Source organism: Sus scrofa, chromosome 1 (assembly GCF_054392235.1).
Source record: "Sus scrofa isolate SSC_HxYL_T2T_F1_AM1 chromosome 1, Sscrofa_HxYL_maternal_Yorkshire_Landrace_v2.0, whole genome shotgun sequence".
Taxonomy (NCBI): Eukaryota; Metazoa; Chordata; class Mammalia; order Artiodactyla; family Suidae; genus Sus; species Sus scrofa.
Genome location: NC_139383.1, coordinates 288,828,596 through 288,950,869, shown reverse-complemented (window position 1 = coordinate 288,950,869; position 122,274 = coordinate 288,828,596). Strand labels below are relative to the sequence as shown.

Here is a 122,274-nt window from a genome sequence, read left to right as displayed (position 1 = left end):
GCTTCTTGGGACGAATTTCAATGACACCTGGGCAGCCCCGGGAAGGCCGGCTTCAGCCTCGAAGGCTGCAGTGGCTGCTTTCAACCCAGAACCCCATGCCTGTGGGGGACAGGAACGGGGTGCAGGGCGGGCTTGGTTGCTCTTACATCCTGTGCTCGCCTCCTGTCCGGGCGGCTTCCAGCTCCACCCCGACCAGGGGACACAGTAACCGCCTCAGAGGGTGTGACTGTCCCCGCAAGCATGGGCCACTCGCCCCCGACCGACCGGCAGAGACGGGTGATCCGACCGGCTAGGGGGGTGGGTCCCAATCAGGAGGGCAACGTGGGGTTCCGCGCAGGGGGCGGCGTGGGGGTGCCCGGGACTTCCACACCGGCCGGAACCACGGCCACCAAGACGGAAGCCACCCAAGCCTCGGCGGCCTGGGGAGCTGTGCTGTGGCTCCGTCCGGTGAGACCCGGCCGCCGGCCGAGGGCAGCGTGAGGAGACCCGCCCCAGATCGGACCGGCGCAGGGCCCGGCCTCTCTGCGGCCGCGTCTCCCAGCCACTCTCACCAGCTTCCCTTCTTCCGCTGCTCTCTCGCATCCCGCGATGTGGGAGATTAACGCCACAGTGTTGGTTTTTGGAAGCAGAACATTCAGGGGGGCTGTGGCTGCACGTGAAGCGGGGGCCCCTCTGTTCCGGGATCCCTGGATCTCCCTACGGCGAATCGCCGTGTTCCACTCTGGTCGGGAAGGGCACCTGTGCCCAAGGGGCAGGCACACCTGTCATCCGTTTGGTGCCTTTCCGCCCAAATCTGCCTTTCGTGGGGGGGCGGGGGGCCCTTCCTTCCACAGGAGCTGCGCCCCGCAGGCGGTCCCTCCCCGGTCCCTCCCCAGCCCCTCCCTGAAAGGCGCCAGTGGGGGCTGGAGACCCGGCCAGGGGCTTCCCTCTCGGCTCCCACGCCCTCCCGCTCCCCTTCCTGCCAAGCCCTGGGGCTCAGCGGCAGTGGGCAGCCTCCTGTCCTGTCTATGGTCGGGTCCAGCACCACCTCGGCTTCTCTGCCTTCCCAACTTGCTATTTTCTGTGACAGTTTAGTAGGTTTTTTTTTGGTTTGTTTGTTTGTTTTGCTTTTTAGGGCTGAACCCGAGGCCCATGAAACTTCCTGGGCGAGGGGTCAAATCAGAGCTACAGCTGCCGGCCTGCACCTCAGTCACAGCAACACCAGATCTGAGCTGCCTCTGCGACCTACACCAGAGCTCACGGCAACACTGGATCCTTAACCCACTGAGCGAGGCCTGAGATCGAACCTGCGTCCTCATGGATACTAGTTAGGTTCGTGTCGGCTGAGCCGCAACAGGAACTGCTTAGTTTATTTTAGAATTTTCCCAGGTCTTCTGCATATTCCACGTGGGCGTGTAAAGTGTCCGTGACACCCCCTTGGTCTTGCTGTTGTTGTTGTTGCCTTCTGCGGAGCAGCGTGATCTGCAAACGCTGGGTTCATTTCTGCCGTTCAGCAGAGTGACTCAGTTCTACATGTGGGTGTCTGTCTGTCTGTCTGTCTATTCTTTTTCCTATCTTTTTCCTTTATGGTTTATCGCAGGATGACCTCCCCTTATGAGCCGTAAAATCGGCCGGTTGTGAAGCCGCGTCTTCCGCCGGCCGTGGTGTAACTTCTCTCTCCTCGTCCTTCTTCACTTCCTTCTTGCTTCCTTTTCTCATTTCTTCCCCTAAGCCGCCTCGGCAGGGCTCTGTCCTCTTTATCAGTCTTTTCAGAACCCCCCGGGGACGTTGCTTGTGGCTTCGGTTGTCTCGCTGTTTCAGCCGAGGCCCCTGTGCCCTGTGTCCTCCAGGGACGCCGCTGGGTTTTGCCGCCGTTGTCGCGAAACGCCCTGACCCTTCCTGGGCGCCCGTGCGCTCTGCCCACCCACGCGGGCAAGGCCGGGGCTCCTCCCGCTCCAGGTTCAGGGAGGTTTCTTCGCTCTGACGTGGAGTTTAATTTGGTTCGTTCTGAACATTCTCCGATTTCCATCGAGATTTGCTCTCTGGCTCATCAGCTGTCTTTTCCTTTTTTCCCCCAAACTGAAGTACAGTTAATTTCCAGTGTTGTTATTGAAGAAGCATCTTTGGGCCACACCCACAGTGTGGGAAAGTTCCCAGGCCAGGGGTCAAACCTGTGCCACAGCAGGGACAGTACAGGGTCCTTAGTCCACTGAGCCACCAGGGAACTCAGGGAGAGCATTTCTTAATTGCCAGACCTGCAGGGATTTTATATTTCTTTATTTATTTTTTTATTTTATTTTTTTTCTGTCTTTTTGCTATTTATTGGGCCGCTTCCGCAGCATATGGAGATTCCCAGGCTAGGGGTCCAATCGGAGCTGTAGCCATCAGCCTACGCCAGAGCCACAGCAACGCGGGATCCGAGCCGTGTCTGCAACCTACACCACAGCTCACGGCAACGCCGGATCGTTAACCCACTGAGCAAGGGCAGGGATCGAACCCGCAACCTCATGGTTCCTAGTCGGATTCGTTAACCACTGCGCCACGACGGGAACTCCTTATTTCTTTAATATTGGACTTATAAGGAGTTCCCGTCATGGCTCAGCAACAAAATCTGACGCGAACCACCTGGAGTCAGAGCCGACCGTCGGGTTGAGGCCCCGGTCCCACTTCAGCTCTTGCATCCGACGCCACTGCTTCTCCAACCAACTAGGAGTCGAGGGCTCCCGAGGCCCCCTTCTCAGGCTCAGAATCTTTTCCTCTTTTTCGGCCCACCCACCGCCGATTCCCCAGGGCCAGATATCAGATCTGAGCCGCAGCTGCCACCCACACCGCAGCTCTGACACCGTAGCTGTGGCCACGCTGGACCCTTAGCCCGCTGTTCTGGGCCAGGGATGGAACCTTGCCGCCGTGCTCTGCATACACCGCACATGCTGTTGCATCAAGCAGGAACGCCAGGCTGGGTATTTGCTGGAAGAGTGCACAGCAAGACCCGAGGAAAACGGCTTCCTTGCCGCTTCCAGTTTCCCGTAGAGGCAGAAACAGCCCAGGGGAGGTGGCGCGGGGGCGGGCGCCCTCCTCCCCGGGCACCGCCTTCCCAGCCCCTCGGCGCGCTCCCCATCCTGGACCTCCGAGACCTCTGGACCCCTCTCTGCAGGCGTCCTCAACAGGCGCAGGCGCGGTGGCTGCATCACTGAGCGCTCCCTCGAATCCAGCCTCGCTCTTGCTGAGACCAGGGCCCCCGTGAAGCTATTTTGGGGTTCCTAACCCCCCACCCCCGGCTCTGCGCTCTGTGTCTGTGGCCCTGCCTGCTCTGGACGTTTCCTACAAATGGAGCCGTTCAGCATGTGGCCTTCTGCAGCTGGCTTCTGTCACCCACCATCCTCGAGGTTCACCCACGTGGCAGCGTGGGTCCGACGCTCCTTCACTTCTGCGCCGGGCGATGCGGCGGCCCGGGGCCGTTCACAGGCCTGGACGGTGAAACCCGACACTGGCCCGCAGCCCAGGGGCCAGGCCCTCCAGGTCAGCAGGCTTCACAAGCAGGGGGACTTCCTCGCAAGTCTCGTCTGGAGCCGAGGCTCGTCTGGAGCCGCAGAGCCAGGCACCCACCACGGCATCTGCGCTGCGTCCTTGAAGCAGCTCTGGGGCCGAAGGGGTGGGGGGCGGGCGGGAGGGGGACAGCGGCTGTGTCCCTCACAGCGGGGGCTCCAAGTTACCCAGGACACAGGCCGTGTGGGCACATGTGCGGTGGCTGCGCGTGCCCCTGGTGTCTCTGCGTGTGGTGGGCGTGTGACACGTGTGCAGGAGGCCCCGGCAAAGCCGAGGCGGCAGGACCATGTCTCAGCACCCCCCACCCCACGACAGCCCCAGGGAACCCTAGCGTCTCACCAGGGAAGGAAGGGGCTGGTCAGACCCCCCCTGGGGTCCCGCGGCTGCCCAGGCCTGGCCCCACGGAGACCAGAGCCCAGGGGCCCTCTGTCTCCACTCCCACAGGTCTGCAGTGCCCCTCCGGCTGCCCTGCTGGTCCCAACCACGCAGTGTCCAACCCCAGCAACGCCGACAGACTGGGCCCCAAAGGTCCCGAGACCTCAGGGCCATCCCTTGGGTACGGCCTCTCCCCGAAATGGTCCCAAGGGCTGGGGCCGTCTCTCCGGCCCTGGACGGTCACCGCGTCCACCAGACCAGCTCTGTCCTCCCGTCCATGTCACCATCGTCAGGGGCCCCAGAGACCAGGATGAACACAGAACTGCGCTGGCCAGAGGTCTCCTGAACTCTGTCCCCACCAAGGCCGCAGCCACAGCTCGGGCAGGGCCCCCCTCGTTCCCTGGCCCAGGCCAGCTGGGTTAGCACCGCGGGGGGACACGGTCTGGGGCCCTCACCACGCCCATCCCTCCTGTCACACAGCGGCCACACTTGACCTCAGGGGCTGAGCCCACCTGGGGTGGGGGCTCCTGGTGTCTCAGCAGATCCCGCCCGTGTCCTTGGCCCCAGGGCCCCCACCGTTTTGACTGCAGGGTTTCTATCTGTCCGTGGGTGGGCAAAAGGTGGGGTTTCAGGTTTCATCCTGGGGGCCAGCGGGTAACTGGCTGCCCAGAGCGGGGGAGGGCCGCTGTCCAGCCAGGCTCAGAGAGAGGCTGCCAGTGGGCCGGGCGAGGCAGTGTCCTGGGCAGCAGGCCGCAGGACAGCTGTGGCAACACTCAGGCCATACATTAACAACAAAATCCTAAGAAACTAAAAACAAAGTTAACACTTTAAAAAAATAAATACAACCGCAAGGGACAAAACACCACTTGGGCCAGGAGGGGTGGAGCGCGGGGCTGTACTGACACTGACTTTGGTCAAGACGAAACCACCTGGACCTGCTGGGCCGGGGCCCGCCCCCCCAACTGGGAAAGGCAGTGGCCCCTGCCCTCGAGGACAGGGCCAGATAGGAGGGCCGGTGGTCAGGGGCCGGGGGCAGGGTCCCAGGTGCTGCCTATCCTGGGGGTGGGGACCTCGTCCCTGTGCCTGCAGGCCTGGGCAGCTCAGAGTCGGGCACCTCTGTCCATCCCCCGGTGCCACATAGGGTGTCCCTCTCTGCCCAGCCCCAGCTCCGGCCCCTCAGGAACTGAGCCCCTGTCCCCTGCCCACCTCAGCTGTTCTTGCCTGGAGAGGGTGCCCAGGGCAGGGCACGGGTGGGAAGGGGTGTGGCTAAATAAGAGCCAAAGAGGACACACACACCAGGGGCTCGGGCCGCTTCCACATGGCCCAGCTCTCAGATGTGCGAGCCACCTTGGCCTCTGTCCCAGGCGGCTGGCCCACCAATATCACTGTCACAGACACAGGGTTCCGTGTGGCCAGGGCAGAGCTGGACAGCGGCGGGCAGTCTTTGGGGACAGCCCCACCCCCTGGAAGTCCGGTGGGCACCAAAGGGACAAAGCCAGCCCGGGGCCATGGACGATCCCTCCCCTGACCCTGCCCTGAGGGAGGCGAGGCCCTGACAGGGCTCCACTGCGGCCAAGGTAAGGGACCCACTCTGGCTGCTGGATCCAGGCCAGCAGGGCCCCCGAAGGCCCACGGGTGGACAGGAGGAGAGTGGGCAGGGCCACCCCCACCCACGCTCTTTCTCCAGCCATCGGCCTCTGGGCTGAGCCTCCGTGATGGGAAACCCTTCCTGCTCCTGCTCTGCCTGGCCCCCGTGCCACAAAGACACAGCCACCTTCACCCCTGCCTGCATCTCTGTCCCCTCACCATCCACCCATCCTCCATTCTTCCATCCTCCACCCTCCGTCCATCATCCCGCCCTCCTCCATCCCTCCCTCCCTCCACCCCTCCATCCATCATCCCGCCATTTCTTCATCCATCCCTCCCTCCCTCCATCCCTCTATCCATCATCCCGCCATCTCTTCATCCATCCCTCCCTCCATCCATCCATCCTTCCACCCACCATCCATCCATCCTTTCATCTCTCCATCCACCCCTCCATCCATCCATCATCCCTCTCTCCATCCCTCCATCCATCATCCCGCCATCCCGCCATCCATCCATCCATCATCCCTCCAACCATCTCTCCATCCATCCCTCCATCCGTCATCCCTCCATCCGTCATCCACACGTCCACCCACTGTCCACCCTTTCCTCATTCAGCAGATAGGCGTCCACAGAGGCGACAGGTGCCTCTGGAGTTTGAGACTAAGTAGTGATCAGAGCAGCCCTGTGCTTTGGCAGCTTGTGCTGTTGGAGAGTCAGATACACGACGGAACCGTGAACGGTGACGGCAGCAGGCGCTGCGCACAGTACCGCTTGGGTCTGTTACGGGGTCAGTCCTATTGGGATCAACAGGGAAGTCTCCACGTCCAGCATCTGCCTGGTTTCTGCTGCCACCTGCTCGGTGGACCAGGGCCAGGGGACTCGGGGAGGGCTGCCCTCAGAGAGATCCTAACGAGGCCCCAGCCCAACGCCCTCCTAGGGAGACCGAGAGCGGAGCAGGGACCCTGGATGCCCGTTGTCCCACGTGGGCGCACCCTAGCCCTCCCTGCCGGGAGCTCCATGGGGCCGAGGTCGGCGGAGGCGCAGGAGGGGAGGGCAGTCGGGAAGCCGCTCCTGCCGGCGGGTGGTGTGGCGTCCGCGTGCTTCCATTGGGCTTGGTGTTGCAGCTCGCAGCTGTCAGTATCTGAGGTGTCCTTTCACCGGCGGGGTCGCGGGGTCAGACATGGGCCCCTTGTCGCCGCTTCCCCACTGGCGGTAAGCCCCTCTCCCCTCCCCAGGCTGGGGCATCTGCGTTGGCTCCTCCTCGTGTTCTGGGGGGTGGGGGGGTCTGCAAAGTCACCCGGCAGATGGCCCAGGGGGAGTGGCGCGAGGGGCCTTGTTCTGGTAACGACCTTGTGTAAAACCCACAACAACATGCAAAGACACACAGGTGCGCACACCCAGGACGAGCGTGAGGCCAGGCCTGGTGGGCTGGGGATGGGCGTGGGTGCTCAGAGGGCGGTCCTGGCCCCATGGGGCCAATGGGTCCCCCACTCTGTGTGCCCTGCCTCCCCAAGGTCATGGTTGCTCACACCCCTGGATCCCAACAGTGCGTTTATTTTATGCTGAGAGCGGAGGGAGAAGGGGGCAGCGAGGCAGGGCCCGGCTCGGGAGAGCGAGTCCGTCCATCAGCAGGAATCTGGACGGATGAGGAAGTCTGGTGAGAGAGCCGGAGCCGTGGGATGGAGGATGGAGACGGAGCAGGAGGGAGATTGTGCGCACACGCACACGCACATGTGCATGCACACGGGAGGAGGGGCAGCAGGAGAAGGAGGGGGCTTTGCAGCCGCTCCAGGGGCTCAGCGGAGGGACCTGGACTCTGGGCGCTGCCCTGCCCTCGCCCGGGCTCCTCGGGAGGCGCCGCAGCAGCTCCCAGACCCACTGCAGACCCAGATGGCCGGGCAGGGTGGAAGTGCGAGGGTGTGCAGGTGTGCAAATGTGCATGTCCTCATGAGTGTTGTGCACCTGAGTGTATCCTCCCTGTGCACACGTGTGTGTGCACGGCTGTGTAAGTGAAAAATGCTGGTGTGTGAGCTCTGGGCATCTGCGTGGTTGTGCATGTGTGCGGGACAGAAGCGGGAAAGAAACGCTCCTGGAGGAAAGGGAGGGGGTGGCCCGGGCGGGGGGACCTGGGCGTGGGAGGGGGTGGCCGCAAGCAGGGGACCCAGGAGGGGGAGGGGGTCAAGGAGCTGCGAGAACCCTAGTTTGGGCTCGGGCCGAACACTTGGGGATGCTGGGACCCCCCGCTTGGGCCCTGAGCACGGGCTGAGCCACCCACAGGGCTTCCGCAGGACTCCTGAGGCCCAGCGGCAGGTCCCACCCTGGGTCCCGTCCCCAGGCCAGCCGAGCGCCTTACCTGACAGGTCTGGGAAGACGATGTGGTGGTCCGCGAGGCCCTGGGCTTGGACCAGGCAGACAAATCTACGGAGCACCTGGGGCTTTATGGCCCACGCTCTGCCTGGAGCCCAAGGGACACGGCGGGGCCTTCAGCCGCCGGCTGGGGCGGGTGGCGAGCGACGGGTGCCCCGGAGGCCCTTCTCCCGGCCCCACCCCCGACCTGAGCGCGGCCCCCCCCGGGGGGGGTGCACTCACAGAGCAGGCTGACCCTGAGGATGCTCTGGCTGCCTGAATTTCTCCTGGAGAGCAGGAGGGCGAAGGAGGCGTAGTCCGTGTCGTACACCCGGACCTCCTCCTGGTCTGCCTGGGACCCTGGGGAGGCGGCCACCGCGTCAGGGCCTCCTGCCGGCACCCCAGCAGCCTCCCCTCCTCGCGCCTCTCACCTCCACTGTGGACCACCGAGAATTTCCCAACCTGGGTCTCAGAAATCAGCACGTAAGACCAGGTGACACAGCGCTTGCTCCTGTTGGGGGCGGGGCAGGAGAGGAAGGTTCCGGAACCTGCTGGGTCTCAGCCTTGGTGGCCTTTTATGGGGGCCATCGCCAGGAGAGCCCGCAGGGAGAGGCAGGTGGGCTGGGGGGTTGGCCTCCCCAAGAAGGGGCGTCTGTGCCCTGCGGCCCTCAGAGGCACGCCTGCGAGCTCCCCCTGCGCAGCGCCCCCTCCGCCGACCACTCCTCAGCCTGGAGCCAGACCCCAAATGCACCCCGATGTGCAAGAAGAGCCTTTCCTGGGCCGTGATGTCCCCAGCAGGGGTGCTAGGCGGCCAGCACGCCACCAACGCCCGGACGTGGCCGGGGGAGCAGAGGGTAGCTCCTCAGACCCCAGTGAACTCACTTGTTCCAGAAGACGTGCAGCCTGCCCCGCAGGTCAGGGGCGGGGGCGGGAGAGGCCTGCAAGGTGTCTGGTGGCTACCTCTGCCCTGGGTCCCTGCCCCCGGTTAACCAGCCCACAGAGGGAGCAGGAGGGGGCAGTCAGATGCCCCCAGGCTTCCCAGGCCCCAGGCACCCTGTAGCCGAGCCTGCACAGGCGGCTTGGCGGCCCCAGTGGGGCACTGAGTGTCATCGCACAGAGGCTGGACTATGTCCTGCTTGGTCTCCAGAAGCTGCCCTGGTCCACAAGCCACCTTCCTTGAAATTCCTGACTCGTTTTACTAGGAATTGAAGAGCCTAAGCAAAGGGGTCTCTGGAGGGTGGCGAGGAGGCCACAGAGCCTGCGGGAGGCGACAGGCGGGGAAGGACCCTCGGGGGGCATTCGCACCCCAAAGAGGCTGTGGCACCCCAGGGGGCCCCAGGGAAGCCCATCCAGGCTCCCCACTTCTCCCCAACCAGTCCCCCAGCCCACACCAGAGTGCGTGTCACCCTGGAGGCAGTGACTGCTCCAAGGGGAGCACACAACTCAGGAGGAGCCAATCGAACGTCATTGCCGATGCAGCCTGGATCGTTCCTCTTTTCCAGAATTGGGACCCCGAGAAGGATATCGGTATCCCTATGAGATGAGAACCTGCCTGAACAGAAGTCTGGGGGGGCAGAGCTGAGAGAAGGAGAAGGAAGGCCCTCTGTGATGGGGCCTTGATCACAGTATTTCAGCTCCTGGATCTAGCTGTACCTGAAATCCACCAGCCTTGGGCTCTTCCAAGGCGGCCGGGATCTAGTCAGTGCTTCCTCTCTTTTGTGGATGTGCCTGGGTTGGGTCATTAGCAGCCTGTGCTGAGCGTCACATTAAGAGTAAGGCCTTGGGAGAGCGGGGCCCGGACCCAGGGTACGCGAGGGTCACAAAGCCACTGGCTTCCAGGGGTTACCGGCCCGGGTCCTTACTCACCGGATCATAGCGTACGACACCTCCCAGCGGTCGTTCTGATTTTGGACAAACGTTGCCGTGAAAGGGCTCAGCAGAGACCTGTCTGCCGTCTTGTGGGTGCTGCCTGCCAGAGCCAGGACAATCCACTCCCCCTGGAACTGCAAGGGATTGGGGGTGGCAGAGTCCAGGACGGCCCGGGACCCCCAGCCCCCACGGCAGGCAAGTGCTCTGAGATGCCCCTGCCTCAGTCCCCCTGGCCGCCACCCAGCGTCCGGCAGGAGCGGAGATTCTGGCTCGGGGCCGGCTTCTCTGGGCCTCAGCCTCTGTGCAGAGGAGCCAGGGCTGTGTCCCTTCACAGGGACCGGCAGGGACCATAGACGGAATGGGGCCTCTTCCGCTGGAGGGCGGCGTCTCCGTGGTGAGGATGCCAAGCCGGCTGGCACGGCTCTCCGCTCTCCCTCACCCGGCCGCCCCCGCCCTCCCAGCCCCTGACCTGATCTTTCTGGAAGGTCTGCAAAACCGAGCTGAGGGCTGTCTGGGGGGTCACCTGGCCCCTCAGGGCTTTCGGCAGGGAGAGCAGCACCCACAGGGCCCACCAAGGCCCCATCCGGCCGGGGACAGAGCGGGAAGCAGCCACTGGCGCTTCTGACTCAGAGGTTCACCCCTTTATGCACCTTCCTGGCAGGTGCCCTCCCTGGGGCGTGCCCCCGGCGCCCTCCTCCTCAGGGCGGGCAGGAGGACAGGTGGGTGCAGAGGGCCTGAGGGTGGGCTGGGCAGGGGCGGGGCCCTCCCCAGATGGGGGATGCTGGGACCCAGCCCGGGGAGGGTGGGAAGGGGGGCAGGTGGGGCCTGCTGGGCCCTTCTGATTCCTGAGGCCTGGGCTCTGCACCCCTCTGGCCCCCCTCCCAGGGGCCCCGCGCTGAGGGCAGAAGCCTGGGGTACCTCCCCATCAGCCCTGCCCCGGCTGCACCCCTGCAAGACAGAACACTCTGCTCCAGGCAGAGAGCGTGATTTTCCCAGCCCCCAGGGGCCGGGGCCCCGGTGTTCCCACCGCGGGAACACCGTGCAGAGCCTGGGCCTGCCAGCCCCCACGCTGACCCCCAAGTCCCTGGAGCCGAAGGGTGGAGGGGGGGGCGGGGATCTGCGGTCAAAACCCACGGGGGTGGGTCCTGCCAGAGGGAGGGCGGGACAGGGAAGCGCAGCCTAGCAGGGGTGGGGCACCCACACATGGGCCTGGGGGCTGGAGGACAGTCGGGGAGGGTGCGAGCCCCGGGGGCGGGAGGGGAGAAAGCGTGGATGCTGAGCTCCCCTGACAGAGAGAAGCGCCTGTACCTGACCTGAGAGCTGTCCTGGGCCACCTCCTCCCGCCCTTGGCCTGGGGCAGCCTGTCCTGACCAGGAGCTCTGGCCCTCCAAGGCCAAGGGCCTCAGAGCCTGGCTCTGTGCCAGGCCTCCCTCTCCTCTGGGAGGGGCCTGGCCTTCACCGGGGCCCTCCCTCCCCCAGGAGCGTCTCCCGCTGCCAGATGCCTGGTCACCAAGGCCCCTCTGCTCAGCGGCAGCCCCAGGGCAGGAGGAGGGCCGGGAGTCTGGGAACCTGAGCCCCAGTGCCTTGAACTCCCTGTGCCCAGCTCGTCAGCCCAGCTCCCCCATTTCCAGAGGCTCCGGCTGCAGCGAGAGGAGTCACAAAGGACCTGCTGGGTCTCCCTGAACTTCCCAAAGGACCCATCCGTCTCGGCCGGCAGCTGGGGCAGTGGCTCCCAGACCCCCCAAGCGCCTGGCCTCCCTGTTCCTGCCGCAGGCGCCAACCGTGCCCTGACCATCCGTCTGATCCCAACCCCACCTGAGGACTCACCTGAATCAGCCCCCAGGCGCCTGGACTCCCTGCTGGGGGAGACCCAGCCTCGCTTGGTGACAGCTCCTTCCGGGCGCTGCCTTGGCTCAGGGTGCGCTGGGGAGCCCCGGGGCAGCAGTGGCAGCTGTCAGAGTGGGAGCCAGCCCCTCACAGGTACCCCAGGGCCCTCTGGCCACGCAGCCTTCCCGCCTCAGCACAGGCAGGCAAACGTCCTGCGGCAGCGGAGGCGGGGCAGGGCCTGAGCAGGGGCCTAGGCCCGGGGCTTCCCCACCGCTGGCACTGTGCCCCCGCCCGCCCAGCCCCATTTGATCCACCCTATGGTGCAGCAGCAGCGCTAAGTGGGAGCTGGAGACAGAGGATGACCACGAGCTGAGGGCCCCTCTGCAGTGAGCGATGTCCCGCCCTGACCCCCCTTGCAGGGGCCAGGCCCACCTGTCCCCTGGAGCTCCCGTGTGGGCAGGGAGTGTGCCCAGCGCCTGGTGTCCTGCACCGGGGCCAGAGATGGGACTGCGTCTGGGACAACAGGCTTGGGGGCCTGGGACACAACAGCCCTGTATCTGGGTGAAGCCAGAGGACTCCAGGTCAGAGGTCCTTGGCCCCGGCAGGCATCCAACAGGACTGCCAGTTACAGAGTTAGACTGCCAGTCTAGTTTCCGTAGATTTTTAAAGGCTTTTTTTTTTTTTCTTCTAAGGTATTTAAAAACCACCTATTATAATTAAAAGGAAAACCCAACTTATTATTTTTATTTATTCATTTATTTGTCTTTGTAGGGCCACGCCTGCGGCATATGGAGGTTCCCAGGCTAGAGGTCGAATCAGGGCTGTAGCCGCCGGCCTGCACCGCACGCCCAGCAACACCAGATCTGAGCCTCATCTGCAACCTACACCACAGCTTGTGGCCACACTGGATCCTTAACCCACTGAGCAAGGCCAAGGATCAAACTGAGTCCTCTCGGATTCTAGCTGGTTCTTCACCTGGGGAGCCACAGTGGAAACTCCGCAAAGCCCAATTTATAATCCATACATTGATTATGTAAAATGACTCACCCAGAGCTACAACTGTTTCACATAGTTGTTGAACATTTAACGAGGGCTCATTAAATATTTTTGCAAAAATAAAACGTATCACGATAGCAGCCCTCTGCGAGCACCTCCCACCCCCGTGTAAGGAGCCAACTGGGAGGACTAGTTGGGCGCGGAGGCTGGCTCCTCTGCGGCTGGTGACCACTCGGGGGGCCTCTGGCGCAGCCCCTCGACGCTCGGCCCTGCGGGATGGATCCTTCCTTCTCCAGGAGCCCTGAGGGGGGGGATCCGAGGACCCCGGCCGGCCGCCCGAATCCACCCGCACCCCAGAACAGCCGTCCTCCTTTCAGTTTGGGGCACACAGGCAGGGCGGGTGGGGGGGGCCTCTCCGCGGCCAGCTCTGCCCTGCGGGGGCCCTGCCTTCCCCTCCTGCCCCAGGCCTGTCTGCCTGCCCTCCTGGGAGTCCAGCACCAAGGGACAGCCCCATGCCCCCTCCCTGCCTGGACTGGGCCAGTGGCAAGGGGTGGGTGGGCCTGCGGAGGGGGGCCAGGCAGTGGGCCCTCCATTCAGTGGCCTACAGTCCACCTGGGGTGGCCCAGTCCGCTGTGCAACCCAGGGGGACTGGGGTTGGGGTCTGGCTCCCAGGTGCCCCTCCGCCTCACGGACAGTCGGGAGTGGTGGGTCCTGGATCTCAAGCCCAGAGACAGGGACCTGCCAACTTGTGTGCCCAGAGCCCGGCATGCAGTGGGCACCTCAGGAAACACTCATCAGACAGATGCTGAGGGTCCTGAGACAGGGCGGCTGGGCCCCTTCCCTGGCTCAGCTTTGGTCCAGCCGATGGCCAGCTGGGCCTCCAGCCCCAGCCTGTGCCCAGCATGGGGCCACGTGCACACAAACCCTCCCCAAGTTCTCCCGGGAAGGATGCCCTCCTCCTGATGCGGGGGGTGGGGTGGGGCGGACACGGACCTTGTGCTCTGGCCGGGCAGTGTGTGCCAGGCACAGTGGCCTGCAAGGCCCAGGGGAAGCACTGACTGGCTGACCAGCAGCCGCCCTGTGGGCTGGGGGGAGGCCCGCAGGGGAGGGATGGGGGGAAGCCGGCTTCCCTCAGGAGCGGTGAGGGGTCCTTGGATCCATCAGGGCGCAGGCACGGCACCTCCCGCGTCCCCAGGGCTGTCGGACTGGCCAACGATGCTCTCAGCGCTTTAACTGGGCGGGTGGCAGGCGGGGCTAAGGCCACTGGGACCCTGGCACCTCCCTCCCACAGCCACAGGCAGCTGTTCCCGCTTGTGGGACCCCCTGGGCAGACCCGGACCAGAGATGGGGAGGGGACAGCTGGGTCCCACGGGGGTCTGCTTTGTGCTCCCCGCCCTTCGGTCTCAGACACCAGGTGTCTGCAGTTGTGGATCTTTGGCGTTTTCTCCGCTGTCAGGGGGCCCTTGGCGAGGGACAGTCAGGGTGGCAGGGACCCAGGTGTGCGGAAGGGCGGCACAGTCTGCCGGGGTGGCCCTGCCTGGTCACCCGGCCTCTTCCCGACAGTCTCGGAAGCTCCTCCAGGCAGCGGTTGTGGCGAGGACACAGGTTTCAGCCCCACCTGCCTCTCCCCACACCTCGGAGCTCCTACACCCCAGAAGGGGCTGCTCTCCAGGCCAGAGGCCATCTTGAGGTTCCTCGGGGCTGGGGACTCTGGACAGATGCTAGGGGTGCGCTCCTGGGGGCCACCCGATCTGTCCAGGGGACCATCCCCTGTGCGCCCAGAGTGCTGTGCTCACCCCAGCCCCCGCAGGCCTGCTTCCCCCAGGCTGGGGCACTGGACCCCCAGCTCTTTCTGCGCCCCATGATCTCCCCTCAGGGTCACCAGGCTGCCAGATGGCAAGGTGGACTCAGCCCCAGGGGATCAGTCTTGTCCCCAGGAATCAGTCCCACGTGTCCACGAGATGACAGGTGGGCCAAGCCCCCTGAGGGTCCAGCGTGGAAGGAAGAAGTCAGGGCTGAGACCGACAGTGTTTAATGAAGGTGGCGCCCCGAGCTCGTGGGGGGGTGGCAGCATCCAGGGCAGATGGGAGAGGCCCCCGCTCGGCCAGGAGTGGCGGGTGCCCACACTTCCAGCTTGTGGCTCTCTCTCGGCGGCAAGGCCCCGGCCTCACTGCTTTGCTTCTGCGGCACGGGTGAGACTCAGCCAGGGAGGGAGCCGGGGAGCGCCTGCCCCCCACCGCCCGGCTGGCGCTGCCCACTCACCGTCCAGGACGTGGAACTGGTCTGCAGCGTCGCAGAAGCCTGGGGGCAGAGGCAGGGGTCAGGGGTGGCAGGGGCGGGCCCGGGGGCCAGGGCAGACCGCTGGGAGACACTCACCGTACTTGGGGAAGAACAGGATGTGGTCCTCGGTCAGGTTGGCCCCCTGGACCCGCTGCTCAAAGACACTCAGGGCTGATTCGCTCACGGGGAGCGAGCGGGCTGCGTGCAGGACACATGGGGCTCCTGGGCACCCGCGGGTGGGGTGGGCTGTGTGCCTGGGGTTGCAGTCTGACCCCTGGCCCCCGGCCCTCCTGGTCCCCTCCCCGTCCCCACATTTGGGCCCATCTACAAGAGCGGGAGCAAGAGGGACGGGTCTGCGTCCATCCGGGGTCGCCCGGCTCGCCTGGACAGCCCCGTGTGCCTTTACCGTACAGCTTCACCGACAGCTGCCGGGCCCTCTCCAGGTACAGGATGGCAAAGCTCCGGTAGTCCGTCTCCCCAACGACCACATCCACCGCGCCTCGGGCGCCTCGGGCTGGGCAGAGCCAGGTCAGCCGCGCACCCCCTACCCCAGCCCTGCACCCCTCCCGGGTGCCCTTGCCTCACCCTGGAGCAGGAAGCGACCTGGGAGCCCCGTGTCTCTGAAGAGCTGCCGCACCTGCCAGCAGATCCCATCCCTGGGGGTGGAGGCGGAGGAAGGCACAGAAGGCTTGGGGACCCCAAACCGGACGGGGCCTCTCAGGATACTGGTCCAGGCCACTGCAGGGGTGAGGGAGGGGCAGGGGTGGGGGCGGGGGTCTGTGCCGGAACTCACAGCTTTCGGAAGGTGCTGACGGCCATGGCTGCACCCTGAGGAGCCACGTGCAGTGAAGTGGCCTCAGCCCGGTGGCCCTGCTCTTGCAGGAAGCGGCAGGAGGAAGCCACGGCCACCAGGAGCCACGTCCCTGCAAACTGGGGAAGAGACCACATGAGGGCACATGGGAAGGGGGCTGCAAAGCTGGGTGAGCTGCTACCCCCACCTCCTCCCAACTCCACCTGCTGGGCATCAAAGCTGGCCTTGGGCTGGATGGTGCTGATGGGGGATGGGCGTCGAGGGGGTCTCTGAGCCCTCTGGCCCAAGGAGCCCGTGGCCAGGAGCAGCGTCAAGAGGGGTGCAGCCCTGGGGACCAGCATGGCCACGGCGGCAACGGCGACAGGACCGGTGGAGACAGAGAGCAGGACGATCGAGTCCCAGGTCAGAGTCCACCGGCCAGTGCTGCCCAGCAGCCCAGCCCAGGAAGTCCTCGTGTGTCCTTCTGCCTCCCCAAACCCCTGCCCTGGGACAGGGTCCCCCACCCCCACCCCCGCCCCAGGCTCCTCATGAACTCAGCCTCGCCCTGGACATCTGACCTCGACCCTGCACTTCCCGGCAGGGCCGTGTCACCATGCCCTGTGTGCAAAGTCCGAGTTGACCTCGCGCTCCCTGTCCCCAAGTCCCCGCCTGATTTCCACTGTGGCTGGTGTCATCCATGTGCACACTGATCTCCCTTAAAGTGCCAGCAGCTCCCGGAAGTAGGAACTGGTCTTATCCCCTGGCCAAGAACACAGTTCCTGACGCCGTTTACTCGGGGTGGGGGGGGACATCGGGGAGGGCCGGGGCCAGAGCCGGGGCTCGAACCCAAGCCCGTGAGCCTCGTGCACAGCCCCGCCCACGGGCCCCGGCGCGCGGCCGCCGCCCCTCCCGGCCGCCAGGGGCGTTGTTTCGGGCGAGACCGAGAACGCAGAGGCGCCCGAAGCAGCTCTGCCCAGCGCGCGGGGCCTGACGCGCAAGCGCAGGAGCAGGGGACGCGGGTTCCCAGCTCAGGCCTCCGCTGCCATCGATGCCTCGGGGCTCGGGGCGTCGGACTGGCGGGCTCCATCATAGAGACTCGGCGGCCAGAGAGGCGACGGGGGGCGGAAGAGGGTCCACCGGTCGAGACTGGGCACCGGGGCGGGGGCAGCGCAGCCGGGCGGAGGCGGCCGCGGTGAGTGCGCCCGGCCCGGGAAGCATCATCGCCGGCTGTGTCCGGACCCCGGCCCGGACCCCAGCCCCTCGGCCTAGGGGAGCGTCACCCACTGGGCCCTGATCCCAGGCCCGCACCCCCGGGCCCCGGCCCCAGCCGCGCCCTCGGCCAATGAATGAGTTGCCGAGGTAGTCCGTGGGCGCCGGGACTGTGGGCCGAGCCGAGGCCCCGCCCCTGCAGCCCCTCGGAAGGAGGGTGGGAGGGGGTGCTAGGCGGCCCCGCCCCCGCCCCGCCCCCAAATCGCCAGGCGGTGGTCACAGCGGCCGGCTGCCGGCCAGGCAGGGCTCCCCTAGGCCACAGGGCAGAGGTCAGGGCCGGCGGGTGTCCCTGGGCGCATCTGTGGCGGGCGGGCTGGCCCTTGCCCTGCCGGCCCCAAGTCTTTTCTCCAGAGGACCTCTGTCCCATGCTGACAGCTCCAAAGTCTGGGGTGGCAAGGTCAGAGTGACAGGGTGCGTGGCGGTCACTGACCCTTTGTTTCTTGGCCTTGGAGCGGTCACCAGCCGTAACAACCAGATAGTTCCCTGGGATCCTGCCGGGGAGGTCAGAGGGCCGTGCCCAGAAGGCCTGTGCCCTGAGGAGGGGAACTTGCTGGACCAGGCCTGGAGGGTGTCTGCTGCCCACCTGGAAGGTGCCTGCGCCAGCGCATCACTGGGCCTCGCAGGAGGCCCTCAGGAGCGTGAGAGGCCCAGGAGCATGTCCGTCCCGGGGGGCTTAGTGAACCTCTTGGATCTTTGGCCAGAGCCGGGCGGTGCCAGCCAGCCCTCCGCACACGCTCAGTCCAATGGAATTCCCAGCAGGGCAGTTGGTGGGAGAGAGGCCTGTGCCCTCCAACTGGTGGCTAAGGGGACTGTACGTTGGTTTCAGGGCCGCCTGGGCAGAATGTCACGATGGACGAGGGGGGCACACCCCTGCTCCCCGACAGCCTCGTTTACCAGATCTTCCTGAGCTTGGGCCCAGCCGACGTGCTGGCCGCCGGGCTGGTGTGCCGCCAATGGCAGGCCGTGTCCCGGGACGAGTTCCTATGGAGGGAGCAGTTCTACCGCTACTACCAGGTGGCCCGCGACGTGCCCCGACACCCAGGTCAGCACCTGCGCTGGCCCGGAAGCCCACTGGTCCTTCCGTGGTCAGGGGCAGCCGGACCACGCCTCAAAGCGTAGGGCCTGGTAGGGAGGCCAAAGGGTGGGCAGGGTGGGCGCCCTGGCCTCCGAGGCTTGGGGCTCCAGTGTGACCCCCCCACAGCGGCCACGTCCTGGTACGAGGAGTTCCGGCGGCTCTATGACAGGGTGCCCTGCGTGGAGGTGCAGACGCTCACCGAGCACACGGACCAGGTCCTGCACCTCAGCTTCTCCCACTCGGGCTATCAGTTTGCCTCCTGCTCCAAGGACTGCACCGTGAAGGTGGGAAGAGAACGCCAGGCCAGAGGTGACAGGTGGCCCAGTGGGCCGCATCCGCATGGGGAGGGCGGGGACCTGGACCACCCAGGCTCGGAGGCTGGGGTTGGACTGCCCATATGCCAGCAGAGGGAGGGTCCTGGCCGAAGCCACTCCAGACAGAGCCAGCACGAAGACGGAGCCCTAACCCGATGGCGGCTCAGCCGGCCGGGGGAGGGGCCCCGGGGGCCCCAGGCAGGGCGGGGGTCCACGAGGCCCACCGACTCGGCCCTCCACGCAGATCTGGAACAACGACCTGACCATCTCGCTGCTGCACAGCGCGGACATGCGGCCCTACAACTGGAGCTACACCCAGTTCTCCCAGTTCAACCAGGACGACTCGCTGCTGCTGGCGTCGGGGGTGTTCCTGGGGCCCCACAACTCCTCCTCGGGGGAGATCGCGGTCATCAGCCTAGGTGAGAGCGGGCGGGGGTGGTCGGCCCTCCCGGCCCCGCCCCCGCCCCGCCCCGCCCCGCCCTTGCCCTCCCGGAGGCTCCGCCCCTTGCCCTCCCGGAGGCCCCGCCCCGCCAGCCCTACCCCATCCCGCTGCTCCCTCTCAGACAACTTCGCGCTGCTGTCCCGCGTGCGCAACAAGCCCTACGACGTGTTTGGCTGCTGGCTCACGGACACGAGCTTGATCTCGGGGAACCTGCACCGCATCGGCGACATCACGTCGTGCTCGGTGCTCTGGCTCAACAACGCCTTCCAGGTGCGGGCGGGCGGGCCCTGTGGCCTGTTGGCTGCGCCCCCGCAGCCCGTGCCCACCGCCGCGTTCCCGCCCCCAGGACGTGGAGTCGGAGAACGTGAACGTGGTGAAGCGGCTTTTCAAGATCCAGAATCTCAACGCCAGCACCATCCGCACCGTCATGGTGGCCGACTGCAGCCGTTTTGACAGCCCCGACCTCCTGCTGGACGCCGACGCCCCCGGCGCAGCCCCCAGCCGCGTCTTTGACCTGGGCGGCAGCAGCGACGACGGCGAGGACGAGGCGGCCAGCCCGGGCCCGGCCCGCACCAAGGGCTTGCGGCGCCTCCTGGATGGCCTCCTGGAGGGCCAGGCGCAGCCCCCGCTGTCCGAGCGAGCGCTGGAGACCAAGGTGGCCGAGCTGCTGGCCCAGGGCCGCACGAAGCCCCCCGAGCGCGGCTCGGCCTTCGTGGGCAACAAACTCCTCGTCTTCACCACCGGCTGCCTCACCTACTCGCCGCACCAGATCGGTAAGGGGCCTGAGGCGCGGCTGCCCGGGGCGGGGCAGAGTCCCTGGGTGGCAGGGTCCCGCCGTTGGTCCTGGGGGCCCCGCGCCAGCCCGGCCCCGGGGCGCGCCGGCAGGCAGCTCCCCGGCACCAGGTGCCGCCCCAGGGCTGCAGGCTCGCCCTCACCCGCCGTCCCGCAGGCATCAAGCAGATCCTGCCGCACCAGATGACCACGGCGGGGCCGGTGCTGGGCGAGGGCCGGGGCTCCGACGCCTTCTTCGATGCGCTGGACCACGTCATCGACGTGCACGGCCACATCATCGGCATGGGCCTGTCCCCCGACAACAGGTGGGCCCCCACGGGCGTCCTGGGCGGGGCGCCCCCAGGCGCGTACTGAGCAGCGTGCCCCGCGCAGGTACCTGTACGTGAACAGCCGTGCCTGGCCCCGCGGCTCGGTGGTGGCGGACCCCATGCAGCCGCCTCCCATCGCGGAGGAGATCGACCTGCTGGTGTTCGACCTCAAGACCATGCGGGAGGTGAAGCGGGCCCTGCGCGCCCACCGCGCCTACACGCCCAACGACGAGTGCTTCTTCATCTTCCTGGACGTCAGCAGGGACTTCGTGGCCAGGTCAGGGGGGGGGGGGGGGCCGGGCGGGGGGGGCGGGGCGCACGGGCGGCCGGGCGGGGCCCCTGGGGCTCACCCTGGACTCTCCCCAGCGGGGCGGAGGATCGGCACGGCTACATCTGGGACCGCCACTACAACATCTGCCTGGCCAAGCTGCGGCACCAGGACGTGGTCAACTCGGTGGTCTTCAGCCCCCAGGAGCAGGAGCTCCTGCTGACAGCCAGCGACGACGCCACCATCAAAGCCTGGCGCTCGCCGCGCACGGTGCGCGTGCATCAGGCCTCACGCCCACGCCCGCGCCCCCTCTTTTCCTGGTTTGCCAACCAGAGGCGCTGAAGGCGGTGGGACCCACCGAGCGCGCCGCAGAGGCCCTTCGTTTTGTGTCCGGGTTGGCGCTGCCTGGACAGCACTGGGGGACAGAGAAGCTCGCCACAGCCATGCCTTAGGAGGGGGGTCCAGCGAGGCCACAGCGGGGGGACTGGCCTGACCCCCACCCCACACTCGCACACGCGCACCGCCTCCCACGGCTGGGACTCAGCGCTAGGCCGCCAGGGGCATCTCCTGGCTGGCTTAGGGGGCACAGGACACTGGGGGCCCCGCCTCCTCACCCACTCGCTTCCCTGGGCCTGGGCCCTGGGACAGTCAGCAGGACATGGTGCCCAGCCAGCCCTGGGGGGGCCCAGCCTTGCCCAGGGCACCCCAGCTCTCTCCCCTGGGAGCTGCTGGGCAGCAGGGTCACAGTGCAGGCCGGGCTGCCATGAGCCCGGGGAAGCTGCGTGTCACTGGTCACCTGTTCAGGGTCTGAATAAACGTTCGGCAACAGTGCGGCACCGTCCTGCGTCTGTGTGGGGAGGGCCGTGCCGTCTGTGTGCGCTCCCGTCCTGCCTGCTGGACAGGAGGCTTCGTGCCCCAGGCTGTGCGACCAGCCGCTGCCCCCACCACCTCTGTGGACGAGGCCCCGAGTGTACCCGCCAACGCTGCGCACCCCCCATGAGCAGGGGGAGGCACAGGACCTGGGACCTGGCAAGGGCTGCAGAGATATGGGGTGGCAGGTGGGGGCTGGGCAGGGCTGGGCATGGGGAGCAGGAGGAGCTGCATCTGCCTCAGTGTCCTGGGAGCTAGCCCGTTGCAGGGGTTTGTGTCCTGGAGGGGGTGCCCTGGCTGCTGGGGGCAGGCATGTGACAACACAGACACAGCAGAGGGGCAGGGGCGGCTCCCACTGTACCCTCAGGCTTGGCCCAGGCCCATCTTGGGGGCTCACCTGCCCTGCCTGTCTGTCTCAGGACATCCTGGTGGTGGGGACAGCCACATGGGCAGCAGGTCTGATGAGCAGCCCAGCTGCACATGGAGCTCACGGTGAGGGGCTGCCCTCGGCTCACGTGGCACTGTCCACATGGCAGTTGAGAAGACAGACGTGGACAGGCCCTCGGAGATGGCAGGGCCTGGGCAGTGGTGAGCAGAGGCTGCCCAGGCTGCCTGTGGGGTCAGAGCCAACCTGGCCAGGGAGCTGGGCTGGGCAGGGCTCCGAGCACAGACCCAAGGTCAGAGAAGCTGGCCTGGGAGGAGTTCGGCCAAGAGGGTGAAGCACCCAGAGGAGCCAGCCATCAGCACAGGCCACACACTGAAGGCAGAGTGAGGAGGACCTGGGCCCCTGGGTTTGTCTTAGAACCACCTGATGGGTGAGCACAGGGCAGCGGGAAGTGGGGGACAGGAGAGTAGCAGCCCGAGCACTATGCCCAGGATGCACTTGGAGCCACAGCCCGGAGCCCACAGGCTCGGCCAGGACAGGAGCCAGCAGACCCCACAGACATAGCTGTTACTGAGCTTCTGCTGTTGAGGCGATTTCTGGAAACGACTTAAGATACATCTAATTTAAAGCCATCAAGGACACTTAGAAAACCCACAAAACACAAGCAGCCAGATAGGAATCAGGAACCCACGAAAATGGACAAATTGGAGGATGGGTGGAGTGATTCAAGGGAAATGCTTGACACTTGGAAATAAGGCCAGACCAGATCCACCCCATGTGAGAGCTGGGACGCAGAGGACAAAAAGAGAGGTGGTCTAAAAACGTGTCAGAGGATCAAGGAGGCATGGGAAGTGGGCAGAGAGTGGGCAGATGTGGAGACAGACTTGAAGAGAAGAAGGCCAAGCAGAGGGAGACTCATGCCCAGAGTGTGGGTGCCCAGCCTGCCTGAGGAGAGTAACAACACTCCTGGCACCATGTGAGCCTGCAGCCCAGCAAAGCTCTGAGGGCGAGGCTCTGGGTGCAGGTGACAGGGAGCAAGCCGAAGGCCCTGCCCCTCCTGCAGTACAGCCTGAAAATCTGGGCAGAGGCAAGGGGCACTGAAGCAGGTGAGTTGGGGCAGCGGCAGAATCAGAGTCCCTCAGAGCCAGCACCTCTTACCAAGCACTCACCTGGTTTACTGGGCCTGAGCTTGGCCCAGCTGTCAGCTCTGGAGTGGGTGCATGAGAGCGGCTGGATGTGGGGGCTGGGAAAGGGGGCTCTGCTCTGTTCTTCAGGGCAGGGGATGCCCCGGTGGAAGTGGGACTGGGGCCCATGGAAACCTATAAGAGCCACACTCTGAAGCAGGGACCTTGCTAGCAGTGCGGGCAGGTATGGTTGCAAGAGCCCCTGCTACTTTTCTCCTTGCTCTCCTGCTGCGTGGACCCAGGTGTGGCCAGCCCACGGAAGGGCATGACAGAACAATGTGGCAAGAGCTCCAGGTTTTGCACTGAGGACCAGATGGAGGGCCAGCAGCCAGACCAGAGGAAGCAGCTTGAAACAGTCCACAAAGCAGTCGTGAGCGCCCAGGGCACCCCTCAGGTGGCAGACCTGCTCCTAAGGACAAAGCCACCAGCTCTGAGAGCTCACAGAGTCACTTCTGAGTCCCAGACTGAACATGTGCATGTGCAGGACAGGCCCAAAGAGCATGGCTTTGGGGCCTGGGCTAACACTGGGTCCAGTCCACACATGGCAGAGGGAACGTGAGCCTGGACCCAATAAGGGTCTGGGAAAAACAAAGACATCACTCTTTTCCATGGGATTAAACCAGCCCCAAATCTGATAAAGTCACACTCAGAACAGCCAGAATAGAATCCATGGCTACTTAGCACATGGAGAACCATGAAAAATTCAGCTCAAGGGAGAAGACATTCAGCAGATGCCAAGGATGGTGAAGCTGCCTGATGGCCTCCAGTAGTTATTATAAAATGCTTGAACAAGCTGTCACACACATTTTGCAACAGATAGTATGATATAAACATCTCAGCAACTATAAAAAAGTAAAGTAACCAAAGTTTTAAAACTCACAAGACAGACTCAATAGCAGAATGGAGCAGTCAGAGGAAAAAGTCAGTGACCTTGACTGAAGATAAAACAGAGATTGTCCAACCTGAACAGAGAGACAAAAGATCAGGTAAAGGAAACTCAGAGCCTGCCGGATCTGTGCGATGGTAAGGAGTCTAAGGGTTGTAGCGCTGGAAGCTCAAAAGGAGAAGAGAAAGTGATTTGAAGGAATAATCGCTAAAAACTCCCCCAAATATGGTGAAAGATATAAACCTACAGATTCAAGAAGCTGAAAAAATCCAATACAGGACGAACTCAAAAACATCCACACCCAGACAACATCCAAGCAAGCGATAAACTGAAGACCAAAAAACATCTTTTTGCTGTTGTTGTTTTGGTCTTTTGTCTTTTTAGGGCCCCACCCATGGCATATGGAGGTTCCCAGGCTAGGGGTGGAAGCTTCTAGCACACACTGATGTTACATGGGGAACAATAAAGGAGCCTATGGAGAGGTGAGGTTTCTACAGCTCAGTTAAAGAACAAAATACTGATTCCAAGTAAACTGTTATGTGTGTTGTGATCCTCAGAACAACCACTAAAACTTTAAAGAGAGAGAGTCAGAACCACAACAGAAAAACTCCATCTGAAATCGAAGAATGTTCACATAAGTGTACCACACCATCGGCAGGAAAGAGGAAACTGAGGGACAAAGATGGAACCAGAGGTGCTCCCACGGTGGCAAAGCAGAATTGGCAGCATCTTGAGAGTGCTGGGACGTGGGCTCGATCCTTGGCCCGGCTCAGTGGGTTAAGGATCCGGCCTTGGCACAACTGTGGCTCAGATCTGATCCCTGGCCTGCAAACTCCATGTGCCTCGGGGCGGCCAAAAAGGAAAAAGAAAATCCTAGTAGATACACACAGAGTGATTCTAACAGTTATACCTACTGGCAGAGCAGCAGAAGTAGCTAAAACGGTTCTGAAAGTCAAGACTAAAGCCGGAGGACTCAACCGCTCGAGTTAACCCTGACCAGGACGCACACCCATCAAGCCGGGGTCGCTGCCGAAAGCACAAGGATTCAGGGAGCCTGACAGAGCACACGACTGCGGCAAATGAAGTTTCCAAAAGTACGGAAACGAGGCAGTGGAGAAAAGAGAGGCTACGCTGTGCATCTGCATGAAAAAAACACCAACCAGACCCCAACCTCACACTTTATACAAAATTAACATAAAATGGTCACAGATCTCCAGTAAGTGCCAAAAAATGTTCACTGCCCTATGAAAGCTTAGACGACCTCCAGAATCTGGTGAAGCACAATCCCCAGGAGAAAAAGTTGACAAATGGGAGTTCCTCAAAACCTGCAACTTTGTTCGGAAAAACACTGGTAAGAGGACGAAGAGATAAGCTACAGCCTAGGAGAACAAATTACCCATCTGACGGAACTCTGTGTCCAGCAGATGTACAAACAAGTCTCAAGCCTCAACAGTAAGGAAAGAACAACCCATTAAAAAATGAGCAGAAGACACAGACGCGTTACAACTACGTTCATTTGATGGTCAGGAAAATGCCAACCAGAACCACCCCATGCCTGTTAGGACAGGCAAGATAAAAACCAGGACGCTGTGACCTGGGGCAGCTGGGACCTGACCTGCTGGTGGGGACACTGGGGGTGCAGCTCTGCTCCCAGGCAGCTCAGGACCGCAGACCCAGCAGCTTAGAAACAACAGGCGTTTACTGCTCCCAGCCTGAGGCTGGTGCCAGCCTGCTGGGGTGCAGACGGGTCGCCCAGTCCTCCCGGGGAAAAGCGGGGGAGCTCCTGGGGCCCTCCTCACACCACCCCTGGTGGGTTTGGTTCAATGAAGTCAGACCTCGGCAGCTACTGGAAAGTGTTTTGACGCTTTCTTGGGAATTTGTTGTTTGTTTGTTTTCTGTCTTTTTGCCTTTTCTAGGGCTGCTCCCGCGGCACATGGAGGTTCCCAGGCTAGGGGTCGAATCGAAGCTGTAGCCACCGGCCTACGCCAGAGCCACAGCAATGCGGGATCCAAGCTATGTCTGCAACTTCACCACAGCTCACAGCAACGCCGGATCCTTAACCCACTGAGCACGGCCAGGGATCGAACCCACAACCTCATGGTCCCTGGTCGGGTTCGTTAACCACTGAGCGACGATGGGAACTCCAGGTTCTTAGGAATTTGAGCTGCACCGTGTGGCCTGGCAAGGCCGCTGCCGAGAAATGAAAACAACTGCTTAGAGGGTCACGGCAGCTCGGCTGGCAACTGCAGAAACCTGGAGGCCACACAACGCCCCCTGCAGGGCACAGCCGACTGTGCTTCGTCTGCAGAGTGGCACGCCCCTGAGTTCTGATCCTGACATGTTGAGTCTCAAAAGCACCTGCTAAGTCAAAGAAGCCCTCTCAGGTTTTGCTCCATATGACTCCATCTCTGGGATATTCTCGCCTTTTTTTTTTTTTTTTGCCTTTTTAGGGCCGCCTTCGCGGCATTTGGAGACTCCCAGGCTAGGGGTCCAATTGGTGTTATAGCCACCAGCCTACACCACAGCCACAGCAATGTCAGATCCGAGCCTTGACTGCGACGTACACCACAGGTCACGGCAACGCTGGATCCTTAACCCTCCGAGCGAGGCCAGGGATCAAACCTGTGCCCTCATGGATACCAGTCATTCATTTCCACTGAGCCGCAACGCCAACTCCTCCGTGACACTCTTGAGAAGACAAAACTTCAGTCACAGAGGACAGGTCAGCTGCCGGGGTCCGGGGTCGGGACCAGCCAAGGGATGAAGACACAATGGAGGCCCTCCATCCCCCAGGGGCGGCGCCCACCCACCTCTCCGAATTAAGACGCACAGAGCTGCACCCAGCAGCACCATAAATTGGTCTGACTGTGGGACAGATTTAAAAGATGTTAGGGAGAAAATACATTTTAAATGTAAAAAGGATTAACAAACGAGCAGCTGACTTTTCACCTGCAGCAGGCCCAGGTGACAGTGGACTCGTAGCTTCCAAGCACCGGGGATTCTACACCCAGATAATCAGCATCAAAGCGAAAGCAAGGAGGGAACCCCCGTCATGGCTCAGGGGTAACGAACCTGACTGGTATCTGTGAGGATGTGGGGTCCATCCCTGGCCTCGCTCAGTGGGTTAAGGACCCGGCGTTGCTGTGAGCTGTGGTGAAGGTCGGCAGCTACACCTCCGATTTGACCCCTCGCTTGGGAACGTCCATATGCTGCGGGTGTGGCCCTAGGAAGCAAAAAAAAGTGTCTGCAAGGAGTTCCCTTGCGCCTCAGTGGGTCAAGGACCTGTCCTTGTGGCTCCTGTGGTATAGGTTGGACCTGGCCCAGGAACTGCACACACTGCAGGCGCAGCCACGGGGAAAGGCATCCACTGACCAGGAAGCCGGCTGGCGTCCTTCCTTCCTCAAGACAAGGTCACGCGAGTCAGCCGTGAGCAAATGCACACGCGATGCCGTGACCTCTACTGGATGCTTGCAAACAACTTTGTATTAAAAAAAAATAAGGTGGAATCGCGTTTTAGATGACGCCGAAGACAAGGCGTGGAGGTCGGATAAAGGCAGAACTCTTTGAGGACCGCACCCCGGGGGAGTGGCGGGTGTGTGGCCACCTGGGAAGACAACCTGGCGGTTCCAGGACAAACCCACGCCCCGCAGCTCCACTTCCAGGGGGCAGGAAAGCCCACATGCACGCTGAGCCTTCCACGCAATGCTCACGGCAGCCTGGAGCCAGACACCCCTCGAGTCCGGGGCCCGTGAACAGACGGGACGCGGCCCATCGTCCGGGGAGGATCGCTCAAGCGCCGAGAAGCCAGAGCTGAGAGGCCTGGGGCTTGTGTGACCCCACCTATGACACCGTTCAGAACAGGCAGACACGGGGGGCGGCCGGTGCAGGGGAGGGGCGGCCGTGTCCCAGAGGCAGGGTTGTGAAGGCCGCTCTGCAAAGGCCGCCCTCGGGTGGACACAGCTCACTGCCTCCCAGGGAGGTGCCAAGGGGCCGGGGCTGCTCGCGGGGCTTCTCTGGAGGGTGTCGTTTCTCCAGGGGTCCCTGGTTCCCCGTGGCAGCCCGTCCGCAGCCCTGGGTGCGGACCCTGGCCTTGCTCAGTGCACCGCGGAGTGGGTCCTCCACCCCCAGCTCCTCCGGCAAGTCTGGGCCGGCGAGGGCAGGGGCACCCAGCTGCCCGCCTGTGTCCTCTGCTGCCCCTCCTGTGCCCAAATCCCACCTCCCAGAGAGCGCACCCTGCCGCTGCCGCCGCCTCCCTCGGCCCCGGCCCCCCCTGACCCCGGGAGGCCTTCCTTCTTCTCGTCCATCCTAAGGCAAAGGACACAAACTCACCGACTCGGTTGACCCTGAACTGACCTAGTGGGAAAATGCACGCAGACACGATACAGAGGCAAGTTCCAACTGGCAAAACCCAGGACGCTAAAAGCAGAACTTAAAGGCCCTCAGAAGAAAAGAGCGCGTGCCAGGCTGTGGTTTGGGTGTCGGCCCCTGGGCGGACCCCAGCGTGGCTCGGCACAGGGCCCCTCGCCCGGCTCAAAGGCTCGCCCAAGCCCGGCTCTGGGGACACAGGGAGCCCTCTCCGACGGGAGGAAAGCAGGCGCCCTCCTGGAGGCGGCGGCAGTGGGGGGGGCAGGCAGAGAGCCCACCTGCAGGCACCAAGGGCTGGATGGGCCGGGTGGCCCCGGGGACGCTCCTTCCAGGTCAGGGGCCCAGGGCAGGGTGGTGTGCGCCCCGGGACGTGGAGAAGGGAGGGGACAGACGGGTGCCAGGGCAGGGCGGTGCACCAGCATGCCAGGCTGTACCAAGGGGCGGCGCAGAAGAGGCGTGATCCGCAGGCGACTGGGTGTGCGTGGTGTGCAGATGGCAAAACACAGAAACAAAAAGCGAAACAGAAAAGCCTCAAAACCGCGAGGACAGCGCCCTGGGCCGCTGAGGCGGCAGCGAGAAGGAAGGTGAGCAAACGCACTTCGGATGTCCCTGCGACGTTTCTTTAATTAAAATACATACATAACGCGACAAGCGCACATGTGCCATCTCTGTGCGGTTCCGTCGCTGAGCCCCTCAGAGCAGAGGAGAAACGACGGCCCAGGCAGCGGCTGTGAAGACCCCGGCCCTCCAGGACCACCCGGTCCTGGTCACTCGTGCGGCTGGTGGCCCAAAGGGGCGCCAGCACGGCCCCGCCCAGCCAGCCGAGGTCCCCTGAGCCGTGTGAGCCAAGGCTCAGGGTCCAGGGCGCTGCTGCCGTTGGACAGGTGCCGGGCCCAGGGACAACGCCCTGGTCAGAGCCCCAGACAGAGACGAAGCCAACGGCCATTCTTCCAGACCTGGGGCCCAGCCAGGATGGGGACCCCACGCGGCCCTGCTCTCAGGGGCAGGGGCCGAGAAGGAGCCGCCCGGCAGACGCTACTCCAGAAGAGAGGTGGCGGCAGCCCGCAGCTGCAGGAGCGAGCTCGGCGTGTCGGGGGGCCGGCACTGCTCAAGGAGCGGGGGTCACACACGGCCAGGCCCGGAGGGCAAGAGGCCACTCCAGCTGCAAGGCCAGGGCCAAGCAGACACCACTCGCCCTGGAGATTTGAGGGTCTGACAAGCACCGCTCTGTGCCTGACGGGGAGGCCGACGCGCCTCGTGATGCGGCTGGACGTGCTCCCCTCACGCGCCGCAGGGTGGAGGACAAGGGGTGCCCTCCCCACCCCCAGGCCCACTGGCCTGGCCGGCCCGGCCCACAGGGGCTCCCCGGCCCGGCAGCCAGGCCCGGCGCAGGCCCTTCTCTCGGGGCCCGCCTCCCGCTGCCGCAGGCCCCGAGCTCCGCTCCGGGCTGGCTGCCCGCCTGGGGTGCACGCGGGCCCGCGGGTGGCCTCGGGCTGAGCCCTCTCCCAGGAGGAGGAGCGTGGCGGCTCCCGGCGGAAGCGGCTAGAGCCCCGTCAGGTCCACGATGGCCTTGATGAAGATGGCGTCGTCGCGCACGTAGGAGCTCCTGGCCTCCATCCTGGAGACGGGGCAGAAGAGCGGGCAGCCGCTGGCGATGTTCATGTCCCCCACCGGCCTCTGGAAGGAGGACGAGCTCACGTCGGGTCTGAAGGCATCGATCACGTGCTCCCGGTTGTTCTGGTCCAGCAGCATCAGGGTCACCTGGGGAGAGGCCGGGGCTGCTGAGCCGCAGCCCGGGGTCTGCTGGCCCGCGTTCCCGGCCCGACGCCGGGAACCTGAGGCTGAAGCCCGGGAGCACAGCCCTGCATCCATTTCTGCTCTTTTTCCGATTTGTTAGGGCCGCCCCCACGGCACCCCAGCCTAGGGGTCCAATCGGAGCTGCAGCTGCCAGCCTGCACCACAGCCACAGCAATGTGGGATCCAGCCACGTCTGCGACCTACACCCCAGCTCAGGGCAACGCCGGATCCTTAACCCACAGAGCGAGGCCAGGGATGGAACCCGCGTCCTCATGGATGCCAGGTGGGTTCATTACTTCTGAGCCACGAAAGAAACTCCGTTTCTGCTTTTTCGTGATAACACTCGGCTAACGGACGTTTTCTCAGCAAAGAACCTCCCCACCCCCAGCAACGGCACTTTGCGGGAGAAGCACGCCCTGCCCCAGGCTCTGTGACGCCACCTCCACCGCTGTGAGCGCCACGGCACTGCCCGGCATCGTCACACCGTCTGTCCTGACCCGGTCCCCAACCTCCAATTCTTCCCCCAAACTCCGTTCTGGCTTCCAAAGGACCAGGCTGCAGCCTCAGACGAAGGCCCCTTAACCGCCCGTCTTCTCCGAGGCGGCAGGGTTTTTTGCCGCGTCTGAAGCATGCAGCAGTTCTGGGGCCAGGGACGGAACCCGTGCCACAGCAATGGCAATGCCAAGTCCTTTAAACCGCCAGGGAACTGCTTCAAGGAAGCACGTCTAGCTGCGGGTCCTGAGCGGCCATGAAGCTGGTGGCCTGACCATGGGGCGGTCTAGGGGATGCTGCCCGGGACCCCACCGCGGGACGCCCGCACCCCCGGGGCCCCTGGGCGCCCCCGCACCTTCTGGTTGAAGGGCCACCGCAGGAGGGCGTCGTTGGGGCCCTTCATCAGCACGAAGAAGAGAGACAGGTGCGTCCCGCGGCCCGTGCCGTCCCCGTTCAGGTAGGCGCGCAGACACATCTTGTAGCCGTACCTGCTCGTGTAGAAGGCTGCGGGGCAGGCGCCGGTGAGCCGGGCGGGAGCGCGAGGCGGCCCCGGCCCCACCCAACCCCGGGCCAGGGGAGAGGGGCTGCAGATGGCAGCCCTGCGGACAAGGGGCCCCGGGCCAGCAGCAGCTCGGGGCCGGGGAGGGGGCGCGCCCCAGGGGGCACCTGGGGAGAAGATGGCGGGCGCGCGGCCGGCCACGGCCTCCTGGCGCTTCCTGGCGAAGTCGGAGATCTTCCAGATGAAGACGCCATCGAAGGTGGAGGCCTGCAGCTCCTGGACCTTCTGCTCCAGGTCGGCCACGGCCAGGTCCTTCAGGCCGATGCTCCTCTCCAGCTGCTGCACCTGGGGACGGGCGGGGCCTGTGAGGACGCGCCCGCGGGGCACAGCGCTGGGGGCTCGCCCACCCCTGCCTCCACGGAGACCGGAGACCGCCTGCCGTCGCACAGGGGCGCACTGGTAAAACGACCTCCAGAGCCCAGGGGGACCCCTCTCCCAGGGCCGCAGGCGCTCTGACACGGGCTCCGCACCCACGAGACCCCTCCCCAGGAGGAAAGGCGCTCAAGGGACCCTGCAGACACAAGGCACGCGCCCCCGGCGACCTCCACCCCCGGCTGGAGAGGAGCGGCTCCGCCGGGCGGCCTCTCTGAGCCCCGAGTGGGGGCCCCGGGGGAACGGGGCGCACACGGAAGCGGGGAGCCTGCCGGAGAGCCAGGCACCGCCCAATCTTCTGGCTCGCGACCCCTTGCCGGACACGGCCTGGGCAGCGCGGGCAAGTGCCCCTCGCCTCCGGGGCACGAACCTTGTTGCTCAGGGCTTCGATCCTGTCCTGGTCCAGCCGGTGCTGCCGGCCGCAGGCCTCGGCGGTCATGGCCACGCGCTCCACCTCCCGGTTCAGCACGCAGACGATGTTCTCGAAGGTCGCCGTCTTGCGCTCCAGGGCCTCGCACCTCTGCAGCAGCTCGGCGGCCTTGGAGGGCCCCAGGCCTGGCCCGCCCCCCTCCCAGGACCCCTCGCTCTGGCCGAGGAAGGGCTGGCCGCCGCCGGGGGAGGGCCTGGCCTCCAGGAAGACGCCCAGCAGCAGGCCCAGGTGTTCCCGGAGCCGCTGCGCCTCGTGCTCCTGCTGCTTCTCACTCTCCACCTGCCGGGGCAAGAGGCCGCGCTCAGCCCTGCCCTGGGGCCCCCAAGCCCGGGCAGGAACCAAGCCAGAAGCAGGTCAAACAGAGCCCGAGGGACAGAAGGTGCTGCCTCCGTTCACCGTGTCAGAAAAAACAAGCAAAATACCAAGACCAAGTGTGTCAAGTCACCAAGGGACAACAGCGCCAGAGGGGCCCCACCAGACATGGTGCTGGGGGCTTGCGAGAGCAGAGGGCTGGTGTGCCCGTCTCCCTGAGGCCAGGCCCTCTGCTCCCAGGCTGTGCACGCCTGGCCCTCGGGCACAGAACCAGCTGGGCAGGGAGGGGCCCGCAGACAGAGCTGCCCAGGAGCTGGCGTGCACATAGGAGGAAGGCCGGGGTCTGGGGAAAGTCAGTGCGCTGGATGCCAGCCAGGCCAGTGACCAGGCAGAAGGACGAGGACAGAGATGACCAGGGCAACGCCATACAAGCCACAGGGGGAGGCGGGGAGGCGGGGGTCCGGGACCCATTCACAGGCAGAACAAGGTGCGCTTTTGGGGCAAAGTGGGAGACGGGGCAGCGGGGGCGCCATTAGACCTCTGGGAGGTCAAGGCCCTGGGCGGGGCCTGGCACCAGAGATGCCCCAGAGGACAAGCAGACAGAACCGGGACACCCAAGGGCCGGCCTGGAGGAGTGAAGCTGGCGCAGCCCCAGCCCCAGCGCAGACTCACCATCTCGGGACAGCCGACCGCGTGGAACCTGCACGGGACGCGGCACCTGCCACACGTCCTGACGTGGTCCTGAAACTAAAGGCCTGGCCTCAAAACCGTTACTCCTCCGCTCAGCCGCCCGGCCCTCCCGCACCCGCCAGGTCAGAGTCCCAGCAAGGGTCCCTGGCCGCCCCCGCCTCTTCACCCTCAGGCCCGACACAACCCAACCACCCGCCCCCCAAGGCCGTGATATGCGCACACCTGCCAACGCGCACACACGTGTGTTCAAGCTGGGCTGAAAGCCGAGGTGGGTGCAGGCCGAGGGCCTCAGACGCAAGGGCCCTTTCGGAACACCTGCGGAGACCCCGTCCCGGGTGTGGGCCTCCACGCCCCTCTGCCCTCAGGGCCAGTCTGAGGCCCTGGGGCCCTGGCGCCAGCAGCGGGGGTTCTAAACCGAGTCAGGAATGAGGAGCAGCAGCCTGACCCGGTGGCTCCAGCATCAGACACCGGCCAGGGCCACTCAGACGCCCGGGACTGGCAGCACCTCAGCCAGCGCAGACAGACAGACTGACGCTGTCCCGGGGGGGCTGGTTCAGGAGGAGCAGCCACCAGCCTCCACCCGCCGGGGACCCACCACGTGAGAAAATGAGACCCGTCCCTGCAGGAACACCGGGTTCCCTGTGCCTGGGAGCGGTTATCAGTCCCACAGCGGGATCAAAAGCCAGAATCAATGAAAAAGCCCTGAACGGTGGCCCCCAACAAAAACAAACCAGCAACACCATTAAGTAAAACGAAAAGACAAGTGACTGTGACAGCCGTCGTCCCTGACGCACCAAGGGCACGGAGAAGAGAGCGGAGGCCGAGGGCCCTGCAGGGCACGGGACAGGGACACGATGCGGACAGGAGGAGGCTTGGGGGGAATTGAGGCCAGAACGCTCTGGTCCGCACACAAGCCGAGCGGTGCCACGAGAACCAGCCCGGTGCCACCCGCGACAGCACTGGCCCTCCTGCCAGCTCGCACTCTGGAGCCCCCACCCCTGGACGAGCCTCCAAGACAACTTGTGGTCAAGGAGCGGCCTTCGAATTCAGCTCGAGAGAGGAGGAGAGCAGCTGCAGCTGCCTCGCTGCCAACAGGCTGCTCGGCCTCCAGGGGCACAAGGAGCTGGAGAGAGAACCGGTCCCCAGAGAACTAAGGCCAGCAGCCCCAGGACGGACGTGTCCCGCCAGCGGGAGAGCAGACAGGCCACGGAGTCCTCAGAGCAGAGTCACCAGCACACACGAGGGCAACGCCAACAGCCGGGTCCCCACTCAGCCAGCGCCAGGCGAGCTCGGGGCAGGAGGAGGCAGCGCCCGTGACCCACCCCGGCCCCGCCACCTCTGTCACTGGGGGTTTAACCGGAAATCGGGCCACGGGCCACCCTTCCAAACACAGTCCCCGAGAGCCAGGCCCTCACCGGCGCCCCTCGCGCCTGTCCCGTCCGTCCGTCCGCACGGCGCCAGGCGCCACTTACCTTCTCGCGGGAGATCTTCTTCTTGCCGCAGCCGTCGCAGGTCAGAGGGAACTTGGGGCAGACCTGGAGGTGAGCCTGGAAGGAACAGGTCAGCGTCAGGCCTCCGAGGCTCCCGCGGCCCCGAGGCGGCGCTGACACGGGGTCCTTCTCGGGGCTGAGGGCCCCGCAGTAAGGCCATCCCCGCCTGACGCAGCAGGCCCGGCGGGGCGCCCCGGGAGATGCGGGGCTGGGGTGGGGGGCAGCTCTGCCTCTAGAGCTCAGGCTTTCGGAACGGACGTCAGAAATACCCACAGCCCTGGTCGGCCGAGTGCGGAAAAGCCAGCTTCTCCGACACGTGAACCACACAGAAAACAGGCTGCCGCAGGCAATGGCCGCAGCCGGAGCCGCACAGACAGCAGGGGAGCAGCGCCGTCCGGGCCCCCATCTCGCAAACCCACATGACGCCACCCGCCGACGGGCGGCACGCGGGCACCGCGCTCACTTGCGGTCTCAGGAACCAGGCCAAGCCCCCGACGTGCCAGTGACGCGACAGCGCTGCAGCCGCGAAGGCGCCCCCCCTCCCCCAATGCGCCGTCTGCAGCGTTTTCAGAGGGAGCGACACGGTGTCTCAGACAGAGGCGGCCTGGCGCTCGGGGCTGGGGCCGCCCGCGCCTCACCTTCATGTTGGCCGAGCAGCAGGGCGCCCGGCAGTGGCGGCAGCTGAGGCTGCGCTCCGGGCACTCCTGCCCCAGGTGGCGCTCCTTCTCGCCCAGGCGGACCAGGCCTTTACACGCCGGGCACTCGGTCAGCACGAACGGGCAGTGTCCTTCGTGGCAGCTCTGGCAACACAGGGAGCAAAGCGGGTCACTCTCGGCTGGGCCTCGGGCTGCAGGGGGAGACTCCGGAGCACCGGCCCTGCCACCCAGGCCGAGGCCCCCGTGGGGAACAAGCCTGGGCAGGCAGGGGCCCCGCCGGGGCCCTCCGGGATGGGTTCCAGAAGCGTCCAGAGGGGCCGGGCGTGTCCCAGAGAAAGGCTGCAGCGCGAGGAGGGCGGGCATGGCTGTCTCCTCCGGGCCACGACCATGGTGCCCAGGTCAGACCCCGCTGCCACCTGCCCCGCTGCTGCCACCTCACTGCGCAGAGCGACACGGACAGTGTCGGTGACTGGGCCAGAGACCGAGGGGGGAGGCGGGACGCGGCAGCCTAAAAGGGGTGACCTGGGCGGCCGGGCGCCAAGCAGGAGCCGAGGGGGCGGGCTGACGCAGCGAAGGGAGCAGAGGGCGCAGCAGGAACCAGAGAAGAGGCGAGGGCGGTTTGTTCGCCGTGTGTTTTTCAAATGCGGTCACACACGTGAACTTGACCGCTTCTAGGTGCACGTGCCGCATAAAGCACCTCACGCCGCGGGGTCAGCAGCCCCGCAAAGGCTCAGGCTGGGCCCCTGCAGGCCGCGGAGGCAGCAACCCGGAGGGCAGGCCACACCCGTGCTGTCTCCACGGGGCCTCGGCCCAGGACCCGCCAACACGCTGTCCAGCCCATGCAGCGGGCTCGGCTGCTGGGGCCAAGCTCACCGCTTGGAGGCTGAGCAGAAGCGACAGGTGACCTGTGGGCGCGGCGTGTATGGCGCCCGGCGCACCCACAGTCCTGACCTCTGACCTCGGGGACGCTCGGCAGATGGAATGCCGCGTTCCCGGAAGACCTCCCTGGGGGCCCCCACGCAGCCCCCCGGAGCACCGGGGGCGCTGCTGCGGACGTCCTGGCCGGGGACACAGACCGGCCGCCAGCCGCGCAGAGCAGAGCGGAGGGGCGTGGAGACTCGCGAGGGCTCGCGTCCGCCCCGCGCAGGGAGCAGCCCCCCAGCAGCCGCTCCGTCCTCAGAGGTCCCCACAGGGCACGCGGCCCAGCACCCCGGAGCCAACCTCCTCCAGCACTCAGCCCAAGCGCCCCTTTCCTGAACCCCCAGGGCTCGCGTCTACCCGGCCGCGCTGCGCAAATAACAATCAAACTGAGCCAGAGAGGAGCCAGGCACCTCACAGCGAAGCAGACCCCACAGCCCCGAGGGCGCTGGAACAGGATTAAAGCAAAAGCAAAGCCCTGCAGGGAGCCCCCCCCCCCCCCCCGGGCCCCCTGGACACACCCGCGAAGTGAAGCCCGCGGGCCGGCCCTGACCACCGGCCCCACACCCCGGGCCTCGCCCAGGAGCCTGGGTCCCGGCATCCCCGGGGCCATACCCAGAGCAGATGCGCCAACCTGCTCCTGGGGCCGTGATGAGCTCCGTCAGCTCCCACGCCCGCCAGGCGGCACCGCTGCAGAGGAACCAGGAGCCACTCAGGCAGAGCTCCCGCTGTGAGTCTGAGCGGTCCAGCCCTGGATGCCCTGGGAGGTGTGGGGGCCCGGGGCAGGCCCGACACTGCTCCCCTTCCGGCTACAGCTCCCAAGACCTGTCCTCTCTCCTCTGCAGCCACGGCCCTTCCTCCCGGTCCCTCCATGGCCCCCAGGCTGCCAAGTGTACCCGGCAGGCAGGCCGCAACTTCTTCTAACTGAACTGGAGCTTTCAAGCACTGGGTTCTTAGAAAATAAAACATGGGCTGTCCCTGCAAAAGAGACACTTACTCGAAGGCGGAACAGAACCCCCCATCCTGGCAGGCGGGCAGCAGCTCAACCCCAGCGGTTCAGAGCAGCCTGAAGGGCACCCGTGTCGGCGCAGCATGGAGGCCGGTCCCAGCTGAGGCTGGATCCGGCGGGAGGCTTATCCGCACATCAAAGGCGGCGCTCAGAGCCCCAGAGCAGCGCCCGCCTCCCGCCCCCGCGGCCTCCCGCCCCCGCGGCCGGCCCGACGGCGAGGCCAGGCCGGGCCGGGGACTTTCCTGAGGCGGCAGGGCGCAGCCAGGGACTTTCCAGCCTGCATGCCTGCCAGGCCGCGGCCGGAGCCTGTGGGCTGGCTGCGCTCCCTGGCCCGGAGCCAGAGGCCCACGAAGCGGCCACCCGCGCCTACCAGCCTGGAGGAGGAAGGCACCCCGAGGACGCAGAGCTGGGGGGTCATCCCACCGGCCCCCAAGGGTCTTCCACACCCTCACAGGCACGACGGCAGAGCCCCCCATTCTGGCACCCGCCGACCCCCAGAGCCTCGCCCTCCCGAGAGAGCGCCTGCCCCGAGGTCTGCTCTCCGGGCAGCCCCGAGCAGCAGCAGCAGCAGAAGCAGCGCCACCTCCTCGGCTGAGCAGGGCCCGGGGTGCGGCCGAGTGGCACAGGGGCCCCTGAGCCATGGGGGGGCTCTGTCCGGGGACCAGAAGTCTCACTTCCTTCCAGGAAGGGCGCGGAGAAGGCCCGAGCTCCCCTTCCAGGGCCCCGGTGCCTGGAGGAGGAAAGCACAGCTCCACGGCCACCGAGCAGAGGCTCGGCCCGGACACGGCCAAGCTGTTCTTCTAGCAAAGCCCCGCTGAGAGCCTGAGACCCCGAAAGTGGACTCGGTGCCCGGGGCCGGGAGCAGGAAGAGAGAAGCCTGCCAGGAGCCCAGGAACCCAGGAACCCAGTTCCAGAACCGATGGGCCCTCCCCTGGCGTTGGCACTCAGTCACAGCCCGGCGCCCCCCACCCCACCCCCCCGCGCGTAGGAGAGCCTGGGTCCCACAGCCTCGCCAACCAGGGCTGCGCTGGACACCCCGAGGCCTCCCCACCTTGAGGGCCCACTGAGCAAGGCCCGCAGCCCTGGCCCCCCCTGGCTCCGGGCCTCGGGGCTGGGCTGGCACTCTGACCACAGACGACGGAGCAACGCCTCAAGGCCCGCGCCTGCTGTGGGTCCGCGTGCCCTTCTCTTCCTAGCTGGGCACCGTTCCACGGCCTGACCAGCCCCTGTGTTGCTTACCCGCCCTCAGCTGCTGGGGACGCTTGCACTCAAGCCATGTAGGAAGGTGGGCTTTTAAAGCGCGGTGGCTCGTCTAGGGGCAGGAGCGGATGGCCCGCTCCCAGAGAGCCATGCGGCGGCCACGAGCTCCGGCCCTGGGGGTGCAGCCGCGGGGCCTGTCACTCGGAGACCCCTAAGTGCCAACACAGGGAGGCGGCCAACACCCCCTGGCAGATGGACAGGTGGCAGGACGCGCATGCCAGCCAGGGCCCTCATCGCTGGCCAGACGCCTTCCGGTGCCCGCAGAACAGACATGCCAGCCACTGCTGCAGCTCCCGCATCAACACCACTCAAAGGAGGGAAGCCCGTGTGTGAAGACAACAAACCCCGCCGGCGAGAGGGCGCGCGGGGCAAGGCAGAGGGCCAGCCCCATCCCAGGCAGCAGCCTCGGCCGCTTCCAGGGACACTGGACGGGCTCGGAGCTGCTCTGGGGGCCCGGAGGCCAGGCAGGGCGGCCCACCTCGTACTCTTTCAGGGTCCCCTTCCAGGTGCAGCCGTCACTGGGACAGACGGCCGGCAGGCTCTCCACCTCCCTGCGGGCGGCATTGTCCGGGAAAGCCTGGGGAGAGAGGGCCCTGCGGTAAAGCTCCGGCCCGCAGCCCACCCCGTGCCCCCCGCTGCGAGCCCTCAGGCAGGCGGCTCAGGACCCGGCGCCCCTCCAGAGACGGTCCCAGACTTGGGTGGTCCCGGCTGCTCCCGCAGGAAAGGCCAGCACGGTCCGCCCATGGCAGCACCGCCAGCGCAGACACCTCGCTTACCGAGCTGCTCTCCAGGATAGAAACGCCTTCTTCATAAATGCCCTCGTGAACGCAGGCCGCACAGTTCTGGGGCCCGGAGCTGGGGGGGTTGGGGGGTGTCCGTTGTGAAACCGGCCGCGGAGGGTAGCTGGGCTCTCGGACCTCAGCGGGCGGGCAGCAAGGGCCCGGAGCCCCGGCAGCTGAAGGTGCCCGGTGCCGTCAAGCACCTGGGACCCGGTGCCACCGTCTGCCTGCTGATGGGCCACCGCCCCCACCTCCGAACCCCACGGGGACCACACTCCCTGGCAGGCCCTTCGGGGGAGCGGGGGCCTCCGGCAGTTTCCATGGTAAAGGTCTAAGCAGGCGCGTTCTCTCAGCCCCAGATCTACGTGCCCTTGGGTCCGGCCCGGGGCTGCGCCCCGCTGGCAGGCGGCATTTCGTGGGAACGCCTCGGGCCCCCTACCTCAGGATGTTGCTCAGGCAGTAGGAGCAGTAGCGGTGGCCGCACTGGGCCTGGAAGGGCCTGCGGAGAACGTTCCTGCAGGCCGAGCACAGGTACTTGTCCTCCAGCTTGGTCCCCAGCAGCGTCTTGGAGAAGCCAGGCTGCAGCAAGTCCAGGGAGCCGGGAGGGGTCACGCTGGCTGCAGCCATGGGCGCCACGGCCCCGCCAAGGCCAAGCCCTAAGGAAGAGCACAGGGCGTCACGGCGGCCACCAGGGTCTGCGCACTCAGGACGAGGGGCTCAGGAAAGGGAGCGCGGGCTCTCAGTGCCCTCTGGAGCCTGGGGACAGGCTAGCCCCACCTGCTGCAGACCTGAGAGCCACAGCTCGGCCAAGGTGGCGGCACCCGCACGCCCACTGCAGCCCTGAGCCTGGCGGGCTGTCCCCAAGGCCCGCACCCTGGCCTCTGCTCCCGGGCCAGCTTGCCGTGACTGTGTCGCGATCACACCTGCCATCCCTGCGCCTGGCTGTCCCCCTGCCATCCTGCAGCGCGTGTGGTCTTAGCGCACCAGACGACGCTCACGACAGGTCTTACAGACCCGCCCAGCAGGAGTCACATACCAGGCAGGCCCAGGAGGGGGCCACACAGCCCTGCGGAGACCAGGGGTGTGGCCCGCTTGGTGCCGCTGCTCCGCTCCCATCCCTGCGCCCACGTCCCTCTTGCTTCAGAGCCACGCTCTGCTGGCCACCAGGCCCTGGCCAGGCCCGCAATACAAAGCAAGTGGGATGGGCCATGCGGGGAGGGCCGCACAGCTCAGAGTCCTGGGCAGCGCCCACAATCTCAAGAAGCGAGGGAAACGGAACCCACTAAGCCTAGAAAAAGGGCGAGTGCCCAGGAGCCCCCAACAGGAAACAGCCAGACCTGAGACCCAGCAGGCCACCCCAGCCCCGTGGGCAAACACCCAAAGAGCTCTCCCTGCCCCCACACGCCCCCAGAACACACTCCACTCGTCTGCTTGGGCAGCAGCCACGTGCAGGAGGTTGCACGTGCTGTCCCGAGCTGGTCTGAGCCTGAGGGAACACTGGGGGGCTCTCCATCGGCCGAGGGTCGCAGTGTGAGGCCGTATCGGAGGCCTCCGAACAGCTCACGGGGCGTTTTATAACCCACATCTGGCCTCCAACCACCCCACAGAGGGATGCAGCCCTGGGGACACGAGAGGGCACACCTCCGCCTCTCACACGCCTGCCCAGCCCCTGGACCACCATCCGGTCAGACACTGGACAACCAGGCTTGTGTTCTCGCAACCCACACGATGCAGGCTGCAAGCACCAGAAGGACAGAGTCCTGGAAGCTCCAGGTGGGCCCCCGGCACGGCCAGGGCGGCGTGGGCCAGGATGCAGGCACGCCCTCCTGTGCCAGGGGCACCTCGTTCCTGTCTCACCTCTTTCTGTGATCACACTGCTGAACTGATGTCACGACCCATAATGGTTTACAGGTCACGGCTCTAGGGAGTTCCCTCTGAGGCTCAGCAGTAACGAACCCGACTAGGATCCATGAGGACGCGGGTTCGATCCCTGGCCTCACGCAGTGGGTTAAGGATCCGGCGTTGCCATGACCTGCGGTGAAGGTCGCAGACGAAGCTCAGATCCTGTGTTGCTGTGGCTGTGATACAGGCTAGCAGTTGTAGCTCCAATTAGACTCCTAGCCTGGGAACCGCCATACGCTGCAGGTACAGCTCTAAAACGCAGGAAAAAAAAAAGGAAAGAAAGCTGTCGTGAGGATGAATCAGATGGTGTATGGAAAACCCCAGCTCAACAGCGCTCACACTACCTAGTAGCCATATTTTAACACGCTATCTCGGGAGATACTGCAATAACATGCTGTGGATAAAACATCTTTGAAATAACATAACAAGAAGGTAACGCTGCACCCTTCGAAAGTTGGTCAGATACCAAATTGGCAAATGTTATTTGCCGCGGATGCGGCTGTAAAAAGAATAAAGAATAAATAAATAAAAAGTAAAAATAAAGATCACAGCTCTAAACTGTATGAGACAGAGAAGCTTTTATTTTTAAATATCAGTAGTAACAAAAAAAAACACCTTCTTTTTTAGCTTGAAAATCTTATTCATTACATTAAATAAAACGAAAGGTCAAAGGCAAAGGTGAGGCCATGTTTCATGGGGGTGGGACCAGAAGGCAACATAGAAAATGAACCTGGAGCAACACTGTCTCCGAACAACGTCAAACAACGCTTCCAGCGCCCGACGGGGAGACTGCCTCCTCCGCCCCAGCACGGCCAGCCTGCAGGGCCCTGTCCTGGGGGACTGGCCACAGCTTCCGCAGCAGACTGAGCCCCCTTGTGACCCTCCACCCCGCCGGAAGTAAAAGAGCACAAAACAGGCTCCTTTTCGGGCGATAAGAGGGGAAAAGGCCCCCCCCCCGGGGGGGGAGGTGAGCAGGCAGCACATTCCTGCTCCAGAAGCAGCCCTGGGGCCGCTGGAGAGGCCTCAGGGCTTCAGCCCTCAGCCAATTGCCTCAAGAGGCGTTTACAAATACGCCAGAACCCTTAAGAAGTGAAGGAAGACGTAAGGGCTCGAATGCCTCGAGCCGACCTCGGCCCTGACCGCCATCCTGCCGCCTGGCCCTCTCGCGGCCCCCTGGGCGCACCGGTCCAGCCCCTGAAATTGCACGGGGCCTGGGCACTTGGGGCCGCACACCTCAAGGGTTGAATGTCACGCGTCTCCGACTGGCCCCTCCAAGCTTTAGGTCTGTTTTGCAAACCCAGCCCTCAGGCGCGGTGGCAAAACCAAGAACGGCCTCCATCCAGATGACGCACCGGACATGAACCCACCGGACATGAACCCGAAGCCGCAGAGCCGGCCCGGAGCTCGCCCTGAACTCGCTCCCGCAAGAGGCTCCAGGCCGAGGGCACGACCTCATCCATCCATTTACATTTGGTTAAAACGGCATTTCTGCCAGAACACTGGCAGAACCAACCCCTGATGACGGAAGTCTGGTCTTCTCGGCTCCTGGCCCAAAGCGCTGACCCCTCTGGGGCTTCGGGTGGTGGGGAACGGGAAGAGGGGCACCCGCAGCTGCTCAGAAGCAGGCTGATCTCGTCGCCGTGGCGGAATCAGCCTTCTGGACGGAGTCCAACGAAACCCCTGGACGGGTCTGGAGCTTCCGCTGGGAGGGCACACGGCCCTGGGCTTCTCTGCCACCTGCTGGCCCTCGTGGTCCTCTGAGCTCTGGGAGGCCTTCTAAGCAGGTTAAACCCAAGAAGGGGTCACAGGAACCCTCGATTTATAACCAGCCTGAGGTCAGAAGTTGGGGAGTTCCCGTCGTGGCTCAGTGGTTAATGAATCTGACTAGGAACCATGAGGTTGCAGGTTCGATCCCTGGCCTTGCGCAGTGGGTTAAGAATCCGGCGTTGCCGTGAGATGTGGTGTGGGTCGCAGACGCGGCTCGGATCCCGCGTTGCTGTGGCTCTGGCGGAGGCGGGCGGCTACAGCTCTGATTCCATCCCTAGCCTGGGAACCTCCATATGCCGCAGGAGCGGCCCAAGAAAAAAGGCAAAAACACACACACACAAAAAAAAAAGTTTGGGAGGCCCCGCTTTCCACTGGAGAGGCCACCTAAAGTGGGCAGTGGCGGGGGGCGTCTGTGGGACCAAGCCCCTAACAAGAGGAGTCGGCGCCAACTCCAGGTGGCCAGTGTCAGAATGGAGTCAAACGGCAGGACAGCGGTCAGCGTCCACGGAGAATCGCTTGGTGTGGAAACCCCCAGACAGGTGCACTGAGAGACACCGCGACACTGCCATGCAGGAGTGCCGACGGTGCCCGTGAGGGGCCTCCAGAGCGACTGCCCGAGGGGATGCAGTGCATCTAGCTGGGCACTCAGGATCTGGGCATGTGGGGTACAAGCAGCTCATTTTGGAAAGAAAAAGACAGTGTCTATTCCCCGAGAGTCAAAAAGGGGGTGACATCCCTAATTATGGTCCAGGCACGCACGCTTTCCCAGAATGACCCTGTCTCATGATATTAACCACGGCAGAGCAACCTCAAAAACAGGTTTTTACACACAAGTCCCCTCCAGGTGGGGCTGCAGCCCACCCCCAGGAGAGTGGGGGGCATCTAGCACCCCAATGCTCTTCTGCTATTTCCTTCCCTGCAGGGGGGGTCTGGATGCAGTCCCTTCCCAAGTCCTGGTCCTGCCTGGGTGCCGAGCAGCAGGACCCCACCGCCCTCAACCTGAGTGGGCGGCAGTGGATAACTCCCAGAGGGTAAGAGCTGCCAGACCGACGTCACATCAGACTCTGGAGCACTCAGCTGCTGGGGGGGCCACCGTGTCACCGGCGAGACACAGGCTCAGCCGGGAGTGCCCCAGACACAGGGACGAACTCCCCAAATCCACGTTCCCACTGGCAGCCGCTCCTGCTTCCAGGTCCGGCTTCCCTGGGCGCCTCCCAGGTCTCAGCCGCTGGTGCAACAAGCCTCCTTCAGCAGCGTCCAGAGCCCGCGTCCGCACAGCCCCGCAGCGCGCCTGAGGCCCCGGGACCAGAGATCCCCCGCACAGGACAGTTAGGACTCAGGCCCACCTTTTTTCCAAGCTCAGTGTGATGCCAAAGAGTCTGGCACCAACTCATGACCAACAACTGTCTGTACCAAAGCACTGCAAGCAAATGTTGCCGCTGTCCCCGTCCTGGCAGCGCCCGCTCACAGCTGCCCGTGCAGTCAGTGCACCGTTCCTCTTCTGAAACGCAAGGCCAGCCTCAGGAAAGCTAATTACGATGCCGTAATCCTGCCCCTTCGAGGGCCCAGCCTCATCAGCTCACACCCAACACAGTGGTAAAGCCACGGGCTCTCCCTTCTACAAACAGCCCGAAGCTGACCACACTGCTACCACCAGGCCACTGTCCACTGGGACCTGACGCCCCACAGGAGCCTCCTGGGGCCCAGCTCCTTCCTCAGACCCCAAGGCTTCTGGGCTGCTCCGCCCTCCCTAACCTCACCTGGGGTCCCTGCTCTGGCGAGCCCTTCCCTAGCAACCCTTGCCGAACCTGTGCTGTGCCAGCCCCCTGCCTGCGATGGCTAGGGTCAGTGTCTCACCTGCTCCCCTGTGGGTACCGGGCATCTCGGGCTTGGTGGCAGGGAGAAGGGACACAGGCCTGTGCCCAGGGGGAGGGGTGCCTGAGCACCCTCCTGCCCCCACCTCCCGGCCCCATACCCCTTAGCCGAGTCTTCTCTCCACGCTGCACCACTGGCCCAGCTGTGCCCCACCCCACTCCAAAGCGGGGGCCCCCCAATCCTGGACCCTGCACTGCAGTCACTCCCTCTACTCACCCCTGCCCCCACCCCAGCTATGCAGTCACCCCCTAGATCACAACCAGGCTACAAGAACACCTGCCCCAAATGCCACCTCCATGGCCTGCTGTGCCCTGCAGGGAACGCGGGCTCAGCCCTCAGCTCAGACCCAGGGGTCAGCCTCTGCTGTGCCTGCCTCCGCCCCTCCCCCCAGGGCCCAGCCCCTCCTGGAGACAGTGACAGGCACAGCGCGGGCATCAGGGGCAGTCCTCACCCGTGTCCGTGCAGGAGCAGGCCAGGACCCCGGGAGGCTGGGCATCAGGCACAGGTCTGAACTCGAGGACAGGTAGGTGTGCACCCTGCCCTCCGCGGGACCTGTGGAGCCTGGCGGTAACGTTTTCTGGATTTTCTTCTCCGGACCTTCCGCCCCTTGCCTGTGCGCATGCTATGGAACCCCACCTGCCAGGCAGCAGCCAGCCCCTAATGGTGCGCTGAGCCTGCTGGCATGTCCACTGCCAGAAAGGGGCCCAAACCCAACTCTGAAAAACAACGTCGGAAGCCCTTTTCTTCCTGGAGAAAACACTTTCTCCAGCAGCAAGTGGCAGCCGTAAAGCTGGCCTTCTAGTCCACGGGTGACCACCACTGTTGAAGCAACTCATTCCTGCAGGTCCCGGGAAGAAAGACACTGGTGGCTCCCCACAGTGAGCCAGCCAGAGACGCACACGTGGGAGGTGCCCCTCTGCGGCCACGGACCACACACAGGGCCAGGGAGACAGGCAGGCCTCGGGACAAAGTCAAGGGGCCAGGGCCAGAGCACAAGGCGGCCTCAGGTGGCAGAGGTCAGGGACACAGGGGGACACCAGAAGGGCTCACGGCACAGCCTGGGTGTCTGTCTGGGCTCTGCCCTTCGGCGTGGGGGCTGGGGTGGGGGGGAGGCCAGGACGCTCAGGCGTGCCAGGGCACTACTGCTCCCAGCAGGGACAGCTGCCACTCCCAGAGAAGCTCCAAGAAAAGCAATTCTTAAGATCTTGCTTCTTTGCGACTCAAGCCCCAGTGAACTGCATGGTGCGTAAGGCAGGCTGCAATCAAGCTGTTTAGAACAAGACAAAACTCAACCAGCGACGCTGGGTGGGTTGTGACCTGACCTCTGCCTAAAGCCAGCAACGAGTTGCTAATCACTGCCACCTCACCAGGGACCTGGCCCTGCTGCGCCTCTGCCTGGCACGCCCCCTGCTCGGCCAGATTCAAGGCCGGCCCCGAGGCTGCTGCCACAGCGCAGCTGTCCTGAGCTCGCCACGGTCCGGGGTCACGACGCGCCTCTGGCCCCGGGCACACGGGTTTTTCGCGGCGGCCCGGCCACGCTCCGTTCCTCCCGGCGGCTGCCTCCTCTCTGGGTCCCAGCGCCCAAGGACCTGGCTGCTCCGTCCACATCGTCCCCGGGGGTCGGGGTCACCATGGGCCACGCGCCAGGCTCCCACGGACACCAGGAGCGGCGGTCCCCGCCGCGAAAGCCGGTCGCAGGAGGCCGACCCGAAGGCCGGGGCAGGCACCCCGACGTCCACGCCGCGGACCCGGGACGTCGGGGCGGCGGCGAGTCCCCGAGCGCGGCGGGGAGGGAGCCCGGGCAGCAGAGGGACAAGCGGCGACCCCCGGGGTCCGAGCCCCGAGCGGGTCCGGAAGCCCTCGCGGGCAGGAAGAGGCGCGGCACCGCGAGCTGCGGCCGAGACTCGCGGGCAGCGGGGCGGGGACCCCGCAGGGACCCGGACCGCCCGCCGTGGACGCCCCGGGCGTTCGCGAACTTTCCTGCGCCGGCCCCGCGCCGACTTTCAGTTTCCGGCTCCGAGAAATCCCCTCAGGCCCGCGGGCGGCGGCTCGGTGCCTCCCGCCCCGTCTCCCGGTGCCGCGCGCCCCGCCGCCCCCGCCTCCGCCCCTCGACCCCTAACCCCAACCCCACCGCGACCCCGACCCGACCCGACTCGGACCAAACCCCAGCGTTCAGACTCACCAACGGTCGCCGCGCGCCCGGAACCGCCTGCCCGCCCGTAGCCGCCGCGGCCGCCGACCCGCCCCCGGGCCTGCCTGACGGACTGCTGCGGGGGCCTACCAGGAGCGCGCAGGGAGCCGCAGCGGGCGCCGATTGGCCAGCTCTCTCCCCCGCCCCCTGCCTGACAGATCGACACAAAAGCCTACCAAGTGCCTGCAGAGAGCCGTAGCGGGCCTCGATTGGTCAGCTTTCTCCCCCGCCCCTCCCGGGCCCGCACACTGACGGACTAAGGCAAGAACCTACCAGAAGCGAGCAGGGAGCCGCAGCAGGCGCCGATTGGGCGGGGCTGCCGCCGCTCTGGTATTTAAGCCGCCCCTGGCTGGCGCTCAGTGGAGTCCGCCAGAGTAGGCGCGGCTCCGTGTGCGGGGCTCTCTCGCCGGCTTGGCCCGGACTCTCGCTCGCCTCGGAGGAGGGTCAGCCTCAGTGTGGGTTAAGATTATGACAAAAAGTACAAACCTAAAGGGTCTGAAGGCGTGCGAGGGCTATTTTCCAGGTAGTGAAATGTTCTAGAACGAGATACTGCTGCTGATTGCCCGAAGTCACCAAACGACACCGAGTTGTACGTTTCTAGTTGAAACGGTGAATTTTATACTATGTGAATTTTACACCAAACAAAACTGAAAACGTGGAAACCACGGCCCGTGGAAATACACAGGTGGAAACATTTAGAAACGGGGTGGGCTTGGCGGGAAAAAAAGAGGCAGCACGGAGAGAGCCGAGTGTTGACCCCACCACTGCCGCTGTGTGTGACCCGGGGCCGGGCCGTTTCTTTATCGCTAAAGGGCAGCTAGGACCATCTGGATCCTCTAATGGGGAACACGGGCTTTCTCCATATCTGAGAACAGCATCGGATACCAGCATCTGCACATGGGGACAGAACTCCCCACTTTTCAGAAAAGGAAAGGCTCAGAGAGGCACCATTCCTTACCCAGGTCACACAGCACAAGGGCACCCTTGCTCCCGGGGGATCAGGAGAAACCGTGCAAACTGTTCAAGGACAGAGTAGAGAAACCAGGCAGGCTTTGAAGTTCTGTGATTTAAACTGTCTATGCTGAGTCCAGAAGTGCACACATCTCACTGCATAAATCATCACTGGGCTTGGAGTTGGAATTCCCCAAACGCCACAGGCCTGGGACCCAGCCGTGAGGCCACCCTGCCTCCAACACAAGCTCCATGAACTTGGAGGCTGAGTTTGCCACAAGCAGCTGCGGAAACGTCTCCCAGTCCTCCCCCCGCAAGTTCCATGGGGTTTCTCTCTAACCCCACAGCTAAGCCAGCTCTAACGGACCTAAACGGATCTCCTCCCGGCGCTGGGAGGCCGGGGCCGTCCTGTGACGCCTCCGCAGGGTTCCTGCTGCCGAGGGGAGCTTCACCTGCAGCACTGCACCCCTCTTTCTTCAGGGTAAAATGAGGAAGTCGCCTTCTGCGGTGACTCCCCCGGGAGGGTCAGAGCCCACTCCCCCTTCCCGCATTGGGGACAACGCAGAAGCCCTGGGCTCGGGGCCCCACCCTGCGTCCAGAGGAGGTTTCCCGGACAAAGTCTTGCTTCCCAGGAAGGCGGCTGCCTACAGCCCTTGGCACTGCTGGGGCTGATCCAGCCTGGAAGTACCTGCCGATCTCCCAGCATGAAAACGCTCTCGCGTTAGGGACTGCCGCTTTCAGAGGATTGTCATGCACACATTTTGGGGGCGGAGCGCTGGGGACAGGGAGCTTGGCAAGGAAGGGCTGCTGACTGAAGAGTGGCCACCCGGCCGCCAGCTCAGCAGGGTGACACCTCCGTCCTGGCGGGCTGGAAAAGGATGACTCACTGGTTGCAGGGCAACTCAGGGGATTCCCACGCAGGTTCCTTCCTGCCAAAAAGAAAGCAAAACTCAGCCTGCTGAGGCAGCCATGCGGAGAGGAGCTGGGAGGTGGCCTGGCAGGGACAGCCCCCAGGAGACCCTGGAGGGGCCTGCATCATCTGCCTGCGGCTCCCTGGGGGCTGGGGCCTCTATCCTGTGCCGCAGTGCCCCCCAGACAGAGGCACAGGCCTGCCTACAGATCTGGATCCATGTGGACGCGGGCTGCTCATGACTCGGCCAGGCGGGAGAGGCCCCATTAGCTGCTCCCTACGCCTGCAGCGGATGCTGTCGCTGCCACCCATGCTGCCCCCAGCCCAAGGACAGAGCAAAGAAAACCAGGCACACCACTGGCACCTACCCACCCCACGCCTTTACTCTCCTTCCTCCGGCCTGCCCTCATCTGCACCCCACCACTGGTGCCACCTCCACACCCATCTGGCGTGACTGGTCCCTTCCTCCCTTTACTCACTCAGGCCTTTGGGAGACCAGCACACGGGCCAGGAGGCAGGGAGGCTGATGCAGGCGCCCACAGAGGGCCCTCCTGTGCCCGGCGCAGCCCGTAGGGCACAGGCTGGCACTGGGCAGAGCCAGCCTCCCAATACGATCTACTTCCTGCCCTGAGAGCTCGGCCCTGCCTCTTTTCTCGTTTTTCAGACATTTGAAGGTCAACTGGCCTGCGGCTTCTGAAAGAAGCCAGTTTCACACTTACTGCACAGTCACCTGATGGACACATTTCCAGAAAGGCCGGCCTCCAGCTCGGCCCAGAATTCCCCTGGACCCACGCCAGCCACAAGGGGCTCCCCCGCTCCCCCTCCTGGAAGAGCACAGCAGGGCCACCCCCAAGAAAAGGAGAAAGACGACGCGATGCTGGCGAGGCCTCTAGGTTGACCTCACAGCAGCCAGCGCTCTGGGACCAGAGCTGGCCTCAGCCAGCCACGCGTGGCCCTAACAGAGACCACAGAAGGTGGCGAGAGCGTGGCAGGTGCACAGCGCTGCAGGCTCCGTAAGCAAGGGAGGCTGGGAGGAATGGTTTCCACGTCCCTCGGTATCCCCTGGAGCCTTAGGAAGGATGCAGAGGAAGGTAACCAAACCGGGGGGCGAGGGAGCGGGGCTTGTTCGCTGTGCGCCACCCACAGGTCTTAATCCACCGATTCAAGAACGTTTGGGTTTTAAGCAACAGAAAGTCACTTTGGAGGCTCTGGAAAACACAGAAAAATACCAAGAAGAGGGAGAAGATCAGCTCAGATGCCCCCGCCCTGAGACAAGCTCTGCCAAGCTTCCCCGCTAAACAGCCGCCTCACTTCAGCCAATGTCAGAAAACAGATGCCACCCCACACCCAGAGCGGAAGGCCTGGGGGACAATCTCACCAGCAGGATTACAGGTGCCCGGGCCGCCCTGGCGTCCCGCCTCCCATCGCCAGCTGACCTGGCCCCAGGGCCTTTGCAACCCCAACCGCCAGTCCCTCCACCAGACCCGCTCCCTGCCCCCCAGGCGCTGGGCACAGCCTGCGCCCTCTGCAGGTTTTAGGGTCTCAAGATTGAGTGGAGAAGGTCTCTCTCCGGGTGGCCCCGCGTTAGGTGCGTCCCCTCGCCCACGCCCCGTTTGCGTGCTTGTGTCGTCCCCCGGGTGCTGCTCCCGGGCAGGGGGCCGCGGTTCCCTCCACCCCAATGCGGAGCCTGGCGGGTCCTCAGGCGCCCCCTGCCGGCCGCGTCCGGGACTGCCGCCCTGGCCCGCGACTCCGGGCCGAGGTCCTGCCGAGACAGCTGCGCACCTGGTCTCCGTGGGGACTTTGCGCCGCCGCCTTGCTTTGGACTCACAAACCCTAAGAGGGCCCTGCTCACCCTCGACCCAGCAAGTGACTCAACTGGCCAAGGTCCACAGCTCTGTGTCCGGAAGGCTCCCTGCACCCCAGGGCAGCAGGCGTTGCTCTCTGCATGGCCACCCTCCCGCAGCGGGGCCCCACCTGCCCAGGACCCAGCTGCGGCCTCTGACCCTGCTGCTGCCACCTGTCAACCATCCCTTTTTGCTTCCCCAGACTCCAGGCCCATCCCCGGCAGCCCCACCCTCTCCAGCTGGCCCCCATCCCGGCCCTCCCCTGGCCAGGCGCAGGAGCCCCGCACCAGGCTTAGTCTACACAGTCCTTCCTCTGCAGCTGACATCGCGGCCAGGGTGCTGGAGCAGGGTGCTGGCCAGCCTCCTCCTGCCCAGGCTGGCCGCTTGCCCTCCTGGACCACAGGCTGCCCTAGCCTCCTGCTCACCTGGTCTTCGAGCCCTCGCTGAGGACGCCTGATGGACCCCTTAAATCCCCTTCGCCACAGGACCGAGCATATTCCATGACGACCACGGCCTAAAAGAAAAGCGAGTTGTGAAAATGTCCTTTTGCTGAACCTCACGTACACAATCGCGCGGGTAAAAATAGATACTTTCAGTAAAGGATAGAAAAAGGGAAAAGGATGGATCAGAATTTTCGCGACAGTAACGAATTTTTTCAAAAACAAGGGGCATCCTTGCTTCAACCTCTATTGCTCACAGTAATGAATAACCTTAGAGACCAGTTTCCGGTGGTGGTTTTTTTCGGCCGCACTCAGAGCACGTGCAAGTTCTCAAGCCAGGGGCTGCACCCATGCCACACTTGTAGCCGGAGCCACAGCAGCGACAATGTTGGATCCTTAATACCCTGGGCCACGAGGGAACTCCCGGTTTCTAGTTTGAGTCCTAATAGCTGCAAAATGTAAAAATGCTTTGGTCTCAACTGATCTTTCTTCTTCTTGTCATGTTCAACACAGCCCAGCTGTATCTGTCCATCTATTTTCCCTCATACGTGACCAAAGAAAGATTCTTATCAAGCTTAATAAATTTTGGTGGAGTTCTCTGGTGACTCAGGGGGTTCACGATCTGGCACTGGCACTGGTGTGGCTCAGGTTGCTGCTCTGGCACAGGTTTGAGCCCTGGCCAGAGCAGCTGGGAACTTCTACATGCTGCGAGTGTGGCCAGGGGGAAAAAAGGACAGCAGGGATGGGCACAACATTGTAAACCAACTCTAACCACGTGTTTATAAAGAGGAGGGTCCTTCACTTCCTGGTGCATCCCAGAGCGTGGGACTCTGTCAGTGTCCAGCCAAAGCCAATCCTGGCGCCTTTTAGACATCACAGCAGGAAAACCGTCAATTCAGATGAAGACTCCTGGTGGCCACATAGAACGACAGAGCCGGAGTAAGTGGCCGCTGTGCCAGTGTCCCCTGCGTTGCTGTTTAAGCCAGGGGCGCGGAGTCCCGCCAGGGTCGGAAGGACACACTGCACCCAACATTCCCCCCCAAAACACAGCGTGCTGCCGACTTCCGCAAGGGATTTGCAGTTTGAGGGGGGAGTTCCACACAGGCTGGGCCGCTGCCGGCAGCCAACAGGGGACATCCGGAGGAGGAGGAGGCTCTGTATCACTGACAGTGGTTGCAAGTGCTCAACGAACCTTTGGTTGGCTGTGTCATGTACGATCTGCCCCTTGGTGGCAGAAGGAGAGAGTCACCATAGCTGCAGTGGCTCTGCTCACACCCAGAGGCCCTTTCAGTGAAAGGCTTCTAAGTTGAGGAAATCTTCCAAAAGTGGAGCAGAAAGAAAAGGAGTTACAAGCAGAAATGATACAGAAGATGTGGTACATGTGTGCGAGGGAATACTACTCAGCCAGAAAAAATAACGAAATAAGGCCATTTGCAGCAACATGGATGGATCTAGCGATTATCACACTAAGTGAAGTAGGTCAGAAAGAGAAGTACAAATACCATATGATATTACTTACATGTGGAATCCAAAATATGACACACAGGAGTTCCCATTGTGGCTCAGCAGAAACAAATCTGTGTTGCCATGAGCTGCAGTGTAGGTTGCAGGCTTGGCTCAGATCCTGTGTTGCTGTGGCTGTGGTGTGGGCCAGTGGCTCCAGCTCCAGTTTGATCCCTAGCCTGGGAACCTCCATATGCCGTGGGTGTGGCCCTAAAAAAAAGACAATAAATAAAATAAACTATAACACACACACACACACACACAGGAGTTCCCTTGTGGTGCAGCAGGCTAAGGATCCAGCATCATCACTGTAGCAGCTCAGGTCACTGCTGTGGTGTGGGTTCAACCCCTGCCCCAGGAATTTCCACATGCCTCACATGCAGCCACAAAAAAAAAAAAAGAAGAAAAAAGAAAAAATATATAACCCAAATGAATCTATCTATGAAACAGAAACAGTGGTCTTTCCTCACAGACAAGGGGAACAGACTTGTGGTTGCCAAGTGGGAGCGGGTTGGGGGAGGGACAGCGTGGGAGGTTGGAGTCAGCAGGCAGTAAGGTATCACACACGGAGAGAATAAACAGCAAGGGCCTCTCTGTACACAGAGAACTATATTCAATGTCCTATGATAAAACATAATGGCAAAGAATATATTAAAAAGAGTGTGTATATATGTTTAACTGAATCAGTTTGCTGTACAGATGGAAGAAAAATTTTTTGGCAGCACCCGCAGCATTTGCAAGTTCCAGGGCCAGGGTTCAAACTCAAGCCACAGCAGCAGCGTGAGCCACAGGAGTGACAAATCAAGATCCTTAAGCTGCTGCACCAGAAGAGAACTCCTACACAGCAGAAATTAATACAACATTGTAAATTCACTGTACTTCCATTAAAAAGATAAGGACATTCACAGCCCCAGGAGGGATTCTAAGATTTTATTGATAGGAATTCCAAACAGTGGAAACGAGAAAGGAAGGGAGGAGATGCTTGAGGAAATAGCACAAGAAAACGTTCCCAAACGGAGGGCCCTATTATCCAAGTTCAGGGCTTCTAGAGTGCAGAGGACATGGTAGGAAACCACACCAAGGCTGTTACCCTGATGTGGCAGAGAAAGGGGGGCAAGTAGAAGATCCTCAAACTTCCAGGCAGGAGTGGGGGCAGGGAGAGGGAGGGAGAGACAGAGACTGTGGGGCGGGGGGAGCGGCACGAGGGCACTCAAAGCCAGGCAGGTGTCAGCATGGACAACAAGAAAGACATGGGACTTCTCAGGTGTAATATGGAAACTAGAAGACAATGGAGCAGGCCTTTAAAACTCTAAGAGAAACAACCCAATTGAAAAATAGGCAAAAGGCCTGATAGGCATTTCTCCAAAGAAGATACACAGATGGCCAACAAGCACATGGTACCACCTCACACCAGTCAGAATGGCCATCATTAATAAGTCCACAAATAACAAATGCTGGAGGGGGTGTGGAGAAAAGGGCACCTTCCTGCACTGTTGGTGGGAATGGAAATTGGAACAACCACCATGGAAAACAGTATGGAGGTACCTTAGGAAACTATACATAGAACTACCATATGACCCAGCAATCCCACTCCTGGGCATATATCCAGATCAAACTTTCCTTGAAAAAGACACAGGCACCCACATGTTCACCACAGCACTATTCACCATAGCCAAGACATGGAAACAACCCAAATGTCTGTTGACAGATGATTGGATTAAGATGTGGTATATATACACAATGGAATACTACTCAGCCATAAAAAAGAACAAAATAATGCCATTTGCAGCAACATGAATGGAACTAGGGACTCTCATACTAAGTGAAGTAAGTCAGAAAGAGAAAGACAAATACCATGTGATTTCACTTATATCTGGAATCTAATATAGGGCACAAATGAACCTTTCCACAGAAAAGAAAATCATGGACATGGAGAACAGACTTGTGATTTCCAAGAGGGAGGGCGAAGGAGTGAGAGTGACTAGGAATTTTGGGTTAATAGATGCCAACTATTGCCTTTGGAATGGATAAGCAATGGGATCCTGCTGTATAGCACTGGGAGCTATGTCTGGTCCCTTGTGATGGAGCCTGATAATGTGAGAAAAAAGAATGTACACATGTATGTGTCACTGGGTCACCTCGCTGTGTAGTATAAAATTGACAGAACACTGTAAGTCAGCTATAATGGAAAAATAAAAATCATTATTAAAATAAATAAAACTCTAAGAAAAGACGTTTTCAAACATCTTGTGTCTCAAAATTTTTCTTCCCATGCAGTCTTGGTCTAAAAGCTACAGGAGACTGCCCACCAAGATAAGGGTGAACAGAAAGAAGATGCTGGTATTGCCTTCAGGAGAGAGGAGGAACTCCTCAAAAGACAGTTCCAGGAGTTCTCATCGTGGCTCAGTGGTTAATGAATCCGACAAGGAACCATGAGGTTGTGGGTTCGATACCTGGCCTTGCTCAGTGGGTTAAGGATTCAGCGGTGCCCTGAGCTGTGGTGTACGTTGCAGATGCAGCTTGGATCCCACATTGCTGTACTCTGGCGTAGGCCCAGTGGCTACGGCTCCAATTCCACCCCCTAGCCTGGGAACCTCCATATGCCGCAAGTGTGGCCCTAGACAAGACCAAAAAAAAAAACAGTTTCAGGCCAACCAGTGTCTCAGGTCTGGAGGACGCCCACACCAACTTGTCTGGAGAGAACAGGCTGCAGAGGATGACGCCTGGGGAGCATAGGGATGGCTGGTCCCCTGATGGCTGGAGAGGAGATTTACAGCTCTAACAGTCGGGCGCCCAATTAATGGGGGTAAATAAAAATGAAGCAAATAGGAGTCCCCACTGTGGCGCAATGGGATACGCAGCATTTGGGGAGTGTTGGGACACAGGTTTCATTCCCAACAGTATGGCACAGTGGGTTAAGGATCTGGCACTGCTGCAGCTGTGGCTTAGGTCACAACTGCAGCTCGGATATGATCCCTGGCCTAGAAACACCATATGCTGCGTGGGAGCCAAAAAAAAAAAATTTTTTTTTGGTTGCAGCCAACCAAAAAATTAGAGATATGGTGGGAAAGAATAGAATCACAGTGCATTATGTGGATCATCTGTGAACAGTACGTTTATGGTCATATTCATCAGAATAAAAAGGATGAAACCAATAACTTTTACGTTAACAGTCGGCATGTTGTTCTGTTGCTCCAACCTTATAGCATCAGCTTCCACAAGAACGTCACTCTTCCCAGCCCTGCACCATTCCTTTTGGCTTGGCCAGTCCACTTCACTCCCCATGCTCCCCTGAGCACTGTTTGGACCCTATGTTCACACACCCATCCTCCACACTGTAGCCAGAAGGTTCTTCCCCAAAGGCAGACCTCAGCAGGTAACTCCTGTTCTAATCCCAAAAGGCTCCTTCTTTTCAGAAAATATCCATCTGGAGTTGTCATACCTGTGACATCTTCTACATTTGAGACAAAGCCCAAAAATCACATCCTATGACACCTTATATAGTTGAGATGTAGCCTGGGTATAGTATCAGAAATGAAGACTCTACCTGGGTTTAATATTGGAGGAGTCCCTGGTAGCCTAGCAGTTAAGGATTTGGTGTTGTCACTATGTGTCTAGTTCGATCCCTGGCCCAGAAATTTCTGCATGCTGTGGGTACAACAAAAGAGGAGGGGGACAAGCATACTCCATGCAATATTGGGGATGTACTTATATTAAAAAATATCATATTGGAGATGGCAGAAAATAGGATGAGTGATCCTGAGTAGAGAACCATAGAAATGGTCTGCAGAGCAGAAAGAAAAAGAGATAAAGAGCTGAAAGAATAAAGGTGGAAAAATCTGAACTGTGAGACATAACAAGCAGAATTATATACCTTAATTGGAATTCTAGAAGAAAAGGGAAAATGGAACAGAAAAAACAAAAATATTTGAATACTAGTAAAATTTTCCCCAATTTGATGAAAAACAACCATATAGGTCCCCCAAATTCAGCAAACCCAAGCAGGAAAATTATGAAGAAAGTTATACTTGGGCACATAACGGGGACCCCCACCCCCCAAAAAAAGAGATAATCTTGAAGCAGCCAGAGAACATGTCACATTATGTGCAGGATACAAGTAGAGACGAATGATACAAACAGACATGAGTGACAGAGGACTTCTCATCAGAAACAATGGAAGTCAGAAGACAATGGGACAATATTTATAAAATATATCCTTGAAAAATAAGTAGGGCAGTTCCTCAAATATTACAAACAGAATTACCAGAAATTCCCTGATGGCTCATGGCTTAAGGGTCCTGCACTCTCATGGCTGTGGCTCCAGTCACTGCTGTGGCTCAAGTTCAATCCCTAGTCCAGGAACTTCTACATGCTGTGGGTGTGGCCAAAAAAATGGAATTACCATATGATCCACCAATTCCACCTTTGGGTATAAACCCAAATAAATGCAATTAGTGTCTTGAAAAGATATGTGTACATCCATATGCACAGCAGCACTGCTCACAATAGCCAGATATGGAAGCAACCCAAATGCTCACGAATGGAAGAGGCATGAGCAAATATGCTATGTACACACAATGGGGGATTATCCAGCCTGGAAACGGAAGGAACCTCTGACACAGTCCACAAGCTGAATGGACCTTAAGGCCATCACTCGGAGTGAAATAAGCCAGTTACACAAGGACAAGTGGTGTATTCTTCCATTTAGATGAGGTTCCGATAATGAAGTTATAGAGACAGAACGTAGAGTAACAGGTGTCAGGGCTCGGGGAGAGAGTGAAAGAAGAGTCAGCGATTAACAGGGAAAGAGTCTTAGCTTTTATGAAATAAAGAATTCGGGAGTTGGACCATGGGAGTTTCATAGAACAATGAATGTGCGTCAGGCCACCGAACTCGAGAGTTTTGCAATGGCTAAGGCGGTAATTTGTACATTGTGTATTTTACCACAATGAAACATGCTTTAAACAGGGGGGAAAGGGATTTCACAAGGCTGGACTTCCAGGAAGTGGGATCATGGGACCACTTGAAGTCTGTTAGCCTTGGTAATCAGAGACTTTCTGTTTTCGCCACACCTCTGGTATATGGAAGTTCCCAGGTCAGGGATCGAATCCAAGCCACAGCTATGACCTACACCACAGCTACAGCAACGCTGGATGCTTAACCCACTGAATCGGGCTGAGATTCAAACCCACGCTGCTCCAGAGACAACACCAGATCCTTAAACTGCTGCGCCACGGCAGGAACTCCATGAACAGCCTGCAAGTACATGAGTAACCCCTCCTTCCTGAGGTGTGTGGATACGCGCATTTACTAGATTTTTTGGGATAGCTTTTAACTGATAACTCAGTGCTGATTTTCATCAGGGATACAATATTCAAATTAATATCTTTATTTTCAAAATATAGATGAGTTCCCTTGTGGCTCAGCATGGTAAGGATCTAGCATTGTCACTACTGTGGTTTGATCCCTGGCTGGGAACTTCCACATGCTGCAGGCGTGGCCAAAAAACAAAAAGGAAATATAGAAATAGCCAGGTTTTATCTTTGCCTTCCAGAAGCGTGTGGAATTATATTTTCTCTCCTTTGTATGTGAAGACAAATGAATAACACTGGTTACTTTATTTATTTATTTATCTTTTTAGGACCACCCCAGCAGCATACGAAAGTTCCTAGGCTATGGGTTGAACTGGAGCTGCAATTGCTGGTCTACATCACGGCCACAGCAACACCACTACCAGATTCAAGCATCGTCTGCAACCTACACCTCAGCTCACAGTAATGCCAGATCCTTAGCCCACTGAGCAAGGCCAGGGATTGAACACAGGTCCTCATGGATACTAACTGGGTTCGTCCCCCCTGAGCCACAACAGGAACTCTGGTTTAAACAGCGCAGAGAGGAGTTCTGGTCATGGCGCAGTGGTTAAGGAATCCGACTAGGAACCATGAGGTTGCGGGTTCGATCCCTGGCCTTGTTCAGTGGGTTAACGATCTGGCTGTGAGCTGTGGTGTAGGTCGCAGACGTGGCTCAGATCCTATGTTGCTCTGGCTCTGGCATAGGATAGCAGCTACAGCTCTGATTAGACCCCTAGCCTGGGAACCTCCATTTGCCATGGGAGTGGCCCAAGAAATGGCAAAAAGACAAAATAATAATAATAATAAACAGCACAGAGAGAGGATTCATTAAAACCACAGTGGGAAGTTCCCATTGTGGCGCAGTGGAAACTGATCTGACTAGTATCCATGAGGATGCAGGTTCCATCAGTGGGTTAGGGATCCCGAGTTGCTGTGAGCTGTGGTGTAGGCCAGCAGACACAGCTCTGGTTCAACCCCTAGCCTGGGAACGTCCATATGCCACAGGGACAGCCCTAAAAAGACAAAAAGAGGAGTTCCCGTCATGGCGCAGTGGTTAATGAATCCAACTAGGAACCATGGGGTTGCAGGTTCGATCCCTGCCCTTGCTCAGTGGGTTAAGGATCTGGCGTTGCCGTGAGCTGTGGTGTAGGTCGCAGATGGGGCTCGGATCCTGTGTTACTGTGGCTCTGGCGTAGGCTGGCAGCTACAGCTCCGATTGGACCCCTAGCCTGGGAATCTCCATATGCCATGGGAGCGGCCCAGATAGGGCAAAAAGACAAAAAGAAAAAAAAAAAAGACAAAAAGAAATACATAAAACAATGGTGGTGTGACAATGGCTCCCTGAGACCTGCCTACCTACCCACTGAGGGGGGAATGAATTTAAGAAGGGAGATTAAATGACTGACACACTGGGGCGCCAAAAGGAGACCTGTTTGCTCAGGTGCATCCCCACTAGCATGAAGAAACAAACCCTAAACCTGATCTTATTTACTCAGTTCAGCAGAATAAAACAATTACAAACTAAAGAAAACAAAGGGTGTGGAGTGGCCCCTCTGGGAAGACATGAACTGCTGACCAGGCCTCCCGCCTGCTGCTGCAGGTTCATTCCCCTGGGCCCCACGTCAGCTGAGAGCACTCAGAGCCAGGATGGGGTGAGGGAAGATGCAGGTCAGGGACCTATACCACCTGCGCCCTGGGGGTAGCACGGGCCGCAAGCAAGGGGGCTGCAGAGATCTCTGTGGCAGCAGAGCTGGACTCCTATCCAAGGGCTGGATGTCCTGGGGTCACATGGACACCGAGGTCTACATGTCCCCATCTCCCGGCTGAGCCAACCAGGGCAGCCGCAGTACCACAGAGCTGATGCAACTTCTCCTGCAGGGATCTCAGCCAGAACTCCAGCCAAGGGCCGCTCCTGGGGTTCACACGCCCGGTGTTGGTTCAATTCCACGAGTAGGGTACCTTAGCGGTTAAGACCGCTGCCTCTTTCCAGGCAAACTCCGCCTTCTTCATACTCTTCCTGGGCTCCCTGCAGACCACAGGCATTTGGGGGACCTCACTTGAAGGAGCTTGAGTTGGGGCGCATTTAGTTGAGGTTTATGGGCTGTTTTCATGCTGTTCGGTAGTGCTGGCCTGACCTGGGGCAGGTGAATCTTCTACAGCTGCCAATTACCCACCTGCACTGCGCCCGGAGCTGGAAATACGTGGAAGCGAAAAAAAAATAAGGTTTGCCGTGTGAAGAAGGGAATCTGCGCAAAACTGTAAGCAGAACTCAGTCCTCCTGACACGGGGCTGGAATGCGCGGGTTTAATTCCTGAAACCTCGCTAAAGCTGGAGTCAGGCCAGGCCTGGAGTGGACGCCCGCACGCCCCCCGCACATGTCGGTTACCGCACTTGTCGGTTACCCTGACCGGGAAGAGGTCCCCACCCACAGCCTGGGCAGGAAGGCGCCTCGACTTTCCTCCGCAGAAAGAAGGAAACTTCCCTCCGCCCCAGGACACCCCAGCCAACCAGAGACTGCAGCCTCAGCCAATGGGAAGCCTCCGGGCTTTGGACCGCCCCCCCCCCCAGCTCCTCAAATGGGCTTTTTGGTTATCGCAGCCCCGCCCACATCTCCTTTTCACTATAAAAGCAGGTTTTCCCCTCCTCCTGATTCTCCGAATTTGGCGTTTGTCTCTCGCAGGGTTGGGGGTGCAGTTCTTCTGCTATTTCCAAAGAGCGTTTGCTGGTAAATAACTGGCTATCATTTATTAAAGTGGACACATTTTTCAAAATTCTTGTCTTGTGGAGCAGAAACCTGTAGGAAAGCTGCAAAGAGTGCGTCTCTGCGAAGCCGCAAGTATTAGCCACACCGATGTCTGCAGTAACAATCAGATGCAAATCTGTTCAAACATGTTAGAGGTATGACTGAATTCTCTTTCCGCTCTTTCCATAAAACAATTCTGCGAAGTCTCATTGAATGTGGCATTCAATGAGAATACAGCCAGAAATGTAAGCAAAAGCAGTAGAGATGCATTCATTAATTCATACAAACATTATTTTTTCTGAATTTTGTGATGCTTGTGGCATTCGTCAGTCTTAAAATTTATAACTATCGGCTTATTTTCTCATGCAGAGTTTATCATAAAATAAATAAATATTACAAAATTATTGTAAAACAATGTATATATTACATTGTGTACATTATATTACATTACTGTAAAGTTATGTGTACATATTTTCAGAATATACATGTTATACGAAAATATTGTTTTTTGTAGTCAATTTGTTTTTATAATTTCGCACATTTCCTTGGAAATTATATATGCCTTAGACCCCACCAAGCCTACATCCACCCCAGCCCCCATCTTTGTGTCATGGGAGCACAACTCTAGATAAGTAGAACTTGGAATTGCGTTCAGGGTGATCAAAAACAAAGAAAAGAAAGAAATGAAATTGAAACTAACTTCAACCACCAAAAAATCGATGAGGCTACCTTTCCCTGGCATCCAGTTTGCGCACCCACCTTGCAGCCAGGCCGTGGCTGGTGGACCCGGATCCCCAAAGATGAGACCAAGAAACCAGATGTAGGCTCCAGTCTCCCTCCCCCTACTTGCGCCCCCTCTTCTCCCTGGGTCCCCTCTTCTTCTCGCCCCGGCGCACGGCACCCCCATTCGCGTTTCCCCTCGCAGGACCCCACCCCACGTCCTGCACCCATACCCATTCCGGGGGCCTCGCTGTGCTGCCTTCCCCAGCCGGGGTTCCCACCCCCTCACCCCAGGTCCTCTGGCTCTCCCTAGCGCCCCCGCTCCCCCCAATCGATCCTCGGCGCTCCAAAGCGCCCTTTCAGCATCCCCAGGGCCCCTTGTTCCCCCGGCGTCCCCTGTCCCCCACCGCCTCTCCAGCGCTCCCGAACGCCTCTCAGCTCCCCCAGCGACCCGCCCCCGCTTCAGCGCCCCCCAGCGGCCACGCGCTCCAGCCCTGACGTCGCGCACTCGCTCCCCCGGCGCTGTCTCAGACGAGCCCGGCGCCGATTGGCCCCGAGACGCGGGAAGTGCCCGCCTCCAGTACCCTCCTCCAATGGGAGGAGGGGGCGGACCCGCGCCGGGCGCCGGAAGCGGCCGTTCGACGAAGGGACGTCGCGTCGCAGGGTCTAGAGCAGCTGCTGCGGAGCCGCCGGACGGACCGCCTGCACCCGCCTGCCCCTCCTGCCCCTCCTGCCCCGTCTGCCTCGTCTGCCCCGCCATGGCTGAGAGTGACTGGGACACGGTGACGGTGCTGCGCAAAAAGGGCCCCACAGCCGCCCAGGCCAAGTCCAAGCAGGTGCGGACGCAACGCGGGCCTCGGGACTCAGGAACGGCCGGGCGGGGCGGCCGCAGGGGCGGGGAGTGGGGACAGAGGTGGGGGGCCGGGGGCGGGGACCCGGCGGGGGCCCGGGACGGGTGGGAAGCGGGAGATCGGGCGAGGTGTGTGTCGAAGGGTCGGGGCGTTTTCGCGCCGATGATTAAGGTCTGCGGGCGAGGCCCTGTATCTCTTGGTGAGGACAGGGCATGGAGTGGAGGAGGCGTGGGGCGAGGTTGGCAGGGAGGACCTGGAGCGGAGATGGGGGACGAGGCACGGGTAAGTGGCAGTTCCCAGGAAGGGATGGGACAGGCAGAGGCGGCCCGCACCCCCTGCCCCAGAATCTCCTTCCCCCCTCTACGGGCTGCCTGGTGCTTAGCCCGTCAGATGCTGCCTGAGGCACATTGCTGACTGAAGGGAGTCCCTGGCCCCAGGCCGAGGTGACCTAGAAACCCAGCACACAGGGAGACCCTGCGTCCCCATCTTGCAGGGGTAGCCAGCGTGCCCTGAGAGGTACTTGAGGCAGAAGGTTCCCAGCCTGGCTAATCCATCCAAGGTTCACCTGTGAGTTGATGTAAGGCGGGGAGGGCGGTTCGGCCTCCACCCCTGCTTGTTGATACTCTCAGGCCACCCTGGGCAGGCCTGAGACATGCAGTATCAGGCCTGGCCCGGTACTGACTTCGGCCCTGGTGAACGGCATTCACTGACCTGACCTGGACTCGTTAGTCAGTCTAAGTCAAGTTCAGTCTTTTTTTTTTTTTTTTTTTTCTTTCTTCAAAGGCAGCTTTGGGAGTTCCCATCATGGGCCAGTGGTTAACGAATCCAACTAGGAACCATGAGGTTGCGGGTTCGATCCCTGGCCTTGCTCAGTGGGTTAAGGATCTGGCGTTGCCGTGAGCTGTGGTGTAGGTCGCAGACGCAGCTTGGAGCCCGCGTTGCTGTGTCTCTGGTGTAGGCTGGTGGCTGCAGCTCCGATTCGACCCCTAGCCTGGAACCTCCATATGCCGCAGGTGCGGCCCTAGAAAAGACAAAAAAATAAAAATAAATAAAATTTGATTTAAAAAAGCAGCTTTGAACAGGTCTAGAAAGCGTTTGAACATAACACACCTAGGCTGTTCCTCAGGCATGTCTGAGTTGTCAGAAGCTTCAAGAGATATGTTGTATTAACAGCAGGCAAGCCTAGACCCAGGGGTATCACTGCCTTTGGTGATGTTTAGGGCAGGGACTGCAGGCATGGTGCTATGGGTTCTCTCAGGAGCCAGATTGACTTGGCATTTCTTTCTGCTTTTGCCAGCAGGTCTGGTAGAGAAGCGAATCTATTTCGAGTGTGGGTTTCTGAAAGGAAGCTATTGGCTTGCCTTTCTTCACTGCAGAGACACGAGCTCTGTCTCTTTTCCTGAGCAGGAGTTGCTGAGAGTCGCCTGGCTGTTTGGTTGTAGAGGGATTTGTATAACCAGCTTTGGTTTAAGCCCAGCGTTGCTTGTCAGCCTTGAAAAAGCACTGGATACTGGGCCAGCAGCACAGCGCTTTGGGCATGAGCTCCCGGCCCTGCTGCCTGGGCTAGAAAAGCACCAGGCGTTGGCAGTGTGCCTACTGGCTGACGAGGCCTAAACTGGTGTTTGCCAGATACCGCCAAAGCTAACTTTGACCAAAAGACATTTCTTCATTTTCTAGGCCATCTTAGCAGCTCAGAGGCGAGGAGAAGATGTGGAGACTTCCAAGAAATGTAGGTACTTGTGTTTCCACTACCAAAACCAGGGTGTGCTGTTGGGGTTCAGGTCCGCAGTGGGTGCCTGGGGCCCCGGGGCTGTCAGGATGGCCTCTGGCAGCCGAGGCTGCTGCAGAGCTCAGAGGGTCTGGGATCTTGTCAGAGCAGCTGAGGTCGGCAGAGGTCGGGAGGGATTGTCCCGCACGCTTCTCACAGCTGCGAAAGCCTCGGGGCTCCGTGCTCTTCGGCCCGTGGGCCGCCACTACTCTGGGTGGCCTGGCTTATCAGTCACTCTGGGCACAGGGCACCTCTTGGGCTTGGTCCTTGGGCTTGTTGCCAACCCTCCCCTCTGCCCTGCTTCCCACCGGTCCAGGGGCCGCCGGCCAGAACAAACAGCACTCAATCACCAAGAACACAGCCAAGCTGGACCGGGAGACGGAGGAGCTGCACCACGACCGGGTCACCCTCGAGGTGGGCAAGGTGATCCAGCAGGGCCGCCAGAGCAAGGGGCTGACACAGAAGGACCTGGCGACGGTGAGTGAGCCTGGCGGGGTGGGAGTGGCAGCTCTGCTCGCCTGGTGACCCAGGGTCATCGTTCGCCCCGGCCCTGGGGCTGCCATCCGCCCAGGCCACACGCTGCCCCACAGGCGGGCCTGAGGTGTCTCCCCCAGAGGGGCTCCAGCCTCAGCCTTTCCTTCTTGAACCGACTGCAAAATACACGCTCTCTCTAGAAAATCAACGAAAAGCCGCAGGTCATCGCGGACTATGAGAGTGGCCGGGCCATACCCAACAACCAGGTGCTGGGCAAAATTGAGAGAGCCATCGGTGAGTGTCCTGCGCCCTCCTGGTCAGGCGGGGGCGCTGCCCCTCCGCGGTAGGGGTGGGGTCGGGGAGGGCGGGCACGGGAAGGGCTCCGAGGCCCCAGAGAAAATGCCCAGAGCGAGGAGTGTCTGGCTCCTCCTCTGGCACCTCCTGCCACTGTGCTGTGGGCCCGCGCGCCCCCTGCAACGCTCTCGTCCCAGCATCGGGCACGTTCCGCGCCCACGTGAGCCCCCCCGCCCCCCCAGGGGTGTCCACGTGGCTCTGAGTGAGGAGGCCCGGTTCTGGGAAGGAACGTCCTCCAAGGTGGGTAGGCACATGCTCCTGAAAGCGAGCCCTGAGAGCTAGGGATGTGTCCCCCCCAGCCCCGGAGGCCGGCAGCTGGTGCTCAGGGGTCAGGGAGGGTGCCCGCTGCCACCTTCGGGGCAGCGGGTGGGGACGCCGTGGAGCCGCCTTGTCCTTGAAGCTGCAGAGATCAGTGGGCCGCCGGCTCTTTCAGGCCTCAAGCTCCGGGGGAGGGACATCGGGAAGCCCATTGAGAAGGGGCCCAGGGCAAAATGAACACAAAGCCTCGAAATCAGTGCGTTCCGGCTGAGCTCACCTGGCTGGTTGCCCTCGACCACCTGCGGCAGCGCGTTCTCATCACGCGGCCGAGCGGACCCGGCGGCAGCCCTGCCCAGACCCCTCCACCCACGCCTGCTGTCAGACTAACAAACAGAACCTTGCAAAGTGTCCGCCACTCCTCGTCCCCCTCCACCCCCCCGTCCCCGTCCCCGTCCCCGTCCCGTCCCTCCAGGGGGCGCAGAGCGCTGCCTTCCTCTCCCCTGGCTCTGCCCAGTCGCCGCTGTGGCTCCCGAGGGGACCACCTCCCGCGGGTGGGTGGCCGGACCGTGGGGAGAGGAGCTGCGCCTGCGCCCGGCTCGCGGCGACGGCAATAAACGTGTGTTGCCCTCCCTGCCGGCCGAGTGGTGGCGCCTGTCTGTATGCCTGCAGCGCCCCTCGCTCTGGCCCACAATGTGGCCACGGGGGAGCCCGAGGGGCCGTGGGGGGGGGTCCCTGTGTTCCTCCATGCCGGCTGGGACAGTTGGGGGACGTCCGTCCGCCACTTGGCACCAGAGCCCAGTGTGGGCACCCCCCAGCCCCAGCACAGAGGCCCTGGTCCCATCCTTCCCTGCAGAGCCCAGGGGGTGGGGGTGGGGGTGGCAAGCCGGAGCCCCCTGGGTTGGTGAGGGATACCTGGCCATACAGGTGTGCCCCGTCCCCCTCCCAGGACAGCCAGGGCGGCCTTCCAGACCCAGGTGGGTGGTGGCTCATTCTCCTGCGAGTCAGATCAGAGCCGGTGGCCTTCCTGTTCAGGAAGAGTCCGTTTGACTGGATACCCTGGACACACCTCCAGGGGGTCAGCTCGTCCTTAGGCCCTGTGAGGCCCGGGAGGCAGGGACCTCTGCTTTGCCTCCCAGTGACCTGTTGCAGGGGCAGCACAGGGACACTCCGTGGTCTCTGTCTGGAGACACCACTCTGGGGACTGCTGAGACGCTGATTGGGACACGTCACACAGCGACCTTTATTTGGGACACTGGACAGAGGAGCCTTACTGTGGCGAGGAGACAGAGCGGGCCCTTATCTGGCACCATGCACACATCAGGGCACCCCCACCAGCCCAGCTCCAGGCCACCTCGGGCCTGTGTCTGCTCCCGTCTGTCGCCTGTACCTGTGGGGGTTTCTGTCTGGCTTTATCTGGATGCAGAATCCCCCAGATGGGCCCGGGGTCAGCGTCCCACCTGGCTGGGCTGGGGCTTCTCGGGGTGCCCCACCTCTGCCTCCCGGTGCCTTTAGGCCCTGGTCCTGTCTCTTGTGGTCTGCTTGTTTCCTGTCACCTGAGTCACACACACGTGGGAGGTACCCCCAAGCATGACTCTCAGGCAGGTGGGGGGGTCTGGGGACGCAGGGAGCAGGACGCGCAGACTTCGACCTCAGTGGCCGGGGTGTCTCTGTGAGCTAGGGCTATTGTTGGGGTGACGACCACACCCAGGCGTGAGGGTGCAGGTAGTGCTGGGCTAGGGTCCTGGGGAGGGATGGGGACTTCTGGAGCAGCTGGCGTCTTCTCTGGATTGTCTACTGCTCGGTGGTGACTGACGCTGGCAGGGTGATGCCATCCTGGGAGGAGGGAGAGGAGCTTCACGAGCCCTGGGCGCTCGTAGCCCGGGGGGCAGGGGGTCCTGCTCTCGCAGGAGGGCCCAGTGGCTTGGCTCCCATCCAGCGCCCCCCAGAGCTCCTACCGCGTTGAAAAGAATGTTGTCGAAGCCAGGGGCCGGGGCCTCCGACTCGCCCCCGGAGGGGCAGCCCGCCCGCTTCCGCAGCCAGCGTCGCCCTACAAGTCCGAGCAGCACCAGCACCGCGAGGAGGAGGAGGGCACTACCAACCATGGCTGGCACCGATGTGGCCACTGCCCTGTCCCCTGTGGGCCACAGGGCATGTGACCCGGAAGCCAAGCCCTCCCTGTTGGCCCCGTCCCTGGCTGTCCCCATGGCCCCAGAGAGCTTCTGGGTTCACCCCTTGAAGAAAGGGCTGCCCCAGGCTAAGGTCGGTCCACAGACCTGTGGGGTCACGGCACCCGGCTGGACCCTGCCTGGCAGGAGGCAGCAGTGACCAGAGTAATTCAGGAAGAGGCTGCTGTGGTTCTGGCCTGACAGGCATCCCCTCAGAGGGCTGGCCGCACCCCGGTGCAGGAGCACAAAGTGCAGAGGCCGGGGTGGGGGCACCCCATGCCTGGGCACCAGGGACCGCCCAGCTCTGGGTGGGGCACAGCAGGCAAGGGGGGTGTGGAGCAGGGCTGCTGGCAGCCACGAGGGCCGTGAGCCACAGATGGAGGCCCAGACACAGGGCGGGCCGGCTGATCTGGGCAGGGCTTACCCTGGCTGGGTGCAGGCTGCTGGCAATGCTGCCCGGCCAGATACTCAACGTCGTCTAGGGCAATGGGCCCCAGGGCCGGCTGGCCACCCAGAGTGGCTTCAAACACGATCTGACCGGGAGGGAGCAGAGGCTGTGTGGCCCCCGGGGAGGCGGGGGGAGGACAGCCCCCCGAGCCCCCGGGGTCTCCTGGCTCTGGGCAGCCCGGCCTCACCTGGAACTCCTCAGCGCTGGCCACTTGCACCCGGCCTTCCAGCCACTGGTGCCGCAGGTGCCCGCCTGTGCCCCACACAGCCAGCTGGCCCTGCGCGCTGCTCAGGAGCACCCTCAGCTCGCCCTTGTCTGCGAGCAGGGGCCGGGGAGTGTCAGGGGCTCGACCCGCTCGGGGCGTGCCACCCTCGCCCTGCTCCTCCTGCCACCCAGGTACCCCAGCCCAACTCACAGAAGTGCTCGGGAAAGCCCATGTGGTACCAGAAGCGGAGGCAGGAGACCTCGGTGGCAGGCAGTGGCTGGCTGCGCAGCCAGGCCGCTCGGCCCCCCGGGCCCAGCACACCCGTTTCGAAGAGAGCAAAGTGGCCTGGAAACGAGAGGGTGGGGTGCCCAGCAGGCCCCCTGACCTTTGGCCTCTGACCCTGACAGCAGCCTGGGTGGGCTGGGCTGGGTGGCCAGGGTGGGGGGTGGCACCCGGGTCCCTTCCCGACTCAGACCCACCTTTCTCTGTGCCCAGGGTGTGGTCCACAGGGGGCTGGCGGTAGCGGGAGGGTGTGGCTCCGCTGCTCCAGTCCCAGCTGTACCCGCCCAGGCCAGGCCAGGGCAGATGATGCCAGCCACACAGACCGGCCTCGAAGTCACAGGAAGCTGCAAGGGATCTGGGCGGTAAGAGCGTCCCCACCTCCCTCCAGCCCTGGGATGCCACCCCTCCTGGGGCAGAGGGCAGGCCAGGCCTCTCTGGGTTGGCACGGAGCAGGGCCTGCCGGGTCCCGGGGCCAGGCCGCAGGTTCCCACCTGGCCGAGGGCAGGGCCCATCCTGGAGAAGCAGGTCATCCAGGGCAATGTAGGCGCGCTCCACGCCCGCGGCCACAGCCTCAAACACCACCTGGCAGGCACAGGGCAGGGTGGCCTTGTGCCTGGGTTGGACTAGACGGCCCTTGGGGGCAAGGAGGGCCCCTCCGACCTGACTCACCCTCCAGGCCCGCTCGGCCTGCACGTCCACGCTGCCCAGGCGCCAGGCGAACCCGCCGTGGGTGCTGATGCTGAGCACCTGCCGCCTCTTGGCCTCCTCCACGTGGACCCGCAGGGTGCCTGCCGCCCGCGCAGCCCCGTCAGCAGCGGCAGGGAGACTGCCCGCTCAGGGCTCTTGGGTGGGGGCTCCCAGGGGCCCCTGGTCCCAGCGGCCCCTCACCTGGGTTGCGCAGGCTCAGGTGGTACCAGAAGGTCAGGCAGGCAGGCTGGGCCAGGGGCCTGTGTGCCTCCGACGTCAGGGACGCCACGTGGCCGCGGGGCAGAGCCTGCGGGCTCATGTCCACCACCATGTAGTGCCCTGGGGGATGCCAGCGTCAGCCTGCCTCCCCCTCAGCTCACCACCCCAGCCCTCTGCCCACTGCTCGTCCGCTGCCAGCACCCTGAGCCGTCTCTGTGGTGTGGTCGGCGTGGGGACCCCAGGCGGCATGGCCTGTGGCGTTGGTCTGGCGTGTCCAGAGGCCCTGGCCTCCCGTGGAGAAGCCACAGGCCGAGTCCTCGAAGGAGCAGCGCTTGGGGGCCGAGCAAGGCCCAGGCCGCACAGCCACGTCGTCCAATGCCATGGTCCCGTGGTACCCGTCCCGGAGGCCCTCGAACAGCAGCTGGGGGGCAGAGGGGGTCAGCTGGCTGGGGCCTTCCCTGCCCACCACTGCCCGGGCACTGGACCTCACTTGGTACTTGGCGCTGGTGTCCTGCGGGTGGTGGAGGGTGGCCCAGGCCTCGTGCCAGCGGTTGCCGTGGGTGCCAGACCTCAACCACAGATGAGTGTCTGCCTCCCCTTCTCTCCTCATGGCCAGGCGCAGGGTCCCTAGAGGGAGGGGGTTGAGGCGACAAGACCCTAACTCCAGATTGCCCCTCACCCCTCCACAGCCCCCGAGGGACCAGGAGACCGAACTTGGATTCCCGTGGGGGTCTCACCGATCTGGGGCCCGTGGAGGTGGTACCAGAAGGAGAGGCACTCCTGAGGGGCTGTGGGTGCCTGGGGCTGGGTCAGCAGGTGGGCGCTGGGACCCTGGGCTGGGGGCTCCGTGGGGTCTAGGAGCATGAAGTAGCCTGCAGGGGGGATGTGGGGCTGAGCTGCAGAGACGCCAGGCTCCAGGAGAGGCTTGGTCCAGGGTGATAGCGCTCGCCTCTGCCCCCTGGGGTAGGGCGTCTCCTCTGAGTCTGAGCGCCGCCCCCAGGTCTGGGCGCACTGCCTTACCGCGGCCCGTGGTGTGGTCGAACCTGGGGCCTTGGCTCTCAACCCGGCGCCAATGGGCATCTGTGAGGTGGTCGGTGTGCCAGCTGCACGTGTCCCGCTCGAAGTTACAGGAGACCTCTGGGGGCGGGGCCATGGTGGGTCAGCAGCCCCCCAACCCCACACCCCTTCTGAGTCCCGAGAGGGTGGGAGAGACTTGCTCCTGGAGTGGGGACTCGCAGGGGTCCCTCCAGGACTGGGCGGGGGGGGGGGGCTGGGTGCTAAGGGAAGGACCTGCGTCTTTTTCGGTGGCCACCGTGGGGCTGCAGTCCTTGAGGGTCACGTGGTCCACTCCAGCGCCCTGCTGGCCAGGGCCGTCCAAGTCTACCAGCCCAACAAACTCCAGCTTCGCGGGGGGGGGGGGGGGGGGGGGGGGGGGGAGTGAGGAATGAGGCTGTTAGGCCAAGGCCAGCTCTGTGCCCCCCTCCCCAGGCTGCCCTCCTCACCCGGAAGGGCCGGTGGCGAGCCCCAAGAAGGATGGTGTCCATCTTCCAGCCCACAGGGCTGTGGACAGGGGCCTGCCACACCAGCTCACGCCGACTGCCCTCCACCACGACCAGCTCCAGAAAGCCTGTGAGGGGTGACCGTGGGCGGTCCCCGCCCCCCCCCACACACATACGGCCCCTGTCCAGGGCTTGCCAGAGGGCCCAGAGGGACAGCAGTACCTTGGGGCTGACTCTGAAAATAGTAGGCCAGGTGGAGTTCACAGCGCGGGCCTGAGGGGCCCAGGAGGGGTGTGAGAACCCGGGCCTCCTCTGTCAGCTGCCCCCAGGCCCTCTGCAGGGACAGGAAGTGTCCTGGGGAAGAGCCTCAACTCAGCTGATTCCTTCCAGGAGCCCCTCCCCGCAACTCAGACACCCTCCCAAGTGCAAAGAGGCAGAGCAGGCGCCGGTCTGGATGCAGACCCAAGGGGGCGGGAGGCTGCCCTGCGCTGGGGCCCTCGGGCCTCACCAGCAACATTCCCGGCAGCGTCCGCTCCGGGGATCCGGCTCGCCTGGGCCGAGACACGCATCCACTGCAGGCGCCCCACGCTGGCGTCCTCCCAACCCCCGGCCGAGGGGTCCTCAAAGTCCGTGGTGCCTGCAACAGCAGCCGGCGGGAATGGTCTCGGGCCCCCGCCCCCGCCCCCTCCGGCAGTGGGGAGGGTCTGGCGGGAGGGAGGCGTGGCTCCCCAGCCCCGCCCACTCCGGCAGCGGGGAGGGTCTGGAGGGAGGGAGGCGTGGCTACACAGCCCCGCCCCCTCCGGCAGTGGAGCAGGTCTGGAGGGAGGGAGGCGTGGCTCCCCAGCCCCGCCCACTCCGGCAGCGGGGAGGGTCGGGGGAGGGAGGCGTGGCTCAACAGCCCCGCTCCCTCCGGCAGTGGGGAGGACCTGGAGGGAGGGAGGCGTGGCTCCACAGCCCCGCCCACTCCGGCAGCGGGGAGGGTCGGGAGGGAGGGAGGCGTGGCTCCATAGCCCCGCCCCTACCGCACTCCTGCTCGTCCTCTCCCCCCAGGCACTGCTGCTGGAAGTCGCACAGCTGCTCCGGGGGGACGCACAGGTCCTCGCAAAAGAGATGTCCGGGCTCACAGAAATTCCGGGGCTGCAGGCTGAACGGCTGGGGCCAGGGACCTGGGGGCGGGCCAGACCCCTCTGTGGGGGCAGAGCTGGGGTCAGGCGGGCAGGGCTCGGCTTCGGCTGAGGAGGGGCGGTGCTCCGCAGGCTCACCTAGGGCTGGTTTGCAGTGGTCCGACAGGATGAGGTCGTCCAGGCCCACGACGCCCCCGGGCCCCGTCTGCGCGGCCAGGAGGATCTGCGGGCCCCCAGCACTCCTCTGTCATGCCCGCGGTCTGCTCCTTCGCGCCCTCTCCCCGCCCCCCCCGCCCCCCGGCAAGGAAGGGGTACTTGTCTCCCCTCCCGCGCCACCCCCAGCCCTTCAGGAGGGACCTTGGAAGGCGACCCCTCCCGGCCCTGGCCTGCACACTGGGACCCCCTGGGCTCCCTTCTCTGCTCTCTGAGGGCCCTGCATGCCCTCTCCCCCGACTGCCCCCACCAGCCTCACCCGAAAGGGGCGCCCGCTCTGGATGTCGACACGGTCTCGAACCCAGGCGGCCCCCAGCTCTCCGCGGCGCCCCCGCAGCAGGACGGGGGTCTGGGGGGCACCAGAGCTCCGAGCCTGCAGGAACACCTGGAGGCAGCCAGCCTCGGACCCATGCAGATAGTGATAGAAGACCAGCTGGGAGGGGACCAAGCACAGTCAAGAGAAACTCCAGGCCCAGGCACTCAGGGCAGGCACCCCACTATCGCCCCCTCGCCTCACCGAGCAGTTGTGGGGGGCAGAGGCCTGGAACTCGGGGCTAGAGAGGATGGCAGGGTCACTGGGCTCAGCCGTGGATACCAGGAAGGAGCCTGGGGAGAAGGCAGGCGTGGGCCGGGGTGGCCGGGTGGGTGCTGGGACCAAGTGTGGCCAGGACAGTGGTTGGGGTCCCCAATGGGCCTCACCCTGAGCGCTGTTCCGGCTGTGGTCCCCGCGCGGCCAGGCAGGGTGCTGGGGGCGGCCTGTGCTGTGGTTCCGGGCCCAGCCCTCCGAGTGGTTCCACAGGCCCAAGCCCATCTCAAAATCCGTGGCCAGGTGGTGGCCTGGGGCGGGGGGAAGCGGGGCTCTGGCTGCTGAGCGGCCTCCTCCCCGGGCCCCTGCCTCCCGGTCTGTGCTGAGGGCCCAGGTTACACAGCTCCAGCTCCAGATGGACACTAGCCACCTCACCCCGGAAGGACTGTGCCAAGGGCCACCCCCTCCCTTGAACCACACGCCGCCCCGCCAGCCTGGCTCACTGCAGGTGGGTGTGTCCTCATCCGAACGGTCCCCGCAGTTGTCCTCCCCGTCGCACAGCTGGTGGGGCTGCACGCAGGCCTTGTTCTGGCAATGGTGATGCCCCAGGGGACAGCGAGCCTGGGGGGCTAGGGCGGGGGAGGGTCAACCCATCAGAGGCCCCAAGGCCCCAGGGGGCAGCGCTAGTGGCGGAAAGGCTCAAGGCCTTCTGGGCCAGGACAAGCAGACGAGGAGCTCCTGCCCACCGCCCCCGTCCCCAGGTGTGGGTCCCGGTAGGGCCTTACTGGGCAGCCCACAGCGCCCGAAGGCCATGTCGTCCAAGGCCACAGCGCCCCTGTGGGTGGCATTTCGAGTGGCAGAGAAGGTCACCTGAAGAGAGTGAGGTCCCTGGAGACTCAGAGCTCAGACCTTCGCCGCTGCCCCGCCCCCCAGACCACCCCGCATCTCACCCTGAAGTCACCCCGGATGCGGCCAGTGGTCACCAGCAGCTCCTGCCAGCCTGGGCGCCAGGGCCCCGAGCTCTGCCACAGAGTCAGTGTCTCTGCACCGTGGGTCAGCTCCAGCCGCAGCTCTGCCACATCTGCAGTGGGGGTCCTGGAGCAGCTGAAGCCCCCGGGCGCCCCCCCCAGCCTGGTGGCAGTGGCCAGCCCAGGCCCCCTGCCCGCCCTGGGGCGCCCTCCCATCTCTGCAGCGGCTCCCCTTCCTCTCCTGGTCCCTCTGTCGGGACACCCAACCTGGGCGCAGTGTCCTGGACCCACCTCCAGAGGCCGCGTGGTACCAGAGCCTCAGCTCACAGGTGGGGGCTGCCTCATGCAGGACGGGGGACCGCAGGGCTGCGGTGGCCGCCTCTTTCCCGCGGTGTGTGCCAACAGCCGCATACCAGCCTGGCGGGGGCGGGAGATCAGGAGACCAGGCAGGAAGCAAAGCGGGGAGGGGTGGCATGGAGACCCGCCCAGGCCTCACCTAGGTCAGTGCCCAGAGTGTGGTCTGAGCGCGGCCCCGGACCCCCGGGCGCAGCCCCTGCCCGCTCTCGGAGCCAGCTGTATCCTGAAGTGCTGATGTCTCGCCAGCCACAGAAGTCCTGCTCGAAGTCGCAGGAGAAGGGGGTGCCGGGGGCGGGCGGGGCCCCGTGGTAACCTGGGAGGGTGGGTGGTCAGGCTGGGCGGCCGCCTGCCGGCCCCGCCTGCTCCCCGCCCGGGGCCTGGCTCACCACACTGGGCCTCGTCGGGACAGCCTCTGCAGTCACACACGAAGTTGCACACAGCCTCGCGGGGGGCCCTGCAGCGGTTGGGGACCCAGGCCCAGCCCAGGGACCCTGCTGCCAGCAGAGAGACAGCCAAGTGGCCCAGAGCAGGGAGAGCCCATGGTGCAGTTTGCCCAGGCCAGTTCCATGGCCCAGAAACTGCTCAGACTTGGGCGGCCTGGGACAACGGTCACCCTGCTTTGGGGTCCCGGCCAGAAGGTCGTTCAGGTCGCGGCCTGAGCCGGTGTCTGGGGGCCTGGAACCCACAGAGAACTGCCACCTGGGGGTTCCCGTCAGGGCCAAGCAGATCACGTCTGGCCCTGGAGAGGCCGGCTCAGTGTTAGGATGGGGGTGCACGGGCAAAAGCCCCTGATGGGGACGCTCCCTGGGGACGTGCAGGAGGCCAGCAAGGACCCCGAGGGGCTGCCAGAAGGGTGCCCTCCCCAGGGGACGCATGGATGGGCGGCCCAGCCCTCCCCTGCTCCACCCAGGTCAAGAGCAGAGGTTGAGCACCTGCCTTCAGGGCCCTCTCACCTGCAGCCTGGCTGGAGGCCATGGCCAGGCGGAGCAGGACACTTGCCTCCCCGCCGGGACAGTCCTCGGGACCCCGAGGGCTCGCCCTGTGTCCCCGCTGCAGCCCCGCACCCCTCCTTCCCCACAGGCCCAACACGGCAGCCCAGGGCATTCCTGCTTCAGGAGCCAGGCCCCATGACTCACCCAGGAGCAGGACCAGCGCGGGCAGGAGGTGGCCGGGCAGAGGCATGGCCAGGCCGGGGAGCGGTGTGTACACTGACCAGCCTGGTGGGGACTTTGCCTGGTTATCAGCTCAAGGCCCCACAGGCTGACTCTGCTCCAACTGGAGACAGGGCTCAGCCCCTTCTATACCCGTGGCCCCACGCCCGGCCCCACCCTGCACCGACGACCAGCCGGCTGGAAGAGCACTCGGGACAGGGGCCCCTGGCCCAGGGAGGCTCCCCCCTGCCTGGCTCCTTGAGGCCGAAGATCAGGCCCTGGCCACCCTTCCTGCCCGTGGAAGCCCCACCAAGTGGCATTGGCCTTGGCTGTTTCTCCTGGGGCCTCTGTCCCCACACCTGCTGGGAGCTGAACTCAGCCCAGCCCAGGCTGCCACCTGGAAGCCAGCTTGTGCAAACCCCACACCCGGCCCCTGGGGGAGGGGCAGCCCTAGCCACCAGGGACACTGTCCCCTCTGTACCATAGAGTGTGAGTTTTTCTTCACTTGTTCGCTTACAAACGAGGGCTGTTTATTCATCAGCAGGTGTCCCGAGCACAGTGGGGTGAGCGCTGCCAGGCTCAGGCTCCAGACGGACCTAGGGGCTCTGGGCTTGGAGGTGCCGACCCCAGTGGAGGATCTGGAGCAGGCTCACCTGCTGTTTGGCACTGCATGGCCTTGGTAGCTAGTCTCACCTGAGCCTCCGTTTCCTCATCTGTAAAGCCCAATCCCCTGCCCGGAGAGGCTACCAAGAGCGCCCTGGGAGGGCACAGAAGGCGGGCACAGAGGGGTCACAGCCTCAATGGGGCATGCCCACACTCCAGGTGATGAGCCACAGGGGCAGCTCTGCCCTCCCCTATGCCACCTGCACTGCCCAGAGCCCTGTGCCAGGAGGAGGCGGGGGTTCCTGGGAGAGGGGCCCCAGCTCCAAGTCTGAAACCTTCCCTGCTCTCCGGGTGGGAGCCTGTCTGTGGCTGCGGGGCAGGGGCGGTGGGACCCGATCTGGGAATCACTCGTGACCTCAGCTGGCAGCCGGGATGGGCCCTGTGTCGGCAGGCCCGAGGGACTTGGCCCTAGCTCCTTGCGTAAAAGACCTGTCAGGCCTCCTCTTGATGTCCTTGGGGAGAGTGGGAGTGTGGAGAAGTAATGAGGCCATAAACGGGGGCAGGAGCCTGGGGCCCCGTTATCAGACCCCAAAGGGCTGAGTGTGCACCGCCACTCCCTGGGCCCCAGAGGTGGCGCTGGGTCAGGGGCGGCCAGGCTGCCTCAGCCCAGCCACCCACCCACCCTAGTCGGGGTCCAGAGAGAGGATGGAAAAACAGAGAAGCCAAGACACACTGCATCCAGGGACCAGCGGGGGTGACGATGCTTTTACTTCTCCCAGGAGAGGGACCCCCGGGCACTGAGGCCTGGCCAGGTGGCAAAGTGCCAGGGGGTGCAGCCCAGCCCCTCGGGAGGGGGTCTCACGGGCAGAGTCCTGAGGAGGCTGCCGGAGACAGTCGGGCTCCGGGGGGGCCTCAGTAGCCGTCGTCGGCCCAGGTGACGCTGTAGTCTGGGTACCTGGCCTTGATCTTCTCAGTGGAGATGGAGTGCTGGGCGCGACCATAACCCTGAAGGGAAAGGCAGCTCTCACGGCTCTGTCCTGGCTCTGGGCACCCCATCAGCTGGGACATCAGGGGCCAGCTCAGGAGGGGGCTGTCATGCTCCCCCAAGTACCCCCGGGGGCTCCCCTGGGGGGAAATGCGGCCACCAAGCTGCGCAGACCTGGAGGAAGGGTCCTCTAGCCGGAGGCCCAGACCACGCCAGACGCCCCTGTGCGTTAGTTAGCTGGTAGCCCGGTGACCGGAGAGGGAGGGGCCTCCGAGTTGGTCCCTAACACTGATGGCCTCAAAGCACGAAAGACAAAAGCCCAGCCAGGCCTTTGGGGCAGGAGCAGCAGAAGCCGGCAGGGCCTCTTTCCCACCCCAGGTGTTTCCTGTCATGCCACATGGGAAGTGGGGACGCTCCAGGCCCCCAGCGGAGGAGGGTTCAGCAGCTGAGAAGCACCCCGGGTCTGGCAGCTCAGAGGGCCAGGTCTCTCCGAGACAGGACTGGGGCCCCGGGCTGCGGGCTCACCATGGAGTAGCCGTACACGTGGATCTTCTTGTCCTGGCTCTGGTGGGAGATGCGCCCGCCCCCCAGGCACTCGCAGTCGATGCCCTTCTTCTGCATCTCGCCTGACACCTTGTCGTAGATGTCGGCTGCGACGGGGAGGGCGGCTCGGTAAGGAGCCCTGGCTCCCCTTGGAGGCTAAGGGGGTCTGAAGCTCCGCTCTGAGCAGCTCCCTCCCCAGGACAGGGCACCCTCTGGGACGGGATGAAAGTGAAGAGGGGCTGCGCCTGGGCAGGGGCGCTGGGACTAGGAGGGAGGGGTCGGGCCCATGGCAGCCCTTTGCCTCCAGGACCCCGACTCCTCTCGGCCAGCCCAGGAGGAGACCCCGATATGGGATCACCTCTCCCTACAACCCCCCCGCGACGGCCTCCTAGCCCCGCCCACAGACCCCGGAGACCCCGCCCCGCCTCAGCCCCGCCCTCACCGTGGTACTCGGCCCACTTGTAGCCGCGCACGATCTCTTTGCTCTCCCCGGCTGGGGTCCCGGGGGGCGACACGGCGTGTACTCGAATCAGCACGTACTTGAAGACGCCATCGGAGTCGATATCCACGTCGGGGATCTGGGCGAGGTCCGCCGCCGCCGCCATGTTTTCGGAGCACGCTCGCCCCTGCGGTCCGCGGCCCTTCCCCACGCGGCCCGACCGCGGAGGAGGCGGGGCCTGGGGGTCTGTGACCAATCCCGTGGGGGCATGCTGTCCGGGCCCAGCGTTTCAGCCAATCGTGCCGCCAAGGCACGGCACGGACTGGCCAATCGCGATCCAGATCCTTGCAGGCATGCGGCCACGCCAATTAAAGGGGAACGTGGAACCAGGAGTAGGTTGTGATTCAATCCAGCCGACGGAAAACTTCTTTCCCAGGAGGCCTGGGGGGGAGGTGGTGGATGACTGGCCCCTTAGGAGGGCGCTAGGGGGCCCGTGAGGCCCAAGGGACGCGCGCCAGCCCTGATCCCCTCCCCCACCGTGACCGAAGGTTCCCCTCCCCCACGACGCTCACGTGGTCCCTTACCCTTCCTCCCACGCATCCCCCGCGGTGCTCCGTCGTTCCTCTCCCCGGTTCCCCACTGTGTACGAAGGTCTCCTTGCCCAGCTTTTCCCACCCCCGTTGTTCCGTGGTCTCCCTCCCTTTTTTCCGAAGCCCTCCCCCGCAAGCCTCCGAAAGTCACCATTCCGCGTCCCACCCTCTCCCGCACAATAAATGAGGCGGCAGCGGCTACATTCGAGTTCTATTTTCCTTGGTTCGAAAGCGCCCGCCCTCTGGAAATAACCCCGGCCCAGGGTCCTCCCTGGACAGCCGGCCCTCAGGCATGGGGCCGCAGGCAGAGGCCCCTGGGTGGGGTCGCGGCGGCCAGATTTGGGAGGCCACGAAGGCGGATGGGGCAAGCGGGGCGCGTGGCTAGTGCAAATGCGCGGAGCCTAGGCAGGCGCGCAGGCATGTTGGGGAGGAAGGGGTGGGGAAGATGGGCGCGGGCGCACGGTCGGGGGCGAGGGCCGGGAAGAGAGGTGGGGGTTGGTGGGGTCCACAATTTAGTTCAATCAAGGCCACCCCTGGCCCCGGTGAAGGGCTGGGGGCTGGGGGAGGACCCTTGCATGGGCCCAGACTCGCCCCCTCTCCAGGTCTCAGGGCATCCTTGGAGCCTGGGCTTGGGGGCCAGGGGGGACCCTGGGGGGCGGGAGATGAAGGACACCCCGCGGGCGCTCCCGAGAGCCAGATCCGGGCCGTAAGCCTCCCACGCCCAGCACACCCCCCCCCCCGCCCACACACAGACACACAGGGCACTGGCCAGAGTGAGTGAGCAAGCAGGCATTTGGGCAATCAGGCCCCCACCCCTCGCGTGGACCACAGCCCAGGCGGACCAGCTCGCTCCCGCACCTGCTCGCATCCACTCTTTCCCTGCCCGTTGCAAGCTGGGAAGGCCCCTCCTCTTTCGGCTTCCCAAAGCCTGGGGACAGGGTCCCACCTGGACGCTTCCCCGGCCCCTGCCCTCTGCACCCGCCTCCTTGTGAGGTCAGGCCCTGCTCTGGCATTTGCACCCCCAGACTGCTCTGGCATGTCTAGGGCCATCCTGTCAGGGGAGAGCAGGCAGCCAGACTCCCCCCACCCACCCCGCCCCGAGCCGGGTAGCTTAGACCAGCGCACCCCAACCCATACACACCCTCTGCCTCCCCCACCCAGGACCCCCCCTCCCCCTGGCTGGGTGTCTCGCGCCTTGGCTGAAGACTCCTAAGTACTCCTTCGCTGCGGCTTGTCCGAACCCACGAAGCAGGGTGGGCAGCGCCCTCAATGTGCGGGCTCAAGGTGGGGTCCCGCACAGGCGGGACTGGGGCTAAACGGAAACGCCTCGCTCAGGTCCCTGCCGGCCCTGCCCAACAGACCAGTACGAGCTCGAGATGCGGACACACCGAGGCCGATCAGGGTGTCCTCCAGAGAGGAAAGGCCTCTGGGCAGGACGCATCTCAGACCACTGCAGGCCGGTGGGGAACGTGTTGGAAGGGACAGGACTAGACTTTGGTCAACTCGGGCTCCTGCACCAGGGCGAGCCGGGGTTGGGGAGGTTCCAGGGAGGCCTTGCCGACAGACAGGGGAGGAGGGCGAACCGGGTGGTGCGCGATGGGGGTCTGCCGCAGTGACCCCTCCGCGTGAAGGCGGAGCGGAGCGGCCCTCAGATCCACCCCGTCTCCTAGCGGGGAGCACCAAGCGGCCGAGGACTGGCCTCTGGGGAGGCCCGAGGGCGAGATGGGGGAGAGGGAGCTGGTCAGGACTGGTCGGGCGGTCGCCGGAGTGGGGAGGGAAAGGCCGAGCGGGTGAGGAGCGCGAAGGGGCGGGCGGGGCTTGCGGCGAGCTGGGCGGGGCCTGGCGAGCTCGGGGCGGCACGGGGGCGGGGCCTAGCCGACTGGGCGGAGTTCGGGGGGACTGGATGGGGTTCAGGGTGGGCCCCGGGTGGTCTGGGCCGGCCCCGGACGCGCCCCCGCGGCTCACATGATGTCATCCAACAGGTTGGCACTGGCCACCCAGTCGAGCGCGCGCGGCTCGGAGGCGGCCATGATCATACACATGAAGGGGCGGCCGGTGCGGCGGTCCGTGGGGTAGATAGTGGTGGGCGTGAAGCGCCGGTTGTCCTCGACGAACTCGCAGAGCTGCTCGTAGACGCGCGGGAACTCGTGGCGCAGGAAGACGCCGCGCAGCCGCAGCTCTCGCTGGATGTGAATGAAGGCCACTTCTCGAGCTCGGCGGCCCGCCTCGCCCTCCTGGTCCAGGCCGGCCGTGCCAGGCGGTGGCGTCAGGATCAGCGTCTCCATGTCGGGTTCGCGGCCCCGCGCCGGGGGCGGCCGCGCTGGGCTGCCAGCCGCCAGCGCCACTTTGGCGAACTTGCGCACCGTGGGTCCCGGGCTGCGAGGCGCGGGCGCCGGCCGGGCAGGGGCGCCGGGCGGCGCCGCGCTGGGGCCCACGGCCACTGACACGCTGAGCAGGAAGCACTCGGCCGGCTCGTAGAGGCGCCCGGCAGCCGCCAGCTCGCGGGCGTAGCTGCCCAGGGGCGCCGCGTGCGTAGCCAGCTCGCGCAGGGACAGGTAGGTGGGGGACAGCAGCAGCCCTTCGAGGCCGAAGCGCAGGAAGTTGTCTGCGGAGCCGGGGCTCGGGAAGCCCAGGAAGAGCACGCCGCGGCCGCGCGACAGGAAGCCCACGCGCGCGATGCGCGAGAAGGCGCGGTGTACCGGGCCGCTGTCGCGGCAGAACTGCAGCACGTGTCGGCACACGCTGCCCACGCGGCCGTACACGCAGCGCGCCTTGTGCGCGTCCCAGTCCTCGCGGCGGCACAGGCGCGAGCAGTAGTAGGTGTAGCAGCTGTGACAGGACTTGAAGTAGAGGCAGGCGTTGAACATGGTCTCCGTGCGCCCGCAGCGCGCGTTCGAGCACGTCATCAGGTCGTCCTCGTCGGCGCTGGGCTCGGGGGACGCGTCGGCCGCCTGCCCCGGGCCCGAGGGCTCCTCCGCGCTTCCGGCCGACGCGGGGGGAGAGCGGGGCGCAAGCGCGGCGACTCCGGGGCCCGAGGGCCGCGAGTCCAGCAGGCGGCGCAGCTGGCGGCCCAGGCCGTCGGCCGAGGGCTCGGGCGCTTGCCCTGCCGGGGGCCGCGAATCAATGACCAGGTCGGTGATGAGCTCGTCCAGCTGTTCGAGGCTGCGCTGGCGGCCAGAGGTGGGGCCCTCGGCGGCGGCAGGCGGAGGTGGCCGCGGGCGGCTCCCGGGCAGTTCCCAGCTCCTGGCGGGCGGGCGCTCGGCGGCGCGCAGGTCGTTGTCGGTGATGGTGATCTCGGGCGTGACGTACCAGTTTCGTCCCGGGCCGTCGCCCGGGCGGCCCTTCTCCGACAGCGACGTTTCGGACAGCGACAGCGCCGCGTAGCGTCTGGGCGAGGTGGACAGGTTCACGATGACGGGCGGGCGCCGGCCCTCAGGGGACGCGCCCCGCGGCTCTCGCGCCTCGCGCCCCAGCAGGTTCTCGTAACTACGGCCGCGGCCCAGGGGGTCTTCTCGGCGCGGCCCAGGCGCCAGAATGTTGTCCCAGGAGCGCGAGTAGTGGCGGCTGTCTGTCGCCAGCCGCGGGGGGCTGGTGCCCGTGCCGCCGTGCCAGGAGGCGAGCAACGGGCCGGGGTCCGGCGGAGGCGCCACCTGCAGGGTGCGGTAAGGCCTCGGGCCCCAGTCGCCCCAGGCCGTGCTACCGCGAGGGTGTGGGTAAGTCCGAGCCAGGGCGTCTCGATTGCGGTACCGCCCGAAGTCCTCCGTGTAAAAGGGGTGGGCGGCCGGGTGGGCCCGGGGCTCTTCCGCGGCATAGCGGGGTCCGCAGGGCGGGCCGTAGGCTCGGGTGGCCTCCCCATAGTAGGACCGGGAGGGCGCTTCTTGCACCGGGAAGGTGCGAACTTCCCCCGCATAGTAGCCGCCCCCGCGCCTGGGACTGGGCCCCGGGGGCTCTTCTGACAGAAAGGGCCTGGGGTAGTAGCTGTCGAAGGGCGGCCCAGGGCTGGCCATGAAGCTCCCGGGGTGGCCCTCGGGTTCCTCGGTGTAGAAGAATTGGGTGGGGCCCGGCGGGGTGGTGAAAGCCAGACTCCGGCGCTCCGCGTAGTCCCGGGGCCCGGGAAGGGGCCCGTCGCAGTACAGCGCCCGGGGATCGGCGCAGTACGAGTCACTGGGGGTAGGGGTGCGCGAGAGCGCCATGTGGCGAGGCCCGGGCACCGTGAGGCCGTGGATTTGCGGCGCCGCGCGGGGCCAGGGCGCGGTCTCGGCGGGCCCGCAGGGCCGAGAGCCCCGCGCGGCGTGCTGCAGCACCGAGTCGTCCGGCTTGATGTCCAGACGGCAGCGCACGTGGGGGGCGGGCCCCGCCGGTGGCTCCGCGGGCGCGCAGCGGTTGGCAGCGGCGCAGAGAGGCGCCATGCGGCCGGGACCGCCCCGCTGCGGCTGCAGCTTAATGGGGTGCAGCTCGTTGGCCAGCGCGCGCAGCGTGGGGTACGCAGGCTCCCGGCGGGGCGACGCCTCGACTCGCGCAGCCCGCTGGGCCTCCCGGCCTCGGCGCGGCAGCACGGGTGGTGAGGCGGGCGCGGGCGCCAGGCCCGGGGGCGCGCGGGGGGCGCTCTTGGAGCGGGCGCGGCGCCGGGGCTCGCTGTCGCGGGGCCGGGCGCGCGGCGGGGCGGGCTCTGGCGGCGGCGGCTCTGGCTGGGCCTCCATGGCCACCCCGTCCAGCGCCTCCAGGAAATCAAAGCTGCGGCAGTGGCGTTTGTTGAAAGGCACGGGCGCAGCAGGCCGAGCCATGGAGCGCTCACATGGCGGGGGCCTGGACCCGGGCCCCGGGGCCGCCACCTTGATGTCCTGGTACACGGTTGACACCAGCAGGTCCGGCGGGTCTGTGCGGGTCATCTTAAAAGAAGTCTCCGGGCTGCAGCTCACTCAGCCTTGCGGGGCTTTCTCCTTGGGGGGAGACGCGAGTCAGGGCAGCCCCTCTGCAGCCCAGGCCCGGCGAACCCCCAGCGCTGGCCCGGCTTACCTGGGGCACAGTGGGCAGGGCAGCCCTCGCTGCGGGCCTTGGCGGAGGCCGCAGGCGCTTGCTCCATGCTGGCATCAGAAGCACCTGCAGGAGGAACTCAGCTGTCCGGCCACTCAGGTCCTGCCCCCTCATCCAGATGGTCCTTTCTGGGCCACTTTCTGCTGGGATGAGGCGGGTCAGCCAGAGGGGACGCCACTGAAGTGGTTCTTGAGCTCCTGCACCCACTAGTGACCACCGGGTAGGCTTGGGTAGACCAACCCCCCCCCCCTTTCTGGGACAGGCCAGCAGTGGGGTAGGAAGAGTGAGGGTGCGGTCCCAGGACCACCACCGTGGTGCCCACCGCTGGACCATGTGCCTGCTCATTTAGGGCCTTCACAGACCTCTTCAGGAGTGACCGCTCCACAGAGCAGCACCCAGGCGGATGGCGCCTTCTGGTGGTGTACAGGGCCGTCTGGGGCCCCAGCCTCAAGCAGCCCTGTTTCGAGTCCCCTGAGCCTCCCACCCCAGCTGCAGATCGGGCTGGACAGCGACTCCTCCCCCAGCGCTGTGTGGAGCCCAGTCCAGAGGCCCTGAGGTGGCCCCAGCCAGTCCCGGCACGGCGCCTCGTCTCACGGACTTGCCCGCCCCACCCTCAACTCGCCGTGTGGCCCAGGCCAGTATAATCCCTCCAAAGAGCATACCTGGGCCCTACAGCTCTCTTTCCCTGGCAGAAACCTCCTCCGACACCCCCCCTCTCCGATCTTGGGGTGGCTGAAACCCCCAAGCTCTTTGGGGCTGTCATGACAAGGCCCAGAGAGCAAGCCCTCATCTTTGCAGTGAGTGCACTGCGGCCGGAAACCAGGCCCTGGCTGCGAGGCCACGTGGGGGCCTGTTCCCCGAGCAGTGCACCAGGCCAGGAGGCTGCCAGCCTGGGAAGCAGGGCAGTGGGCGGGTAGAGCCCCCGCTACCGCCCCTGATCCTCAGGGAGGCCCTCCCCACAGCAGCTCGGGAGGGCTCCATGGAAACCCGAGGTTCCCTCCGCCTGCAAGCTGCACGCTGAGCTAGGGTCCAGCCCTCTGGACCAGGCTCATATTCAGACTCGGGCCACTGGCTTCTCCGTGGTGCACAGAACCAGGGCAGGCTGGGGAGGGGCTCAGACAGTGGGACGGGGTCTCCACCTCCTCACGCAGTCTGGGGGAGCACGCGCTAGGATGAGCTGGGGGAAGGGGGAGCTGGACTCTCACCTGGAGGACCTCTGGTCTGACTGACCTTCTGTGTCCCAGGTGTGTAAGGGGCTTCCTGCCCACAGGGCCGCCTGGCTGGCTCAGGGCCACTCAGGCCCAGGCCCGTCTCAGCCTCGGGCCCACCCCGGCCACCCCTGGCTCACAGGACCATCCCCCTCCCGCCTCCTTCCATCCTAAGCTCAAAGCCAGGCCGGAATTGGGGGCTGGATGACTGGGTGTGAGGCTCCGCCCCAGGGAGGTGACAGCCCGGCCTCGGTGCTGCGGTGAGGAGCTGCACTGGCGACACCCCTTCCCGCGGGGATGGGGTGGGATGGCCGCCCCGGTGGGGGTCCTAGGCCTAATGAGCCCGGCAGGTGGCCCTCCCCTCCGCTCCGCCCGGCCCCAGCCGCGAGCGAGCGCCAGGTGGGGACCAGCCGGTGTCGTCAGGGAGTGGCACCCCCATCCTTGCGGGCGCCTTGCCCGTGGAAGACGCGCGGGGCAGCGGCCCCGACCCCTTACCTGGGCGGTGCTCCCCCACCGCGCCGGGTGCGCTACCCAGGCCCGTGAGCCCTCCGCCGTCCCCGGCTCCGCCGCGTCCCCGGCACCGGCAGAAGCTTCGAGGCAGCGGCGCGAGGCCGCCGGGCCGCTCAATGCTGCCCCCGACGGCGGCCGTCAGGACTGCACTTAAAGGGGCCGCGCCGTGGGCATGGGACCCGCGTGGCCCGCTGGCTCCCGATTGGGGTTGGGCTGGGCGCGTGACAAGCGCTCTGCACCCCCAAGGTGCAGACCTGGGGAGTTTGATTTGGGGACCTGAGCCAGAGAGCACCCGGAGGTACTGTCAGCCCTCCATCTCCAGGACACCTGCTGGATGGCAGCTGGTGGCCTGGCAGGCCTTGGAGCAGGAGTCTGGAGGAGGCCCAGGCCCTGGGCAGCGCTGTGGGCAGCTCCCGGAACTCAGGCCTTGGCTCAGCCCAGCTGGCTGGGAGCAGATGGGTTGCTCCCTGCCCTGCCGGCCTCTGCGCTGCAAAGCTGGAGGTGCCAACCACTCCCCTGGTCCCTGGGGCCAGATGGGCATGACCTGAGTGCCTGCAGCCTCCTGTCCTCAGGGTGCCCAGCCTCTCCCGGGCAAGGGCATCCTCCTGAGCTCTTTCCATCCAGTGTCCGGGCGGGTGGAGGCCGCCACTGCCCTGGACAGGTCTGCACACGGCCCCCTCATAAACTGCATGGCGAGAGCCTCCCTTCTGGCCCCCACCCAAACAAGATGCTGAGCCAGGAAACTGCTTAGCAGAGGGGCGGGCCACTGATGCCCTTGGCTTCAAAGGCTAGGACCTGCCACACTGGAGTTCAGTGAAGGGGCCTGAGGCAAGTTTCAGGTTGGTGTGGCCCCTACATTAAGTAGCCACCGCAAAGACAGTCAACCTCACAGGCTGTGGGCTCATGGGGACCCTATGGACCCCCAGCAGCTGCTCAGTGACTGCTCTCCTGCTGCCGCCTGGGTGTGCAGCTCTCTCCGCACTGGAATTGGGGAGGGGGAGGCCTGGCCACCAGCCCCTCTCCCACGCCTGCAGGCAGTGTGCCCGCCTCCGGAGGGAGTTCTCATGGCAACTGTAAAGTGGTGGGTGGAGCGGAGCCCTGCCGGCAGCTGGAGGGGGTGGGGCTGCGGGGCTGAGGTCAGGGGAGCAGGTGGGAGCTTCCCCAGCGCACAGGACGGCGGCCATGCCGGACCCCCTGGATGGGGCTTGGCACGCGAAGGCCTGGGCTTGCCAGAGGCTGCCCAGGCCAAGGGCAGTGGGCCACCCCCCCAGAGAAAGGGCTCGGCGCCCTGAAGGCAGGGAGCTCAGGACCTTCCTGCCTGCCCGCGCTGCCCTGGGGCTAAGGGGGCGGTGGGCTGGTCCGACCTGGGCAGGGGCCCAGCGGCAGGGAGAAGCACACACAGACACGCAGTAAAACAGGAGCGCTTTATGGGCCGGGTGGTGGTGGAGGAGAGTGAGAGGAAATGAGAGTGCGGGGCCTCTGACCCGGCCTGTGCGCACGCCCGAGCTCGGGTGCAGGCGCAAAGCTAGACGCCATGCCTGGGGAGAGCCTCCCCCGAGAGAGGTGCCAGCGCTGCCCGGCGTCTGCACGCAGAGCCCCGAGGGCCGGGGGGACCGGCGGTCCGCAGCGCTGGCCGAGCCGCAGCAAGAAGCGGAGGCCACCCGCATGCAGCCGGCCGGGTGCGCGCGTGCGGGGGGCCGGGGGCAAGCAGGGCCCCACCCCTGTAAACAGCCTGGCAGGCCTCCTCGGCCTCAGTCCCATCCCTGAGAAGCGCTGGGGGCCGGCTGCCCGCAGAGCCCGCGGCCCCCTCCCCGCAGGGCAGGCCCCGCCCCCGCCCAGTGGGCGTGGTCGGCGGCGGCCGGGACTAGAGCTCCTCGTAGTCCCCGCCCCCGCGGGCGTGGCCGCCCGGGGCCCCGCCCCCCAGGAAGGCCTCCAGCTCCTCCACCGCAGTCCTCTCCGGGCCTCGCGGCCGCCGCCGCCGCCGCCTCTCCTCCCGGCCCTTGTCCTCTGCCTTGTCCTTGCTCTTCTTGTGCTTGCTCTTCTTCTTTGCTGCCTTTTCCTCCTCCTGGAGAGGGGACAGCACGGCGTCACGGGTGCCAGGAGAGCAGAACCCGCCTGGGATCCCACGCCGCCGGCGGGTGCCAGGGAGGCCCGGGGCCGGGGCTGTACCTCTCCGCTCTTCTTCTTCTTCTTCTTCTTCTCCCTCGAGGGAGCCTTGCCCTCCTTATCTGCAGGGATAAGGCACAAGGTCAGCTCCCTGGACCGGAGGCCAGGCCCCCTGTCTGGGCCTCCCGGGCTGGTATGGGGAGGGGAGGCCTGGGCTTGAGCCTGGGACTGGACAGAGGCCTCTAATCGCCCTGTCTGAGCCGGGTCCCCAGCAAGCACAGCCCAGAGAGAGCGCCCGGCTTCAGCCCCTGCCAGGTCCGGGGGGCCTGGCTCCAAAGGCAGCAGAAGCGCCCTGCTGTGGAGAGGCCCGTGCTTCAGCACCAGGACCAGCTCGCGAAGGTCCTCTCCTCTCCACGGCAGAGACAAGGAAGCTCCAGGACAGGCCCCAGCTGACACTGCTGGGCTCAAGCGGCCCAGGGTGGAGGGTGGGGATGGGGCTAGCGAGCCAGGGAGCTGGCCAGGGCCACACGGAGCCACAAGCCCTTATCAGGCCTGGAAGCCAGGCCAGCTGCTTCCGCGGAGGGCCGGAACGCAGGGCCGGACTGGGGGCCCAGAAGAGTTCTCGGCCAGCTCCCAGCAGCACTGCCCATGCCACCACATCCTGTGGTGTGGCCCCTAGGTCAGTCGTCCCCAGCTGCCATCCTCCCAGCCCAGTCGTGGCCTGCAGCCTCGTGCTCCCGCAAGTCTGGGATGTCGTCAGAAACACAGCTGCCTCCCAGCAGGCCGAGGAGAGCCTGGGACGGGGCTTCTGTCCCTGCGGGACGTCCTTGCTGCCCAGGCCCTCGCCTCACCCCCACGCTCTGGGCCCAGGTACAAAGGGACAGGGAAGGCGGTCAGAAAGAGGCCCCTGCCGGGCCACAGTCCAGTAGCCCCCCGCTACCTTCCCCGCTGCTCTCCTTCGGGCGGGTCTCCTCCAGCCCCAACCCAAAGAGATCAGCGTCGTTCTTCAGCCTGAAGGTGGGGGCAGGGGGCTTGGCGGGCGGAGGCGGCTGGACAGGGCCGGCGTCGTCGTCCGTCCCATCAGAGAGGTCCTCTCGCTCGGGGAACTCCCCCTGGAAAAGAAGCGGGCAGGTCAGCTGCCAGACCCGGCCCCAGCTCTCCGTCACATGACCCCGCAGGGAGGGGACCCTCCCCTTGTGGGCTCGCCCAGAGTGACAATGGCCTGAGTGTGGCAGCCATGATGCCGCCACCCCTGCACCGCATGTGCCTTCCCCGGGACAGGCGACAGGCCTGGGCCTTACCTACAGGCCCCCATGGGACAGCCCGGCCGAGGCCCCGTGGGCTGACCTGACTCTCCACCGTCACCCACCCGCCACCTGTCCGGGCGCCCAGGTCAGTCCTCACCGCTGTCCGCTGAGTATCTGAGTCGCTCTCAAAGTCAGGGTCGTCCATGACAAAGGACAGCATCTGGGCGGCAATGGGCCCCTCGGGGTCGCTCTCTGAGGACTCCTGCTTGTCCCTCCTGTCCTCGTGCCCTCGGGAGGAGCCCTCAGTGGGGGGCTTGGTGCCACCCGACCAGAGGGGCTCTGTGGTCCTGGGAGCTGCGCCCCGATGTGGCCTTGAGGCCTTTGCGGAGGACCTACAGGGCAGACAGAAGGGTCACGGGGCCCGAGGCCACCGTCCCCAGCTCCTGGCCTCCCGGCGCCCACCATACCTCTTGGTCTCTGGCTCAGAGCACTTCTCGGGGGCTAGGGCAGTGGCCTTGGGGTGCTCTGCCACCTCCTCTGCTTCCTCCTCGCTGGACGGAGGGAGCTTTTCCTCAGGGATGGGGCCTGTGGGCATCAGAAGTCTGCCAGGCGGCTTATCTTCAAGGTCCACGTCGTCCTGGTAGCCTGCCACCATCGGGTTCCCTCCAGGGGCCTCCCCCTCACTGCAGACGGACAGGAGGGTCAGAGGTTGCGAGGGGTCCCTCCAGGCGCTTCCAGCATTGGTGTGCACGGCTCCTCTCTGCCCCAGGCAGGGCCCTGACGTCTGCGTGGACGTGGCACAGGGGACCTGCTGCAAAGGGGGTCTCGGGGGAGGGGACCCACCAGGGCTGCGGCAGAGGCTGGCAGGAGAGGAGGCATGAGGTGGGGCCGTGGGGGCAGAGATGCCCCCCAGGGCAGTGGGAGCCTCGGCAGGTTCCAAGGGTGGACCTGGGAGGCAGGTGCCCTCCCACAGGGTGCTGGGGTGAGGGGTGACGGGCTGGGACCTTGGCACTCGGGGAGGGGCCCGGGGTGGCTTCGTCCTGCTCCTCTGCAGCTGGGGGAGATGCCGCGACGGCAGAGACGGTGCGTGGGCCTGGCTGGGCGGGCCCGGCTCGGGCTCAGCGCAGCGAAGGGAGAGCACGTGAAGGGGCGGGGCTGGCCTAGCACCCACTGCAGGGACACCGGGCCCAGCGCTCTCTGCTGAGTCTCCCTGCCTGCCCCCCAGCCTCCAAGGAAACCGGGCAGTGGCTCTTTGGAGCCAGGCTCTTCCTCTCACCAGCTACAAGGCGTCCAGACAGATCACAGGCAGTGGGGGCCACTTGCTAAGCGGCAACCCTTGCTCCCCAAGATGCCTGGCCAGACCGCCGCAGGGGCCTGCCATTCTGCTACAGGCTGTGGCTGGGCTCCGGCTGCCTCTGCAGGCGGGAGGCTCAGCAAGCCCAAGCCCAGCCCATGGGAGCTGCCCCGGGCAGCCGTGCAGCGAGGTCAGCCGAGCCCTCCCCGCAGCTCCTCTGGCTGCAGCTCTGCTTCGTTCTCAGCGCCCAGGAGGGCACCTGCCTCCTCTTCTGCCTGGTGCCAGGAAAGGCAGCAGGGGCTACCCCTGCGGGTGGGGGGGGGGTTCCACAGATGGCCCCGCCCTAACCTGTCACTGTCCTGCAGGACCTTGGCTGCGACTTTCTTCTCGTCCTTCGGGGGGGCTGTATCTTCCAGGAAGCTGCGGTCAAGGCTGTCTTCAGGAACAAAATCCTCCACCTTCTGGACTTTTCCTGGGGCCTCTGCAGCGGGGGCTGGCTCTGGGGACGGCAGACACCAGCTCTTGCCCGGTGTCCCCCGGGCCGGGCCCACAGGGCAGGCCCTCAAGCAGGACAGTGTGTGACGGGGCTGCGGGGCTGCCTGCCCAGGAGGAAGGAGACCCACCCGGGTCTGCGAGGGTTCTCGGGAACAGCAAGACAACGTGCCCCCCAACTTGGGATGCCTGCGCCCACATCCCACAGGCTGCTGCTCCCAGGGCCTACCTGGAGGTGAGGGGGCCACCTCAGCAGCCGGCGAGGTCCCGAACAGTCTCGAGATGATGCTGCGCCGTGGGGGTGGGGCGGGGACCACGGGGGGTGGGGCCTCCGAGGGGGCTGGGGGGGCCGAGGGGGCGTGGAGGGGCGGCTGGGGTGCCGGCTGGGGCGTGCCAGGGCTGGAGCTCCCTGTGGACACTGCGCTCGGAGGCACCACAGGAGACTGGGAGCCGGATGATGGGCTCTGCCCGTTGGCGGCCGGCGGGGACGCGTGGCCTCGGCTGCGCGCCTCCATCATCTCAAGGAAGCTGCGGGGAACGGCAAGGAGAGGGAAGGCCGCCTTCTTCCTCTGAGACTTCTCAGCGGCTCCTGTTGTCCTGTTGATGGGGTCCCTGCTCTCGGGCTCAGAGCAACGCCCCCAAGCCAAGGGCCTCCACCTGCCTTTCCAGGTGCCCTGTCACCCTAGCGATCACTGAAAGTGCGCTCTCCGGGGGGCAGGATGGCAGGTGCAAACACCCATGTCCCCGACCCCCTCTCTCGGCAGGACCTGCCTATGGGGAGGGGCTCCCACCCTGCCAGACATGGAGGCGCCTGGACTTGGGCTGCCTGGGCAAGGGGTCCCTGGGGACCGGTGTCCGCGGGGCCAGCCGTCCCCACCTCTAGGCTGGGAGCGAAACCCACAGCACCGCCTGGCCCCCGACCTGCTAAGGGCAGGTTACAGGACACCACGGCTGAGCCCCAAGGTTGCTGCCTTTTCCCAGTGGGCTGGCCCGGGGGCTGGCTGTGCCTGGGTGCCGTCCCCAGGGGACAGAGACTGTGTGCTTGGTGCCACCAGGTGGCCAGTCTCTCGGTCGGAGAAGGCCATGTCAGAGCTGGTCCACCCCAGGTCTGGTTCCATAGCAAGGGCCAGCCCCCCCAGAATGACCCCTGCTGCCCCTTCCTGCTGTTCTGGGACCAACAGCTGGGTCTGTGTCCTCGAGCCCCTCTGGGGCAGACACTGCTGGGGCGCTGGGAGGGTCCTGCCTGGGACCATGAGCACAGGTGGGGAAGCAGCCTGCCCCACCCCCACCCCCCACCCCTGGATAATTCAAAGACAAAGGAAGGACCTGTTTTCAGGGGTAATTCAGGGTCCCCCCCCCAAAGAGCGAGTGCTTCTCCCAGGAGCTGTGGAAGGTGCTCCGGGTGCCCCCCAAGAACCCGGAGGGCGGTGGGGGGGGGGGTGGGCGCGGAGGGCCTGCTGGGTGCTGCTCCACACCCACGGGGCCACCCTGCTGGATGCGCACAGGCTGCTCTGCGCCGGCCGGGCCGGGACAAAGCGCTTCCCTCTGCTGTCGAGGACCAGGCTCGGTTTCCACCCCAGATGCCTTTCCAAGGTCAAGGAACGCTCTCCCCTGGTGTCAACCTGGGACACTGCCGTCAAGATGGGGACGGGGCCTCAGCTGGAGAGGGTCAGGGCGGCTGGTGTCGCTGGGCCCGGTGCCCACAGGCAAGGCCTGTCTGGAGCCATGCAGCTGTCGGTGGGCAACTGCTGCAAAAGTGCCCTGGTGAAGGGGGTCAGGCTGTGTGCTCCAGCTCTGCCCAACTACAGCTGCCAGGCTGCGTGCTGGGGCGGGGCCTTGGCCGACCTCTGACCTCCCACCTCTTCATGGGGCCTGGACCACCCAAGGCTGCAGCAACACAGCCCATTGGGGCTGACGGGTGGCGCCCCTGCCGCCTGCCCAGCGCGACCAGAGGCGGGTGGCCGGGCCCAGGGCCAACGCACATGTCGTAGTTCTGGTCCTCCGTCTCCTGCTGCACCGACAGCTCCTCCAGCGTGGCGTCGATGTCCAGCTGATTGGTCTCCAGCTGCCGCAGCAGCGTCTCCCTCTGCAGACGGAACGCACGGCCGTGAGCCGCCCCCGGTGTTCAGCGTGATGCCTCGGCGGCTCCAAGGGGCTCTAAGGGCCGAGGTTGTGATGGGAGCAAATGCACAGACGGTGCCCCTGTCACACGAGGGCCTGGGGTTTAAGAAGCCCCAACACGTGTTGAAAAACACACACTTCCTGCTGTCTCGGCCCCAAGTGTGGGCACGTGCCACCTCGGCCCCAGGGCCCGGGCCTCGTGTGTGCGTCAGTGACGATTTGTAGCTGCAGAGCACTCTGCGGCATCACCCTAGCTCATGGTGCTGCCAGATGCCACCCTGAACCCACATGGGGGTGCTTCCCCTGCTCTCTGTGTGCGCGTTGCGCTGGGACAAGCGTAAAGGCCACAGCCTGGGGTCTCCGGAAAGGAGGGGGAGGTCTGCATGGCCTGAGGTCTGGACGCGGTGATGCGCCCCCACCCCCGCAGCAAGGGGCCTGTCTCTGCAAGGACAGAGCTCGAGGGAAAGCCGGCCGTTCTCCCGAGGAAGCCGTGTCCTTTGGGAGAAAGAACAGACGCCACCGCGGCTGCAGGCGCCGGGGCTCAACATCCTAGTGACGAGCTGAGCCCAAGACATGTGCCCTGCTACGTGACCAGCTACGTGACAAGCAGGGGGCCCGCCTCTGGGGTCTTCCGGCTGAAAGCCCATCCCGCATCCAGGGTCTGACAGACCCTGAGCCAGGCACATCTGAGGGGCTGGCACGGCCCAGCACAGCCACAGGAGTGACCGCTACCTGTGGGGCAGCTGGAGCCCAGGACAGAGGGACGGTGAGGACACCAACAAAGCCTGGTTATGTGGTCTCGGTGGAAGCACCGTGGAGGCATGAGGGGCTCTGGTCAGGGGACCTGAGCCAGGGTGCAGGGACCCCTCACTGTCCCTGCAAGCTCCCTCCGAGTCTAGACCATTCCGGAGATCAAGGGTCAAGAACAAAAGCACCCAGGGCTGCAGACCAGGTGGGAGGAGGGCGGGGACTCCCTGGGCCCATCCCCGCAGCGATGGCCAGAGGGGCCAGGGCGGACACAGCGGTGCGGCCACAAAGGGGGCCAGGGCCGCGTGTACCTCCACGGACAGCACAAGAGCCAGCAAAGCGGGGACAGCGCCCAGGGTCTCGGCGCCCCTGGCCCAGCCCCTGGCCCGTAGCCCGAGAAGGACATTTGAGGACACCTGATCCCCTGCGGCCGTGTCTGCGGCTCCCGTTAGGCGGGTCCCAGGCCAGTCCACAGGGGACGGGGACGGCGCGGGCCATCCTGGGGCTGCCGGGGGCCGCACACGGTGCCCGGGGCTGGGGAGGGCGGCCGCCACCACGCCGGGCGGGCTCACCTGCAGCTGCAGAAACGGGATGTTGAAGAACCTGTGCAGGTACTTGAGGCCGAAGCTGTTCTTCATGGAGGACTCAGCGTAGCGGAAGTAGGAGGACCCCGGGGGCCTGTGTGCCAGAAGCGCGGAGACGCAGAGGTGTCGGCAGCGGCCCCCCGACGGCACCTCCGTGGCCAGCGCCCCCTCGCTGGGCCGAGTCTCCCCCTGCAGGCGACAGGCCCCCACCAGCCGGCGACCTCGTGCTTCTGCCCCGTGCCCTGCCCTGGCCTCGGGGATGGAGGGCGTCCACGCTCGCCTGGCACCTGGGCCTGCATGGTGCCAGGAAGCCAGCTGCCCAGCAGCAGTCCTGCCGTCCCATTTCGGGGCCCCTCCTGCGGCAGGAGCCTGCCCAGCCCCCAGGGTGCCTGGAGCTGGCCCTCACAGGCACCCTGGGTCTCTCCAGCCCGACTGCCTGCGGGGAGCAGGGGCTGGGGGTGGGCGGGGCCCGGGCGAGGAGGGCGCCCACCTGTCCAGGTTGTCGATGAAGTCGCGCACGTCGTCGGGCAGGATGACGCGGTGCTCGCCCATGTCGCGGTAGTTGCCCAGCACGCACACGGGCACGTGCGTGGGCACCTTGGGAAGCTCCCGCAGGATGTAGTTGAAGGTCCTGGGAGGCGCGTGTGGGGAGAGATGCGCCTTAGCTGCAGCCGAGACCCGCCACCCGCGCCACCGCCTGGGGAGAGCGTGGGCACCTCGGAAGACCCTCCTGGGGCGCACCCCGCTCGGCCTCTGGCCTCGCCAGCGTCCCCTCCCTCGTGTCCTTATGTCCTCTCGCTTCCTGGCTCCACTGTCCTGCAGGGCACGTGGGCTCTGCATGCAGCGGGCACGAAGGCCCTCACGGCATTTCCCAAGCGGCGTGCCGTGAAGTGACGACTGGCAGGGAACCCCCGAGCCGGACAGCGCCGCGTCAGCCACTGACTTGCCGCCTTCCACTTAGGTACAGTGCTTTCAACTGCTCGCTGGCCCGGGGGCTCCGCCCGCCCCTGGCGGCCACCTGTGAGTAAGCGGCACCCCGCCCCCTCTTCTGCGCGAGGGGCCCTAGACGGCGCCTGTCGCTGCCCCCCGAGCATGGCCTGAGCCGAGCACACTGCTGTCCCGGATCTGCGGAACCCGAGACTGGCCCCAGCCCCCAGCCCAGCTCCACGTCCTCGCCAGACACTCGCACCCGGGCCCGCATGCAGGCTCCCGCCCACCCAGGGGGCCTCACTGGCAGCTGTGGCCCCGCTCGGTGGCCCACAGCTCTCCCATGTAATCCGCCTGGCCTTGGGTCACAGTGCACCCAGCCAAGGCGAAGCCAAAGGCGCACAGGAGGCGGCTGTGCCCCCAGTGCTGCGGGTGGAGGAGTTGGGCACTGAGCTGGCCCCGGCGGCCCACTCCCCTGCTCTGAGCGCAGCCCGCCGCACCCAGGAGGCCACTCACGAGTGGGCTGGCGGCTAGTCCAGAGCGGGCACCAAGGTGCATGTCCCTGTGGCCCAGGCTGGTGGACCCACATTACGGCCGGGCACCCAGAGCTGCTGTGGGAACCGTCGGGACAACCATCCTTAGTAAAGGCGGCACCCGCATAGCGTGCGCGGTTGGAGCCCGGCGCCACAGCAGCGCTCAGGAGCCACCTGCCAGAGCCCGCCCAGGGCCTCGGGCGTGGGGTGGTTTGCTCTGCACTTTGCGCTATTTCTAGGAGCATGGACTACATGTGCAGTCACAGTACAACTTAAAAAGCAGAGTCAGGAGTTCCCGTCGTGGCGCAGTGGTTAACGAATCCGACTAGGAACCATGAGGTTGCGGGTTCGGTCCCTGGCCTTGCTCAGTGGGTTAACGATCCGGCGTTGCCGTGAGCTGTGGTGTAGATTGCAGACGCGGCTCGGATCCTGCGTTGCTGTGGCTCTGGCGTAGACCGGTGGCTACAGCTCGGATTGGACCCCTAGCCTGGGAACCTCCATATGCTGCGGGAGCGGCCCAAGAAACAGCAAAAATCAAAAAAAAAAAAAAAAAAAAAAAAAAGCAGAGTCAGCGGCAGGCAGACTCTGCCGGGTTTACAGAACCAGTCGCCAGCTAGACCCGTGGCATCTTTCGGGGCTCTCCTCTTTGGTGGCAAAGGCCTGTCTGCGAGGCTGGCCTGTGGTGGCCGCACTGTGGACAGGGGCTCACGCCCGTGCTCTGGGTGCCTGTGTGCGTGGCCGGCTCTCCTCCCACGGGGACAGGCCCCCCCGGGAGCTGGCAGGGGCCGTGCCCGCGCCCACCCACACGGATCTTGCTCCGGAGCCTGCAGACCGGCGCTGGAGCCGCGCCCGCCCGCCCGGGCAACGTGCGCGGTGTTTCCAGCCGGGGTGGTGGGGGGCGGGGTGGGGTTCTGGGGGCGGGGCGGGGGGGGGGTTCTGGGGGCGGGGCAGGGCGGGGCGGGGCGGGGCGGGGGGCTCACCACTGCTTGGTGATGTCGAACATCATGACCACCCCGCTGCAGTTCTTGTATACGTCCAGGAAGTCGGCGTCCAGGGCCAGCTCGGACTCGGCCTGCGACGGGAGGGACGCACCCCCAGTGAGGACCGCGCCTCCTGCAAGAGGCTGAGCGGGACTGTTTGCTTAAGGGCCACACGGGCAGCATGTGGACATTCCCAGGCCAGGGACCGAACCTGAGCTGCAGCAGCACCCACCGCTGTGGCAACGCTGGATCTCTAGTTAGTTTTGTCTCTTGAGGGCTGCGCCCGCGGCACATGGAGGTTCCCAGGCTGGGGGTCGAATCGGAGCTCTAGCCGCCGGCCTACGCCACAGCCACAGCCACGCCAGATCCGAGCCGCGTCTGCGAGCTACACCACAGCTCACGGCCACGCCGGATCCTTCACCCACTGAGGGAGGCCAGGGATTGAACCCGCAACTTCACGGTTCCCAGTGACATTCGTTTCCGCTGAGCCAAGAAGGGAACGCCAACGCCGGACCCCTTAACCCACTGATTGGGCTGGGGATTGAACCTGCGCCTCTGCACGAACCCGAGCTATTGACGTCAGGTTCTGAAGCTGCTATGCCATAGTGGGAACTCCTCAACAGGACCTCACAACGGAGACGACAGCAGCTACTTTCATTTTGGAAAAAAAGCCAAAACCAAACAAGACGCAAAGGCAAGATGAGTGTGAAGGCCCAGCGAGCCCACGCTCCTCCAGGGCCTCCTGGACCTGCCAGTGCTGCACGGCCGGCCTCAGCTCACGGACCCTCCGCTGTGCTGACGAGTGAGCCACTCCACAGTGGGCATGTCCCAGAGCTGAGACCGCAGGTTTGCAGAGGGACTCCCAGAGTGACATGCTGGGGAGGCTGCAGTGCTGGGGACAGTGGTGATGTGCCCACAAAGGGACAGACAGTCACTGAACCTTCCTGTCCTGGACAGAAGCCCTAAAGGCCGTCCATGGGCAGGAGGACACGGAGAGACAGGTCCTTGGGGCCACCAGAAAGCTTCCTGGGAGTTCCCGCTGTGGCAAAGGGGTCGGCAGCCTCTGTGCAGCAGTGGGACGCAGGTTCTGTCCTTGACCACAGCAGCAGCGTACGTGGTAACTGGGGCTTGGATCTGATCCCTGGCCTGGGAACTCCATTTGCCATGGGGCGACCAAAAAAGAAAAAAAAAGAAAGCCCCCCAGACGGGAAGGAGGACCAGCTGGCCCCTGCCTTCTCTGCTGGGGTGGCGGCTGGCCGCACCTGCGGGCTCTGTAACAGGGAGATAAAACCTGGCCAGTGGCCCCAGGACCTTTGGGGCCACTCCAACTGCATCAGGCATGTGGAGTGACATGTGGCAGCCACTCCCAAAATGCAGCCACGGGCAGCTGGAAGCGGCCACCGCGTCCACCCGACTCCAGCAGCATAGATGGAGTCCTTGGGAAAGGGCCAGCCAGGTGGGCGGAGGGTCCGAAGAGCCAACGGCCACTCAGCCCCCTCACCGCAAACTCTGATGGCCACGCGGGAACAGATGCTGCTCACCTCCTGGGGGTCATTCTCCATCTTCAAGCCGTCGCCACGCTTCTTGCATTTTCCTTAGAAAGACAGACACAAGTCACGGGGTGGAACTGCTGGCCCCAAGAACAGCCTGGGGTGAGCAGAGCCTCCCTGCGCCCCCACGCCAGCCCCCATCTCCAGTAGGTGTCTTACTGGATGGGGCTGGGGCCCCTGGAACAGCCCCACTGGCGGCAGGACTTGGCCAGGACCCAGGAGGTTTAAACAGAAGCACTTCCCTTCCAGACTGACCAGGCCCAGCCCCAGGCTAGCTCCGCCGGCCTCTGAGAGGCTGCCCTCCGGGCCTGGGGCTCCCTGAGCAGAGCCAGGGTGGACGGGCTCGGGTGGGCGGCAGGAATCACCTGGGTCGCAGTGAGAGCTCCAAGCCCCTGGCCCCCGCAGGTGCTTCCCACTGAGGGCAAGGACCACTGATCACCTTGGGCCCCCAGGGCCCCAGGCTCAGCAGAACAAACAAGCACCCCCGCAATAATCGGGTTTGTTGATGAAAACAGTCACGCTCTGCCTCTTCACACAGCTTGTGCCGCGGCCCTGGAGGCAGCCCCTCACTCACGGATGCTCCCAGTTCAACAGGAGCCAGCCACACCGCCCCCCGGTGGACGCCCTGGGGACACAGCGTCGTGGCACTGCCCACCGGAGGGCCTGCTCCCTGCCCCACCCCCGCCAGGGCCTCGCCCGTTGCCACCGACATGAGCACCTGCCCTTGGCCACTGCAGGTGGTGCTTGGACCCCGGCCGACAGGGCACAGGTTAGGGGTGGCGAGAAGGCGCATCCCCTCCTCAGGAGTCTCACCCGAGGGGAAGCAGGGGCCACGGGGCGTTGAGGCCGCCAGGCGCGCTTTCACAGGGAGCCCTGGCCGGCCTCCCCCACCATCCCGCCTCCTCTCCAAGCCACAGGGAGCTCCCGGCGCCCCAAGTCTGTGGACCGGCTCAGCCTGGCACGCCTCACAGGGTGGAAGCAGGGCGCTGGCTCCAGACCACGCGGCCAGGCCATTCCCACCACTGAGGACACAACATGCTGCCCCCCCACCCCCCCGACCCCCGCAAAGGAGCGCAGGCCCGGGACCTGCCCTGGGCAGGCGGGGGCGGGGGCAAGCCCAGGGCACAGAGGGCAGCGCGGCCCCCGGGACGATGGCCAGGCTGCACGGGGCCGCGCGCACACGCAGGGCCACGAGTGGTGCCGCGCAGAGCACAAGGCCCCTCCGGGCCCCCCAGGTTCAGCCCAGGGAGGGACCGAGATGACGAGGCCGAGACTGGCGCAGCCCTCACGGCGGGGGGACGACTCACCTTTGTCCACCACGTCCCAGACTTCCACCTTCACCACGTCGTCGGTGGCTGCGGCACAGAGACGGGAGATGAGCACCGCGGGGCGGCCTCCCACCCCGGCCCGGGGCCCGCCCGGCTGCTGCTCAGGTTGCAGCGGGCAGTCTGGACACGTCCTCCGCTGCACGGTCCCCGCGTCCCAAGGCGTCCCTGGGGCGGGCTCCCCCACCCCCGCCCCGGAAGCCAGGGCGGGCCCTTGGGGCTGGTTGGCTGCGAGCTGACTGGCCGTCTCCCCCAAATCCCGGCCCCTCCAGACCCACGAGTGGCCTCAGCTGCCCTGTGAGGGAGGCAGGGGGGCGGTGGTGGAGGCCGGGACCCCCGGCTGCTGGGTCCTGCATGAAACTGCCACGAAAAGCCTTCCAAGTGGAGCCGGCCCGGCCTGGCTTCTGCGGGAAGGCCTGTTCCAGAGTCGCTGTCCCTGTGCTCTGCCCGGTGCTGGGCCGGGGGCGGCCTCTATCAAGGGCCAGTCTGGCCTTAGGGCGACGGGGCCAAGCACAGGGACGTGGGCTCACCCACCTGCCCAAGGCCCCCTGGGGAAAGGAAGGCAGGGAACCGCCTGGCACCTGCCCCCGCCAGCTTTGCCCGAGGCGGGGAGGGCGCTGTGGGTGGATGAGGCCACTCTGTGTGGCTGGCGGGCAGGGGCGACACTGAGTGTCCTCGGACACAGCCTGGCTGTCACCAGGAGGGAGAAGGCACCTCCGCAAAGGCCCGGGGTCCTGCTGTCGGCCTGTTTTTTCTCAGTGAGAAGGAACTTTTTTCTTTTTTGGCCACACACAAAGGCACATGGAAGCTCCCAGGCCAGGGGTCGAGGCTGCCCCACAGCTGCGGCCATGCCGGGTCCCTGACCCACTGCACCGCATGGGAACGTCCAGGTGCCTGCCACGCAGGCCGTCTGGCCAACACCCCTCCCCGGACCCCGCGGGGACAGGCGAGTCGCAGGCAGGTCCGCCCCGGGCCCCGGGCCTGCTCCCAGGTGGACCGGCCCGTGGGGGGGGGTCGGCGCGCCCCGAGGCCCTGACGAGCCCCGATCCCGGGCCGGAGGCGGTGGCTCACTCTTGTAGCTCCAGTGGATGCTGGTGACTTGGATCTCCTGCGTGGGGATGTACTCCTCCACGAACCGCTTGCCCTGCAGCCGGTGCCACAGCGCCGTCTTGCCCGTGTTCCTGTCCCCGCGGATCACGATCTTCACTGGGGAGAAGGGACGGGTCAGACCCCCGCTGGCGCCCAGGAGACCCCGAGGGGCCGCCCCGCCCCGCCCCGCCCCGCCCTCCAGGCCCCCGAGGCCCTGCGCTCCCAGGCACCCGTCTTCCCAGAGCCTGACGGACGTCCGGGGACCCGAGGCTGGCATGGCCCGGGCACAGCTTTGCACGAGGCCCGGCCCTTCAGGACCACCGGGCTGACGGCGGCGCGCGTGCCCTCCTGTGCCCGCTCGAGCATTGGGGGCGGCCTGCCTGCGTGCCGGGCAGGTCGGGAGAGCCCAGGCCACGCCGGAGGGACAGCAGGGGACGGGTACCAGGGCCAGACTCCGAGGTGCCACCAAGGAGTGGACCTTGCAATGCCTCAGGGAGAAGGCACAGGGCTCAGCAAGAGTGTTCTGGAAAGATGAGCGGTTCGGAGCGCCGTGCAGAGCCACGGGCGGGCGGGGGCTCGGATGGGGCCGTGACAGCCTCCAGTGGGGCGTGGACGCGGGGTCGACACTTCTAGGAAACTCAGCCACCCAGTCAAGCTCCCCACAGGCTCCAGATCCCCAGAGTCCCAGCTCCAGTCGGCACGGCGTGCGTGTTGATCTCAAACTTCACGGCTCTCTGCCAGCCCCCAGGTGCGTCACCACACGGGACACAGCCAGCCGACGCCCTCAGGTCACAGGCATGCAGCTCTGAGCTTGGCCAGGGGTGCGCTCAGGCCCCGGAGGGGAGCCCAGACACGCCTGTGCTGTGAGGGCAGCTCTGGGCACAGCTGGGTCTGGGGCTGGGCCGCCTGCAGAAAGCACGGGGGGGCCTCGTTCCTGGCCCCTGAGGAAAAGGGACAAAACCACACGTCAGTCCCCAGATCTCCCAGAGAGCGGCCAGGAGCTGAGCCAAGTCACACGGCCTATGGAAGTTTCCAGGCTAGGGGGTGAATCGGAGCTGCAGCCGCCGGCCTACACTGCAGCCACACCACATCTAAGCCACACCTGTGACCTACACCACAGCTCACAGCAACACTGGATCCTTAACCCACTGAGTGAGACCAGGGGTCGAACCTGCGTCTTCACGGATGCCAGTCAGATTCACTACCGCTGAGCCAGGATGGGCGCTCCCTGCACGCTGCCTTTCTGATGCCATGCTCTCGGTTCACTCGCGGCTTCTTACCTTTGCGTGGCTTTGGGGAGTCAGGCTCCCACGTGCCCTGGTCCTTCTGTGCAGCCTTAGATTCCTGCTTCTATGCTCAAGCCTCTCATGCCCTTCCTCACACATGCCCACCCAGGCACCCTGCGGAGCCCCAGGTCTCAGAGGCCAGAACCCCGGCGGCTCCCACTCACCCCCATGTCGGGAGCTTCGTTTCCTGTGGCCTCCTGACTTTCTTCCTGGCAGCTCACCGTTCCCTGGAGCTTCATCCGAGGGCCCTCTCCGAGATGCAGGCTGCAGCCCGCCCACAGAAACATCCGGGGCGTGGCTGCCCGCTGCCAGGAGCACTGCCAACCTGGGAGCCACGTGGACTCTCCGGTGAGGTTCCGGGGCCACAGAAGTGGTTTCAAGGCAAACTCACTCAGAGGCCACGTACAGCCCCCAGTTCTGGGCAGGGGTCTCCTATCAGTTGCCCTACCGGCGGGGTCCCAGCTCTCCTTCCTGTGCTAACCCGCCTCCCACCACACCCAGGGCCTGGCGGACCCCCTGGGGAGAAGCAGATCGAGCTGGCTCCCCTCCCAGGACCCACCCCAGCTGCTCTGGAGAACGGTCAAACCAAGTTCATCAACTGAGTGACGGGAGTTCCTGCCGTGGCTCAGTGGTAACAAACCTGACTAGTATCCAGGAGGATGTGGGTTCGATCCCTGGCCTCGCTCAGTGGGTTAAGGATCCAGTGTTGCCAAGAGCTGTGGTGCAGGTCACAGACGCAGCTTGGATCCCGCGTTGCTGTGGCTGTGGTGCAGGCTGGCAGCTGTAGCTCCAATTGGACACCTAGCCTGGGAACTTCCATATGCTGTGGGTGCGGCCCTGAGAAGAAAAAAAGAAGAAGAAAAAAAAAAGAACTGAGTGATGCACTGATGTTTTTTTCTACATGTTTTATTTCAACTTTCAAAAATATTCTTAGGGGAGTTTCCATCGTGGCTCAGTGATTTACGAATCTGACTAGAAACCACGAGGTTGCGGGTTCGATCCCTGGCCTCGCTGAGTGGGTTAAGGACCCAGCGTTGCCCTGAGCTGTGGTGCAGGTTGCCGACATGGCTCGGATCCCACGTTGCTGTGGCTCTGGCGTAGGCTGGTAGCTACAGCTCCGATTTGACCCCTGGCCTGGGAACCTCCATATGCCGCAGGAGCAGCCCTAGAAAAGGCAAAAGGACAAAAAACAAAACAAACAAAAAATGCTTTTAGGGGCAGGGCTGTTCAGGGCAACAGCCCGCGGCTGTTCCGTAAGAGCCAGTCTCCAGCCTCGGGTTCAGTTTTACACACGCCGACAGAGGGATACTCGCGTTTCTGAATTTCCATCAATTTTACAACATAAAGAAGGGCTTACGTCAGAGCCCCCAGCACACTCTTCACTGGCTTCTGCCATCCCCCAGCCCCGAGAAGCCAGGGAGAGGAGAGCCTGCCTTGGCTCAGCTTCCCAAAGGCCCGCTGGCCGCGTCTCGTTATTACCTACGGATTCGGGTTGCAGCCGATGCCCCAGTTCCCTCTGTTCCCAGTTTGCTAAGAAGCGGGGTTCTGCTGTTTTGTTTGCTTCTGTAAGTCCCCAGTGGGTGGTGAATTTCGTGGGGTCTCCCCACACCCACTGGGGTGACGGTTTCCCTGCCCCTTTAACCCACTGCTGAGTTGACACCGGATGTTGGCGCTCCGCGCATCCCCGGGCGTGGCCCCGCTGTAATAACGCGCCATCACTGGCACTCTGTCCAGACCAGGCTTTCGCAGCTGTGCTCCCTCTGGTTCTGACCTGCCCTCTGCTTGGGTTCGAGGCTACGGGGCCCACGAAGCTGCCAAGCGTCTCCAGCGGGGCCCAGCGGCCCCCGAGCCTCCAGCTGAGCGGCACCACGTCGTCGCGCTCTGCGCTCTAAGGCTCTGGCCTCGGGCTGTGCACGCGGTCCCTGCCGAGGCACCTTCTGCCTTTGTCGTGAACCTCCCAGGGGTCTGTCCACTCGACCGTCAGGCCCCCCGCAGCCTGTGCATCCGGCGACTGTCTGGCATCCCCTGCTTCTTTTTGTCATTCACTCCTTCTACTTCCTCGGGGTCCGTCCTGGTCTCTCCCAGGCGTTCAAATTGTGCTCTCAGGCCAAGGACCACAAGGGTGTCGGGCACATTCACGATCCCTGCCTTATAAACGCCTCTTTGGCCCGTAAATGACTTGGAAATGGCTTTAAGCCCCCCCCCCCAGGTGTCCTTTTTTCTTCCTCGTATCTGATCAGAAGGCGGTCTTTGCGGCGCCTGCGCTTCGGTGTCTGCTGAGACGGACACTTTTGATGAAGCTCCGGGGTTGGAGGGTCATCTGACCTGCGTGCGTCTGAAGTCACCAGCTCACGGGACCATCCTTGGGGCTGATAACAGCGGGCTGCTGCTTCCACACCCCTGCTTTCAACCCTTGCCACGCCACTGCGGGCCGGTTATGCCACGCGACCCGGAAGAACAAACCCCCGCCCCCCCCCCCGCCTCCCCCCACCCCCGCCCCCAAGCTCCTGCTCGCAGCCCCGACTGAGGCGGGAACCCAACTGCAGCCAGGATTTCCAGACACGGCCACACTCCCTCCCCGCTCTCCTCTGTCTTCTTCTCCGTTGGGCGAGGTGGCTTTATTTCTTCTTTTGCCCAGTATTTATTTACTTACTTACTTTTGCTTTTTAGGGCCGCACCCACAGCCTATGGAGGTTCCCAGGCTAGGGGTCGAATCGGAGCGGCAGCTGCCAGCCCACACCACAGCCACAGCAACGGGGGATCTGAGCCACATCTGTAACCTACACCCCAGCTCAAGCAATGAGGGATCCTTAACCCACTGAGCGAGGCCAGGGATCAAACCTGCATCTTCATGGATCTTAGATTCCTTACCGCTGAGCCCAGGTGGGAATGCCTGTCCAGGATTCATGCAGAAGACTTGCCACCTGCTTCCAGCCTTTGGACGGTAGCTCTTAACCTCTAACCCACACCTTGGCTGCAACATCTCAAGTTTCTGAGCGTCTCTATCTCCCACTTAAACAACAGAGGGCTCTGGGAGCCTTAGCTTGGGTCAGCTCTGCCTTCTTCTCCTGCGTCCCCGGTTAGTCACTGGTCACTACACGACCAAGGTGTGAAACCGCCTCCGGCCCCTGGGCTCCCCTTCCACGAAGGGGGAACGCCCTCTAGGACTTACTGCAGCAAAAACCTTCGCGCGCACGCACAGTAGCCGCGCACCTTAGACGGGACGCAGGTGGAACCGCACTGGCTCCCGGGCAGCGGCGTGGCTGGTGCAGCTCTCGAGGCTGCCGGGAGGCCCCACCCCTATCACTGTCACTGGGCCCAGGCTCCTGGCTCTCCCTGCACAGGCAGGCTGTCCGCTCCGCTGGCCTCTCAGGTTTTCTGTTTGATTCTGCTCTTAGGAAACTCCCGGGATGGGCCCAGCTCTGAAGTCGGAACGTTGCGCCCTGGGCTTCTCTGAGGTCCATGCATGCGTGAGCCCCGGAAAGGCGGCTCTTTCCCTCCGAAAGGCAGAGCTCGGGGTGTGGGCGTGCGTCCCCCCCCCCGCAGGCACTAGCGGTCGGCTTTCTGTTTTGGTGGCGGTGCTTCTTCATTTCGGGAGGTTCTCTTTGGTTCTTCAAATCCCGCCCCTCCGTTCAGAGTCTTGATGTCACCTCGGAACAAACTGTCTTTTCATATCTTTACCAACTGTAACGTATTTGTATTTCCTGTTTTCTCTTGAGAATAAGAAGTCCTAATTTTCTTTCTCTTCAGTTGAAATCGTTTTAAAATTTGAAATGTACTCTTCAAAAGAGTTAACTGGAAAAAACCCCATAATGTCAGAAATAAATAAAATGATCTGGTTTCATCTATTCAAAAAAGTAACTGGCCTCTACTTTAAGTTAAAAAGTCAAATCAATCTCAGAACCTTAGACATGGGTTCAAATAAGCTAAATAAGTGAGGCACCGGAAAAGCTTTGATTAAGATTCACCTAAGACGTGATGAGAAGCCTTTTACTTAAGAAGCGTGTAACGGGCCAGATTAGCCATTTCTGTTCTGTCTTTTCTACCGTCCAAGTCAAGCTTCCGTGCGGAAGACACGCAGATGCACCGGAGGGCCCGGAACCGCCCCCGGGCAGGACTTCCCGCCCACTCCCACACATTCCCTGCAAAAGAGGGAATCCCTCCCGTGTATCTCGGATGGACAGGACGCAGTCCTGCAGGCAGCATGCTTAAGTCCCACGTCGCTCTGTCACAGCGCCACCAGCAGAGGTTTCGAGACAGACCCCGAGCTGGCCCCCTCCTCTGGCAGGTGCCCTCCTGCTCAGCGCCCTCGAGGTTTCCAGTCACAGGGTCCCTGGGACAGCAGGAGGGCCTCAAGGCCCACATCACTCTCAGCCCTGTGGCTTGGCCCCCCAACCTCGCTGCCCCGCGATCCCTTGGCCCAGAGCACCCCTTCCTGCCTGCCTGCTTCTGCTCCACGGTCACCTGTTGCCGCCACCTGCTACCTAAAGCCCCGCCCCGCCCCTGCTCTGTCTCTCCATTCTTCAGACAGGTCGCAGGGCTACTAACTCACTGTGTCCAGTGCCTCCCGTCTCCTTCCACCCCGAGGCGGAGACGCTGTATGACGAAGGCTTGACAAATATTTGCCAAGCCAATCGATGCTGTGGAAGGAACTCTATAAAGAAAACGTGGCCGATCGTGGATAGCAGAGGCCTGGGAATTGCAAACCAGCCCTGCTGGGACTGGTCAGAGTGTGTCTGACACGGCTGTCTGTTTCCTAAAGAAGAGAGTCTCCTGCTCAGAACCGAGCTCTCAAAGGTTTCTTGTAAGGAAGCGTTTGCTTCCATTGTCAGTCCTAGCACCGAAATCCGACAGGCCAGGACTCTGGCTGTTCCAGGGGCCAGAGGCTTTCTAGGTAAGGGGTGAATGCAGCCCCGGGCAAGGGCAGCCGGACGACCCCACGAGACGGGGGCTTCCGCCCTCCACCAGCGCAGCTCATCACCTGGCTCCCCTGGCGGCCAGCTCGGTAGCTGCCACGCGGCACGGGTGACATCCAACCCTGGGATGTCCTCTGCCATCGCTTGCAGGCTTTGACTCTAAATGTGGTGAGCGCGCTGGGACTCTGGGCGTGTGGCTCACGTCTCATCGTGGTCACAGCAGTTTAAAAGAAAATGGCTTATCCGCCCCAGAAGGACAAGGTTCTGTGAAAGACACGTCAGCTCCTACCCAGAAAAGTCCTGAGTCTGTGATTATCACACAGCGGGTCTGCTCCCCTGAGGAAATACGTTAGAATCTAAAGAGGAGAAGCATTCCATCCTACTGACCAAGGGAAGACATCAAAAGTTTCCAAACGCACAAGAGCCAAGTGTAGAGACGGCTGCGCCCTCAAACGTCTCGTGGGCAGCGCTCCAGGTTCTCTCCATTGCACCATCTTTCACCCCTTTGGTTCCAGGAGGTGATGAGAACCGGGCCTGCACCCCATTCCCCAGCCACCTGAGGTGGGTTTCTTCTCGCGAAGGACCCCACTGGCCTTTCGCGTTTTCGCTCCCGCCTGCCCTGGACAAGGCGGGGTGTGCGCCTCAGGGAGTGCTTTTCAGAAGGTGAACGCGTTCCAGGTCCAGTTTCCAAAGGACTAGGATTAAGTTTCAGAGACAAATCGGAGAAGCAAATGCAGGTGCTCAAGGTTTGTGTAAACGACGAACCTGACCTTCGCTTCTCTTCTTTGAATGTGAGAGAAACACACACGCATTTGTGTCGAATTCAAGGTAACCTCTCTTTTAAACCAGAAGTCGTTCTAACCAGTTTCTTCACATGGCACACGGTCCCTGAGACGCGGCATCCCAAACCCAGTAAAGTTTCCCTTAAAGCAGCAAAGGGAAGACGTCCAGTATCTTGCAGCCATACATGGATTATGGCAAAAAAACTTAAGAGGAAGCAGTTTAAAAGCAGAGAACAGCATGAAAAAATCTTCCGAGGGAAAATCTTAAAAGAGGTCCAGAGGACAGTCAGCGCCCAGGGGCTACGCAATTTACATAATTTATAACGGAGAACGGAACCGTCCCGGGCTCTGGGGGCATCTGATAACGCCTTCTTCCCGTCGCAGAAGAGGGGTCTCCACAACACCAAGTGAGAGTCTCTGCCTTCCGGAACTTTTCTCAGTATATCCCTTGCGAAGGCTTCTTGAAAAGGGGTAGGAGGGGAGGAGAACGTGTGGCGTAGCTGACATTCCGTCTTCAAACGGAATGAGAAGTCTACAAAGGAAAACCTCACGGCTCCAAGACCCGAGCCAGCGGAGCCCTCCGCTCCTCCGGCCGGGGACACGGAGCTCATTGCTGGAAAAGCCCACCACTCCTCTAAGAAGTGTCACAGACCACAGAACTCTCCCCACGTTATGTAAGAATCTCCCCGAGACGAGGTCACCTGGGCCAATCAGGGTACCGCAGACGCACCAGGAATCGCCTGGACCAATTTTACTGTGCACAGCAAACGCACCAAGGTCCGACCGCGCCAGCAGGCCTCGAGACTGACCGAGGCGCCCACCCTCCGGCCCCGGGGTCCTTTAGGGCCTCGTCTACAGCCCACATCACTTCCCGACTCCAAGCGAACGCCGCTGGGGCACCTGCGACGTGCCCGGCACAGGTAAGGGCTCAGCCCATCCGAACCCAGACCGCGAGGCCCTCGGGGCGCGCCGGGGCCTCCAGCGCTTCCCCGGCACGGCGCGACCCGCTTACCGCGAGTCCCAGGCGGCGCGGCCGGGAAGCGCGGACCCCGCGGGGCAGCGCGCTCCCGCCCCCGCGCCCCCGCCCCACTTTCCACGTGCCCCCGCCGGAATCCCCGCGCCGGGCCGCACTCACTGTTGTACTGCACTCCCTTGGCGAAGCGCCTCTGCAGCGCCTGGTTCATCGACTGCAGCCCGGCGGGGATGTTCTTATCGCGGCCCGGAGCCTGCTCCGACCCCACAAGCTTCTTCAGCGCAGAAAACATCTTCCTGCTCCCACGTCCGAACCCGGGGCGGTCCGCGAGCTCAGCGACAGCGGAAGCGGCGGCGCGGCGCGGATCGCACCATGTCCCGGGTCCCGGCAACCGGGCGCCGGCCTCGAGGGCGGCTCGGGGGGCTCAGCCGCGGAGGCTCCGCTCCGGCCCCCGCGCCTCCCGGCGCGGCCGCTCTCCGCCCGTCAGCGCCGCCATCTTGGCGCCGGCTGGCCGGGCGCGCAGCTACGGGGCGCCGCGAGGGCCAAGGCGGGCGGTGCGCGCGGGCGCGCATGCGCAGGGCGGCCTGGGCGGAGGGGGCCTCGCGGCGGGAGGCTACGGGGAGCTGCGAGGGCCACGGCAGGGCGGCGCGCGCGAAGGCTCCGCAGTGCCCCTCCCGAGCCGCGCCCTGGGTTTCAGCCCTGCCCGGACTCCTGTCCGCTGCCCGGCCCGCAGCCCCAGTCGCCGTCCCCTGTCACCCACCCCGGGCCCAGATCAACACCCGACCCCCTGCTTCCCCGCTGTCTTCCCAGCGCGAGGCCCCACATCGGCGTGCCCCAGGGGCCCCCGCAGTCCTGGAAAAATGTTTATTTGTATAACCAAAGCCAGAATGGGGCGGGCGGGGCGGGTTCCTCCTCTTCCGGTCACTTCTTCTTCTTCTTGGCCACCTTGAGTTTGCCCTCGATCAGGCGCTGGCCCTGCCTCTTGATCTCGGCCCGCGAGGGCACGTAGCTGTGGTCCACGTCGGCGAACTGGAAGGTCTCTGCAAAGGCGGGCGGGGAGGGCAGCCACTCCCGCGGCCCCTCTGCCTGGCGTGGCTTATTCCCGCCTGTCTCCTGACGTCCATGTGGCCCAGGCCCACATGTCGATGTGAATTTCTTCCTTTCTGTGCCCCTGATGCTCCCGCATTCGGGGTCTCACACAGCCCAGGGCTCACCCAACTCATCCAGAGCCCACACCTAACCCTCCAGGCAGCTCTGGTCAAGCGCGGCCAGCGCCTCCCCAGCCTCTGCCTCTGCACAGCTCAGCCCAGTACCCCCCGACCTCGCATCCCTCCTTCCAGTTCCTGGCCCCCTGGTACCTATGACGTCCTCCTCCAGGTCCTCAAAGCGGATCCTGGTGTTCTGCTTCTCCTTCAGGGTGGAGGCCTCCAGGGCGTCCCTCACCTTCGTGTCGACCTGCAGACACAGGGACTGTCAGCTCCGCGGGCGCCTGCGACGCGTGGGCACCCCGCCCCCGGCCCAGGGCTACCTCCTCCGTCCTGGACAGCGCCTGCACACCGTCGGCCAGGTGCAGCAGCTTCCGCTCGCAGTACGCCAGCTTGCCGTACACATCGAGGGCATCGGAGGGCAGCGCTTCTTTCTGCAGCGGGGAGGAGTGACGGGTCTCCCTCTGCCCCCACCCAGGGACTCTGTGTAGGGGCTACTCCCAGCTCCGCCGGTACCTGGGCCGTGGGCAGGGGGATGCCAATCAGGCGGATGTAGAGGTTGTCGATGCCGGTCTGGACGGTCAGCAGCAGCTTCTGGCTCTTGGTCATGGTGGCGTGGGCCAGCTGCAGCCTGGCTTCCTCCGCCTTCAGCACGTCCATTATTTTCTTCTCAGCGGACTTAAAGCTGGTGAGGGGGAAGGGAGGGAGGTGGAGGCCCCCCGGGCAAGGCCAGTGCCATGCTCCGGGGGCTCGAGTACTCAGATGCGGGCACCTAGAGCCCATTTGCTGTGCTTCCACGGCCGGTCTGCAGAGCACTCCCGGGCCTCACGGAAGCGGGTCCGCTGAGCCCGGTGCCACCCACGGGGCTGTTGGTGAGGAGAATGGCAGGGGCCGGCAGTACCTGACGGAGCTGGGCACCTGGTGGAACTTCAGCATCGCCTCCTCCACCTCCAGCTTCTTCATCAAGGCCTTCAGCTGTGCCCGCCTCTCCTCGCAGTCCTCCATCTGCAGCTGCAGGTTCTCCTCCGTGTTCCTCTGAGCCAGGAACCGGCCAGTGATGTCCTGGCGGGGTCCGCGAGGGGAGGAGGAGCAGTGAGCCCGGAGGGGGCTGCTTCTGCTGGGCCCCTCCCGGTGGTCAGTGAGGCTGACCGTGCCTGGGCACTGAGGGCCTGCGAGGCCAGCCGTCGGGGGAGCCCTCTGTGGGTGTCATTGCACATAATCCTCAGGACAGACAGAGGGGGGCAGGGGACCTCAAGGAGGAGACAGAGAAACCCCCGGGGAGAGACCACGGGGCTTTGAGGCGCTTGTCCAAAGGTGGACAAGCTTATGTCAGGACCACGGACAGGAGCTCAGGGCTCACTGAAAATAAACTCAGAGCGGATTAAAATAAAAGGGGGGCAGGCTTCGGGGCAGCTGCTCATTATGAGGCACTGGTTCGGGAAAGGGAAGGTGTTGGAGGGAGGCCATCTCCTTCCCACGGGCTCTGTGCGGCCCCTGGAATGCAGGAAGGGTTTGCCCCACTGGGTCCGGGGACAGCCCTCTGCTCTGAGCGCAGGGGGCCGCCGCTTGGTGTGTCCCTTCATGGAGAAGGTTCTGTAGACCCTGGCCCAGGTCAGCGGGGGCAGGGCCCCGTCCATCCCCCCCCCCGGGGGGGGAGTGCCGGCGAGCAGTACCCAGAGGTGGGAGCAGTGCACGGCCGCCTTGACTCTCTCCACCAAGGCCATCACGTCCGTCTGGTATTTGACAGCAGCCTTGGAGCTGTCTCTCTTCCTCACTGGGCAGAGCAGGGGGGAAGGATGGCCAGCACGCCGCGGTGGCATGGGAGCTCTGCACCGGGCCGTCCATGCCCCCTATGTCATCAGGGGAGGCCACCCAGGAGCGGGGTACCCATCAGAGTCGCCTTCGCCTTAACTGGCTCCCTCTTGAGCCAGCCCTCGAGGGACGCCTGCCCGAGGCAGCTCCATCCAGAGGAGACCAGAAGCAGCCCGCCCGGCACAGTGGGGCTTAGTCGCTTCCCAGAGGCGGCTCAGGGGTGCCAGCGGCATCGCCTCCAAGTGCATTTTACAGCTGGGAAGCCGGGGACTCAGCCACTCTTGGTAGCAGCTCCTTGCACCTGGGGCTGTGGCCCTGGGTGCTCCCCTGTGGGGGTCCGGCCAGGGCGGGCCTGGGCTCCCCTGTCTCCCGCACCCTGGCCGCCACAGGTTACACCTGGCCTCACGGTGGCCATTCCCTGGGAGCCTGGCCAGGGTGGCCAGAGCTGAGCACTCACCTTTCAGAGTTTCTGGACCCATCTGGTTGGAGGAGAAGTCCAAGTCCCGGCGGCCCTGCGGCGCGGGAGGAGGTGAAGGCCTCTTTGGGGTGCCGGGGGCGGGGGGCGCTGCCGGGGCTGGGGGGGGGGCAGCGTGGCGGGACTCACCCGGCGGGACCTCTCGCTGGTCTCCTTCGTGTGGAGCTTGTCTATCAGCCTCTTCTGCTGGTTCAGCCGGTTCTCCCGCGCCCGGCGCTCCTCCATGAAGGTGGCTTCTCCTTGCCTCATGTTCGTCTGTGGACACAGGGAGGGGCTTGGGGGTCTGTCCCACTGGAGCCACGGGGAGGGCTATCCCGTGTCCCTTTCCGTCCCCTGCTCCCCGCCCTCCCCGGGAAGCCCCCTCCCAGCCGCGCCCCCCCTTCCCTTGTGTGACACTCCTTTGCCCGGGGGCACCTGGCTGCCGCCACAGCTCTGGGCACTGACTGGGAGCGCTCCCCGGGTCCTCCACTGCCTCTGCCAGCTCCGCTTAGAACGCACCGAGCTGGATTCCAGGTGTCTAACGCAAACTCCGCTTCCCCCAAACCTCCACTGTTCTAGCATGTGTTGCTCCGGTGGCAAAGTCCATCGGCTGCTTAGGCATCCCGGACACGGCGCTCTCCCCGACTGTCACGTCGCCCTCGTGCCCCGCCTCACATGGTGAGCTCGTAAAGGCCTCTCTGCTCCGTCCAAGTTGGGCCACCCAGCCCCACCCTGGTCTGGCCCAAGGGACCAGCGTCTTGGCCCTCGTCCCTTCCAGTCTCTGCAGCCAGAGCGCCCCCCTTTGGAAACACGAATCCCAATCCCATCTCCCCTCCAACTCCTGCCAGGTCGGGGGGCTGGCATCTCAGCCCGCCAGCTGCTGCCCACATGGCCTCCAGCCCCTCATGCCTCCTTTTGGCCCCCAACACTGTCTTGTCCAGTCTCCAGAACCTGCTCCTGCGCTGCCTCCATGAGCAGGTCAGCAGGGCAGGATGGCCTTGCTTCATGAGGATGGGGCATGCCTGCCTTGCAGGGGCCTTGGCGCGGGTGGCACCTGACCTGGCCGGGCCGGTTCTCTGCCTGCCACGTCTCCCTCATGGCTTCTGCCCAGGTTCGCAGGGTGTGAGGAGAGCAGGCTGGCGGGGCAGATGCTGGGTTCCTCTGGTGACCACAGCTGGTGCGGGCATAGGGTATCCTGACGGGCCCCGGGAAGCTCATGTGGGGCTCACCTTGACCTCATCCGTGATCAGCACGGCGTCCTGTGACAGGACCGTCATGTCAGACACTTCCGAGCGGTAGTCAGCCACGAGCCTCTGCAGCTTGTCCAGCTCGGGGGGGTATTCTGCCAGCTTCTGCATCAGAAGGGCGAGGGCAGGTGGGCACAGAGCCTGAGGGTCCAGGGCTACAGGCCAACCAGGTGCTCCCCCGTCCAAGTCAGCCCCCCCGGCCCCTCCCTGGATCTCTTGTGGCCCCTCCAGAGTGGACCAGGCTGTGCGAGCGCAGAGGACAAACACGGCCTGGCCTGCGGCCCCAGCTGGGCACAGAGCCGGCGAAAGGCCGTCTTCTGAGAGGGAGACAGTGTCTTCCTGGTGGGCCCACTGCCCAGGGCGGGAGCCCAGAGATGCTTCCAGAGAGGTGGTCACGGGATGTCCCACTGTGTGAGAGGTGACTCTGAAATGCCAGGAGGCTGGCTGCTGTTGGAAGTGACGCAGAGGGGCCTGAAACACGGGTCTGGGGTCAGAGGCTCTGGGCTCAAGGCCAAGGCTAACCTGACCAGCCAGTGCGGGCTCTTGGGAAAGCCGCTTGACCCGAGTTTCCCCATGTGGAAAAGGGTAGTAACGGCTCTTTCAGCAGCTTGCCGTAGGGGGTGGGGGGGGAGGGCAAGAAGGTGTAACCACGCGTGACTCAGCAGGGGGTCAGGTTTCTAAATGCCAAGATCCCTTGACTTTTAGTATTTCGTTGATAATAACTACCATGTAGAATCTTCACTTTTTTTTTTTTTTTTCATGCAGATGACCATGGGAGGTGTTTAGTTTTGTTTTTTGGCTGCATCTGTGGCCTAGGGAAGTTCCTGGGCCAGGGGTCAAAGCCTTGCTGCTGCAGACAACCCGGGATCCTTAACCCCCTGTGCCACTGTGGGAATGCGTATGTTCTGAAAAGACAAGGTACCACCAGGGGACACAATACATCCAGGTGAAGGAGGGGCTGGACCCCAGAGTGAGCGGGAGAGGGAAGGGGTGTGTGTGGGGGGCGCCAGGAAGCACAGGGAGAGGCTGGAGGACCGAGCTGTGTGCTGCCAGACTCTGGGGGCTCCGGGCAGTATCCGGGGGCCATGACCTCAGCTGGAAAGCGCTCAGGGCCCACCCAGCCCATTGCGCCCTCCTCCGAACACCCTTCCACTGTCGCTGTCACCGTCCTTGTCGCACTGCCCTCCAGGTCCCCCCTCTCCCAGGTTCAAGACGGAGGAGTCTTGGGGGGCTTCCCTCACACGCCCTGCCCCACCTGCCAGGCTGCTCCTCTCAGCACCCCCCTTCCACCGCCCACCTGTCCTCCTCCTCCCTCTCTGCCAACCCCCTGGCCTGTGGCAGGAGTTTGTGCTGTGCTGTGACCAGGCCACGGGGGTGGGGAGGGCCTCACAACAGGGCTCATGGCCCCTAGGGGCCTCCCCGAGCCTCCTCTGCAGGGAGCAGGCGGCTGGCGTGGAGGACGGCAAGCCAAGGTTACTGGCCTGACCAGAGGCCGCTCACCCTGGACGAGGTGTCAGGGCACTTTCGGAAGGTGCAGGACCGTCTCTCACCCCCAGAAGCCCAGCCGTGGAAAACCCCGCAGCAAAATACAAACACCAGACTATCAAACATGTGCAAAGACCCACACGATTCCCATACGGCACATGATACACCTTTTGGGAGTAGCAAGCACTTTTTTCTTTTTTTAACACTTTCTTTTTTTCGTCTTTTCTAGGGCCGCACCCACGGCATATGGAGGTTCCCAGGCTAGGGGTCTAATCAGAGCTATAGCTGCTGGCCTACGCCAGAGCCACAGCAACGCGGGATCCGAGCCGCGTCTGCAACCTTCACCACAGCTCACAGCAATGCCGGATCCTTAACCCACTGAGCACAGCCAGGGATCAAACCCATAACCTCATGGTTCCTAGTCGGATTTGTTAACCACTGAGCCACGACAAGAACTCCACTTTTTTTTTTTTTTTTTTTTTTTTTAGGGCCGCAAATGCAGTATATAGAAGTTCCCAGGCTCGGGGTCAAATTGGAGCTGTAGCTGTGTGTCACAGCCACAGCCACAGCCCGCCAGATCCAAGCCTCATCTGCAACCTACACCACAGCTCACAGCAATGCCAGATCCTTAACCCACTGAGCAAGGCCAAGGATAGAACCTGCGTCCTCATAGATACGAGTCCAGTTCATTACCACTGAGCCACCACGGGAACTCCCACAAATAAATTCTGGAAAGCATAGTTCCCACCTACAAAGTGCTGATGCTCAGCTGGTGCCCAGAGCAGAGCTCTGGCTTTTTTTTTTTCTTTTTAGGGCTGCACCCGAAGCATATGGATGTCCCCAGGCTAGGGGTCCTGTTGGAGTTACAGCTGCTGGCCTACGCCACAGCCGCAGCGATGCAGGATCCGAGCTGTGTCTGTGGCCTACACCACAGCTTATGGCAATGCTGGATCCTTAACCCACTGAGCAAGGCCAGGGATCGAACCCACAGCCTCATGGTTCCTAGTCAGATTCGTTTCCACTGTGCCGCAAAGGGAACTCCAGGGCTCTGTCTTTTGCCAGGTCTCCCGGCCTGGAGGGCCCAGCCCTGCGCCCAGGTGGGCCCTCCAGGCTGAGCTGGGCTCCCTGCTGGGCCGGGGGCAGGCTCACTTTTTTCAGGTAATCCAGCAGGTCCGCGTACAGCAGGTGGATGTTCTGGCCTGTGGTGATCTTGACCATCGTTTTTTCTATGTTGTTCTCCAGTTGGCGGATGACCTGGGAGTGGCGGGAGGGCACATCGAGAGTGCTAGGGGACGGGCCACCGGGGGCTCAGAGGCCGGCGGCGACGGGGCTGGGCTTTCCCCAACCCGACCCTCTCGCGTAGCCCCGCCCCGCCCCTCCTGGGGCCCCGCCCCTCCTCCTGCGCCACCCTCGAGGCCCCGCCCCTCTGGCCGCCACCTGCCGCAGGCGCAGTTCCTCCTTGGTGGCCTCGGGCTGGCTCTGCAGGCTGGCCAGCTGCAGCTGCATGCTCTCCAGCTTCTGCCCGCGCCGCCGCATTAGGTGCATTAGCGCGTTGTGCACGTTCACGCGGTCGAAGACGTACTTGCGGAGCTTCTCCCGCGCCACCTGGGTCGGGGAGGGCACGGCCCGCGCGTGGGTGCGCAGGGGCTACAGGGCCCGCCTGAGCGGGGGGTGGGGGGGCGGCGGTGGCAACCCCACAGGGACCCCAGGGCTGGGAACTCGCTCGGCTCCCCACCGGCCCCGCATCGCAGTTGATTTGTTGTTTTTGTTTTTTTAGGGCTGCACCAGGCTAGGGGCCCAATCGGAGCTGCAGCTGCCGGCCTGCACCACAGCCACAGCCACGCGGGATCCCCGACCCACTGAGCGAGGGCAGGGACAGAACCGCACCCTCATGGACTCTAGTTAGATTCCTTCCGCCGAGCTGCATGGGGAACTCCCCCACATGGGTAGTTTAGTGGGAGGCACTGGCTGGGTGGGCCTGAGGGGGTCCCTGCTGCTGCCTTACCTCCATGGTGCAACGGCCGTGCGCCAGCCTCGTGGGCTGGTCCTTCCCGCAGGCCTTGGAGATGGTCTGCTGGTCATGCTGCAGAGCGGCGGCGGCTGAGCTGGGCGCCCGGCCTCTCTGGGACCCCTGGCGTCTAGCCCCTCTAGGCAATCTGCCAGGGGCTGCTCTGCTCTGTGCCAGCCCGGCCACAAGACCCCAGCTCCTGGGGCTACAGGGGCAGAGCGATACAGGACCCCATCCCGGCCATCCCTGCTCAGATGCGAGGGAGGTCCGGAGGAGAGGGTCGTGGTTTACCCTACGTAGACGCTGCTGCGGGGGTTACCCAGGAAGGGGAAGCCCGTCGGGCCCCTGGCCCTGCCCTCTGAGGGGGTGGTTGGGAAACTGACCCCCCCCCCAGAAAGGCTGAGTTCAGCGTGGGGAAAAAAGGAGGTGCCTGCTGGCCACCGATGTGGGGGTGTTGTTTCAGCACGCCACCCGCCCCCCAGCCGTCAGGGAGCAGCGAGGGGCGCCCTTGCCCACCTTCTTGGCCAGAGCCCAGTCCTGGGACCCGAGGTGGATGCTGCTGCGCAGGGCTGTCATCGTCGCCTTGTTCTTGGCCGTCTTCTCCTTCACCAGCTGCATCTGCAGCGCCCGGCACTGCTCTGGGGGCAGGCGGAGGAACAGGCAGGCAGCATGGGGGCCATGGGCCAAGCTGGGGTCCCCAGGTGGGTGGAGCTCCGCAGCAGCAAGCCAAGGTGAGGGCTGAGCTCGCTGCCCCCAAGGCCAGGGTCCTTCCCGCCCGGGCATGGGGGCCAGGCTGCCCTGCTCCGCTGTGCTCATCCGACAGCTCGCAGTGGACAGCAGGGCTGGGCAGGGGTGGGTGAGGAGCAGCCGGGGATGGGAGTCCTGGCCTCGCTCGTGGATCCTCTGGTCCCAAAAGCAGGTAGATCCCCTCCTGTCCCCTGTGGCTTGGGGCGCCTCACAAATCTTCTGGAAGCCCCCAGCGTCTCTCCCCCACCCCCGGCCTGGCACAGCCTTGGATCCCTTCTCCCTGCTCCGCTGAGGGGTGAGCAGTGTGGGGTCACCGGCCCCTAGACCCTGGACTGTCCCTGGGTTAAGACCCAAAGTCCTGCACCCTGCGCTGTGGGGCCCCCGCGGCAGGCTCACCCTGGAGCCCGGTGATGGTCTTCAGCTCCTGGAGCTGCTCCTCCGTGTTTGCCTCCTTGCGAGTCTTCATGGCCCCGGGGTCCCCCAGGGGCCCTCCACACCCCGCCCTCTCTATGCTGGGCCTGCCCCGCAGAACCGCCGGCTCGACTGTCCCCAGAATCTCAGCCCATTGTGACCGGCGCCAAGGTTCTCGATGCCCAGGGAACCCAGGAATTCCCGCCCACCCCCACGAGGCCACCCCCTGCCGCTGGCCAGACTCGGGGCTGTCCCCTGGACACGAGCCCTGCGGCTGCTCTCTGCTCAGGAGCGCTGCCCCGGTCAAGGCTGCTTTCTTCTCCAGGGAGGTGACGCGGGTGGCCTGGCCCTGCAGCCCACACCAGCGCCCCGGCTCCTTCCCCACCCCTCCCCACCCTCAGGCCACCCTCCTCGAGCCTCCTAAAACTTCCCACCTCTCATTGCCTATGAGGCTTCCGTTCAGTTACCTCCCACCCCAAGTTCAAACGCCTCACCCTGTGACTGGCTCCCGAGGGCCCCAGCCTTGGCCCTCACTGCCCCATTCCCCCTGCCCGGCCTTCCTCTCCACCTCCAGCTCCCTGGGGGATTCCTAGGTCTAGCTTAGATGTCACTTACTCCAGGGGTCAGTCCCCTGCCTCTGCACCCCAAGCCCAAGCTTCCCTTAAGCCATTCCAGCACCAGACAGCCTGGAATTCGCAGGTGCACGCCGAAGGGGCGAATTTTTCCAACCTGCATGAGTTCGCTGGGGCCGCCGTGACAAAGTACCGCAGACCCGGCAGCTCGCACAGCAGAAATTTATTGCTGCATCCTGGAGGCTGGAGGTCTGAGATCCGCAGGGCTGGTTTCTCCTGAGGCCTCTCCCTGGGCTCGCGGACAGCCGCCTTCTCCCTGCATCCTCGCGGGGCCTCTCCCCAGTCGTCACCTGCACCCTAATCCCCTCCTCCTATGAGCCCTCATCCCGCTGCATGCGGGCCAGCCCCATAGTGGCTGCATCACCCTGTAAAGGCCCTGTCTCCAAATGCAGCCCCGTTCTGAGGTCCTGGGGGTTCCGGCTGCAAATTGAACGCGGGGAGAACACAGTTCCGCTCAGCGATGGCGCTCACAGCGCGTCACAGCACCCGTCGTTCTCTGACCCACCACACGGATCCTTCACCTTTCTGGTCACTCCCAGTTGTGTTTTTTGTTTGTTTGTTTTTTGTCTTTTTAGGGCAGAACCCGCGGCATATGGAAATTCCCAGGCTAGGGGTTGAATCGGAGCTAAAGCTGCTGGTCTATGCCACAGCCAAAGCAATGCCAGATCTGAGCCACATTTATGAGCTACACTGTAGCTCATGGGAACGCTGGATACTTATCGCACTGAGCAAGGCCAGGGATTGAACCTGTGTCCTCATGGACACGAGTTGAGCCACAGCAGGAACCCCTAGTCACTCTCAGTTTTTAAAAAGTAAATTCAGTCTCATCCTGAAACTACAAATTAACCCTCTGCCCTCCCTCTGAGCCCAGGCTTTACCCTGGGGTTGCAAGGAGCTGCCATGGGCGCAGTCTGCTCCCCTGGTACCCCCCCTTCCTCCCAGGGTGGGAGGCAGGGCCAGTCCCCCGTGTGGTTCTCCCTTCCTCAGACACAGAACCCTTGAATTTGAGCGGGGCTCTGGGCTGCCCTCCTAGAAACCTTTGCGCTGTGTCGCATGTGACTTAGTTCTAGCCAATGGAGCGACACAGAAGCAGTGGGTGAATGGCCCTCCTGCTCCCCCTTTCTCCTTCCTGCCGATGGGGATGAAGACCCGATGGCTGGAGCTGGTGCAGCTGTCTGGGACCATGAGGTGGGTTTGGAGCAGAGACCATTAGAGGCTGGAACGAGGTAAAAGGAGCCTGAGTCCCTGACTCCCCGTCAGCCCCAGACCACCGGTCTGGGCTTTTACATGAGAGAAAACAGGACCTCGGGCTCGTTTATGCCGGTTACCTTGGGCTTCCTGTCATTTAGCTACTGGCCGTCCCTGAGCAGAGTCCCTGGCACACGGTAAATGTTCTTCGGAATGACTGGCTAGGCCAAGAGCCCCGGGGACCGAGCTGGGTCTGGAGCAGCGTGGCCCGGTGTTGGTGCCTTCGGCATCACGGGGAAGGCGGCTGTGAAGGACATGGATTTGCCCGGGTTGTATGTAATCTCTGCCTCCTCCAACGGGGGCTGGGGAGGTGGGTAGCCTTGCCCACTCGGGAGCCCTCCTCCATGTGGACGGAGCTCCGGGAAGCTGGTTCCACCCCCGCCACCCCTCGCTTCTTCCCAGAGAGACGTGACTTAATTTCACGGGTGTGTTTGGAATGACAGGCAGGTGGGCATAGCCACCTCCTGTCCCTAGTCTCTTGGGAGTCAGGGGCTGACTGGCTGCACACTGTCTGCTCTGCTCCTCCGCGCCAAGGCGTACAGAAGCAGACCCCCACCTGGGGAAGCAGACCCCCGCCTAGGGAAGCAAACTCCCGCCTGGAGAGGCCTCGTGCTCTCATGGGGCCCACAGGGCTGGCAGGAGTGTCTGATTCCGCGGCTCAGTGTTGGGAACTGCCCTGGCACCTCCTCTGATCAGCTGCATTTATCTCTCATCTTCTTACCGCTCTGATTTGTTTCCCAGCAGCTTTAGGTCTCAGGTGGGAGGAGGTCCTGCTGCGGTGCAGTGGGTTAAGAATCCAACTGCATCAGCTCCAGCCACTGCAGACATGAGGGCTCAATCCCCAGACCAGGGCAGTGGTTAAAGGACCTGGCATTGCTGGGGCGTAAGTCGCAGCCACAGCTGGATTCAACCCCTGGCCTGGGAACTACCATACGGTGAGGCACAGCCGTTAAAAGAAAAGAAGAACTCGGGTGGGAGAAAGGGCAAGGTGTTTATTAGTCCACAACGCCAGCAGCCACCGTCGCCTGTGATTGGTAGGGGGGCGCAGGGGCCGGAAAGGGAGCGTCAGGCGCAGGGAAGCCCCACCGTGAGCCCCAGAGCTGCTGCTGCCAAAGAGCGTGAGACAGCCTGATCCACCTGCGCCAGCTCTGTGTCCACGTGTTTTTGTTGCCCAGCAGGCCAGCCGCCCAGGCGCAGCACCTCTTGGTCTGACCTCCTGGGCAGCCAGGCTGGGCAGGAGCATGTGTGCAGGGGACAGGGCTGGGGTACCTTTGGGTGTGGGGAGGGCCAGCCTGGGGTGCACAGGTGCTGAGGGCTATGTTCTAGAACTCTCCAGCCCCATGTCTTCTGTGCCCCCGGCTGGAGCTCTCCTGGTCATGCCGATCTGTAGGAGGCAAAAGGGGACAGCTGGAACCCCACCGCAGAGCTGCTCCTGGCCCATTTTACTGGGGCAAAAACTGAGGCCTGTGACAGGAGCGATGCAGGCAGTGAAGGGCCAGCCTGAGAGGAAGCAGCTTGGTGTCTGATGTGGGGCCTGTCAATCCAGCTCTTGTTGGGGTGCCCGTGCTCCTCCCCTGGTACCCCCCACTCCCGGGCCGCCCTCCCCCTCCTGGGTCTGCCTCCAGCACACAGGGTTCTGGAAAGCCTTTCTGCTGCGGGCCGTCTCCCTCCCCCACACCCATGGGCATGATGAGGGCACAGGCCTCCAGCCTACCCCTTGCCTAAAACTCTGGGCACGGGGGCCTCAGTTCCGCTTCCCGCTGCCCCCAGGACCCTCACCTGTGCCCACATCTTTGGGGAGCTTCCCGGTCTCCAGAAAGAGCCAGAGGTTGCTGCATTTCTGCGACTCCACGCGGGTCACCCAGTAGCTGGCCACTGAGCCTGCGACTGGGAGGTGGGGGGCAGGGGCCAGTGGGCTGGGGGGGCCTGGCCTGGGCACAGGGTTCTTTTGGGCAGGTGATGGTGGGGGTCTAGGCGGGCTCCCATGGAGAACTGCAGCCCCATTCCAGGAGGCAGGGGTGTCCAGAGCCACCAACCCCCACCCTTAGTGGGAACCCACTTCTGCAGAAGAGCCAGTGGCCACTGGGTGCATTTCAGGGGCCCCGGGGCACCAGCCCTGCGATACCCACCCACGGCCACCAGCAGGTTCCACTGAAAGGGGTATGGAAACTTCTTCTGAACGAGCATCTGCAGGCCAAAGGTCGCACCAGTGCCTGCCAAGAGCCGTGGTCCCCATTAGCCAGCCTGTCCACAGGGGTGCCCAGGGGACACCATGGACACAGCCCTAGTGCCCTTGGCACCTGCCCGGCCCCGGCACATGCGGACTGGCGACCTGGCGCCACCTGCTGGGGAGTCAGGGTAAGACAGGAGCGAGGTCTTCACACCCCAGGGCAGACATCTGGACCCAGCCTACCTGTGACAAAGGTGAAAATGCCCTTCATGAAGGCGTTGGACTGGCACGCGGCATACTCCCCTAGTCCCTGGGGTGGGGAGGGGGTTGAAGCTCAGTTCCCCGTCCCTTCTGTCCCTCCTTTGGGCACACTCGGGCCGTGGAGGAGGGGACCACGCCATCGTGAGCCGAAGGAGCTTGGACTCACCCCACCTGCCCCCATGCCCACCCGCGACGCCTCGATCTCCACAGCAAGAGGGTCCCCCCTCCCTCTATCCCTCTTCTCTTCCCCGATGAAGGCGCTCCCGTCGAGGCCCCGCCGCGCTCGGGTCCGCTTCTGAGGCCCGGGGCCCGCGTCCCCAGCCGGCCTTCTCACCGGGTGCTTGTCGGCCACGGCGTCGTCCACCCGCGACAGGCCCAGGTTCACCATGGCTGGCGGGGCCGAGCTCGACCGGGCGGGGGGCGGGGCCTGGAGGGGGCGGGCCTGGGCCGTAGGGGCGGGACCGGACGGAATGGGCAGGCCTGCGCCGGAGGGGCGGGACCGGACGGAGTGGGCGGGCCTGCGCCGTAGGGGGCGGGACCAGACGCAATGGGCGGGCCTGCGCCGGAAGGGCGGGGGCCTGGAGGGAGGGCGGGGCCTGCGCCGGAAGGGCGGGGCAGGACGGAGTGGGCGGGGCCGGGCCGGGCCGGGCGGGGCCTGGCGGGCGGGCCTGCGCCGGAGGGGAGGGGGCGCAGCCGGCCGCGCTCCCCTTCCCCGCGGGGAAGCTGGGCGGCGGCGCGAACGCGGGCTCCGGGCGCGGGCGGGCGCGGCCTCGGTCGCGCGCTGCTCCCCGCGGGCCCTGCCTCGGTCCCCCGCCCCATTTCCCAGCTCTCAGAGGCATAATGATTCCTGTTAGGATTAACCGTTGGGGCGCAGGTCCTGAGAGGGAGAGCCCGCGTGCGAAGGGTCAGGCAGAGGACCCTCCACCGTCGAGGGCTGTGTGGGACCGAGCGTGGCCGGATCCGAGGGCGAGGGGCAAGGGGGGGCATTAAGTGCAGGTAGCCGGCCCCAGCCTGCCGTGCCTTGAAGCCCGGTGGGACCCACAGCTCCTCTGATTGCGGTGGGAAGGCCCTGGTGGTACATGCAGAGGTCAGCTCCGTGAAGACCCGGCTGTGCGACTGCTGGGGGTGCTGTCCCGGCCCACCGTGCGGGCGGGACATCAAAACTGCACCCCAGGGCTCCCAAGGAGCTGCCGATCCGTTAGGCCACAGCGAGAACTCTTGCTGTATGTTTTTTGTAAGGGTCATCACTGGGGGAAGAAGTTGACAAGCTGCTTTTCCAATATCCATTCAACCCTGCCCCATTTCCAGGAGGGGTGGGGGCACCCTCAAATTAGGAGAAAGTGGGGATTTTGTTTACAAAGAAGCAGTTTATCCAGATGTGGGAGGCTTGTGGGGAAACCCAGGGCAGCAGAGCTGTCTGCACCTGGTGGAAAGAGGGGGCAGGATCTGGAGGGGGCCCCTGTGTAG

At 63.9% G+C, this 122,274-nt stretch overlaps 11 protein-coding genes and 2 long non-coding RNA genes across 75 annotated transcripts; 3 read left to right on the top strand and 10 right to left on the bottom strand.

Moving 5' to 3' along the window:
* Positions 1–7,021: 7,021 nt before the first annotated feature.
* Positions 7,022–11,738, bottom strand: LCN12 (lipocalin 12). 12 transcript variants are annotated; one of them, XR_014830740.1, is made up of 6 exons: positions 10,172–10,428; positions 9,700–9,836; positions 8,265–8,344; positions 8,090–8,193; positions 7,841–7,942; positions 7,022–7,141 (listed from the first exon to the last, which is right to left on the bottom strand). XR_014830740.1 is itself a non-coding variant. In XM_085001624.1 (6 exons), the coding sequence occupies exons 1-6, from the start codon at positions 10,283–10,285 to the stop codon at positions 7,113–7,115; spliced, it is 579 nt and encodes a 192-aa protein (XP_084857750.1). In that variant the 5' UTR covers positions 10,286–10,428; the 3' UTR covers positions 7,022–7,112. The 12 variants fall into 12 exon arrangements, 4 of the variants coding, with proteins under 4 accessions (XP_084857750.1, XP_084857758.1, XP_020936908.2 ...); XR_014830744.1 differs by having other exon boundaries at positions 8,077–8,193; positions 8,296–8,344; XR_014830747.1 differs by having other exon boundaries at positions 7,022–7,123; positions 8,077–8,193; positions 8,296–8,344.
* A 2,803-nt stretch (positions 11,739–14,541) lies between these two features.
* Positions 14,542–16,324, bottom strand: C8G (complement C8 gamma chain). Of its 7 annotated transcripts, none has more exons than XM_084980196.1 (8): positions 16,174–16,324; positions 15,820–15,943; positions 15,599–15,735; positions 15,391–15,461; positions 15,212–15,319; positions 14,902–15,027; positions 14,788–14,826; positions 14,542–14,706 (listed from the first exon to the last, which is right to left on the bottom strand). In XM_084980196.1, exons 3-8 carry the CDS (start codon positions 15,622–15,624, stop codon positions 14,693–14,695), a joined length of 384 nt encoding a protein of 127 aa, XP_084836322.1. In that variant the 5' UTR covers positions 15,625–15,735; positions 15,820–15,943; positions 16,174–16,324; the 3' UTR covers positions 14,542–14,692.
* A 376-nt stretch (positions 16,325–16,700) lies between these two features.
* On the top strand, positions 16,701–20,894 carry FBXW5 (F-box and WD repeat domain containing 5). Of its 6 annotated transcripts, none has more exons than XM_085001395.1 (9): positions 16,701–16,787; positions 17,691–17,906; positions 18,066–18,223; positions 18,498–18,672; positions 18,817–18,965; positions 19,042–19,468; positions 19,645–19,792; positions 19,860–20,072; positions 20,162–20,894. In XM_085001395.1, exons 2-9 carry the CDS (start codon positions 17,714–17,716, stop codon positions 20,403–20,405), a joined length of 1,707 nt encoding a protein of 568 aa, XP_084857521.1. In that variant the 5' UTR covers positions 16,701–16,787; positions 17,691–17,713; the 3' UTR covers positions 20,406–20,894. The 6 variants fall into 6 exon arrangements, with proteins under 6 accessions (XP_084857521.1, XP_084857542.1, XP_084857514.1 ...); XM_085001416.1 differs by having other exon boundaries at positions 18,066–18,248; XM_085001388.1 differs by having other exon boundaries at positions 16,701–16,954.
* A 7,465-nt stretch (positions 20,895–28,359) lies between these two features.
* TRAF2 (TNF receptor associated factor 2) lies at positions 28,360–46,302 on the bottom strand. 2 transcript variants are annotated; one of them, XM_005652719.3, is made up of 11 exons: positions 46,244–46,302; positions 38,957–39,173; positions 38,515–38,593; positions 38,217–38,315; positions 34,534–34,695; positions 33,878–33,952; positions 32,388–32,462; positions 31,344–31,682; positions 30,709–30,886; positions 30,398–30,546; positions 28,360–29,514 (listed from the first exon to the last, which is right to left on the bottom strand). In XM_005652719.3, exons 2-11 carry the CDS (start codon positions 39,142–39,144, stop codon positions 29,296–29,298), a joined length of 1,563 nt encoding a protein of 520 aa, XP_005652776.1. In that variant the 5' UTR covers positions 39,145–39,173; positions 46,244–46,302; the 3' UTR covers positions 28,360–29,295. The 2 variants fall into 2 exon arrangements, with proteins under 2 accessions (XP_005652776.1, XP_084857570.1); XM_085001444.1 differs by lacking the exons at positions 38,217–38,315; positions 38,515–38,593; positions 38,957–39,173; positions 46,244–46,302 and adding an exon at positions 36,467–36,608.
* A 540-nt stretch (positions 46,303–46,842) lies between these two features.
* Positions 46,843–48,830, bottom strand: LOC146407352 (uncharacterized). Its single transcript, XR_014830989.1, has 2 exons — positions 48,593–48,830; positions 46,843–48,132 (listed from the first exon to the last, which is right to left on the bottom strand). It is a non-coding gene; the product is annotated as an uncharacterized LOC146407352 (long non-coding RNA).
* A 12,503-nt stretch (positions 48,831–61,333) lies between these two features.
* On the top strand, positions 61,334–65,053 carry EDF1 (endothelial differentiation related factor 1). Its single transcript, XM_003480635.5, has 5 exons — positions 61,334–61,550; positions 63,243–63,294; positions 63,650–63,810; positions 64,008–64,101; positions 64,595–65,053. The coding sequence occupies exons 1-5, from the start codon at positions 61,473–61,475 to the stop codon at positions 64,654–64,656; spliced, it is 447 nt and encodes a 148-aa protein (XP_003480683.3). The 5' UTR covers positions 61,334–61,472; the 3' UTR covers positions 64,657–65,053.
* Positions 65,054–65,635: 582 nt separating this feature from the next.
* MAMDC4 (MAM domain containing 4) lies at positions 65,636–74,385 on the bottom strand. Of its 34 annotated transcripts, none has more exons than XR_014822207.1 (29): positions 74,249–74,384; positions 73,499–73,606; positions 73,252–73,425; positions 73,047–73,172; positions 72,738–72,868; positions 72,573–72,657; positions 72,291–72,416; positions 71,961–72,098; positions 71,779–71,867; positions 71,521–71,694; positions 71,187–71,271; positions 70,947–71,111; positions 70,433–70,561; positions 70,147–70,278; positions 69,928–70,052; positions 69,716–69,827; positions 69,469–69,562; positions 69,163–69,297; positions 68,916–69,052; positions 68,627–68,846; positions 68,408–68,545; positions 68,189–68,307; positions 68,011–68,101; positions 67,717–67,863; positions 67,448–67,582; positions 67,220–67,347; positions 67,009–67,117; positions 66,375–66,553; positions 65,636–66,252 (listed from the first exon to the last, which is right to left on the bottom strand). XR_014822207.1 is itself a non-coding variant. In NM_001445405.1 (29 exons), exons 1-29 carry the CDS (start codon positions 74,292–74,294, stop codon positions 66,211–66,213), a joined length of 3,642 nt encoding a protein of 1,213 aa, NP_001432334.1. In that variant the 5' UTR covers positions 74,295–74,385; the 3' UTR covers positions 65,636–66,210. The 34 variants fall into 34 exon arrangements, 14 of the variants coding, with proteins under 14 accessions (NP_001432334.1, XP_084842017.1, XP_084841954.1 ...); NM_001445405.1 differs by having other exon boundaries at positions 69,446–69,562; positions 74,249–74,385; XM_084985891.1 differs by having other exon boundaries at positions 69,446–69,562; positions 73,499–73,603.
* A 1,218-nt stretch (positions 74,386–75,603) lies between these two features.
* On the bottom strand, positions 75,604–77,057 carry PHPT1 (phosphohistidine phosphatase 1). Of its 3 annotated transcripts, none has more exons than NM_001412272.1 (3): positions 76,837–77,057; positions 76,377–76,501; positions 75,604–75,871 (listed from the first exon to the last, which is right to left on the bottom strand). In NM_001412272.1, exons 1-3 carry the CDS (start codon positions 76,997–76,999, stop codon positions 75,779–75,781), a joined length of 381 nt encoding a protein of 126 aa, NP_001399201.1. In that variant the 5' UTR covers positions 77,000–77,057; the 3' UTR covers positions 75,604–75,778. The 3 variants fall into 3 exon arrangements, with proteins under 3 accessions (NP_001399201.1, NP_001432338.1, NP_001432339.1); NM_001445409.1 differs by having other exon boundaries at positions 76,935–77,057; NM_001445410.1 differs by lacking the exon at positions 76,377–76,501.
* Positions 77,058–77,622: 565 nt separating this feature from the next.
* AJM1 (apical junction component 1 homolog) lies at positions 77,623–84,239 on the bottom strand. The gene is made up of 3 exons (XM_085001261.1): positions 84,161–84,239; positions 82,440–82,523; positions 77,623–82,363 (listed from the first exon to the last, which is right to left on the bottom strand). Exon 3 carries the CDS (start codon positions 82,310–82,312, stop codon positions 79,385–79,387), a length of 2,928 nt encoding a protein of 975 aa, XP_084857387.1. The 5' UTR covers positions 82,313–82,363; positions 82,440–82,523; positions 84,161–84,239; the 3' UTR covers positions 77,623–79,384.
* Positions 84,240–85,580: 1,341 nt separating this feature from the next.
* On the bottom strand, positions 85,581–107,629 carry RABL6 (RAB, member RAS oncogene family like 6). Of its 2 annotated transcripts, XM_021081223.2 has the most exons (15): positions 107,290–107,629; positions 99,153–99,287; positions 98,064–98,111; positions 96,748–96,800; positions 95,207–95,298; positions 93,257–93,397; positions 92,755–92,860; positions 91,297–91,400; positions 89,544–89,842; positions 89,171–89,321; positions 87,996–88,211; positions 87,686–87,920; positions 87,222–87,393; positions 86,345–86,403; positions 85,581–86,240 (listed from the first exon to the last, which is right to left on the bottom strand). In XM_021081223.2, exons 1-15 carry the CDS (start codon positions 107,417–107,419, stop codon positions 86,040–86,042), a joined length of 2,142 nt encoding a protein of 713 aa, XP_020936882.1. In that variant the 5' UTR covers positions 107,420–107,629; the 3' UTR covers positions 85,581–86,039. The 2 variants fall into 2 exon arrangements, with proteins under 2 accessions (XP_020936882.1, XP_084857436.1); XM_085001310.1 differs by lacking the exons at positions 96,748–96,800; positions 98,064–98,111; positions 99,153–99,287; positions 107,290–107,629 and having other exon boundaries at positions 91,297–91,471.
* LOC146407350 (uncharacterized) lies at positions 105,089–109,724 on the top strand. Its single transcript, XR_014830992.1, has 2 exons — positions 105,089–107,074; positions 108,544–109,724. It is a non-coding gene; the product is annotated as an uncharacterized LOC146407350 (long non-coding RNA).
* On the bottom strand, positions 107,978–116,652 carry CCDC183 (coiled-coil domain containing 183). 2 transcript variants are annotated; one of them, XM_003122334.6, is made up of 14 exons: positions 116,482–116,652; positions 115,855–115,976; positions 115,336–115,413; positions 114,768–114,935; positions 114,480–114,584; positions 111,828–111,950; positions 110,749–110,874; positions 110,602–110,656; positions 110,006–110,106; positions 109,234–109,394; positions 108,849–109,017; positions 108,656–108,766; positions 108,486–108,582; positions 107,978–108,167 (listed from the first exon to the last, which is right to left on the bottom strand). In XM_003122334.6, the coding sequence occupies exons 1-14, from the start codon at positions 116,549–116,551 to the stop codon at positions 108,049–108,051; spliced, it is 1,605 nt and encodes a 534-aa protein (XP_003122382.2). In that variant the 5' UTR covers positions 116,552–116,652; the 3' UTR covers positions 107,978–108,048. The 2 variants fall into 2 exon arrangements, with proteins under 2 accessions (XP_003122382.2, XP_084857555.1); XM_085001429.1 differs by lacking the exons at positions 111,828–111,950; positions 114,480–114,584; positions 114,768–114,935; ... (1 more) ...; positions 115,855–115,976; positions 116,482–116,652 and adding an exon at positions 111,118–111,316.
* Positions 116,653–119,348: 2,696 nt separating this feature from the next.
* Positions 119,349–121,229, bottom strand: TMEM141 (transmembrane protein 141). 3 transcript variants are annotated; one of them, XM_003122333.6, is made up of 5 exons: positions 121,142–121,229; positions 120,790–120,856; positions 120,506–120,589; positions 120,156–120,263; positions 119,349–119,760 (listed from the first exon to the last, which is right to left on the bottom strand). In XM_003122333.6, the coding sequence occupies exons 1-5, from the start codon at positions 121,193–121,195 to the stop codon at positions 119,699–119,701; spliced, it is 375 nt and encodes a 124-aa protein (XP_003122381.1). In that variant the 5' UTR covers positions 121,196–121,229; the 3' UTR covers positions 119,349–119,698. The 3 variants fall into 3 exon arrangements, with proteins under 3 accessions (XP_003122381.1, XP_084858004.1, XP_084858007.1); XM_085001878.1 differs by lacking the exon at positions 120,506–120,589; XM_085001881.1 differs by lacking the exon at positions 120,790–120,856 and having other exon boundaries at positions 120,506–120,789.
* Positions 121,230–122,274: the final 1,045 nt, after the last annotated feature.

Excerpts from the sequence above, each read along its gene's own strand:
- FBXW5 (XM_085001388.1), top strand. Across the intron at positions 17,907-18,065 it reads CGACGTGCCCCGACACCCAG|CGGCCACGTCCTGGTACGAG; the intron begins GTCAGCACCTGC and ends ACCCCCCCACAG. Across the intron at positions 18,966-19,041 it reads GGCTCAACAACGCCTTCCAG|GACGTGGAGTCGGAGAACGT; the intron begins GTGCGGGCGGGC and ends TCCCGCCCCCAG.
- LCN12 (XM_085001602.1), bottom strand. The coding sequence starts at position 10,285 with ATGGGGCCTTGGTGGGCCCTGTGGGTGCTGCTCTCCCTGCCGAAAGCC. Across the intron at positions 8,345-9,699 it reads GTGTCGTACGCTATGATCCG|GAGCAAGCGCTGTGTCACCT; the intron begins GTGAGTAAGGAC and ends CGCCCCCAACAG. Across the intron at positions 8,194-8,264 it reads CTCGGTGGTCCACAGTGGAG|GGTCCCAGGCAGACCAGGAG; the intron begins GTGAGAGGCGCG and ends CCGCCTCCCCAG.
- AJM1 (XM_085001261.1), bottom strand. The coding sequence starts at position 82,312 with ATGACCCGCACAGACCCGCCGGACCTGCTGGTGTCAACCGTGTACCAG.
- CCDC183 (XM_003122334.6), bottom strand. The coding sequence starts at position 116,551 with ATGAAGACTCGCAAGGAGGCAAACACGGAGGAGCAGCTCCAGGAGCTG. Across the intron at positions 110,657-110,748 it reads CCAGCGAGAGGTCCCGCCGG|GGCCGCCGGGACTTGGACTT; the intron begins GTGAGTCCCGCC and ends CCCGCGCCGCAG. Across the intron at positions 109,018-109,233 it reads CAGGTGCCCAGCTCCGTCAG|CTTTAAGTCCGCTGAGAAGA; the intron begins GTACTGCCGGCC and ends CCCCCTCACCAG.
- TMEM141 (XM_003122333.6), bottom strand. The coding sequence starts at position 121,195 with ATGGTGAACCTGGGCCTGTCGCGGGTGGACGACGCCGTGGCCGACAAG. Across the intron at positions 120,857-121,141 it reads CCGTGGCCGACAAGCACCCG|GGACTAGGGGAGTATGCCGC; the intron begins GTGAGAAGGCCG and ends TCCCCACCCCAG. Across the intron at positions 119,761-120,155 it reads CCCCAAAGATGTGGGCACAG|ATCGGCATGACCAGGAGAGC; the intron begins GTGAGGGTCCTG and ends TGCCTCCTACAG.
- RABL6 (XM_021081223.2), bottom strand. The coding sequence starts at position 107,419 with ATGTTTTCTGCGCTGAAGAAGCTTGTGGGGTCGGAGCAGGCTCCGGGC. Across the intron at positions 87,394-87,685 it reads CAGATACTCAGCGGACAGCG|GGGGAGTTCCCCGAGCGAGA; the intron begins GTGAGGACTGAC and ends CTTCTTTTCCAG. Across the intron at positions 86,404-87,221 it reads GAAGGAGAGCAGCGGGGAAG|ATAAGGAGGGCAAGGCTCCC; the intron begins GTAGCGGGGGGC and ends TTATCCCTGCAG.
- C8G (XM_013989048.3), bottom strand. The coding sequence starts at position 15,957 with ATGCTGGTCCCCAGGGCTGCACCCCTCTTGACGCTGCTCCTGGCCACG. Across the intron at positions 15,462-15,598 it reads GTCAGCACCTTCCGAAAGCT|GGATGGGATCTGCTGGCAGG; the intron begins GTGAGTTCCGGC and ends CTCCACCCCCAG. Across the intron at positions 15,028-15,211 it reads GCTGTCGGTGAAGCTGTACG|GAGCCCCATGTGTCCTGCAC; the intron begins GTAAAGGCACAC and ends GCGGGTGCCCAG.
- MAMDC4 (XM_084985704.1), bottom strand. The coding sequence starts at position 74,294 with ATGCCTCTGCCCGGCCACCTCCTGCCCGCGCTGGTCCTGCTCCTGG. Across the intron at positions 70,053-70,146 it reads TTTTCAGAGTCAGCCCCAAG|GCTTTCTGGAGCTGGTCGTG; the intron begins GTACTGCTGTCC and ends CACCCCTCACAG. Across the intron at positions 68,308-68,407 it reads CCTGAGCCTGCGCAACCCAG|GCACCCTGCGGGTCCACGTG; the intron begins GTGAGGGGCCGC and ends CGCGGGCGGCAG.
- PHPT1 (NM_001412272.1), bottom strand. The coding sequence starts at position 76,999 with ATGGCGGCGGCGGCGGACCTCGCCCAGATCCCCGACGTGGATATCGAC. Across the intron at positions 76,502-76,836 it reads CAAGTGGGCCGAGTACCACG|CCGACATCTACGACAAGGTG; the intron begins GTGAGGGCGGGG and ends TCCCCGTCGCAG. Across the intron at positions 75,872-76,376 it reads ACGTGTACGGCTACTCCATG|GGTTATGGTCGCGCCCAGCA; the intron begins GTGAGCCCGCAG and ends CTTTCCCTTCAG.
- EDF1 (XM_003480635.5), top strand. The coding sequence starts at position 61,473 with ATGGCTGAGAGTGACTGGGACACGGTGACGGTGCTGCGCAAAAAGGGC. Across the intron at positions 61,551-63,242 it reads CCCAGGCCAAGTCCAAGCAG|GCCATCTTAGCAGCTCAGAG; the intron begins GTGCGGACGCAA and ends TTCATTTTCTAG. Across the intron at positions 63,295-63,649 it reads TGTGGAGACTTCCAAGAAAT|GGGCCGCCGGCCAGAACAAA; the intron begins GTAGGTACTTGT and ends CCACCGGTCCAG.
- TRAF2 (XM_005652719.3), bottom strand. The coding sequence starts at position 39,144 with ATGGCTGCAGCCAGCGTGACCCCTCCCGGCTCCCTGGACTTGCTGCAG. Across the intron at positions 33,953-34,533 it reads GCTGCTCGGCCAACATGAAG|GCTCACCTCCAGGTCTGCCC; the intron begins GTGAGGCGCGGG and ends TGTTCCTTCCAG. Across the intron at positions 29,515-30,397 it reads GGTGGCCCTTCAACCAGAAG|GTGACCCTGATGCTGCTGGA; the intron begins GTGCGGGGGCGC and ends GCCTCTCCCCAG.